Source organism: Metopolophium dirhodum, chromosome 1 (assembly GCF_019925205.1).
Source record: "Metopolophium dirhodum isolate CAU chromosome 1, ASM1992520v1, whole genome shotgun sequence".
In the NCBI taxonomy this organism is placed as follows: Eukaryota; Metazoa; Arthropoda; class Insecta; order Hemiptera; family Aphididae; genus Metopolophium; species Metopolophium dirhodum.
This window is the reverse complement of record NC_083560.1, coordinates 125,908,212-126,052,390: the sequence shown is the minus strand read 5'-3', so window position 1 is coordinate 126,052,390 and position 144,179 is coordinate 125,908,212. Positions and strand designations below refer to the sequence as shown.

The following is a 144,179-nucleotide window of genomic DNA, read 5'->3' as shown; positions in this document are numbered from 1 at the left end:
TTTTACGTTTGCTTTTTGGGTTTCTTGGTCATGACGGAAACTCTCATTGGATATATAATAAAACAATTGGTTTGGTTGTACACATCTTGAAACTATGTTTTATATTAATATTTTTTAGGGATCATATTAAAATTAAAATAGTTGCCTAATGAATAATAATAATAATAAAAGGCTACTTGTCAAAAAGTTTTTAATATAAAAATACAAATCAGCACACCGTATTATACTGTTTGAGTGTATAAACTATAAAGTAAACAACTAAATTATTTAAATACTCAAAAGTATTTTTTTCCAAAATAAAATAGTGAATTAGATCATTTTTTTTAAGATATATATGCCTACATATACATAAAGTAAAATATTAAAATTATTTTAAATCTTATTACTTAAATTATTATTTTCATTGAATTCGTTCGAGGTCATTGGAATTTATTCGTCATCTTCTTGATCATGTTCATCAAGTGTTTCTAAATCTTGATACTCGTCGTATTCATTGTACGCCCGTTGGCTATATGGGTCTCTTACTTTTTCTTGATCATTATTTCTGTTGGAACCATCAAATTCAGTAGCGTTAGTGCTTTCGTCGTCATCGTTTATCGATAGCTCTCTTTCGGAGACGCCTGCATAATCTTCGGGATAACTGGACATGGGCCTCGATCCCATTAATGATAAATAATCAGCGTAACAGCTGTTGTCTCCACCTATGAAAAAATATTTTATGTGAATAGGTGATTAAGTATAATTTATTTTGTATACTAGGTATATTTTTTAGTTACCACTTTTTCCTTCAAAATAACTTTCATATAATCTTTCATCGTTATCATCCGCTGCCTCGGTTAATCGCATCCGGATGGCATCTCTCATTGTCTGTGGTCGCAAGCCCTTGTCCCACTGTGGGTTATAACTTTTCCCATACATAGTTCTTAATATGTCGATTTTTTTGTTTCTCATTTCGTACCGATCGTATGCATGTTCATCTTTACGAGTCTTCCATTCTTTAATCTTATAACCTTCATTAATGTATTTTTTCGCCAATTCCCGGCGCGTCATACTTTATATAAAAAAAAAAATTATGGTTAACATAGGTGGGTAGTATAGGTAATATTAATATAAATTAATCTTGATATTAATTTAGTATTTTCTTATTTATGGTCAATAAATTACCGCAATGCTGGACTTTTTAGGAGAGTTGGGTCATTTAATATTTCCCTAACGTTCTTTTCTGCAAATTCGATTACTTGAGCCCAGTCTTCTTGGTCAGCTTTATATGGGTTATTTTTTATGTAATTACTTAACTTTTCTTTTTCAACTGCAATGTCAGTTACCAATAGTTGTTGAATTGTTTCAACTGTTTTTTTCATGTCAACTGACTCATTACTTTTTGAATCGGCATCTAACATCTGTAAGTAAATATTTTTTTATTACGATTTAGTTAAGTTAAAGTATAGTTAATTTAAAAACCACAATTATACATGTTCCTCTGTATTTTCAGTAGCTAATATTTTGTTGACAATGTCTCTGTAGGATTCATCAGCTTCGAATTTCATATTTGTAATATCATCTTTGTTATACTTGTTTTCCTCTACTCCTTTGAAATATTCTTCTAATTGTTTTTGATCAACATTCTTTTTTTTCATCATGGCCTCAATTATATGTAGTTTTTCCCGTTGTAAATATTTATCTCTCATTTTACCTAAACGCGTTTGTGGTCCTTTACGACTAAAACACCAACTGAAATTATTCGTATTCAAAACCAATGTTAGTTTTAGATTTGTATAAAAAGTTATTTATTAATTATTTACTTGAAAGTTTCATCCCAAATCTTTCTCTTTGTTTGTTCCTGTGAAAACGTTGGTTGGGGGTTATCGCTATGAACCGAATTCGCTACATGTGATTTATTTTCCCTGTAATCTTGACTGCACACATCGTTTTCTCTCATGGATCTAAATTCTTCTTTATACTTACTGTTCCATGCATCCAATTCTTTTCTCCAAATCACCTCCTTCTCAAATACTCGTCCAACCTCCTCGACTGTATTTGGTTCCATTACCGGAACATCTGTGGTGATCATTATTATTGCCCCAGTGGAATCCGAAAAACTGATCAATTCGTTTTTCTTATAATTCATTACTTCATGCATACCTTCAGTAAATATTAACTGTTCGGTACCGATGAAATGTATTGGTGAATACGGGGCTGATAAAGCTGCAAGTGTATTACATATTACAGCAACGTGCAATGTTAAGTTATGATTAATATTATTATTTATATTTTTTTTTATAATAGTATTCATCATTTTAAAATGTTTACTTGTTATTAGCCCATCACTAAGGAAAATATCCGTTGTATAGTAAGGTTGGTGAGTGTGTTTCATGAAATTCCAAAATTGTAAGACCCCATCAGTGTTGAAGGACACTCGAAATTCCGCGGGATGAGTGGTAGACCATAAAACGCTGTTTGTTAGATCATTGAAACGCTTCCACCAAACTGGACCACCCTAAAGTAAACTTGTAGTTTTAATTTATTTTTATAATTCCGTTTTTTTAAAATAAATATCATTAGTTAATAAGCCAGTAATGATACGAGCTATTACATGGGCTATAAGTTAAATTAATGTGCACATTATTTTTTATACTACGTTAACGGAAAAAAATAGGATTAGTTCAATCTTGTTTGCTTTACCACTATAATAATAGTGTATGTATGAACATGTATTTTGTTTATTTTGTATATTTGTTTTGTTCATAATATCTACTATTGCATATTTTCTTTAATAAATATAAAAATATTAAGTACTGTTTTTCATCGTTATCATATTATAACATATAGTATAATGTATATTATACAAAAAGGTGGATACCGCTGTATAGTAAGTTATAAGTGTGTCACTGTAATGGATGGTTTTACATTTTAATTTAATAATAAAATATCATTATGTAAACGAAATCAATTCTGAGCGGATACCGTCTGTCTGCCAGCTAGCCTATATTATAATAATATTTTTAAATTACAAAATAATAACTAAAATCGTTATTCTTCGTTAAAATATCTAATTTCATCCAAATTTGAACTTTTAAAAACAATAAAAATAAAAACTGTATTTATATAATATTATTTTAGATTTTTTGGTAACAGTGTGAATCACTTGAGATACCTTGCATTAAATTTTTAATCCTTAGTTGTAAAATCTGAAAATTTAATAAATTTGTGAAATGTTGACAAATTTTAAACTTTGAATATTTATAAAAAAAGATATCGATTCAATATTTTTTAACTGTTGTTATAACAACTTATGAGGAACCTCGTATCCATTAAATGCTCAATATTTTTGACTAAATGAAAAATTTGAATTGCTATTTATAGAAAAAAAAGTTTTATAAAGAGCTGCAAGAAAAATATTTTGAAAATCTTATCGTGCATTTAAAATAAACGTTTGATGAAAATATCAAGTATTTACCTACAGTTATTTGCTTTTTAATAACAATAAAATAAGGAAATTATTCGATGAAAATTCATTAATTTGGGGCTGAAAATTCAATGTCGAAAAAAATTAAATTTCTAACGCTCGTAAAAAATTAGTTTGATTTTCCTTTAAACGAAACTTTTTTTTTTGTTTAAAATAAGATAACTTAGGTGGGATCTTTTATTAAATTCTATAATTTTATATATAATTAGAAAATAGTTTATGAATATCTAACTCAAAATAATTTGCAATTTTTTTTTGACATATTTTGTCAAAGTTCTAACATCTAACATTCTTCGGGCGAAAATTAACTTAAATTTAACTTTTAACTCGTTTATGCCTAGCCTTGGTTATTATATTAAATATATTATATTAGAATTCTATTGACACTTTTCTAAATTTACTTTGTAGTTCAAACTCCAAATAGATACAACGTGTCCACCACATACTAAATGAATATCTGGGTAAAAAACATTTCTCTTAATGTAGTTGATCGGTCCATCGTGCACTTGTCCCCACCAAATATTTTTGCACTCTGTAAATTTATAAGTTTAATATTTAAGTTGTAACCATACATTATATTGCTTCACACCTTCACTATTTCGACCCTGCTGGTATGTATCATAACCATGCCATGTGACCACTCCGATTTGACCCATAATATTACCAACGACCAAGATACGGTTTGGATCATTTGATTTTGCCGGCACTATAGTAATAAGACATATATAACGATAATTTCTATATTTTAATAGTTTATTTTGTTATAATAATTTTAACGTTTACCATATTCAAACTGTCGTTTTCCAATACTTAATGGTTGATCGGACTTATAATTATACTGCATTAAAGGTATCTCAAAAGACAGCGCTGTTATGGGGCTGTGTATTGTCTTTTCTGGTTCTTTGATTATGATCTACAATACTTATTAACTTATATACATTACACCCAAATATCGTAATATCATTGTATATATAGTATTAACTATTAGTTTAAAATTGAAATAGATCTTATACGAGTAGTTTAGTTATATAATACAACTGTACAACACGACTATTTAGTCAAACATCAATAACTATTTTTTAATTAATACCGAGGAAAAAATGTGCGTGTAGATACTATATCCTAGCTAGGATACTAACACCTACCTAGATATAATATAATAATTTTTATAATTTTGTATTTTTTATATTTTAATTAATTAATATGAAAGAAATAATAACTTTACCTGCAGTTTTGATTTACAGAAAATAACGACTCATAGCCATATTAAAAACATTTTTGGTGATTGAAATAATAAAAAGGCCGTAAATTATTGGTTCATAATATAATATTCAAAATCTAACTGAAAACAATTATTGACTAATTTAATTACCTACGAAAATCACGTCCTATTAACTAATACAGTTCGACTATTGGTAATATCCTGTTATGTCTGACTTGGTGGGCAAGCGGAGAAACAAATATAAAACCAGAGAATGCTTAAAAGTTAAGGCACATCAATGTCTCGTTCATAGCTACCTATATCCTACCCAAGTTTCCAATTCTTACCAAATTAGTTACTATCAACAAATACAATGAAAACTTCAACTCATATTTTATAACCTTTACTCTTTAGTATCAAGAGACAAGACGTATAGTAATTATTTACTTAATATAAACTGTTGTTTAATTACAATTAATGTTCTAACCGTATACGAAGGCTTTAGACGGTTGTTGTAAATGCTCAATGGTGATTTATAGTTGTTCAACTTCTCTGGGTGCTCCAAACCAGTGTTATTTATACTTTTTTTAATGTTTCTTGGCATCGGTTTCGAATTCAAATCCCAAAGTTTTATAGTGCCGTCCATAGAAGCAGAAAAAAATTGATCTGAAAATTCTCCTTCTTGAACACTTATAAATTTTCCCAATGATGTTATCTGAAAAACAAAATAATAAAATCACGAATCATATTACTACTATAGTATACCTACTTTGAATAATATACTGAAACATTATAGTAAAATATTATAATTATTATAGGATTAAGGCATAAAAAAAGAAATCAATCAGGTACCCAAATCATTTTGTTTATGTATAACTAATAAAATTTGTGTTTTTATTAGCTTTTAATATTTAAAAAAAACTAATTCTTAATAAATAAATAAAAAGTATTAGGGAATAACTAGTAGGAAATGATATGCACAGGTATAATATAATAAATAGTTCCTACCGAATTTGTTAAATTACTAAAGATATACGTTACTTAAAAAAATAATTTTACTAAGTAATTTTTATTAACTATTGAAGATAATTAGTTAGTTAATATTCTAGTTAACTTATTAATAACTTAACTAATTAAAGAATCAATTATAATAATTTAGCCATTTCCAGTTCATTAAAAAATAAAATAATATGTTAAAACTAAGTTTGTACATAACTAATATTGTAATAATAACTACTTTATACATTTGTTATTTTTTGTTTAATCTTGATTTATACAACCATTATAAATACAAATAAACAAACACATATTTCTGGATTAAATAATGTATCAACACTAATATAAGCTATTAACTTGTAATTACCTGAACCACTACAATAGCTAGTGTGGAATAAAAAAGAATAGTAGCCAGTGGGATTTATTCTTAATAAATTACTTAATTTAAAAAAAAATAAAATTCCACAGCAATAACTATATTCTGTATTATATGTGACCCAAATAGACCCAATTTATTTTATGATTTGATTTTAATGCGAAAAAATGTCAATAATATTTTTCATGTAAGTTTATAAGACAACTTTTATAAGATATACAATTATTGCTACCTGACTAGGTTTAATTCGATATTATTTTACGTTTATGAAGTTGGTCCCCCGACTATGTACAATCGACATCAGACCAATTTCAACATTTAGTAACCTTTTAGTAACTAATTGTAACCGACATCAAACAATTTATAACCAAACCACTTCGTCGAGAAAACTCAATTTCCATTTCGGGGTAGGGGGGGGCTGCGTGAATTTAGCCCTCTGAAATGGAAATTGAGTTTTCTCGGAAACTGTTTGGTTACAAATTGTTTGATTTCGGTTACAATAAGTTACTAAAGTCTAAAAGGTTACTAAATTTGGGGATAGGTCCGGATTCGATAGAACAAAGTTGGGGTAGCTGTGTGAAGTCAGATTCCCGAAATGGAAATTGAGTTTTCTCGGCGAAGCGGTTTGGTTAAAAATTGTTTTATGTCGGTTACAATTAGTTACTAAAAGGTTACTAAATGTTGAAATTGGTCTGATGACGATTGGACACTGTCGGGGAGCCAACTTCATAAACATTATTATTTTATTGATTTTTTACAATACATGTGGATCTGGTTTGTTAAATATGTACTAACTACTAATACTTATCTAAATCGACTAACTTTATTCATCGGATGAATCCATTGGATTGCAGTCACAGTTGATAAATGAGATTCCAAAATTGCACTTACTGCTGCTGATTTGATTCTAGTTTCAAACTTAACGTCCAACGACCATTTCATGTGCGCCCACTGTAAACATTTTTATTTTAGATTTTGTAGGTAGCTTGTATGATAATAACATCCAACTATATAATATTTATAATTTTACTAAATGTTCATGATGTTTTTTTTCTTTTTCTGACATGTTCAAATTATTTGAACCTGGCATCTCCAATTTTCCTTCAATGTCCCATATGCAAATCTGCCCATTTGTTAACCCTCCTACAACAGTGTTACCGTGTCTAGGATTAAATTCAACACAACGCACTTCTTCGGCACTCTCCAACCTTAACTAAAAATTCATTTTTTTTTATATGTTTGTAATTAATTATTAATTTTATGAACAGTTTAATATATATTTATATTAATTATTAATTATTATATAGTATAGGTACTACTGAATATTAAATACCTTTGGATAAATATTATCACTAACTGACCAAATGATGACAGAGTTATTTTGTTCATCCGTTACTGTTGTATTTTCACGTTTAATCTTTGGTACTTCATCATTTTTCAGTGATTTATGTTTTGACGAAGATTTTCTTCGCTTTTTAGTTTTATATTCTGATTGATACTTTAATTTTTGGTACATATCTCCAGCTTCAAACATGTCTTTGGTTAATTTCATTCTCTCTTTCTCCATATCATCGATTCTGTATTTTAGATGAAAAAATAAAATAATACAGCATTCGTCAATCATGAATATATTTGCCTAATTATAAATTATAATAATATAATTTTAAGAAAATTTACTTATTTTTTTTTTCATTGTACTTGGCTTGAGACTTCAAGAGTCTAAACAATTTTTCTTCTCTTGCTTCTCGATCATATTGCTTATTAAATTTCCTGTTAAAAAAAAAAACAAAAAAAAAAATTAATATTTTTACATTAATTTAAAAAACTTGAAGGAAGTTATTACCTATGAATATTTCTAACAGCATTCCTTAGTTTGTTATCGTGTAACCATTCTTCATCATCTCCCCAAATATTATAAAAGCTTTCTGTGTCAGAATCATGGTGATCTATCACGTCCATCCAGTTTTCACCTTCATTTTTGTCACTCGTAATATTTACAGATTTATTAGTGTCATCAATTTCTTTGTTTTGTACTTCATATTCATTTTCATCTATGGAAAACTCGTTATTCAAGTTTAATTGATACTGTTGATCTATACTTGGCAGGGCACAAATACTCGTTATTTCACTCTGAGTTTCTTTGATAATTATATTCTCGTCAATCAAAGCTCTGTTATCTAATTATGAAAATAAAAAATAATCTATTTTTTTCATATCATTGGTAATATTGTTGATTTTAGACTGACGTTTAAGTAAAAAACGCATACCTACCTGATTTTACAAGTGGAAGATCTTTGTAGATGGAAGTTTGTTCGTGAGAAACATAAATTAAAGAGTTTCGCAACTGTCTATTAATGTCATGGCTATATTGTTGGTTAATTTTTTCGTCCTCGGTCAGTTGTATTATCCTCATCCTCTTCAAGTTAACATACTCAACGTTCAATATTATATTTATTTTAATTACATATTAATTTACCTGCACAAATTCTTTGTTTAACAGAGAAATTATCTTTTCTTTGTAATTCTCGTCTAAAAGTTTAGTTTCTGGCCGGTTACTCGGAGAGTCTGTGTAGATATCACTGTAGGATATACCGTATTTTTCGTCTTTAACCGTTGACTTAGTAATTTCTTCATCAGACGTTTCCAAATCCACAGTTTTATATAACTCATTACTATTTATCGTGTAAGATACTGCGAAAATACCTATAAAATTATACATTTATTTTATCTATGAAATCTCCTCAACATATGATTATTTTACCCACTATCGTAGGATGCCAAGCATGACAAGATACGTATCTTTTTTTGGATACCTCATTCTGATATCTAGGTAGAAGTTTTATAACTTTGGATGTTTGTTCGATTTCATTTTCATTTTCATTTTTTAACAGTTTATAGTCATCACGGTATAAATCATATAACTCGTTGTAGTGCAACTGATTCACTAAGCTTAATTTAAAACAATATAATATTATAACTTATATTCTGAAATGTTCAATATATATTCTATAACTATATTTGTAAAAAATGTATTAGTTTTTTAAATTAAGGAATTTTAACTGTTATCTGCATGACACAGTAATGCGACTTTAATAATAAATGTCGTGTGACAACAATTATGGAGGTATAATATAATCTACAAGTGTGAAGAGAGTATATCTATGAGTTCTTACACGATCCACACCATTTTTAACACACAAAGTTTAGAAAACCTGTATATATATACTATATATATAAGACGTATTATAGGTATGTATATATGTTACCAGATACGTGGCTGTAATGTATAATTTAAATAATTCAATAGATAAGTACTTGATTATTTATTTGCTAGCAGTATCGTTATGATATAATAATAAATACAAATTACACTAAACATTATAACATTAAGGGTTAATTGATAATTTGTGTAAAATGTAATTGTTATATAGATTAAAATATTTACTTAGGGACATGTTTGTTTAAAAAATCGTCAAGAGATTTTTCTGATATATTTAAAGGTTGTAACTGAAACATTTCCTCTTCCACGGCAACCGATTGAATACATTTATTATATTTAATTCTTGGAATTGTCTGCATTTCTGTGTTGATCATTTTTCTGACAGCCTAAAAAATGAGCAATAATTTATTTAACGTTGAAAATATTTACTATTAATATTATTTAATGAAATATTAATTATATGAAATATACCTACTTGAACACTCGATTCCATTGTTAAAGCATCACTACTTTTGAAGATTTCTTTTGGCCGTGGTTCTAATTTTACATAATCATTTTTTATGGATTTTGAATTCGAGTCCTCAAATTCTGCTTCTGCTTGAAGTCTCCCAGCTGGAAGTTTCCATTTGTATGTTATCTGTTCATTTATAATTTGTTTATTATTTATCATTAGTTATGAATACTCATTAACCTAAACATATACAAATGTTGAAACTTGAAATATATGTGCATATAATATAATAAATATTAAAATCATCTAATAAAATCTACCAAGTTAATTGGGTAAGTAGCTTTAATAGTGTACTTATACAATATCTGTATACTATTCGTTTAGGTTATATTTTAATATGTACTAGTTTCAAACTAATCCTGGCCCCCCACAGAGATAAAAATTAATTTACATATTGTATGGTTTTATCACAGAATTTATTTAATAAAACTTATAATACATAAACAAATAATTAAACCTTTTCACGTGTTTGTACTGATTTTATTTCTTCGATATCTTTGTCGCTGCTTTTGGAGTCCCAAGGACCCGGTACACGACACATTGACCGCTCAACTTTTTTTTTAAGTTCACCTCCTATATTTTGTATTTGTGTTTCTTCGATACACTGTTTCGCTTTATCCGTGGTGCATATTAGAAATTCCTCATCTGTACTACTAAAGGGTTTATATCCAAATAAAACATAATCATTTGTAATACCCTGATAAAAAAAAATAAAAAAAAACAATTACATTTGAATAAAAACATGGCAATATTTTTGGTATGTGCAAAATGAATAATTTGTTTTTACTTCAATTTCCTTTTGAAATGTCCAAAAACATGAGTCCATATTTTGCGACTGCAAATTATCAATAATTTTTTTACGAGATATCTTGGTCCATGGTTTATCTATAAAAACGTGTTTTCCTACGACACATTCTAAATGTTCATGTAATGTTTTAGGTATGAACACAATTTTTAAATCATTCTTGAGTATTTCTGCTGGATCTGTTGATTTTAAACATTTTAAATCTTAGAATATTATTTTCTTAAAATACATTGTAGGTACCTATAATATTATAGTTTCATAAAATAATAAAATACAAATCTAACCATTATCAAAATGTTTTAAGTCAATTGAAGTGCCTTGTTCCATTGATTGTTCGTTATTAACCTTTGACAATGTATTGGTCTTCTTCTTTGATGACATATTTTCAGTTTGTTATATTTTACCACCGAAGTACTGTCGCTGGATGGTTTCTTCAACAAATTAATATGTATTTTTATTATGCTATTAACGCTCATACTTATTGTACCATTAGTGTATAGATTGTAATATTTTATAGTTAAAAAAAAATTAAAAAAATATTTTACCAAATATATTTTAATGTAATACAAATAAAATCTTAAAATATAGAAATGACAATTACGACATTATGTGTTTTTCACTAGGTAATGTAAAACAAATAATATATAAATACCTATTTGATTATTTGATAAATTTTATGATTTGTATGCTCATTGTAATCATAATCAAAGGAACAAACAAAAATAAACAAAAATAATATATATTGTGTAGTTCATATCACAGCTGCTAATTAAATTACGTATGTATACAACCACTGTGGAGATACGAATAATAAATTGGTAACGTAAAACAACCAAATGTCCAAATGTATGTTTGGTCACAAGCGCGGTTGCCATCGTAACAACTTTGCGGAATATAGGTAAGTATTAATGTGTATACTATATTATTATGTTGATGACAACAAACGCATCTATATACAATTATAGGTATCTACTTCGTGTTTTACGATAACTAGGGTGTAGGTGAGTACACAAAATGTTTGAGTAACTTAGCAATGATGATTTGATCATGAAATTATTATATAGCTACCTATGTAGTGATGTTGTAAATTGTAATATATAATATATACTATAAAAAACAATCTACTTAACTAACCTACCTATTCATAATAGTACTTCTATGTTAAGTGTTTTACACACGCAGGATTATTAAAGAAGTTCCGAGTTATTTTAATAAAGTTTTTAGAAAAATGATAATTGAACAATTCAAAAGTTGAATTTAATATACTTAAAATATACTTTTTAAGTTGAAAGTAACATACAAGTGATGCCGTGATCAGAATTAACAAATCAGTGCCTATTTGTTATCTGTGGCGTAGCTATACGAAATTAGGTACCTTTATAGAAAACTTTTCTATAGCCGCAATTAATTTTATAAATAATATAGATATTCATAAATACTTATATGAAACGACTAGGTACAAGAGCTTATTATATAGCTACCACCGACAGACGGTATAGTATGAAAAAATTAAACAAATGCCCTGCATATTATCGGTCCTTTTTCTCATTTAATTAAATACAATTTCTAATTGACACTAGTCTGTATACCTACCACTTAAAAATGAGTGACAGTTGAAACGAACTGTTTGAACTTTGAATTATGAATCTGGAACTAAACTGAACTAACTATTGGAGGGTCTGAAAATCAAACTAAAAATTAAAATAATTAATAAATTACAAATCAAATAATAGTTATAAACATATAATAATACACTATAATATCAACCCCTCTCCCCTAAATAGGTATCGGGTAGTATATTAGTGAAAAAGTATTATAATTAAGGTGGCAACTAAAATATAAATTTTTATTTTCAAATTTTATAGAATTGCGGAAAATTTGAAAAACTGGCACCAGACACTTTATTAAGAGGACGCTACACGACCGTTTGTTGAATCAGATTTACAAGTGCGTAACATAGAAAATTTACGCTTAGCAGATCACGTTTAGCTCCGTTAGTTTAAAAACTAGAGTGAATCGACCTATTATAATACTTGCTGGTAAGAAAATTATCTGTGTTTCTAAACTAGTTTTTATGTGAGTTTTTTTACAATGATTCAATTTTTTAGAAAGTTATGTGTATATAATATATTTGACATAGCGTACATTAAAAATGCTCATAACTCACTTAAAAACTGAATAATCGTGAAAAATCCACATAATGTTCTTACCATCAAGTTTCATAATAGGTCGATTCACTATAATTTTTAATTTAACTGAGTTAAACGTGATCTGCTTAGCGTAAATTTGCTATGTTACGCACTTGTAAGACGGAAACAACCAATATCTGTGAAGCATCCTCTAACAAAATTCTCTATAATACGAATAATTTTATGCTCCATGACTCACGAGACTTCGTAATAATATGGAAGTTTCAATGTAATTAATCGTAATATCATTAAAAGGCTATTACAATGCGTCCGTGTCTGTGTAAACCATGTAGTCCGTGTTCAAAATATTCTCATTATTTACCAAACTAAATAATATTGTTTAGGTAAAGCGATTTCACTAATCAATAATAACTAAGGGCGTCCGCTGGGGGGGAGGCAAGTAGGGGCAGTTGTCCCCCCTTAGATTTTTCTGGGTTGACTATCATAGATATTATTGATGATTATAATGTTCTAAAAAAAACTTAAAAATGCCCTAACAATTTTAAATTTTTAAATAGTGCACTAAATTTTTTTTATTTTTAATATTAAAGATATAAATACTAAAATAAATTTGGTATAAATTATAATATACATTGTAAGCTTTTAAATGATTGTATAAAAGTTTAACAGACAGAACATCATTTGGACTTACTACTTATTTAGTTTGAAAATTAATAATTTTTTTTTTCAATACCTATAAGTTTAGACTTTATATTATTATACATTTATTATAAAATTCATGTAAAAACATGAGAAAATTTTAAAATACAATTTAAAGTTTAAATTTGGAAAAAACTTCAAAATGCTCCAAAAATCTTTAAATGCAAAAAATGACCTTAAAATTTAAAATTGTCAAAAAATTCATGTAAGTATGTTATAAAACGAGCATCGCGGAGCTAGATTTGGAAAACAATGCAAAGAGCATCGTAATCGCAACCTCAATATTATTACCGTTGTAATATAAAATATCGCAAAAAAACTTTTTTTTAAATTAAAAATAAATACATTTTTTTATTTTTTACAGAGTGATTTTTATTACACTCGATTATGAACGTCGTTATTGCTTTTATAGATTATAAGATGTAGTGGTTGGACCAAGTGCAATGCCGCAAAGTTTTTTGATAAAAAAATTAAATGCTCATAGATGCCTTACCTACAATAGTTTCAACTTTTCAAGTTTGTGGTATCAATGGAATAAGCTAGAAATATTTAATTTTATAAATTACCTATAGTTATAAAATCAACGGTAACATTTTATTTATTAAAAAAAAATGTGTTTGATAATTTAAAATTACATATCAATCAATTGAAATTAATGCTGTAAGATTAAGTTTTAACTTACTATCTACGTATAATTCATAAATATTTTTACATTCCTTGTCTATATGAAAGAAAATATGTCACAAAAATACTTTATAACTAATAGGATAGTGAGACAAAAATTTAAAAAGGAAAATATTTTGCCCTCCCCTTGACAAATTCCTTTGGACGCCCTTACTAATAACCACATTTTTATAACCATCTAACCCACGTTGGAATCATTGAATATTTTCAAGTATTTTCTTTATTGTAGCACTTTGAAAATATATGTTCGTGAAAACTATTAGTTAGGATGTACCTTAGTACCCGACATGTATGGTTTACACGGAATAAGTAGACAGTGTAAAGCGCCTTTAGTCATTAGTCTTAGTCATAACCATTCAATATTTCATTGCATTTTGCCAATAGCCGATGTTCACTGTGCACACTATATCATATTTATTCCTACATTTTCTCTTATGTCGTAGGTATTGTTAAACAATATACTGAAACTTTGAATACATATTATTTATATTATAACACTAATAACATTGATACCAAGCTATATAGTTGAGTAGATTGAACCGGATCTCCGCTCAGAATCGAATACAATAAAACAATCATTATATTATACTGATATACTACCTTTAGGCTTTAGTTAAAAATATTATTATGAGGATTTAAGTGCAATATATTATGTTATCTCTCTCACTCACGTGTGACTTAGACGAAACGCATTCACGAAAAATTGTTTACAAAAATTATAGAAATTATTTTTGAGGATTTGGTATATTATCCATTTGTCTAAATATTGTCTTAAAACAATATAATCCTTGGAATTAAATTGTATTTTTAGATTCTGAGCGGAGCGAATGAATGTAATGTATTTACTATTTACAATGATGTGTGTTATTTTTTTTTGTCTGTCATAAACATTTGTAGTAGTAAAAATTCACTGGTTTTCTAAGTTTAAATATAGATACTGTTTTAAATAAATATGTTTTAAACCTAGGTAGTTGGTACTATTGAGTCATTAAGATGTTTAAAAGTTTAGAAGTAGTTTTCGAAAGCAAAGGGAAAAACAAAAAAAAAGCGATAATATCATCTATTTTACTCAAAACTAATTTTGAAAAATCGATTATTTTTTTTTTTTTGGTGTAACGTAAAAACTAATAGCCACGTAGCCACTTTACTTGAAATTTTTACCAAATATTAATATTAGCATTTTCCATGTATTAATTACATAAATGGTAACATTTTCTAGTTATTTTTAGCTTTGAGAATTTTTTCAAATTTTCAAATTTTTTTTAAAATTATTCTCGATCAAAACTTTTTCCCCTAATAAATGAACTTGAAAATGTAATGCAAGCTAGGTTCTTCATAAGTTTCTTTAATAGAAGTTCAAAAATATCAATGATAAAATAATAGGCACGATAATTTTTTATATGCATTTTAAGTTCAAATTTTGACAAAATTCATCAAAATCTCGTACATTTTCAATGTATTTTTCAGCTAGAAATTCATAAAAGTTTTTCTTTCCATAGCTAACACAAATAATTTTACTCAAATAGTTCTACTTTAAACCATAAAAAAAAGTACCGGAAATTAACATTAATTTTTAATGAGCGTTTTAATTTTAAATTTTTATGTTAATGGATTTTCACCGGTTAATTCAAAAACAATGATATTTTGTGATATTTTCATCAAATGTTAAAATATAAATTTTCCATGCATTTTCCAGTCACCATTTTGACTTTTATTGAGCTATTTATAACTATGAGATTTTTTTCAAATTAGGTAAATTATTTTCCAGTTAGAATATGAATACATAAAGTTTTATTTCCATAGCAAACATTAGAAATTTTAATAGAAGATTCCCTACAAGTTTTCACCTTAAGCAAAAACAAAAGTACCGGAAAGTTATGGTGGTATTTATAGCCGTGAAATATTTATTGATTTTTTCTAATTTTTTTTAATTATTAAATTTAAATTATTCAACAAGTACTGTATATGATGTCTTTGCTCAGAATCGTTTTTCGTTATGGCATGGTTTATGTTTATCATTGAATTCAAATATACCACAACCATTACAACGATATACTCAAAAAATACTGTACAGTAGAGAGAGGGGGTTACCTACCCCCTTGTCAACTTTTTTTGTAAGTTGAATATAATTTACAAACTATGTTACCTAAGTCAAAATACAATAATAAAATATAAAACAGATTTTTCAAACCCTTAAAAATATTATTTTCTATAATTTATGTAATATTAGTAATATTACTCTAAAATTAATCAAAACTCATAATCTTAATTATCATAATCTTACATGAATACGTTTTGTCTATATTACGCGTGGGTTTAACAGAGAAATCAATAATATTAATAATAATATTGCTGACAAAGCCCAAAGGCCCAAAGGCAGTATAAAGGTTTTATTTTTAGTTATTATCAATAAAATTTATATTTTATAAATAATTATTGCTGTATACATTTTGTCCTAGATTCCAAGTTAAAAAATTATCTAATCGTACGTAAAAATTACAAAATTATAAATTATAATTGCTTTTTAAAATTCAATACATCCATTACAACAGTGGTATAATATGATTATGTTTGTTGTGGGGGGAGAGAGGTAAAATTGTGGACATGAATAATAATATTAACTATTGATACCTAATTGTTTTGTATGTATTTCAGGCATCTCTCAAATCTTACTTCAAGTATAATACAGCTATCGTACGCGCACGCATGTGTGATGTATAAAATGCACTTGTGCAGTTGAGCACTGATATAGGTACTAAAACATAAAATATAAGGCACCAAAACCCGGGAGTCTTCGTGATATAGGTACTAAACAGTAAACATTGTATTAAATAACACAATGTTACTGACCACGACAGCACGAAGGAATAACAATTAATTAAATTGTCCTATAGTTGTTAGTTGTCACAGTCGCAATCTGTAATGTAGCATAGTAGGACCTATAATAGGTACCTGGCTAGGTACTGTAGCTTACTATAATCTATATTACTTTATTCTATATACCTAAGTAGACTACATAAGTGTAAAATTGTTTATAAGTTATAAGTTATAACATTATTGTTTAAAACACACAGGGAGCTACTAGGTAATAGGACAGTAGGTATGTAGGTAGATGCACGGTGCACCCATGACCCATGCACCTATCTTTATTGAAAATAGCTTAAGAGGATTCGATACCGTGATTTTCTGTTTTTGTCTAACACACGCGTGACATAGTATTTTACACGTGTTTTTTGCCAAACATTCCATTTGAATAAGAATTCTGAAAACAGATTTGAATTCGTCGTCAAGTCTACTTGAAATCGACTTTCCCACATTTTTGATATTATCCTCCAAATTCCAGAAAACGTCATATTAAAAAAGAGTATTTAAACATTTTTGTATTTCAATTTTTGGAGAAGCTAAAATCAAAAAATCAAAATTGTGGGAATGTCGATTTCAAGTAGACTTGAAGCCGAATTCAAATCTGTTTTCAGAATTCTCATCACTTCATTAGATCAATTGATATGTTTGGCAAAGGATCCGTCAAAAATCCTATGTTGCGCGTGTGTTAGACAAAAACAGAAAATCCCGGTATGGAATCCCCTTAAATTATGAATTAATATTATTGTATATTACCATTTACCTTGGTTATGACTTATTAGTAGTTATATTAGGTAGGTACTTATTATCAACCCAATATTTAGAATAGAAATTTGTTTTTTTTTTAGAAATTAATTTCTAAAAAATAAAATATTAAAGTAGTATGTTGTAGGTAAAGTATTATTATATTAATACGCTAATACGGTGTGTACCAGTTATAAAAAAAGTACATTGGTGGGAGGATATGAATGCCCCCTTCCTCCGTAATTGCACCACTTCAATACTGCATTACAGTAACCTACTTAATGTCTGAATGACGAAGTGCCGAGGTACACTCAAAACCTACTGTAGATAACAGAGCGAATTCACGTTTTTTTTTTTTATCTATTCTTATTTTGTTCATTAGCATAGACAAGGATTAAAAAATATTTAAAGAAGACATATTGACACTGTCATTATGTATTATTATTTATTTGGTATTTATTTTTATATTTACAAGTTTACAACCATTGTTTGATATACGTAATTTAGATATTGATAATTATTAATTATTATTATCGCGCGAAACCACGGACTATTATTGAGTGATTGAGTGGAATTGGAGTCTTCACTTTTCAGATGTGAACTTCAATGGTCAGTTACACGGTGTGGGTCGTCACTAATAATAAATTAATGACAATTTATATTACTTTATACAATAGCTGTTATACCTATACACTAGTAATAAGGATAATAATAAATATTTTTGTATCAACAAATCGCAGTAGAACACCATGATAAAAATAACTATTTAATTCCATCATTTAGAAAATTTAAGAAACTACGTCCGGCCGATTGCGTCCTGTACCGACGGGCAGTCATCACTCGACACCAGTCAGTACTCACTACTCAGTAGTCAGTGCTCAGCGTAGCTGCGACTTAGGAAGAAACAGTGGCTACAACATCTGCCAGAGTCGGACAAACTGATTGACCGGAAATAATAACAACAAACGCACAAACAAGTACGTATAAAATTATTGAATTAATGTATAATTTCCTAGTCGCATTGATTATTATATTATATGCTGTGCACGTTTGCATCGTATAATGTTGGTGAATTGTGAATATTTTGTGGCCTTGTGGGTAAATTATTATTATTAAATTGTTCGTGAATTCGCTTTGACCGACGTTCCGGCGGGGCACGGACGTCAAATGTAATAATATAATATATTGATAATATATTGAAACATTCGAATCGGTCCAACGCACGTCATAACTATCGCGTATGAAAAAAAAAATAAAAATTAAAGCATATTATTTTGCATGTTTTTTTCCTTTAGTTTTTTTAGTAATTGGTTGATTGACGTGTCTACGACCTGGCTTGTATGTTTGTTTTATTTTCGATGAAATAGAACAATAAATTATTAGTTACTACTAATAACTAATAAGCAATAACTATTTACAAGTAGGTAACAACAAAAAGTAATAAAACAGATAAGGAACACTGATACACCATAAAGAAATCGACAATATTTACATAATATTTACTTTACATTGATATTTGATTGTATTATAACTAATATTTTAAACTATAAGTATTTATTTTATAATCAATGCTACTAATAATATTCGAGAGGAGAGGATTGGTGGATTGCTGTCCGTCTGTCTATTACAATTTGCAGTATTCCATGTCGTGCTATTTCGGAATTTTATTGTTCAAACGGGTTTTATTTCTAATCGGAACAGCTGATTCAATAATACGATAATGATTCTGAAAACAGATTTGAATTCGTCGTCAAGTCTGCTTGAAGCCTTGGAAGTTGAAACAGACTTTCCTGTATTTTTGATTTCATCTTACATTTTACATTTTTTTAAATATTTATAAGAATAAAACTTGTGAAAATATATAAATAAAATGCGATGACTAAACGTCATCGAAGAATAATTTGTATTAGGTAGGTACTCCGGATATGGGTTCATACTTTGGAGTTATTTTTGGACTGTTTTTCCGTTCAACGAGCATCCTATCGCGTCGGCATCTGAATTCTTAATAGTGATATAAAAAATATAAAATTTAATACTGTCTAGATAAACAAAATAAAATCATCGAAAATGCGGGACAGTCAGACTCAAATTTAGTGTCAGTGCAACACGAGTCACGACAAATTAAAATCCTTATCGCGTAAGTACCTATAATATGGTTATATCGATCAGTAAGTAATGAACACGTTAGAATTATTAATTTTTAGAACACCCGCGGTATTGACTAGTTAGCTAAGTATCGCTTAAATTGACGATGGACTAAGCAGAGGCCCTCTGGTATCAAATCACCGTCTCCAATCACTTACAACGAGTAACGAAAAAAATACGAAATAATAACTCATATAGGGCCGTTCTTACAATGTCCTGGTAAAGTGTCGGTTAAAGTTGACCGACACTTAACCGGCCGAATTCTGCAGGTAATAAATTCTGTCATCAGTCGGTTAGCGGTTAATCGGCACTTTACCGGATATTGTAAGAACGGCCCTAAGTCGTATTTTTGAACAAGCTCACAACGCTCTTTCAGCAGTCAGTTGATAATTCGATGTGGTAAATGATAACATTAGAATACCTACTGAATGATAACAGTAACATTTTCGTCGTTATTATTATAAAGTATAATATTATTGCGTTTTAAAGATCGGAAGTCGTTAGCACTATGCCACTATTATAATATAAATATATAATACTGTAAAAAGGTCTCTTTCCGTTAATAGCGGCGACGAGCCGACAACGGTCGTCGTCCGACTCGCGGGTATCGATGACGTCGAGAAAAATCGATTCTGTTGGCCTCGTTTAGGTGTCAACCGCGGTCGCACACACGCACGCACGCACACACGCTACTCACACCAGCGCGGTGGCGCGCGCACACACACTCACACTCGTGCCGCCCGACGTGCAGTCATTCATTCCGTCCGTTTCCGTCATTCCGCATTCGGCGCATTCGGCAGACGACCGTACGAGCACGATCGTGTTTACTGTTTAGTGATAATACTATTCTGATAAAATAATGAAAATCGCGACAGCGGCTGCCGTCGTCGTCGGTCGCTGCTAACCGCCGACCCGATGGACACCGACGAGCCGGGATTGCGAAAATAAATACGAAAAACGTTCGTTTTCACAGTTTTTATTATTTTTTTATACTCTACCTACGTTTTTTGGGTACGTATTCAATAATAATGTAATAAATATAATATCTACTACCAACTACCTCACAGCTGGTGTGATGGTTAACGGTCATCGTACCCATGAGACGTAAAGTACAATAAGCTTGTGTATTATGCTTTCTTTCGTCTCGTCCCTGTCTGTTTTTACAACGTCTGCATCGATGCTCTATTCTTTTTTTTCCAGTCGAACGTAGCCGCTCTTGGGCGCACTGTATGGAAACCAGATAGCCTATCCTCCAACATGGCTCGAGAACCGGTACTGGTGCACGTATACGATATGGTAAGAGTTTGTTTGTCACCAACGACTACCACGCCCGTGTGTGCCCAATATTCTAATATCAAATGAACCCGACGGCACGATTCCTGTCCATGTCTAAATATCTTATGCTGGGTTGCTTAAACAATTTATTAAATTTAATGGACCAATCGTTGGCTGCTAAATCTTGTTTAGGGGACCTTTAGCTCACTATTGATTCAATAAATGTTTTGTGCAACCCGGCATTAGATGATCATTTAATTCTTCCAACTGCAGCTTATTATCTAACTATTGCCAGTTTTTTGTGTATAATACTATAATGTGTTTAGATAAGTAATGTACCTATATGTAAATATTTTCAATTTATCTGTTTAAACACGAAAATTATTTAAATCAACTACCGTATGCTTTACATAAACATCATGTAGGCAGTTAAAAAGTATAATTTTGCAATCCAAATGAACAAAATTACCTAATAATTATTTAATTTTTATCGATTGTTATAGATTATTGCAATAATCTACCATTGATTTAAATATTGTAGGAATATATATTATTGTTATTACCTACCTTAATCCCTGAGGTATGGATAGTTAATATATTGTTATTTTAAAATACAATTTTTTTACTCGTATTTTTATAAATACCAACATTACCTATATTTGTATTAGGCCATTATCACTTTTCATTTTTGTATTTATGCTTCAAATGTATCATACTTATATATAATGTATTCTTTCTAATATTTTAAATATTGAATAAATAAATAATAATTATATTTATTATAATTTATTATTATCTTATTTTGAAGATTATGAATATTTAGACCATTGGTTTACCATAACTGAATGATAACAACCTTTTTTAAATAAATGTAAGTTAATTTAATTAATATACCTACTTATTATTAATCACTATTATAAGTATTCATGCTAAGTTCCAATAAAATTAAATTCTTCTAAAATGATTAATTTACCTACCTATATAAGAAAGTAACTGATTTAACTGATTGTAAGCTTTAAATTAATTGTTTCAATTCAATCATGATGCAATGTATTGAATAATTGTATCTATTAATATAGATTTGATGTATTATATATTTTAATACAATTAACAAATATTTTGTGCTTGTAATTTATTAATTTTTTCTTATTTTGTTATAAGTATTGGATCAATGAATACACTACACATATGGGTCTTGGTGTCTTCCATTCTGGAATTGAAGTGTATGGACAAGGTGAATATTTTATCAGTCATATCTTATGTTTGAAATTTTAATTTGTAACTTTTATTACAGAATATGGATATGGAGGTCATGATAGATCAGATTCTGGAATTTTTGATATGATTCCAAAAGATGTTTATGAATTAGGAGACCATTATAGATACAGGTAAAAAAACTTTTTAATTTATCTGTGTTAGCAGTAGGTAATTAATAATTAACATTTGTTACTAACTTATTGAATAATATGCAAATAAATGTTATATATCTCTATAATGACAAACTAACAGCGCTAGTTGCAAGTGTATCGGGATATATTAGCACTTTCGTGTATTTATCTAAAATCTAAATGCATAGACTTATTAAGTTCAAACCACAAAAATTTAAGATCATAATATTTTACATTACATATATAGCATATTTTAAGTATAATAAGTACTTTAAAGTACCTCCAAATAATGTTTTTAAAAATATTAAGTTGTTATATATAAACATAATTTCCCAAACTATAATTATTTTTTTTTATAGTTTAAAAGTATTGGATTTAAACTAATATTGGTGGTCCAAAAATAAAATAACCAAACTGAGCCCTCTTGGTTTGACTTAATAAAAAATAAGTTAAGAAAACTTGATTAGTTTTTTTTAACATCCCTCCCCCTTGCCATTAAAAAATAAAAATAATGTCCGAAGTGAAAAAAATTCAGTACATATTTGAATAAACAGTTCATTTAATATTGATTACCTATTACAAGTCTACAACCATTATTTTGTATGATTGATAGAAATTCAGTAGAAATTAAAATTACTTATGGTAATATAATATTAACTCATTTTCTAAAAGTAAAATTCTATATTTTTTTTAAAGTAAATTAATTTTATTTTTGGTATAAAAAGTATTGTAGAAAATTACATTAAATTTCACACTAGTCAATAATTCAAATTCCAAGCATTAAGACAGTATAACTACTCGATTTAAATTAAAATATAGTATTACACGAAAGTATAATATTATGCATATCAGTAGGATACTAGGTAATGGTTACACAAACCCATTTTGTTTCTTTTATAAACGTAATTTCTAATTAAAAGATTAATTTATTTTATCTATGCAACCACTTGTATATTAATCATAATATTTCAAGTAATTTTAAATATATAATAATTGTTCACGTAAATTGAAAAAACAACGATTCACAACCCTGTTATTGTCATATTAAAAGAAGGCCAGTGACTACTAGCATTATTAGTTTACTAATACTATGTCTGTGGCTGCAGCTGGCTGTATTTAAGGCTGAGCGCGTCTCCCAACCTCAGTAAATAACCATAACGCATTAAGTTAATTAATAAAAAATAAGAAAATTGTTGAACAAGAAAATCAAACACTTACATAAATAATTACCATCATAAAATAAATTTCTTTGATTTTAAATGTTCCTAATAATATGGTTTTGTTTTTAAACTAATCATTTAATAACATTTTTAACTTTTCAGTTCTAGCATGTAGGTAGCTTCATAAAAATAGTTGAATCATAGAAACTATATTTATTAATTATTTTATTTGTTTCTTATAGAATTAAATATATTATTTTAATAATAATAATAATGAAAAAGTTTTAATGATATTAGATTATATCTGAGATTATAAATTAGTTGGTTTCTTCCTAACAATTTATGAAAGTATTTATTAACAATAAATATTTAAATATTATCTTTAAAATATTTTAATGAAATTCGTTTGGTTAAGATAAGAGTGTCTTTATACTTATTTCAATAATACTTTTTATTTATTATGGATGTTGTTATGCTTTTTTCTTATTTTTAATCCATGAATATTTATGCTTGTTTTGTTTTTAGGGAATCCATTTACATTGGTAGTACAGATTTTACAGTTAGTGATGTTAAAAGGATAATGATTGAACTTGGTAAGGACTTCCGAGGCGATAGATACCATTTAATGAATAAAAACTGTAACCATTTTTCTGGATCATTAACAAAGGTAAAAACTTTTTTATTTGTTTTTATATATCAATAAAATATATTGTTTATAAACTTTTTACTTTAGATTTTATGCGGACAAGATATACCAAGTTGGATAAACAGGCTGGCATATGTTAGCTCGTGCATTCCTTTTTTTCAACGTTGTCTACCAAAGGAGTGGTTAACTCCAATCTCTCTTCAACGGAATTTGTCTCGAAAGAAATCTGATGCTTCTACAGAGCAACTCAACCCATAACATAATTATTTTTGCATCATACTAATTTTAAACGATAATAATATGATGTGTGCCATTCACATTAATTGCCTACTACTAAAATAAACATGTACATGAACAGATATTGATATTATTAATTATATGTATAAAAAAAAAATTGTAGATTTTAAATTAAATGCTTTGAATTATATGATTATTTGTTTATTCAATTTCTATAAATTATAAATGGTCAACAAGTTTTGTAAATAAATTAAGAAAATGATCGCGGGCATAAAAGAAATATTAACTTTAAATTGCATACTACAAATAAAACAATACTTTTTTATTTTATCTTTATAACTGTCGTAATGCTATATAAACAAAATAAAATAGTTGCATTAAATATTAAATTCATTATACATACATAATACAAATAATAATAAGAATAATTCACGTCATACATTATTTTAGATTTTTTATAAATTAACATTTTAAAGTGAGTAGTGAGACTTAACTTTTTAAATATTTATTAACCTATGTAATAAAAAAAAACTAATCAAGGCTAAAATTTTTTCTAAGATCACACTAATCAGTTATAACTCAGATAAAACTTTATATTATGATATATAACAATGAATTTATATTGACTTGGTTTATACATTCTTTAATAAATAATAACTTAAAATGATAAAAATCCAAGTTAGGTGCGAGCTTTATAAATGTGTTAGACTGGAATACACTAATATTTATTTATTGTGTCATCAACAGGCACAGCTCTTTACTAAATTTAATAATTTGAGAAAAAAACAACAACCATAATACATAATATAAGAATAATAATTAATAATAAAACAAAATTTCAAAAATAATTAACAAATAAATGTATAAGACTAAGATATAGAGTCTAATGACAAGTTAAACTGAATAAGATTTTTTTAGAAACTATAAAGTATTAAATTTTAAATTGTCATGAGTAGTTTTAAAAAAATCAAGTGAGTAGGAGATTATATTTACTAAACGAAGACCTCTGGGAAGAAAGAAAATATTCCACTATTTGTCCTATAATGAGGAATAATAAATACATATAGATTGTGTGTACATAGAGTCTAGGAATTTGGAAACCTTTCATCGCTAATAATTCTAGACAAATAACATACCATTATAGTAATATACTATGTAAATCTGGTTCTAAATATTCAAAAAAATAAAAATAAAAACGAAAATATTATTATTTAAATATTTTACGTCTGATATGTGTATGTTTAAACATATATACAGTTAATAATTATCAATACATCCCGTAAAGAGAATAAATTGTATTGACTGAGTATTAGTGAGTAACAAATTAATGCCTCAGTGCTCAGACTAAGATAAATAATCTTAAGCTTTGATTGTAAATAATGGTTTTAAATACATATTACTATTAGGTTAATATATTATACTATCTATACTAGTATCGTGCAAACTAACATTGGCGCCCCTATTCAACGTACATATTTTTATCTCATAAATAGCTCGCTATGTATTGGTGCCATAAAATGTGTGGCTCTCGCTTGTCACATTTGCCCCTTCTTCAGCACAGCCCAGATCTATACTCAATAACGAAATCTGCTGTTTTAATATGACACCAGTTATTGAAAAAGTGGTCAGGTAATAAACTGCTTTGCTATACAGTAGGAGTCTGGTGAATCTTATCGTTAGGCAGGTCTCTATAATGTAGGGCTTTGCAACCGAATCAATTATTCAGGTTTCGAGTTTTTGGTGCCGTATATATTTTGGTGTTGAAACACTGGAATATACAATTCAAACAAACGTTTGGGTGTTAATAACCGTTAATATTGGTTAAGATATTAGTGTTCACTAGTCCAGAAATTTTTTTATAGTTATTGGTATTAAATATATTTTTTTAAACAATTTTACTGTTTATCCACATTCCAACAAAAACAAGTATCCTTTTAGGTACCTAAATACTATAGGTACTACTATATAATATATTAATATGTCTAATAGTAAAATAAATTACTTATTAACAATAATATCATAAAAATATATATTCAGTAGGTACAATTTATTATTATAGAGTGACCCGCTGACAGACCGTCTTCGCTCAGAATCGCTTTTCGTATAGGTAAAATGATTTTATTATCATTGAATTCAAATTTAACACATCCATTACCCCTCTGACACTTACCTGCTTTACAGCTGCAGTGCTGTATACCCACTTTTCCACCTTTTTTTTAGATTCTGAACAGAGTGAGGAAGCTAGTGGTTTTACAATGGATATTGTAATGTATACAACATTTCTACCAGAAGGAGTGCTTCGATTTCAACATATAGTACCTTATATTTTAGCAAATTGGATCAAGTTGGTACTTTAGAAAGGTCATTTTTCGATTTTCTCGATAGTTATTAAATACCACGGGAAAAACTACCGACAAATTACGAAAAACCACTTAATACGGGATTTTAATTTCTAACGCTTTGCTTATGACCATAGAAACGGATAAAAAATAATAATATTATAATATAAACTACTTTAGTTATAATATTAACTTAACTTACAGGCAATAGTAACAATATAAAATAATCCAGACTGACAAACCGTCTCCGCTCAGAAACGTTTTTCTTATACAATGATATTATATCATTGAATTCAAGTTTAATACAATCCATTATATTATTATGCCTTGGCCCACTTGTACCGACTGTATAGCAGAGCGACATCCACATACCTGTTTTTTTAAGTTTGTTTTTCCATACCTGAATGTCAATAAATAAAATTTCGCTTTGTCAAAAAAATTGAAATATTAATATAAGGCCCGTCGTACGTTTTTCATATAGGTACCTACCAACCAATAAAAAACATCGTGGTCAAAGCAAAATATTTAGTCTTAATCATAGGCGGAATCAGGGGGTATTAGCGAAAAATAGAAAATTTAATACACCGCTCCTCAGAAGTTGATGTTAGTGAAAAATATTTTTAAAAAAATTGAGCGTAAATACAATAGCGTAATTTTTTTATGAGCATCTTGTTAAAATTACACAAAATTCATCAATATCACGAAAATTGGCAAATTATTTGGAAATTCATAAACATTTTTCTATTTAAATCTAAGCTTTGAAAATTTAATATAAGATTCCTTTTAAGTTTTCCTATGTTCAATAAAATAAAAAGTTTACTGGAAAGTCAAATTAATTTTTTATGGGATTTAAATAACCGGTAAATTAACTAATTCTCATATAGGTACTATAGACCTGCAAGGGCCGTAAACTTTCGGCCCAGTCCGGTCCAAAAAATATTGTGAAAAAAAGCCCTGGCCCGGTCCGAAAATAATGCTGAGCTCGTAAAAAACCCGGTCCAGTCCATAAATTTTATCCTCAAGCCCGGCCCGGCCTGGTCCAAAAAATATTGTGAAACAAAATATAATATTATTATTTATTATGGTATATAAATAGCTTCATTATACCCACCAATCAATATATTATTATATTCATTGTGATTGTATCTACTATCTAGTATCTATCCATAGAGTATACTCTATATGTATCTACCTGTACCAACATCGGATTTATCATTATTATTTATTATTTTAAATTGTGATTGTTTAGTGTCGAAGAAAAATCCTTAAAAAGCCCGGTCCAACCCTTGATCTATTATTCAAAGTCCAGCCCGGCCCGGCCCGAAAAATTGTACAAAAAAAACCCAGGCCCGGCCCGGTTCAATGTCACTACAATGGTTTTCTTATCTTGTCATTATTCAAAAAATAATAACTGTGGATACGTGAAATTTTCATTAAATGTTTATTTTATTATTTTCTATACATGATAAAATGTTCAAAATATTTCGAGTTGTTTTGATATATTTATAGATATTTTCAATTTACAATTTTTAAATTTTTTTCTTTAAATGTCAATAAAATTGTATTTGTCGAGATCAAAAAGCTTGAAAATTGTATACAAGTTCTTTATATAAGTTTATAAAATAGCAGTTGATAAATATTAAAGATCCTTATGCAGGAATTTTTTTTTAAGTATTTATAGTTTAAATTTTGATAAAATTTATCAAAATCCCGAAAATTATAAAATTATTGTAATAAAAAAAATAAAATGTTCAATTTTTATAGATTAGGATTGAATATTTAAAATAAAGATTCTCCAACTTTAACCAAAAAATCACGTGCGTATAGTTATCTAAAAATGAGTTTTTCGCATTAAATTTCTAAATAATTTCAAAATAATTAAATTATTTGTTATGTTTGGTCATTGTATAGCGACTGGTCAGTTAATCGCATAATCTGGGGAATGGTCGCTAACTGTTAAACGAAGAAACTCCTTAGTTTATAACTTTAGTGTGATAAAATGCCACTCCACGCGTACAGTTTAATCTAAAATGTTTATACTGTATCCACCTAAATGTATAATAAAAAGTTCCAACAAAAGGGAGGATCGACTTTGAAATAGTCCGAGATCGACGCACCGATCGCGATCGACCGTTTGGCAACGGTCAATGATATTTTCAAATGGATTTTTTTTGTTGGCAAATATTAATCAAACCTATACCGTATTACTAATAGTTAAATAAATAACTTTAATAGCAGTTTAAATATATCACAGTAGGCATAATGTACAATTGTACTAAGTAGTATAGAGTATAATATTATATAGACTGACAGTCGGTATTCGATCAGAATCGTTTTTAGTAATGATCTATCATTGAATTCAAATTTAACACATAGATACAATACATTGGCAAAGGTATACTACTAAATTACAAGGTACCTACCTACTTAACACTCGTAGAGCGGTTGCCTAATCTTGCTCCTTTTTTTCTAAGTTGATAAAAATGTTTAGGCTCGGCCAAAAACCTTGATAATTTAATACAAGATTCCTTTTTTAAGAAACTTAAAAATATTTTTAATAGATACACAGGCACTGCTATATTATATCTTACAAGCGTTCAAAGTTCGAAACCATTTGAACAAAAATGTGCAAATTATATTTTATTGTTAAAATCGTATAAAATGTTCAACCATGATAGTTAAAGGTTGAAATTTGATACGACGTTTCTCATTAGTACCTATAGTTTAAACTGAAACTAAAAAATCTATTATAAACACCGTTTTTTTATAGATATTTTTAAAAAAGAATAATGTTTTTAGATATTTTGCTGTAATTTAAAAATATTATTATGTTTCAATAAATTCTGAAAACAGAACACGCATTTTCCTCAGTGATCAATGATCATATTGTGGTACATTTGTGCCTACATTCGAAACCTAGGTACTAAAATATACATTTATACTAGACCAGTAGACCACCTATGTTTTTTATTTTTGCTGTGTGGAATATTGCCAATTTTGTTTTATCGTAATTTTCGTAGTAATTGTATTGCTTTATAGAAGTAAGCGATCCTACATACCTACACAATTTTATATATATTTCCTGACCACACGAAAGAATTTATTCTATCCCGGAAATATGCTTTCCGCATTAACGGTCGGATTCGCTGACGTTATTATTCGGTTAATTTCTTGCTTTAAATAAATAGTTACCGATAGGTGGGCAGGTATAATAGGTTAATGAAAAGTAAAAAGAAAACCTGGGTTTTAATATTATAACGTAGAGCAAAATATTGTGAAAACGTAGATAGGCGTATATAGATGATAGGTAATTGGTAAACTGTTGAATAATCGTTTTCTTCGCTTCGTTTGGCCATACAGGTAGGCACTGACAATTTATTTTCGACGTCTATTAATTCAGGTCGCTCAACCGAAAAATAATAATTATAATATTCGGAAACAAATTAACCTCCAACATAAATATCCCCATTTGGATAAAATAAATATGTATACCCACCAGGGATGGGCAAATTATCAAAAAAAAAAGTAATTAATTACAAATTACAAATTACCAATTACATGGTTGTAGAACATTTAATTACAAATTACAAATTACATAATTGAATTACTTACAATTACCAATTACATTTAAAAATGTTATTACAATTTTATTAGTTATTAATATTATTATATAAAAAAGTGTATAAATTAAATCAAAAAAACAAAAAAACATTAGAAAAATATAGATACATAGAAAAATTAGATAATCCCGTAATTTTGATTACCTTTTAAAAATACAAGTTAAATACAAGTAAAAACTTCATTCAAAAATTTTCATTATTCTTCGGATGAAAATTAACTTAATTTAAATACTTTTGAAATAAAATTAACTTGAAGATAACACGTGCGTGAAGTTAACACGTTAATCTTTAAAAAGTAACTTATTAAGTTAAAAGTTAATTTGAAAAAATAAGTAACGAGTTAATTAATATAACGTTTTAATTTAATTTAAGCTTTTACCTCGTTAATGTCCAGCCTTGATATTTATAATTATAATAGTTACCAGGGTTATACCAGCTGTTTTTTCGAACTTACTCTTAATGACCAATTGCATATATTATGTTATTGCATCTTGGGTCCTACATAAACTATAGACTATAGACAATAGACATGTAAGATATTATATCCTCAATGTACATCTACGTCGTATAATATGTTTTACTAATCGACATTAATAAATTATTAAATTTAAATATCTACTTATATTGTATTAGGTGATAGGTATATAGTTTATTAATTGATCTTACTTATTTTAATATACGTTGTTGATAGGTACTATTCGGTTTTTAACTATAAGATATTAGTACAAACTGGCAAGCCTAAGCAAGTTAATGATAATTTATAATTTGGTTTAGTTAAGTTGGTTGAAAACATTTCAATAAGTTTAAAATTAATCCTAAATTTTTTTTCAACTCAGTTAAGTTGATTGTTATATGGAAATGTACAACTAACTTATTAACTTAAGTTAATTTATTATTATTATTATTATTTTAATATATAAATAGCCAGTTATATGGTTTAAAATAATAAAATGTAAATGCTTATACAATTTCTAAGATTTCTATCATCAATAAAAATTGTACCTAGGTATTATAATTTATATTTATAATTTAATTATTTATGTAACTTGGATTAGATTAAAAGTAACTCGTTATTTATTAAGTTTATAATATCATAAAAAATCAGTTAAGTTAAAAATGAAGTTGATGAATATTAAATTTTAACTCGTTTATGCCCAGGCTTGCAAACTGGTACAATTAATCTTGAGTAACTGTCCAATTTTATAAATAATAAGTAAATATTTGATTAAAAATACTATAATTACTAGGCAATAATATTGAACACTAGCTTGGTGTATAGTGGTTTGGGCAATTACACGACGTTTGAAACACATTGCTAATGTCAGCTAATTAATTAAATTAATTACAGCCTTTTTAAGGCCCATTTAAGAAAAAGTTGCCCGTTTTCGTCATGGCCCACCCCATACAAAATTCCTACACACGCTTATGATAAGTGAATCGGCGTGGGCATATAGCCGCATATAAGCTATCGCATATCAGCTCTCATATGCACAACTATTTGAAGGCTGAGGGGTAGGGGAGGTGGCTTAGCCTCCTATAATTAGGATATATTGGATAATAAGTCACGAGATCTGTTTTTTTCGGTGAAGCATAAAATTTGGCTAAGAATGCTGCCAGACTGTTTCTCAAATTTGGCATATGCTTAGATTTGATATAGGTACCATTTAAGAAGTGTTCTGTAGCAATACCATTTAATTTTTTTCAAATGAGAATCAACGTTTTTTATTGTAAGTTATTAAGCTAATTTTATACTCATAAATATAAATACATAATTGAAAATATGGTCCTTAAGTATATTTAAAAATTCAAACAATCAACATTTTGATAAATACATTATGAAAATAAAAATGGGGGTGTGCAATGTGCATGCTTATTGCTTGGTGAATCATACTTAAATATTGATGTAAATTTATATATTTTATTAAAATATGTTTACAAGTATAATATAGTACCAAATTATAGTAGAAGGGTAAATGTTCACATAGATTAATAAGGCGAAAATATAAGTTCTACAACCCCCTCCCCCCTTACCACACCAAAATAAAAATGTGATCTTAGTTGCACCTATTTGGGTATAGATGAAATTGAAATACTATAGGTGTATAATAAATTTTATTAATCGTACAGACATTTTCACGGCGATAATAATAATAATAATAGATAATAATATATAGGTATACCTAAAGTCATAAATCATAACTCATCATGTAAATGTATAGGTATACGTTGCACAGTGCACAGGGTTCAATATACCCACCAAAAGCTGAAAAGCCGTCCTCGATAAACACTATTGCTTTACTTACATTCCGCAACTATACAGCTATTAAACGGATGTTGTACCTACAAACATATTTTTAAACAATCCCATTGTCATCATATGACGTCTACCCATCCCGCGTATAATAATAATGGTGTGTGTGTTATTCATAAAACATTATATTATTATTGATGTACGTACATAGGTATATTGTATTGGCTGACGTCGATTTAACGGGTTCACCCGAGCATCACAATATGTAATAATAATCATAATTCATAATAATATACCTATATATATAATATGTCATATAGGCAACGCAATAAATCAATACAATTTATATTGTATGAAAATTATATTCACCAGAGGAAACGTATAGTGTATTCTACCCGAGCAACGCGTAAGTTGTGTCCAAGTTACGATTTTACCACTAAACTTTGTCTCTGACTCAAACATGTGCTTATGTAGTTAGCTACCTGTATAAGATATACCTACCTACCTATATGCATTTTTAAAAAAAAATGTAAAGCCAGGGTATGCCTGAGATTACAGCAGTGCGTACAGCGTATAGGTAGGTACTTTCATTGTTTTCAAAAATATATAAGAAAAACATTTTTCTAATTAAATACAAAATTAATCTTTATTTTATTGTGAGGTATAGACTACATAAAAAACATAATAGGTACAATAACGTTAAACAATAACCGCATTGTGTTGGGCCTAAATAAGTAAGTAGTATGATTGTGCCTATTATATTTTCTATTGTTGCAGTGCTTTTAGGTAATAATAAATTAGTTGGAAACACAATATATAAGTATAATTTTATATTGGTATTAAACCTACTAATAACCAAATTTTCAATAACTTGTAATGATTTATATGTTTAATTATTTAAGTTTAGGTATAATAATAAAAATATCTCGACCTAGTATTGTATTATTTAATGTACGATCACTATTAAAATTTGTCAGTTACTCAATGGCAGTTTAGAGTTTAGACGATACCTACACGTCGAGATTAGGAATGATGAATGCGGGAAATAGGTTTATCAGTTGACGGTTTTATACTACCTACGGTTTTTTGTTCTTCCGGAAAACAAGTTTTGGAATGGTAAAAATCCATCTATAGACTATAAAACGTTAAAATAATCAAATGGCATAACTGCTGTCTGCTGATTAATAATTGAATACAGATGTGACAGTTAGCTAGGTGATTCTTCAATACAGTGTAAGAGTTACAAAGTTTCTTTAGGTTACACTTTGTCTTTATATTAATATAAATAAAAAGCACATGGAGGTACCTTTGAAAAAATACAATCCGTTATTGGTATTTCCAAAATTGTGAAAACACAGTCGAAATCAAGTTATCAAAACACCTATGATGGAATCAATGAAATATATCGAGGACAATAATTAAACCGTAAATTATTTCAAATGTTAGATTAGATTTTTAGAAAGTTTTTGCTAATTTTATTATAATTCAAATGATTGGTCAACGTTTGCCACGAATGAATAATCATAATTAGTAATATTATTGTTTACAAAATAAATCCATAGATAATAAAATGTAACAATTATTTTATTACCAAATCAGATAAATTTAGGTAAACAAATATCGAACAAGTTTAATAAGAATAATACCTATGTGGTGATTTAAACTCGTCGCAGTAAAGGTAACGTACATCCATAAATACAATAAAATTACGTATAAACTATACATATGCACAAATAGAATTTGTTTTTGTAACAACTAACAACTATAGTATTATTAAACGGTGCATCCGAATTGCATGCCATATATTATAATTTCACTAAATAAATAATTTAACTTACTTTTGGAGAACGGGATTTTGTTGTAATAGAATATTATATAAAAATTGAAGATGCGAATATAAATATTAAATAAAACAATTGTAGTTTAATAGCGGGCACATCATCTTTTTTTTAATAATAAAATAGTAATAGCATTACCTAACAATAGTTTAAAATTCTTTAGAGTCCTAAATTACAATGAAAAATTACGTTTCAATAAAATAATAATAATAAATTAAAAATCAATAATAATAATAATAAAATACGTATAATATTATTGTCTATATTTTCATATTCAACGTTATATACCTATTATAAATATAGAAAAGTATTTTATTTATCTTATTTTATTTTAATCATAAACGGCCAAGGGCATAGAGTACATAATAAGTAAAACAAATTAAGTAACAATCATAGATACAGAAATGTAAATCAATATAAAGTAAATACACATATAATATAATATTAACAGTTAAAGATTATAGGTAACTTAATACATCACATAGCTATAGAGAGCACAAAAATACAATAAGTTAGATGACTATAATAAATTACAAGGATCCATTCAAACATTAAATGAGTTGATAATAACTTATTATTAGTTATTGATAATAACTTATTATTAATAAGTATTGTAGGATAGTGTTTTTGATTCTTCATTATTAATGTTTTAAGACAAGATTTTAATCTATGTACTGAGTCGAAAAAATCAAATGTTTCTAGTTTATGACCCAACATTAACATCCGGTTAACCGGAGCGAAAAGACAATATTAAAGTTTTTTTTATGCGTTGGAATATGAAATGTGGGATTGGAGCGTAGTGTGATATTCGGTACCTACATTAATATTGTTCTATTTATTTTGTTACTAACAACTTCTATTTGTTCTATACCATTGCAGTTCCAAAAAAGAATATTTAAGCTATTCATTTTGAGTTGGTATTTCTGAGATGATTGACATGATTGTGTTAAATATAGAGTCCTTGGTAGTGAGATCCTTACATTCGTGTGCTAATGTTAGAAATCTGAAGAATATCTGCTGTACTTTAGTGACAGTGATTGAATGCTCAGACGTAGGTCGTTTTTGGCCGCTGGTAACTTTAGCGAATGATTTTGAGATTGCTGGGTAAATTAAGTGATTCTGGCGCAGGCGGAGGACCGATATTTGTGGTTGGTGGGTTTCTGGTTTCTGGACTTGAAAAGTAAACGATGATAAAAAATTATAATTGGCCACAAATAAAATAGTTTAGTAACCACCACAATGTATAAAAAACAAATTCAAATCTATATCTATATCTATATCTATATATATATATAAAAATAAGTGTACATTTTGAATAAATTTTATAACTCAAGATCCACCAAACCGATTTCGATAAAAATTTCAGAACATATTAAGATTGATATGTAGATGGTTTTTGTGAAGTTTGTATGCTGTGAAATAAGTGGTTCCGGAGTTATGGCCTCTTAAGTGCACACCTGGCGATATGGCCAAAAACAACAACAACGTCTATACAATTATTTTTATCTATATATATAACCCATAGCAACCATTAAAAAACAAAAATTTTTATCGTAAATCTCAAAACTCCTGTTCGAGCACCCACCGGGGGTGATCACTTCCCTTTTTAAATTAGCCTATGACACTCACAAAGAATGTGGCTTTGTATTGGTGAAAGAATTTTCGAAATCGGTTCAGTAGTTTCGGAGTTTATCTCGAACATACAAACAAACGCTATCATTTTATATATTAGTATAGATATAGATATAGATAAAAATGAATGTTTGTGTGTAGATTAGACCTCTGGGAAGAAGATAGGCTAATTTAAAAAGTGTTAAATTTGTTTTTTTTTTATTCATTGGATTTTAGTATGGCTAATACATACACGGTTCCGTTAAACATAATGTTATTCCGTTTAAACATAATATTATTGTGTCAACAGTCAAAACTATTTGTTTCGTATATACAATTAAAATGTCCGTAAACGCTATTACAATACACTACCCATATTGATATTTCTATTTAATTTATAAGATGTTCCAAAACTATGTAATTGTATAAAATATAAAATTGTGGAAAGGTCATTTTCAGATATGAAAATTATGTATCTAAAATGTCATAAATATTTTAATTTTTTGTTATTGTCCGTTGTATAACCGAGTTTTGTATGACGTTATTATTATATACTTCTCTATATAGGTACTTCGTATATATAAACATTTTTAGAAAAGGTTAAGTGGATTACCCGTAATGTCAATTCACCGTTTAATAGCCATTACAATGGTGACATTACAGGTTACAAAAACGAACCGATTTCAAATTTTAATTTTTTTTAGATAATTATACTATTTAATTAGGTGGGTACTATGATTTTGCACAGATAGGTACAATGAAGTGTGACAGCTACGAACAGAAAAACTATCCTATGCTGGGTGATTTTATTATATAGGTGGCACTTTAGTAGAAATTAGCTTTATTAATTCATCGGGGAGTTTAATTGTAATACTATTTTTTTTGTGGTATTGCGGGATTAAATAGGGATTTCTCACACCACAAAATCGTCACAACTCACTTGACAATAATTCTATGTCACTTAATAGTTTATATTTTTACTATTATGTTATTTTTATATTACTCATAATTATTGATTACACTAACGTTGTTTAATTGTTTGTATATATTTTAGGAATAAAATAACTTTATGCTGCATGTGGGTATCTGCAGAGTATACGTAGCAGCTGCTTATGAACCATTAAACTATGTTGACTCCGATGCCTTTAATAATGGACCCATGAAAGTTACAAAAAAATTACAAGATATCATTACATTGATTTTTGAATGAAATTTTAAAGAATAAATTCACAGTTTTCTCAATTTACCATACAAATTTTCGTATAACTCACGAAATTTTTAAAATCAAATAAGTAATTAGGAAGTTAATTTTTTACTTAAACAAAGTGGTTTGTTAATTATTAGTTAGTGATGTATTGTATAATATGCTTATACAGTTATTAAAATATACAGAGGAAAATGTATTTAATTTAATTTGGTTCAACAGAAGTAGGTACTCTAATATTTTTTTTTTCAAATATTTAGACAAAATATTAAATTGTAAGTTTATATATATAATAATTCATAATGTTTACATCTAAGTTATAAAAACTAATCTGGAAAAATCTTTTTTTTTAATAACTGAAAATTATGTAAAAAGATGAGACGAGTTTTTGAAATAATGATTGTCCTACGATAAAAGTATCACCTTGTATAAATAACGTCTTACGCGTATTATAGGTGGTATCAGATACAGGTACACGACCTCACAGTCCATCCGCAGGCGTCGTATGCCCTATTGACAATCGTGTATTGTAGTGAGATGTGTTTTTGTCTGAATCGTAGTATATATTATATTAATTATAATGCATAATATCAAATTATACAATGGTGAAACTCAAAAATCGCATCCCTCAGCTGGAGACGACTAGAAGCCTGTAAAAAGCGTTGACGCAACAATAAAAGATGACGCTTCGAAACGATGTACCTAGCTGGTAATAACTAATAATACCTACAATATTATCGTGGTCGCCAAATATGTGGACGAAAGTCGTTTTCTTTTTCTTTTTAGATTACCGCGGATACCAAAAATACACATTGATATATTTATATACAATATTTAAAATGCTACCGCGTGAAAACCAATAACACGTCATCAAGACGTCATCAACCCGCACGTGTACGATATCCTACGTACTGTGTTGACGTGTTGTAGTACTTAAGTATTATACTATAGTATTTTGTACATTGTACATATATGTACCACGTCATGTTATTGAATGATCAACAAAGGTAAATAAAATTATAGTTTATGTGCTGCAGCGTCTAAGCGTCTTGATACGCATAAAACGCACAAAACACAATATTATTATGTACCATTGTACATATTTTGTACCCATTTAATGTTTTTAATAATTTTAAATACGTTTGTACAAAATTTGTAATGTGCGTCTTTTTCGTATACTTTTACAATAATGTTATACAGGCACCTGTTTGAATATTGTCGCTGTCCAGTGTGAGTGATACAATATGGCGAAAGGATTTGGAATCAGAGTTATTTCGTCTCAGATCAGTACTCAGACATACGTGTCAATCCGTTCATCAGTAAATATTATAATATTATATAGCTAATCAAAATAATTATATCTATAATAACTACACAATGCGTATAAAATACTGTATTTTACAGTAATTGTTGTCAACTGAATAAATAACTTAACGATAGGCTTACAATAGCTTCGAAACTTTACATTTTACAATGACAATCTATTTAATCCACACAATACTATTATATACTGTGGAATATTATAGTATAGTATTATAATATTTATTTATAATAATTATATGTTTATAAATTATAATATAATATTTATTATTTATATATAATAACTATTATAACTGTCCATAATAACTAATGTGTGATGTTATATACCTGGTACCTATCAAGTGACAATAAGTGCTAATAGTGCTATATGTCGGCGATAGGGCGATAGGACGCGTGAATATAAGGTAATTATTTATATCCTCTCGCATTATCGCGTCCTAATCACGCCACTGATCATGTCGCGCGCTGATTATGTTAATGTTTCACTCTCTAAACTAGACACTGGAAATTTCGACAACTTTCGCAACAAATAATAGGATCAGTCAACAAGACAGCAGTGAATTATTTTGATATTAATTTTATATCATTATTTTCAATAGGACTTTTATATTTTTTATGTCTTATATGCTATAGCTATAGCTAGATATACCTACCTAATATAATATTATATAAGTAGGTACTTACCTATCTTTCTAATTTATTGGATGGTACCTACATAATAACTAATATTGCCTGACATTTTTTTTTACATAATATTTATATTTTTATTGTTTTAACGTAATTTTCTTTTTCGGCGTTTTATTTGCTACACGCTTTCAATTGATATTTTTTTTTTACTGTAAGACTTGTACTCGTACTTCTAATGTAGCATGCAATAGACTTGAATCACATGGCATATTAAAATGTATATTATTCGAAATAATTATCTCAACTGTGTATACTATTTTACACCTAATCTGGTAGTCCAATGCTTTTAAACCATGATTGATTAAAATTTAAAGCTAAATTGTGATTTGTTATTATTATATTTTTGAAATTCTTTGATTCAAGTACTGATATAATGGCTACACTTAATGGCAAATCATTTACCATAACATTCCCAAACATTTTTAAACGAATTGTAATAATTTAAAATAAATTATATTGTATTTTTGAAATGTATTTAATAAAAAAAAAAGAAAGCATTATGTCAATGAGACAGTAGTTTAATATTTCAAGTCATAACTACCAGACTACCCATATTTATACCATGATAAAAAAATATAATAAAATATTGTATTAGATAATACTATATTGTTACAATGAAATTTGAATATAATAAAATAAACGTTTTTGAAAGATGTATGATGCATAGAAATTGATAATATAAACATTCAGTGAAAACGTCATATTGTATCAATGATTATACCAAACTTTAGGATTAGTAATTACTAGAAATTAAAATCTAATTTGTCGAAAATTGGTTTTACGTAAGAACCTTAGTTTTCCCTTAATTTTTTTTTTTTGTTTTACTGAAGCTTTAAAATACTATTTGGAGTATTAGATTCTGAGCGAAGCGATGAATGTATTGATTTTATAATGATGTGTGTTTTTGTTTTTTTTTTTTATTTTTGTGTCTGTCATCACCTTTTAGGACAGTAAAAATGCTTGGATTTTCTTCAACAGTAACTTTTCTGATAGGAAAGTGAATCTAGTTGGTACTTTGGGGGGTCAAAAGTAAAAATTTCCCAGTAGTTTTCAAAAGCGACGTGAAAAACAAAAGAAAAATTAAGGAAAAACGGGAATTTTTACGCAAAATCTGTTTTCGAGAAAATCGATTTTGGTTTTTGGTGTAACTCTAAAACAAATGAACATACATGTATATACATGACATTTTCACTGGTTGTTTATATTAGCATTTTCTATACACCATAACATTTTCCAAACATTTTGACCTATTTTGAGCTGTTTACGGACATTTTCATGCAGTTTTCATTTTTTTTTAGTTTTTTTTCTATAAATATCAATAAAATGTTATCTGTTGGATAAAAAAGCTTGAAAATTTAATAGAAGGCTCCTAGGTTATTGTTTCACTAGCAGATGAAAAAATTAAAAATCCTTAGTCACAATTTTTATTTATAAGCATTTAAAGTTCAAATATTGACAAAATACTGAAAAATCACGAAAATTAGCAAATTATTTTGAGATGAGAATTCATAAAAGTTTTTATTTTTAAATCTAAGATTTTAAGATGTAATACAAGGTTATTCATAAGTTTGTCTACCTTTATCAAAAAAAAAAAATGTCTGCAAGCTGGTCAAATTATATTTTTATGAGCGTTTGAAATTCATATTTTTACAACATTTGATATTCACTCGATTTCTCAGGTAACGATTTTGCTATTTTGTTGTTATTCAAAAACGAATAACTGTAGATACATGAAAATTTTACTGACTGTTTATATTTTCATTTTCTATACACCATACAATTTTGAAAATATTTTTACTCTTTTTGAGCTGTTTACGGACATTGTCGGCTTTCAATTTTTTTAGTTTTTTATTCTATAAATATCAATATAATTTTATTTGTTTAGTAAAAAAGCGTGAAAATTGAATGCAAGGCTCCTGATATATTGTTACAATAGCAGTTGCAAAATATTAAAAATACATCGGCACAATTTTTTTTTATTTGCATTTAAGTTCAAATTTTGACAAAATTTATCAAATTTATAATTTAATAACTATTTTGTAGATAAAAATGTATAAAATGTTCAACTATTGTAGCTAAGGATCGAAAATTTAAAATAAGGTTCCACGTATATAGGTAAATATATAAATTACTTTTTTCACAATAATATCATCAAATATACTATTAGTAATATCATAGGCTGACTGACCGTTTTCGCTCAGAATCGTTTTTCTTATACAATGATATTATATCATTGAATTCAAATTTAACACCATCCATTACAAACTGGCAGTTGACGAAACGAATCGAGAAAGACGAAAAAAGCATAATAACGACCTACGCTGGCGTCGATTGCGATGGCTATGGACCGATATCGCGTACAAACCACGCGGCTTTTAAAACGAACGAACTATATGTGAATGGTGGAGTGACGGGGATGAGAAATGAGAAAATGTCGAAAAGGCGAAAAACGGCGTGAAAAACGTAACATTTTTCGAAAATGTTTTAAAACCGACCGCCGCCGCGGCGAAGGTACGCGATTGGTCGCGCTATAGTGGGAAATGGTCCAGCGGACTGGGGAAACGGAGCGGTGTTTAATTTTTTCCACCATGAATTCCTCATAGAACAGCTGTTTTTCTTGTGAATTTATAGTATTAGATAGATATATAGATATATTATTCACTCTTTGTTCTATGCCGTATGTTGCCCGGGTTTTCTTATCTGCAGCGCACTCTAGTACTTATTTATTAAACTACAACAAAATATATTTCATCATTGAGGTTATGTTGTTTTCTATACATTTATCATTTATATTCAATTTTTAACAACAATCGTCAATCACCACTATTTACCTGTAAAAGTAAAAATTATTTGTCCATCATTAATTTATTTGTTACTTCCCTGTAATCTAAGGCCGAGCTTACATCTATTACGGTAATTTTAAGAAAGTTATATTTATAGTAACTAAAATGCCAGAAGGAGAAACAGAGGTATTGTAATGTTAACTAATTAGCATTTGTATTTAAAATTTTTTTTATAACCACTTAATGTAATGTTTTTACTTATTTTAGCCTTTATTACTTGCGACATTCCAAGAGCAAATTGATTTAATTCGTCATAGTATAGATAAAAGAATATATGTTAAGATGCCCTGTGGCCGAGAAATACGTGGTCTGCTTTATGTAAATATTAATATTTTTTTAGACTGTATTTTTAAAATGGTCAAATAATTAGCCAAAGATATTACTTTAAATAATTCAGTAATCAACATATAGTTCTAGAAAATCTAGAATAATGATTCAATTATACCAATACTATTATACAATTTTTGGTTTAGTGTTTATCTGTAATTTATCTTACTAAACTAACAACTAATTAATTAAAAATGTGTACTTTTGAATAAAATAAAAAAATATATTTATTTTTTAGGCTTTTGATCAGTATTCACAAAACATGGTGTTAGTAGATGCTGAAGAGACTATTACGACAGTTGAAGTTGATGAAGAAACATTTGAAGAAGTATATAAGACTACTAAACGTCGTTTACATAGGTTGATTCTTAGAGGATGTAGTGTTCTACTTGTGTCTCTTTCTACTACTACATCATAATGTATTTTCATTTATCATTTATATAATACTACATAAACCAACTTGATGGTATAACAATTTTGTCAAATTGTGGTTATAACAAATATTTAATATTAAATAGATTAAGTTCTAATAATTTTAAAAATATATAAATATAAATATTAAGTAATGTATGTTTATTTTTTAAATTTAAATTACAATGTCCCCATTCACGAATTTGTCATGTAAGTCAACTTCAAAATTGAGTATTTTTAACTAAATAATAATAAGAGATAATGGTGCAATTAGTTCCAAACTACACCTCAACAAGTGTCATATTAATATGGTTATTATTTTTTTGCAAACTATATAATATAACTGTTGACAGTAATTATTTGTTTATAATAAAATTAAAATTATGAGCAATGTATGAAATCTGAAAGTTAACAATATTAATTTTGTTTTTCATCAATTGTACAATATAGAAATAACTAAAATATTTATTTTAAAGTAACACAAACACACAGACGTCATATTCATTATGTATAGTACAATGTAGTATTGTAAACATAATTTGTATGTAAATGTCCCAGAGTACAATCATTTATATTTTTGTTTAATAATAAACAACAATAAATGCTTATAGTAAAAATATTTTATTTCACATTTACAATGCTTGTTGCCTGGGTTAAATTATGAATCAAGTAGAAACGTTGCATTTCCGAAAGGCTTTGGAACATACCCATTATTACGTCTGATGTAACTCCAGGTATGTCCTGTCAACAAGAAATTACACATGTTATAGTTAGAACAAAATATACTAAGTTTTTAGTTTTTATAAAACGGTGGTCGAAAATCCTACCCAGTGCCGCAACTAGAGATAAAAGGGCCCAGGTGCGAGTCAAATTTTGGGGCCACCTATTTCAAACTTTTGTCTTATAAAATTGAATAGCACCAAATAATAATAAAGACACTTGGTTTCCCATCAGGCGGCTAAATATTTTTATTTTGGCTTTCCTAATAATGCCTATACAATATATATAGTACAAATTTTAAAAAGTAATTCAATTTTCATCACTTTATTTTAAATGATTTTACTTACAAAAAGAGATCAAATAATTTATGCGTAGGCCTCCATTCAAAATGTAAGCCTAAAACCATATGTGTTTTCATCTCAGTTGATATTTTTTAATTTTTAAGTAATTATATACCTACCTTAATACAGTTTATTACAATAGCATCTGTATTATACTAGAAGTTTGAAAGAATAAAATGTTAATTATATTATTCACTAACTGGAATGAAAAATAGAAATAGGTACAAATATTATCATTTTAGAAAATTCTTTTTCCTAGCTTTATTATGAGCAAAATCGTTGATTATTTTTTCAATATTTAATTCTTGTGTTTTCTTTTTTTCTATGTTTAGTACAGCTATGGGTGATAAATGTTCTTGGCTAACAAAATCCCTCAAGTAATTTTGTATAAGTTTTAATTTTGAAAAAGAGCGTTCTGCCGAAGCTACAGTCACTGATAGTGTTAAAAATATAATGCATGCAGTCATAATGTCACTATAGACTGAACAAAGATCATTTTCTAAAAAAAAATCACTAAGATCTCTTATAGTCTTCAACTTCATATTTTCAAATTTTCTTTAAGTGATAAAAGTTGTCGAGGGAAATCAGTACTTATATCGTTTTGATAAAACTAAACAAAGTCATATGCAGTTTTTATCAATTCTGATTCTTCAGAATCTAGTATCATAGAAGGAGTTAAAAATTCAAAATTATTGTGTACTGTCTTCATTCCTTCAAACCTTCCTTGTAATTGTGACAACGCTGTATCAATAATAGGTTAGAACACTGACACCCGAAAGTTGTCTTCAGTTATATCAATTCTTCTATCCTCATCTACATGATTAATTTCATCAAAATGTTTTTTGGCAAACAGTCGACGACGGCTTTTAGGTTGAGTTGATATTCCCCATTTTGAACACAATATTTTTGATGAAGCCACAAATTCATTATAATATGTTCTCAAACTTTTAATTGATCCGACACAATTTTCAAGCAACTCACAAGCTTGATGAAGAGTAGTATTTGGGGACTGTAATAATTTAGAAACAGTGTATAACGGTCTTAAAATATTTTCCCAAATTGTTAACAGTGAAATAAATTCAAAAGATTCAATTTTATTTTTTATCCCAATGCTTTTTGTTCTTTCTTCTGTTTTTTGACTGGTCAAGTAAATGTTAGTTAATGATTTTAAAACATCAATGTATCTTTCTTTTAAAGCATGAACTGTATCATGTCTCGCCTCCCATCTAGTAACACACACTTTTTTTAAAACTTTCTTTTTCATTATGTTTGCTACATTGTCACCAAATGTTAAGGAAGCCCATCGCAGTCCACTTTTACTAAAAAAATTAAATATTTCTTGGACAGTATCAAAAAATGATGAAACTTTTTTGTACTTCTTGCTACATCAGAAAGTACTAAATTAAGATTATGGGCATTGCAATGAATGTATGTAGCATTGGGAATAATATCCAAAATTCTTTTTTTACTCCATTGTGTATTCCGCTCATTACTGATGCCCCATCAAAACCCTGCCCACGACACTTATTTATACCAATACCAAACTTCATTAAAGTTTAAAGTATTAAATTAACATGGTCTTTAGCAGCATGTTTATGTAAAGGAAAAAAACCTAAAAATGATTCCTTAATATCTATTTTTTTTTGTGTGTAATTTATACTAGTATATCTTATTATCACACTAACTTGATCCACTTTAAAAATATCTTGAGTAGAATCAATAATAAGTGCAAAACATGGTGCTTCTCTAATTTCTTGACAAATTATATTTTGTACATTTGTTGCCAATAAATCAATTACTTCATTTTGTAGACTCCAACTCAAATATTTGACCTTATTTTCTTCAACAGTTAAAAGTGTACTCAAAACTAGATCAAATTCAGTGAGAAGTCATACTGTTCTTAAAAAAATACCTTCCTATGCTTTTTCTTCTTTTTCTTCATTTCCTCATAATTAAAATAAATGTTTTTAGTAAAACTTACAAAGCAATTCATAATATTTTTGAAAAGTTAGTACCAACAAAATTAGAATTATTTGTAATAATTATCTAACTATTAACTAACCAATAGAAGTTTTATCGTTGGCCAAATTAATTAGAATATTTTCAAGCACATTTTCTTGGAGTTCCAATTCATTGTCTGTACTATAATTCTCCACCGTACATTCCAATAGATTATTAAAGGCCAATTGTATTTCCTTTACAGAAGTAGACGATTTTCTTCTAAAATTAATTAAAAATATATGAAAATTATATTTCAATTTATAAAAATATTTGAAATAGATGAATATCAAAACTTAAGAAAGAAATCACAAAAATTAATAAGAATACCAAAAAATATTAAAAACAATTATCTATTTGATTATTATATTATACTGAACATTATATTATACTGAACATTTTAAATGAACTTATTTTCATAAAAAAAAAATTGATACTTAATATTTAAAGTGAAGATTTCTTTAATTTACAATTTTAAGTCAATAGTTATCATTTTTTACAGTTCTAATTCTCAAATCACATTATTGAATACAAAGTATAGATAACCATAGTAAATAATATTACTTAGGTAGTAGTTAGTATATCTACTGGTTTGTGAGAAACTATTTAAGTTAATTTGACTTTAACTTGTTAGTTGTCTTGAACTACCCACAAGTAACTAGTAAAAGTTGTAGTATACAACATTTATATTAAAGTATACAAAATTAATTTATCTTTAAAATAGGTGTGTAGGTATGCTAAAATAACAGTGCAAAATGCTTGTCTATTGCCTAAATAATATGTAATCAGATAATTACTATAATAGAAATTAGAAATGTTCATTTCTCTTAGATATATCTAATATAGGTACCTACAAGTTACAACACATATTATAGTAATTTATAGTGTAATTTATGAAATCAATTTGGGTATTACCTATTTTGATATTTATAATAATTATTAATATATTTAAGTTAAAACTATAAATTATGAAATAACATAAGTTATAATATTTTTAATTTTAATTGCCTGTGTTGACATATTGTGTAGTTTTTGCAATTTTACAAAATGTATCCAACGAACCTCGTAATTTATTGGTTTCGGCAAGTCGAATGTTTTTGGCTTTCCTCTTTTGTGCAGCACTACAACGAGCATTTAGAGACATTTTACGTTTATAAGTGAAATAAAAAATGAAAACAAAAATGTATTCACTAAATAAAATATTATCATTTATCAGTTATCAGTCATCACACACTGCACTAGTCTAAAAATAGCACTAAGCCTTAATTATTTTTCTCAATTGTTTATCAGATAACATAATTGATATTAGCATGGAGTCGAAAACTATTATTTAACACAAAATTGAAACTAACGATACAAAAATAAGATATTAAGTACAAGTCATAGTTACAAATTCATAGTATAAAATATTATCTTCATAAGTATAATCAATACTATAAAAACATAATATTAGATGTTAGATATAATACAATGATATCGAAAAATTTCAATTTTCATCATGTGTTGTAAATTGGAATAAAAATTAATATTAGTTTAAAATCTTAAATCTTTTATGTCTGTAAAGGGCCCCCTAAATACGATGATAGGACTCTTTTGGGGGTGCCGTGCACCCGCAACACCCCCGCTAATTGCGGCACTGATCCTACCCCAAGTATTTCCCTGTTACCTTTTTCCAAAAAATCCAACCAAGAAATAACGTTTTCCATTTTTATACCCTTATTACAATTTGAGAAAATTTTTTCTTAGTAGGTCTCTATATCACAAAACGAAACTACTACCTAGTGTGTAGAAACAAATACCTAGTGCGCTGTCGCTCTAACTTAATCTATCTTATTAGTAGGTATACACAGTCTGCACATGGCAAAAGTGCGTGTGAGACGTTTTTGCTGACCATCAATTTATTAATATTGTACACGATTGGCCTGTGATCGACACCATCGTCGTTCAGACTGAAAAACAGGTAGTTGGCAACGCAGTATTATTATTTGCCGTATCCGAACACGAACGACTTCGCACAGTTGTTGGGTGTGCATTGCGATTTTACGCATATCTCAGTGCTGTCGTTGAATTGCATATTATAATATAGGTAGCCCGGCTATATTACGGCACTACGACAATAATATTTTGAGCACAATAACTTTGGACGTTTATACGGGATACCACACACATATTATAATACAATGTTTATAGCCGAATGGGGCCAATATGAGCTGACCAATATGATCGACAACCGCGCACCAGTGATCAATGATCACAATATATTATAATGATAAATAATATACAATGTAGATACCTATATAGCATATTATTATTATTATCATATACCTATTATTAGAGTAATATAATAGTTCGCGGGTTTCATGTAGGCGTAGTTTGTGTCAAGTATGATCGTCTTACAACACAATACGTGTATAAATGGTGTCGAGTTTTCCAAAAAAAATTGCGTGATATATGCCATGTGAATTGTATTCTTATAATATTCGAAAACGGGCGTCAGAAATTATTATATATAGGAAATAGGTACTTGCCACTGTCAATTTATTAGATATACCTACTCTTGCTGTGTGTATCGATTTCGTCAGTGTGTGTATATTTTATACCTGATGTAGGCAATATCATAAAAACGTATAAAACACCACGTCGTGTATAATATAATATTATATTAGATAATATTATTATAGTTGAGGAAACGTCAGGAATTCAAAACGAAGAATTGCAGCTTGACTGAGAAACAATTGCGTCGTGAGTAGGAATTATTTCGGTATTGTGTTTCGGCCTTTCGGTGTTTTATCGATGCACCACGTGCAATTTTTTTATTTTTTATTTTTATCAAAAGAAATTCTATTTAGAATGTTCGATGGCATTCACATATTATTTAAATCGGTGACCGGGGAAAATTAGGAGGACGCCGCACCTGCATATTGTGTTGTCTCCGTCCTACACACGTACGACATAGCAAATTTTCGTTCGCTAGATTGAATAAGGTGCTGTACGTTTTGATATTAGAGTGAATTGGCTTATTATCAAATTTTTAGGTAGGTAACGACATTATCTGGACTCTTTCGTTGGTTTTTTACGATATTTTAATTTTTTAGTGAGTTATGAGAATGTAAAATTAACATAGAAAATCAACTATTTCCGTTCTTTAATCTTCAATATTACATAATAATTCGACGGTGTTTTGTAGAAAGGGCGTAACCCTCAAAAAATCGAAAACCGACCTTTTGGTATCAAAATTTTCAGAAAAATTAGGCGCATAATATTCTGTAAAAATGGTGTTCATTAGATAAGAAATGTGTTTAACTGATAACGGTTATACTGAATTGAGGCGCCCTTTTAATAAAATAAAAGTAAAACATGAGTATGTAAAAAGGGCGTTCCCCACACAAATATTGTATAATATTATTATATATTAAGTAGGTAACAATTTTGTAATTAATGTATTTCTACTGTTCATACTGTGTTATTATCAATACATTAATAATATATTATTAATATCGTCTAAACGTCAATTGTTCCCATAACTTCCCTTACAGACTACAATATTATTCTGTTATCATAGAAGTTCCCGCTTAAATAATATTATTATCATTATCATTTAAAACTTCGTCAGTCTGAGTTTCGGACAGTTGTTAACGTCCACGATTATAAAAAACTTAAAGTTTTTAATAATCGTGTATACTGTATTCGTCCTATTAATTAATGTTGCACTACGCTTTAGTCATTTTCCTGTTTCTTATTTAACTAATTCCATCATGACTTCAAGAACACTAAAGCTAATGCGGATGGCAATAAAAGGTAACACTCAGAGTAACACTAGTATTAGTACACAATATGGCCATTATGTAAAACCTTATAGTAATAATAATAATATTAATATTATTACTGTCAATGAACAAGCTAATAATAATATTATTACAGTCTATGAACAAGCTAATAATATTATTACTGTCAATGAACAAGCTAATAATAATATTACTGTTAATGAACAATCTAATAGTAAGAATATAAATCCCAATAATTTTGCCAATGAATCTCTTCTTAACGAACTTAACAATTATGCATTCAATATGGATATCAACAATATTGATGAGTTTGTTATATTAGAAGATGGAATTGATATAAATACTATTTATGAGTCAGAAATCAGTGTAAATATTAATAATGGTATTGAAAATAATAATAATATTGTTATTGTTAAATTGTTTATTATAAAATGTTGATGATAATTAAGTTTGTTGTTATATTATAAACTATTTTATTCATGTTAATTTTTATAATACCTATAGTTATTAATAAAAACTATTTTATTCAAATTTATATTTAAAAAATGTGATAATTCTAATTCATTATTTGTTTTAACTTTTTATCAAAGTCTGATTTGGTTTAAAATGTATTATTTTTTGTTAATTGAGTGAACAATTAATTATTTGTTTTAACTTTTTATCAAAGTCTGATTTAGTTAAAATGTATTATTTATTATTTATCTGTCATAATTTATATTGAATCATTTATCATAATATAGGTAGATACCTGGTTATTATTAGAATTTTATTATTTTTAGAATTTGTTTTGTTCAAGTTTATTTATTCAAATGTGATGATTTGAATAAAAAATGAATTATTTGTTTAAAATTTTTATCAAAATTTAATTAAGTTTTAGATAGATTTTAGGTACTTACTAATAATATTATTATAATTTATTTTATTTAAAATGTATATTATATTTTTAATTGTAAGAAAAAACAATTGAAAAATAATAATATGTAAGAAGGGCACTTACCACTCAAATAATATTATTTTATAATTTGTTAAAAAGGGCTTCTGAAAAAAAAAAAAACATAAAGGGCTTTTACCACTAAAAATTATTTTAATCAAAACGGCTTATGTATAATACATAATGCAATAAGGGCTTAACCCTCTAACCTTGTGTTTTAAGTATTAATTACATCATTATTTCAGGTAAGTATTTCAAATTAATAATGATTTATAAAATCGTTATTCTTTCAATTTTCTAAAACTATAATTTCGTAAACTGTATGTAGAAAAATGAATTTTTCATACAGTTTTATGTGGGTTGCGCCCTTTCAACAAAACACCGTCGAATTGTATAGTTAATAATAATCAGACTTAGAATTATCGAGTTCAAAATTCCTACTGTATGAAGAATTATTTCTGAGTTAATTTGAATTAGATTTTTAATAAATCAAAACTTTTTCTTTGAAGGTAGTTTGGCTTTTAAGTTCATATACCTACCTACCTATATAATTGAGTACATAAGTTTAGAAAAATAACTATCAAACATGTATTTTAGTTATGTATTATGACTAATGTTATATTTACGTTTATGATTTTTATTTTATTTAATAAACAAATAACATGTGGATTTGATGTTAATATTTAATTAAAGATTATAACTTAATATATGTACTAGAAGTCTAGAAACATTTCAATACGTTTCCATACACCTTTTTTTATATTTACTTGCCGATCACATTAAGTGATAAAATTTGAATAATAAATTATACATAACATCGTCCGAAAGCAAAATAAACAACCAATCACGGGTGAAGCCGTGACGGGTCGGCTAGTATGATATATAATAATATTTGATAACAATAGTAAAATAATGTTACAAATGCCAATAATCTATTTTAACATCATGCAATTAGTATGTCCAAGTTATTATTCATATATAATTGTTTTTTATCTTTATCCTATAATAATCTAAAAATCAAGCGTAAGAAACATTCACTTTGCTATGGCCTTATGATCTGCAAAGTATTGGGCGTATATAAACTCATACGGTTTTAATGGCCTGTAAACAGTGTAAAATCTCCCGGGTTTACTCCAGTAGGTACTACCTGCAGGGTACATGTAAACTCTCTCGAGTCTGTAATAACTTAGTTTATACATTTAATACGTTATAATTTAATGTTTACAATAATATTAACATACAAATTGTTTAAGTTTAGTATACTTTTGAGTTTCATTAAAAAAGTCAATTATTTAAATTAGGTATAGTAAATAATAACTTTAATCAATTTCAAATTGAATTAACATTTAAATTAAATTTTATAATTATATGAACATACAATAGTATACAACTATGAACATTTAAAAAAATGTAAGGTGTCAATTTGTTGGTATGTAAAGGTTAGGCTAGATAGAGTTTACATATTTCCTTCAGGTAGACATAATATTGACCCGCGGGAGTTTACCATCGGAAGAGTTTACTAGTTTTAGTTTTAAAAATCGACAAAGTTACCTTGCAATCAGAAGAGTTTACCAAAACCCAAAAGGTTAATATAATAAAAAAATAATTAGTTAATATTAATAATAAGTTATACCAATAATTGAATCAGTTTAAATCTTAAAACTAGGTTTTTATTTCCTTATATTGTGAGTATTGTTGGTCTAAAGCGTAATCTACTACCTACTAATTAACTTGAACGAAACAAGTTTATTTGTACACTTATGAACTTATTCATAATTTAAAATATTATAACTTTCCAAGATCTGATACATTTTTTCAGATATTGGATTCGTCATAGTGTCATAAAGATATCATAATGTTCAGAAACACTTTTCGCTGTCCATGTTAAAAAATAGTCGTATTAAATTAAAACTATATCGCTTCATTTGAAAAATGATACGAAATACGATTTTCACAAAGACGATTGGGGGGGGGGGGGGAGAGGGGCACTGATGCACTGTTAACCGTCGTGTTATTTAACAATGAATTGTGAACGGTAATGATGGGGTGTTGAAAAAAAATATTTATTCAATTTTTTCGGGACGATAATCGTCGAGAGAAGACAGTTGTAGGTAACATAACACGTCCGTGTTGATGTACCTACAATACGTCCTATTGACTGAGGACGTACACACCGCGAGTTTCATGGTGTGCGTCCGATGAACCGGCACAGGTGACTTGGCGCGTGCGGTCGTCAACCGATTGCGGCTTTCCCCGTCGGCCGTGTTGTTTTGCAGCAGCTGCCGCCACCGTCACCACAGACTTGGGGAAAAAAAACCCAAATTATGAGGTTACTATCGTGTGGCCTGATCATCAGTAGGTAATAATGTAAACAAATATAACTATTACATTTTTTTTTTTTCAATATTTTTTTTTTTTTTTTGTTGGAGATGATGTTGTTTAGGCGTCACAACTATAATGATAATAATAATAATATACAGTTTGCGGTGATTGTACGGCTATCGCGTTTTCCGAGAGCCTCGATTTGCCTGGGTTTAATTTTTCCGTTTTTTTTCGACTTTTCATTTAGCAAGCTGTGTAATTACTATTTTCTATGATATAAGTTGTGCCTTATAGATAGGTAAAAATGTATTCATTGTTCTAATAATTAAATTTATTAGGATAATTTAAAAAACATAGGTATATTCTTTATACGCACTCAGATGATCTTTTCGACTTATTTAAGCCATGGTTGCTATAAAGTGTGAAAATAATAACACTTTCAGATTAATAAGGATAATAAAATATGAAATACACCACTTATATATATAATACAACAAGTTACAAATGTTAATTTATATACAAATAAAAATGGGTTTAAACCGGTAGGCTATTAAACGATATCCGGTGCGCAAAACTTAAGAGGACGCTACCCATGCATTTGTTGGTTCCGTCTTACACACGTATGACATACCTGTCAAATTTTCATTCGCTATTTTCAATAATGTGCTGTTAATTTGATAATAGGTAAATTCACTCTAATATCAAAACTAACAGCACACTATAATTGAAACTATTGAAAGATATTTTGGAATGTCGTACGTGTGTAAGACGGAGACGAAAAATTCATGGATGGCGTCTTCTTAATGCTTTGCAAGACTGTCATTGAGGGCCCATTCACAAAAATTGCAATAGCCATATTATAGTTCCAAGTTTCACTACATTTTCATTAATTGATCTGCCGATTATTGACATGAGTTATCCATCGGTCACTGCTGCGAAAAGGAACAAGGAAGTACCTTTCACATAAAGATATAAGTTTTACGTGTTAGGTCAGCCTAGAATATATCGGTGTGGAATAATTAATTTCTTTTCAATAATACGCAATAAAATACATAACTACAATTATTTTTATTATAAAATAATACCAATAGGTAATATAAAATAACATAATATTATAGTTACTTTATTTTTTCGCATAAATTTTCAAATGTTTACCTATCTCACACTGACTCCAGTTGGCAGTTCGATACACAAAGCTAGTTCTTCCTGTTTCTGAACCCTTTCTTTTTTTAACCTAACCAAACCTATAGGCCATATTATAATAACTAATAATGGCAACAGTTTTGTCAGTTTTCTTGCTGGCCATGAGTAAAGTATAAGCTCATGAGTTTGTAAAAGACATTATTAATTAATTCCAAAAATGTAAGCGATAAGTGTTCTTCAAAAATAAATTATTATTGTTTTATTATTAAGTCGAACAAATATACCACTTTTGAGTACTCATAGCATGGCCCACAATTTAGGATTGGCCAGGTGGGAAATTGCCCCTCCCCCCCTCCCCGGAAAAACTAAAGGGATGATTTTTATCGTGTTTAAATATATGCCTAAATATTTGCAAAATCGGAAAATAACCACCAACCGTTTTATCTGGTGAGCAGAAAAAAAAATAAGAGTACAAATTATAACATAAATATTATCAATGTCAAACAAAATAAAAAGAGCCCCTATATAGACATTTTTCAACAGTTGAATACTGATGATAATTTGTAAAAATAATAGTCGTAACACGTTTGGACACAAAACGATATTTTTACATGGGAATTGGGAGAACAATTGGGAAAACACGTTTAAGCACACATTTTTTCAGACACCAAAAATGAATACAACATATTTGGATACATCATATTTTTAAAATAATACCACGTTTGGGTACCAATATATTTAGGTACATATTTTTTTCTATTTTAGAGTCTATTAGCGTTACCCAGAAAATAACACGAAGAGGGTGGATCTTAATTGTCTCCAAAATTTTTTTTTCCTAATTAATTTAAAAATATTAAAACATAATATCATATTAGGTACATCATAACGAAAATGCTAAATCTACTAAATTCAAAAATCGCATTTTATTTATATATATTATTTATTATTAAATTTTATTTTTTTCCGACAAAACGTGGACCGATGTCATATAAATATTTTCTAATATTATCATTGTCAAGATTAAATTCTTTATATATTTTAGATTCTGAGTGAAACGATGAATGTATTGATTTTACAATGATGTGTGTTTTTTTTTTTATTTTTTTTTTTATTTTTTTATTTTTGTGTCTGTGTACACGATAAGTAGTCGAAATAATGCTTCGATTTTCGACTTCAGTATCTTGTTCGATGGGAAAGTGAATATCGTTGGTGCATTGGGGAGGTCAAAATTTTAATTTCCCAGTAGTTTTCAAAAGCGATGTGAAAAACAAAAGAAAAATTAAGGAAAAACGGGAATTTTTACGCAAAATCGATTTTGGTTATTGGTGTAACTCTAAAACAAATGACCGTAGATGCATGAAATTTTCACTGGTTGTTTATATTTGCATTTTCTATACACAATACAATTTTGAAAATAATTTGACTTTTTTTGAACTGTTTACGGACATTGTCAGTTTTCAGTTTTTTTAAATTTTTTTTCTATAAATATCAATAAAATTTTATTTGTTGGGTAAAAAAGCTTGAAAATTTAATAGAAGGCTCCTAGGTTATTGTTTCAAAGGCAGATGAAAAAAATTAAAAATCCTTAGTCACAGTTTTTTTTTATACACGTTTAAAGTTCAAATCTTGAAAAAATACGGAAAAATCACGAAAATTTGCAAATTATTTTGAGTTAGAAATTCATAAAAAATTTTCTTTTTAAATCTAAGATTTTAAAATGTAATATAAGATTACTCATAAGTTTGTCTACCTTTATCAAAAAAAAAATGTCTAGAAGAAACTTAAATTAAATTTTTATGAGCGTCTGAAATTTATATTTATACAACATTTGATATTTACTCGATTTCTCATGTAACAATTTTCTTATTTTATTGTAATTAAAAAACGAATGACTGTAGATATTTGAAAATTTCACTGAATGTTTATATTAGCATTTTCTATACACCATAAAATGTTGAAAATATTTTGACTCTTTTTGAGCTGTTTACGGACATTGTCAGTTTTCAATTTTTTTAGTTTTTTTTTCTATAAATATCAATAAATTTTTATTTGTTGGGTAAAAAAGCGTGAAAATTTGATATAAGGCTCCTGATATATCGTTCTAATAGCAGTTGAAAAATATTAAAAATACATAGGCACAATTTTTTTTTATAAGCATTTAAAGTTCAAATTTTGACAACATTTATCAAATTTATAATTTATTAATTATTTTGTGGTTAAAAATGTATAAAATGTTTAACTTTTATGGCTAAAGATTGAAAATTTAAAACAAGGCTCCGAGTAAATAGGTTATATATAAATTACTTTATTCACAATAATATCATCAAATATACTATTAGTAATATCATAGGCTGACTGACCGTTTTCGCTCAGAATCGTTTTTCTTATACAATGATATTATATCATTGAATTCAAATTTAACACCATCCATTACAGTGACCCACTTGTAACCTACTGTACAGCAGAGCGACATCCACTTATCCACCTTTTTTTTTAATGTATTCAACTTTATCTTATGTAACATAACTGTTATGTTACAGTTACGTTTAGTAGGTACAGCAAAACATTTTGATTTTATCTTTACTAAATTCACTGCATTTAAAATTTTAAATTATAACGCACTTTTTACAGGTTTTAAAAACTTCAGTAGCCAGTAGGTAATATTCACATTCATGATTCGTACTGTTCGGTTAAAAAAAAAAACAAATCTAAGAAACTGAGTGACTGGATGTATACAAAATCTGTAGTCATAATAATATATTCTATTGATGTAGATGAATAAAGATTATAGCCGATGACAGTTAAAGTAGGTACGTGTATTACGTATATTATATCGTATAATCATATAATAATCATGTAACTGGTATTAATTGGTTTGGAGATAAAGTATCGAGCAGTGAAGTTAGTACCTATAGTAGTAACTACTTACTAGTACCTACTACCTAGGTACATATATTATAAAAATATGTGCACCAAAACACGTCTTATATATGTTTACCCAAACGTTCTCTGATTTACCAGGTAAAATATTATGAAATACCTTTTATTCTATGTGTCCAAACGTTGTGTCTATTTGTACTCAAAATTGTAAGTGTACAACAAAGTTGGCTTTTAGATAAATGTATTTTTACACTGACAAACGTCCAGCGTCGAAAATACTCTCGGTGCCCCAATAAAGTGGTCGTCCCAGAATTAAACATCAGTAACAATAATTATTATGTTAACATTTTGTCTTTTATTAAACATTTCTAGTGAATATTAGACAACATATTGTTTTGATAAATTATAAAAAACAAAACATGTTGATTATTTGATTGACCGACTAAATCTATTTTGAAATTTTTTTTCCGGCTTGGTGACGACTATTGTTCTATGACGAATACGATAATTGTGTTCCCGTTCCAATAATCTCCCATAACAATAATGTTTGTAATCTTTTATCGTTAATCAATATTTTTTTTGGTTACTCGTTCTAATTTGTAACATTGAGTTACACATATTTATAAATTGTACATATATCATAGTTATAAGTTATAACTTAAAGTTTTTATTGTATTAACGTATGTTGTAGAGATATAGAGTGCAGCTGATCATTATTGTTTGTTATTTCAGTTACGGAAAAATAGGATGTTAAGACATGTGGTTGGCCGTGGATACGACGGTGACAAGATTTAAAACATACGAAAAATGTTTGCCCAGGTTTAAGTAAAATAAAATAATATGTCGAAAAAGAGTAGCAGCGTATCTTGAGTGCTGTACCAGGGTGTCAAAATTCTAAATACTACCATATATACGGCTCATATAATATGTATAATAAGTATTTCAACATAAATACCAAAGTATATTATTATTTAGATATAAAGACTTTTTCCACCAGATAGTTATAAACTCGTATTATAGAGATTGAACGATTTCAGTTATTGCTTTGTTTTGGGACGTTAGACCTACATATTATTATTATTATTATTATTATAAGCAATTACTAATTAGTATTATACGCACAGAGTTCGGAGTTAACTGTTCCCCCTCCACCCCTGTTGGTCCGTTATGGTCATCGCTTTATGCCTCTTCTGAATAGAATGCAAAATAATTTACGAATAAAACATACTTTATAATAAATATATAGGTCAATGGATTAGAATATTTACGGTCGTAAAAAAAAGTGATCCGAAGAATTATCCATTATTAAAAACCGTTAGTATTTTTAGTGACAATTGCCAGAGAAACCATTCTTATTATCTTTAAGCATAACATAAACAAAAAGTAAAAACCGTGCCGAATACGACGCGCGACGTCGTGACGCGTCTAATCTTATTAATCTGTCGACAAACGCAATATTTTATATTATATTATTATAGATACAATTACAGATATCTTTATATACCTGATAAACGCGGAGGTATTAGCTTAATCTTATAGTTTTAAGCTCTTTTTTTTAAAGCTTTCTATACGTAGAATATTTATTCCAGTTAACGGATAAGTACACAAATAATATTTCCGCCCGTAAACTAATTGTCGAACCTTTAACTACCCACTTAAAATAATTTATAAAATAGGTAATACATTTTTCTAAACATTTCTTCCTTACAATTTATTAATTTAATTTATTGTTACATTAAAATAGTTTTCCAATAGGCAACACGACAATAATGTTATCCACCTTTAGTTCCTATATAGTAGGCATTTTGTAACAATAATAAATACCTATGCGATATAATTATTCACTGAGATAGTTTGTTTTCACTTATCACTGATAATTTTTTAGTAGTGGATGAAACAACGTCTGGTATAACTCATATGGAACCGCATAGTCAATAATATAGTTACCCGTACAAAAATAAAGGTCAACGATTGCCAAGAGCACTCTAGCAGCCCTACGTTAAATCCCCGAACCACCACTGATGTGCATTTCAGTTTTAAAATATCAAAGTCAATGATTATTCTGTTTATGCTTTTTTAGTCGATGACATTATCAACGACAAGACATACGACAGCAAGTAGACAATATTACGAGTACAATAATAATATTAGGTATATAAATGGTAAAACAAAATACAAATCGACAAAAACAAAAAAAAAACTGTTTATACGGGAAAAATATCTGTAATCAGATATAGGTGACTTAGGTAATAACTTAATCCCTTTTCTCATTACCACGTCTATATCAGATCGTTAATCCCTTGATACAAAATATATTGTTAAATTCAATAAATGATATTGTGATGACAAAATAATTCGCGATACTGCAAACCTAACTGTTATATTTAACGCGAAAGTTGTTATTTAAATCTCCAATGTCTAGTTTAGAGAGTGAAACATTAACATAATCAGCGCGCGACAGAATGGTAGATCTGTGTTTACAACTGTTCAGATGACTGTTACAACAATAATAATAATAATAATAATAATAATAATATGATGTAGGTGGGTCTGTCATGGTCTGCAGCTATAGTGCGTATTATTATATTATTATACTATATATAGGTAGGTATTGTTTTAATCGTTCGAATGCTTAGGACGCGTTTAATTGTATATAACTCACGTGGCGTAGGCACGTTTTTAACATTTTAATCGGTCCGTTTCGAACAAAGATGTTTAACTCACGTTTAAGGTACATATATTTAATTAAAATGCACGTCTATCGTATATGTATAATATATGCCAGTGCAAACACAATTATTGAAATTTAAATCACAATGGGTATCAATTTGCTTAATCCGCTCCGCGTCGTACGCTGCATAAGCATAATCCGGTCACCATATTATATTATATTATTATTATGTACGTACGCCCACCTATGGTGCTTACCCTGTGAATTTATTATTATAAGTATGCGTTAATTATTTACGACGTTTTTACCGAGAGCCGATTGTGTTATATTGTTCTGTTGCCACCACACAAAGTGAAAACTTAAATGTCTCCACTGCACTGTAGTTGTTTTTTTCTTGTCAAAGTCAAAGCGCTGCAGCGATGAGTGATCATTTTTTACACAGACAATAATTACGGGTTAGGTCCGTTGAAGATTACCGAAACGATGAGTACCTACTGCACAATACACAATTTCCAATTCTTTTTATGATATATATTTTTTCTAATTTTCACTTCTTCCCCTCGACAAGCAATATAATATAGGTTCCATAATATTAGTGACATTCATATAGTATTCTGCAAATTGATTATACCTACGTCAGTAATTTTAGGTACCTACACAATATTGTGGGCCTTATGAAATTTGTTTTTGAATTGTTGATACCCCGGGGTAGCAACCTGCAGTTAAAAAATGTAAAATGTTCAAAAAAGAACTAAGTTACCACTTACCAACGATATTGTCTTCGTTACTTTCAGTTATAAATAATTATATAATATTATGTTAGTTTAATTAATTTACAGAAATTGAAGTTAATTAAAAAAAAAAATATTTAAGCATATATTTTTATAAATATAATAGATATTATTTTCATTAAATGTATGGGAACCACCACACTATTGCCTTATTAAATCCAACATCACAGTAGAATCAAGTATAGAGTGATTGTTTAATGCAAGTGGTCAACTTCTAAGGGAAAAAAGTCTATATGTAGCTGACCACTACTTCGAAAAAAATTTTATTATCAAAGTCTAATAAATAGTTCTTTTAATTTATATTTTATTTGTATTATACAACACATTTCTCTAAATTGCAATATAGGTACCTATCATTAACTGTTTTCCAGTTGGTTCAGAATACAATGATGGGTAATTTTGAAAAAGTAACTTTCAACTTTTAATATTTTCCTAAAAGTATGGAACTTAACTCGGCTACTCAGATTCGTTTATATTTTGTAATAATTTTAACTTAACTTAATTATCTAACATTTTGTTAGCATGTTTTCGGCATGTGTAATTTTTTGAAAAAAACTCCCGAGTGTAGCTGTAGAATGGTGGTTGTTTACCGAAAAAGGTTTTTACTTTTACGATTTTCCTAATTCTAGTTTTTAAAACAGGACCGGCTTTGATCGTTTTTGACACTGACCGATCAAAATCATAACCGATTAATTATAACATGACCACTTGGGTAAGGGCATTGAATAGCAAGGCGGCGGGCAAGTTAACGATTTTTTTTAACTCATTAAGTTAAGTTATTTTAAGTAATTAAGTTAAGTTAAGTTAAGTTAAAAGTTATTCGTATTTTTTTTCCGTTAACTCGTTAAGTTAAAAGTTAACTTTGAAAAAAAAAGCAACTTAACTTAGTGTAAAGTTAAAATTTGTTAATTTGCAAAAATAAAAAATTCCAGACACATACATGGTTTATTAGATAATTTTTCTTTACATTCAAGACAATTACTGGGGAAATTTAAAATGATACATCAAAGTAAAAACACATTAAAAAATTTGAATTATTCTTCGGACGAAAATTAACTTAATTTAGATATTTTTGAAATAATATTAACTTATCCACTAGGTAAACCAAAGAACACGCTACTCGTTGAATTTGTATATAATATTTTTAATTTGTTTTATAATATTGTTCAATTATCCCACCATGACGCCATGACCGGCTATGCACAACTGAACAAGTCAGTTTTATATAGGCCTATGATCTGTGCAACGAAATTAGAGCCATAATTATTTTTATGTGTGAGATATTCCCAGCAACATGTTAATTTCGTCAATAATTAATTTCATTATTTTTTTAATCATAGCTTTAATTCTGTTACAAAAATAATGGTCCTATAAGACTGATATATGCATGGTAGTTCATCAGTTCATGATGGATATATTTAACACTGTTATAAAACAAAAAAAACTATTACATACAATATCTGCAATGAGTAGTTCTTTATCACTTCTGGATAATGGATCCACATGAGTTATTAAAGCGAGAAAAACGAAAACCATACAATGTTATAATATTATGCTGTACTTCAAAATAAGTACTATAAAATAGCTACTTTCAAATTTTTAAAAAAGTTTTTTTTTAAATCAATAAAGGATTATGAGCACTTTTTGAAATTTGTTATTTAGACCACGGTAAAATAGAGGCTATTATAGTCATATATAGCAATAAAAAAAACTGCTCTCAATTACATGCATTATATTTCGAATTACAGCTACCCACTGATTTTCAAATTAATTAACATATAGGTAAATAAATTGGTATTATACATACCTTATTCTTACTTTTACTGTTTGGGTGATATCCATACATTTTCGTGAGCTTATGTGTCTATCAAGATTTGTTTTCTTCGAAGTGAAGTGTCTAATAAGTAATATTATAATGATTCGTTCAATGTTCATAGTACCTAGGCGTACTATTGAATATTAATATTAATATATTATACTATAATACGTACCTACCATTTATTATGATACATTTTGTGTTCTTAGCAAGCGGTTTTGTGGATAGTCAAATCTATCATAATATATTATGGTTATATTTAGATGACCATTATATTATTTTTCCCTAGACCCTATGGTAAATTCTATTCTACTAAAATCACGTCACTGCAGGATTTTTAAATTAAATTCTGTGGCATTGTTGTAGTTAAAGAGGGCAACCGAGTTGCAATAAAATAAACATACGATACAGCAATGACGCACCATTGTCGCGGAGTCGTGCCGACGTGGCCGCCACCGACATGACAAGGTATAAGTTCACAACCTAAGTGGATTTTCACGGCGAAACACGACCAATAATCCTCACGACTTCGGGTTGCCTGTATCTATAACATTTATATTATAATGTCCGGAAGTAATGTCAACGCGGTTTTCGAACATTTAGGATATTATATAAAAGTAGATACTACGACTTAGCTATTATACAGTCTGATTCGTTTATCACTAAACCGTTATTTTACTCGGTGAATGTATATTATGTGATTTAAAAACATGTTTTTTTTACATAGGTATTTCAGTATTTCAAATCATTACAATATAAAATATTTGGAGAAAAAATTTTTTTTTTTTTAATTTTTACTATAATATGTTTTGTTTAGAGGCCCGTGTGCGTTGTAATTTACTATTTTAAAATTATCATGACTTGCTTTAAAATTGAAATATAAAAAAAACCTACATCATCGACTAGATAATATTCTTACTTCTAAATTTGATTATAGGTCAATTCACTCTAAAGTTCAGCACAGCAGAGTTAAATGAATTATCCAAAACGTACAATTTGCTGTTTTTAAGACAGAGACAACGCAAGCTAGCATGGAATCCTCTTTATATTATTAGGTTTTTACTTTTGAAAATCAATTTCGTATAGGAGAATTTCGTTATATAAAATCAATATCGAACCGGAGGAAAATACTAGTTAAAAACTGTAAGATTGTGATATTAACAGAATACATTGTAGCTCTATAAAGCTAAACAAAATTAAATAAATTAAAAATTAAAAATCACTAAAAACTAATTTTAAAGCAACATTAGATATTTATTGTCTTAGTTTAATATAAATTATATTTTATTACCTATTATACTATTAAAGGTTATACGTATAAATTAATATAGTTACCTAGTTGATAATTCTAAATTATAAGATATCATATTATGTACCTATCCACATAATAGGTATTTGTAGTTATGCTCACAGAAATTTAAAAATATAAAAATTACATAAGATCAGCGGTGGATTGGCTTAAAATTAATAATAATTTTCCATAGAAACTCTTTTTTTTAGTAATTCTGTTATTTATAGTTTAATGTAATATACGTTTAAAATGTGAGTAGATACGTATAAATTAGATAGTAGAACATTTTTTTATGACCACCCAAATATTACCAACAATATTCACTTTTCTGCCAGAAAATATGCTAAAATAGAAAACCAAAGTATTTTTACAGCCTCAAAAAGTGACGAAAGTCAAAACATTTTTATTTTAAAACACACGTCATCGCTCCATTCAGAATATAAAATATTAAAACAAATTTTATAGAAATGTTGACGGTTTAAAATAAAATATAATTAATTAAGTCATACATATTACTATTAGTGCAGCCAAAATGGCATCTAAAATCGTGATAAAAGCATACAACCAACAACATAGACACGCAGTTAAATAATATAAAATAATTTGTAATCCAAGTAAATCAGAGTTTTAATACGAGGATCGGTTCACAGGAAACTTTCCCAGTATCCCGGTGGGCTAATCCGCAGCTGCATAAAATCTATAGGCAACTATTTACAATTTGTAAAAAAAAAAAAAATTGTAAACAAAAATATCAAAACATAGCTTAAAAGCAAAATAAAATGGCTTGTAAATTGTAGGTATACATGCTATTATACCGAAGTATGAATCTAAAGCTGGTATACCTTCATACTAAATTAAAAGGTTAAAAAATCAAATGCTTGTACAACATCCGAACTCTATGTCTCTATGAGTGGTGGAATATCACAGTAAAGTTGTACCAGAAAATGTTGCTGCATGCCTGCGCCTATCCACTCATCTAAACTTAGGTATACTTAGGTACCCATTAGGTACTGATTTATAATTATACTTAACTAGACTTAAACTATCTTACAAACGATAATAATAATAAATTATGTTATGTTTTTTCATAAATGTTATGTTGTGACGTTGTGTAAAAGATTCAAATTATGTTAAAAAAAAATGACGATATTTAAAAAATTAAAACTGAACAGTATTACCATTATTGTTTATTTTTGAACAATTACCGTGCACATGCATACGGTATTAGGAGAAAATATCCCGTGATACCATCTACAGATATAGGTAATGATTTTTTTTTCATAAATGTCTTGTCGTGTAAACACTTCAAATTATGTTTAAAAAAAAAAAAAAAACATTTTCTTAAACACATTTTTCTATACCGATGAAATGACGTCTGTTTTGTGATAAATAAGAACTATACCTTGTAGTCCGTAGATATACCTATATATATATATTATAATGGAACGATTTACACAACACGGCGAGAAGAGACGTAATCAGCAACCGTCTTTCGGCGATCTCGTCTGCGCGACGGTTTTTTTTCTCTGTTGCATTTTTCTTATTTTTTCTTTCAGTCCGACGACGGTGTGCATATAATAATATACAATAAAACAACACGACCCTGCTGCTACTAATACGTGTCCGTCGGGAGGCGTGTGTGCGTTCCGGATTTTCCGTCTTCCACGATAAGTATTAAGTATACGCCTATTCGAACACAAAGGATATATAATGGCTATGCGATCGCGCTAATTTATTGAATATAGCGAGCCGTAATATATAGGTACGCCTATTATATCGCTAAAGTACGCGCGTATATTATATTATATTGTACAATACACATAGGCGTGCGCCGACATTGTTTATAAGCGGTATAGGTATATAGGTACATTCCGACAGTCACTGCATGCGTACATTATACTTATAAAAAAGAAACTATTCTCATAACAATATATAGGTGCCTACTGTAATATAATATATTATAAAATCCTTTATGTACGATTTAATGGCATCATTATGACGGGACCACTCTCGACGAAACCACACAAATTTCGTAGACGACGTTATAACTTATAATAGGTAGGTATCTCTGTCAATTTTTTTTTAGGGGTGACGTGGGGGTCACCCTAGAGTAGCTAGCTGTTACCGGTAATTGTATTTTTATGATGTTATTCAAAATTGTACAGAACCTTCATCGTTGCTTATTATATTACACAATTATTATCGTGCGCATGGTATATTAGAATAAAATATTATAACAATAATATAAAACAACGGATTAAAATATATCCAGGGTTAAAACAACCAACAGATTGGACATGAACAGACAATTTTTTTTTAAATCTGGAGAAGTGACTGTGCTGACTGCAGTAGTAGGTTTCCAGTGTACCTTGTCACGACGTCATTGATAAGGTAATTGTTATGGATGTGTGAAATATTAATTCGAAGATTGTTGCATACGAAAACCAATTCTGAGCGGAGACGACGTGTCAGCTTCTATACCTAAGTATATTTTATAATTTATTTTTCTGACGGTAACAATTTAAGTTAAACTAGTTTTGTTAAAAACTTGCAAAAATGATACAACGATAATTGCCTATGAAATCACATAATATTATATTATTGTTATTAACTTTTTAAGTCAACATGCTATAAATAGTTCGTGGTGTAGGTGAATAGCTTAAAATTAGGCTGAATGTTTTGAAAAATAAATTGTGTAAAGAAAATAATAATAATAGACGTAGGTAATGGCAAAATGTTTCAAGTCCCATTAATATATATATTTTTTTAAATTCGACAAAATAACTAATATGGTTATTTTTCATTTAAATGTCAAATTTGTCAATTTTAGAACTTAAAAAAAAATTGTGGATTAATACTTTAAAAAACTAAATTAAATATTTTTAGGTAAACTCGTATTAGACCAATGGATTCCTTAAAAAAAAGCCTTAGTCAATATATGTTTATAATATAGTCTTTTGACACATTTAAAATTGTATATCATACTTATTAGACTTTAAAAAATTCTCATATTATAAAAAATGTAAATTGTATTATTTACTAGGAGTCAAATCTTGAATTAATATTCAACGTATACATATAAAATATGTTGGTATTTATTTGTGCTACTTTCGAGTCTAGTTCAAATACCTATTGTCTACGTTTTTTTTTCTTCATTGATCCCTCTCTTCATAATCACGTTTATGGCACTGTTTGGAAGTATGCGTCAACCTGAAAATTGGATTTCACATATTTTTTACATCATTCCGATATTAAAAGATTGTCAAATTCCAAATAAAACTTCTGTATCTGGTGAATTACATATTATTTTTGACTGACAAATGCATTATGCTCCCATCAGCATTTTTGCTAACTACGATGTTTATTATATTGTTTCATATACCGCATATGCTGGAAACTTCGACAGTAAATGTTTATTATATAACAGTTGTAACCAAATAGGTAATATTTTACTTTCTGATAAATAAAAATTAAATTAATTTTTACTCTGGCTTATTTATAAAAAATAATATAATATTCTACAAGATAAACAAAAAATAAAAAAATGAATAAAATACAAATTAAGTAAATAATATTAAGCTGAATTGGAGCACAATTTAATTCGTTACTCGTAGTCAAATATTTGATGTGCATGTCTACTATTATCGACTTGTAATCTTTTAGTTGGGATTATATTTCTAACAGTACAAAAAATTCTTATCCCTATAAATACGATTTAGAAAACCAAATTTTGGAACACATTGGAAATGTAGTATTTCTATATGGCATTTTAGATAAATATTTGCTAACATTTTTTTCAAAATAACACCAAAATTAGTCTATGAAAACATTTATTTATTTTAATAAACTAGTTCTACAGCAAATAATCAGTATCAAAATTCAAGATTCAACAATAAAAATAAAAACATGTGTGCATCATCGGTATTAGTTTACTGTTTAAACATTTTTTTTAATTTTAATTATTTTTTTCAACTGTGAAAAATATATAATATTATATATTATGCGTAATACATAATATTTTCAACAATTTCACGACACTCCAAGTCCATGACTCCCAGGTTGAGAATATTTTCGATCCGGTCGGGACCGACCCATACATGCGAGCCTGATGGAAGATGGAACACGGTTAAACCCCATCTAACAGAGTTTCAAAGAGTTAACTTGACATCCCTAATATATACGATTTATTTATTTATAAACCGGTAAAAACCTTAAGAACAAATTTATTGAGAAAAGTAGTTATAATTTATTATCACATGACAAAATATTTTACAATTACCTACATGAACAACTAACGTGCATTATAAAAATAATACACACAAATTAACAAAATTTAAAATGTGGTAGTAGAAGAATGAAAAATAATTATACATAATTGACATCAACAAAGCATAAATCTACATAAATATTGTGTTTGAAAATATGTCGTGACATAAAAAAGAAATCAACGTGATTAACAATTTTGTTTGCTACAGAAAGAACTCTGGGAAAAAATGATGCGAAACTAAAATATTATTATTATAACATTGGACGTAAAGCAAATTTTTTGACCTGTACAAGGTTAAAGTATGATTATTAAAACTAAAACCAACAATTGAAAATAATTAAGAAGAATCTAATTGTCCATTATACAATCAAACAATATCATCAACCCTGCAACTTTCATTCTTAATTCACACAAAGTCATCTCTAATTGGATAATTTTAAAATTATAGAGTTTCTGTTTAACTTGGGTACTAAAAACGTATTCTATACATTTCCAACTTAATTTATATAAAGAGCATACATTGGTGGGTAACTATTGAACCAAATTATAGGTGATACCTAACAAGTGAGAAGTATAGTATTTTCAAAGAGTTCTTTTTGACAGTTTTAGTGTTTCTAAAAATACTTAACGTTTTTAAAGCTTTATCAATTATTTGTAAACGAATTTATGTGTAATGAGAAAAACATATTATTGTTTTCAAGAAAAATCCCTAAATCTCTAGTAAATCTATCCTTCTATAATAGCTATGGTCTCCAAACTTTTTTTTATATTATAAATCGTGTTACCCTTTGCACTGTTGTTTGTTTGCAAAAATAGGTACTTTAGTTCTTTAGGATCGGGAAACACATAATGATCACATAATCACATACGCTGATATCACGGCATACCCTTTGAGAAAAACTGTTCTGTAGCTATACATTTTTAGTTCTCGCAATGTAAAATAATAAACATCATAGTTTTTTTTCTTCTTAAAAATGCATAATATGCAAAGTGTACTTTACAAAGTATTCGTATCATTATATATTTTAGCTCTGCTATATAGAGGTAGCTAGCTGGAACCTATGTCATAAACCACCTGCAGTTACCTGTCATACAGTGCAGCAATCTCTGCAGTATAAAACCCCGGTCGCGGACACTTTCAAAACGCTCACTGCAGTGTTTCCGATAATAATATTATAATTGAACACTATATTATTATAAATTATAATACTTCTATATCACTATGCTTTACCTATTGTCACTACCTATGATAATAATATTAGATGTCCAGCTGAATACACAACCTTATAATAATTAGGCCCATATAACCTATAGTCTAGACATTTGTTGTTATTAAACCTTTATATTTACTGTAACACCTATTTGTAAGGAAAAAAAATGTTTCTTATCCCAATGGCCAAGTTGCCGAGGGCTATTTCTTTAATAAAAAACAAAAAACAAAATATTAGATGTATATTACTACATGTTATACTGTTGCAGGTTTGCGTCGCGATCGGTATCACAATGATAGTCGTACTATCGTCTAGCTGAGCACGCGGTCAAAAAACCCGGAGCTGGCGAAGATGACAGGCGTGTCGGGCGTTTCTCCCACGGACGATGCGCCGGCCAAAACCCATCGCCGGACGTATACAATAATATTATATTATATTATGCTCCTATAATACACATTATCATGCCGCAGGCCATTCCCGCGTTACGTATAACATAATATAGGAGCAGAATAATAATACGACTGCCGTGTGTGTGCCTATATGTACATATTATTGTAGCTTCATATAATAAAATATATTATAATAGTGGGTAATCAGTATATCCGCTCCTCGCTGCAGCTCCTAATGGCTAGACCGCTATTGTCTTTTGCAGTACAAAAAAGTAGGTATATATTATTATAGCGTCGCGTCATCGGATCGCGCTTATTTATCGTATGTATATATATACACGCGTATATTATATTATAAATAAAAAATATATATCTATAAATCGTACACGGGACGGCCACTAACGTCTTGTACCTACCTATATACTGCGTAGCAGTAGCCGATAACATAAAATAATATACGCGTGACCTGTACAAATAATGTAGAAAAAAAAATGTATTTCCCTAGATCGGATGATTTCGATATTGCGTGATAACTTCGGCTGCAGGTTATTATAATATTGCATCTCGGGAACTACCTACCTACACTATTAATTGTTTATGATATTAATCATATTATTTACTATACTGAATTAAAACAATTATAGATTAATTGTTCTTAAAATATTTGATGCGGATTACAATTAATACTGTATGCGCGTCAGTAATATTATTTATTATACATCATAGGCTTAGGAACTTATAGCTGTTCAAAAATATACAAATATGCATACTTGAGCATGCTATGAAAAAATACCAAATACCCAGTAGGTATTATGTGCCTACTTAAATCAGAAATATGCATAATACGCATAATTTTTTCGGTCTACCTATAAAATTGTTCAAAAAAATATTGAGTTTGTGAATTTGCTCAGTCCTAATATATTTATTTATTATTAAAACGAGCCCAATACAATTTTTAGATAGTTATGTTAAGGCTAAAATACACAACGCTATAAGTTATACAAACATCAATGCATCAACATACATTTCATAAAAGGTGACTGGTTTAGTCCCCCAGTATAGAAATGACAGATTTTGACTAACAATACTAACCAACAGATGGCAATTTTTTTTATTTAATTCTTTTGTTGAAGTCTCAATAGTATAGAAAGATTCACCTGCTTGAGTTTTTGAAAATAATACATTTCTGGTTCAATGAAACACAATCGTTTATTGTGTAGGTACCTATAGTGCGTTTTTAAATATTTTATGTATTTGGTATTGTAAGTAGATACATCTTACAAATAGTTGAATAGTTTAATACTGTATACTACTTTCAATTAAATATAGTTACTTGATTGTATAATAAATTGTTTATGAAACAATTGAGACAATAGTACAACGTGTTTTACTGATTAAGTGATATTTAATTGAACAAAATTGTATGGCTGTTCAATTGTATGCATCAATTTTAGTTAATTATTCAAAATAAATTATATGATGATTATAGAATTAACAATGTTAATAATTCTATATGTATTAAGTTATCATAAATCAACACTAAACATTTAAAACTATTAGCTCTTAACTTAATTCAATTTAATAATAATTTTTTTGTCTACCTACAATAATAATAGTAAATTGTTTTTGGCGTTTAAGTCTCCGAACTAGTTGCTATTGTTATTCTAAGTATAATGTATTCAGAATTAATATTATTACTATTTAATATACATAAATCACTAAGTATATGAAAATTATTATTAAAAAATAATTCTATATGTATTATTATAAAACTATATTTTGAATAGGTAATAGGTATTAAGCATTCAACATAGTTTACCTGCAGATAAATAATATAGTCTACAAGTATGTAAATGAATAATAATTAATACGTTAACCTAAAACTGATAATTATTTTTAATTTGTATAATACACGAACTTAAATTTAAAAATATATGTAGATATACAGAATGATTCATCAAGCATGCTCACCCCCTTTTTCTTTAATAATGCAGTTATTCAAAGTCTGATTTTTTTAATTTTTAAATATACGTTAAAACCATATTTTAAAATTCTTGAGATTTTTTATACTACTTAAATAGTGTCTTGTGGAGATACAAAATTCTGTTTTTCAAATGAGAAACACCTTTTCAACTGTAAATTATATAGAGAAAAATTAATGTTATAACAGATAGATAATTATTTGTCTGAAGTATATTGTGTACCTATGTTTTTTACGTTTAGTATAATACTACAGGGGCGTAATTAGGGGGGGGGGGGGTAATTAGGGGGATGGATCCCCCCAAAACTTTTTTTTTATCGTTAACATTTTGATCTGAGTATTGATAATAACCATTCATGTTTGCTAAAAACGTATACCCCCCCCCAAACCAAATTCCTAATATTACGCCACTGTAATACTAGGTATACTATAGGTATATTCAATGCCCAATGGTGTTATTGTTTACCTTTATATGTAGGTACCTACAAGTTACATGTTATAACGTGTATTATATTTTATTTTAATTATATAAGTGATTGCAGTTTTACCATACCGCTTTATTTCCGAAGTTCGCATACGTATCTTTTACAGAATCGTCAGTTGCATATTGAGTTCAATAAGATGCATACATTTTCAGACAATAAAACTATATACCTACTTAATTTTATAACACTAGAATAACATTACACAATTATCATGCCTAATTATTCTACGCATGCTTGAATTAAAATTCATCTTGACCCACATTATATACTAGATCTATAAAGAACCTGCAAGAAAGAAACGTTTGAATATTTTATATAAAAATTGCAGAGCACAACAATGATAATATTCTAGGAGAAAAAATGTACATAATTGTTACGATGTCATTTTTACTAGGTACTATAATAACATATACAACAATATAAACGCATATATTATATATCACTATTATTGGTTTTAACTTTAAAAACTATATTAGTTATAAATGCAATACGTATAGGTACCAACTATATTATAGAGGTATGCGAGCGATAATCTGCAAGTCTATTGATCTTAACTATATATAGTATAATATTACATTTTTTTATTTACTCGAGACAAACGCATCGATGGTACCTATATTATTGTTATTATTATCCGAATAGTGTATAGGCACATCGGTTTCGGTAAACCTGCTTCAGCAGTGTCTATATAACAATAATAACAATAATAATATAATAACTATGCCTAACACTATCCATTGAATGCAATGATCCGATCAATGTAATATTTTAATATGAACAAGACGTAAATCAACCGTCATCGATATATTTTATTTTAAAAGCGAGATTAACCACAACGCAAAACAAACAAACTAAACGCGAAAACCTCTACCGGCCGATGAAAACGTAAAACGACGATATTCTTGTCACGTCCGTTCTTTTCCATCATCGTTTACCGTTCGGGTCGCTAAATATTTACGCTCTCCGCTGTGAACACAACTCGAATACTAAACAATAATAATATTATGCTACCGCGGTACGCCCATTAATAATTATACTGTGCATAGTTATAGGCGATGTAGGTGTGTAGCTGGTACATGCCATAATTATTATTGAGGTGTGAAATTTGCACCAAATTTGATCCAAGATTATAAAAAAAAAATTTCTGCAGGTGTAATTTGTCCGGGAATTATTATCAAGTCTAAACTGTATTTTTTATAAGTAACAATAAATGCGTGCATCGATGATGTTCATAATAATAATATATTATATAATATAATATAGTTGTGTGTAGGTATAATTAATATTGTAAATTGATCAAACTATTAAACGTGCCTTATCGAGACTTTATGTTGTCAAGACCTTTAATCCTCTTATATACATTCATATTGCAGATCAGCCCTCTACAAATCGCTCATCGCCAAACGGCAAAATTACAAACCCTGCAATCGCCTACCTATTATATAGAAGCGTTTATTAGAATGCAGTAACGCAGTATAATACAATAATTAAACATGGCCAGGTCAGTACTAAAGGTACCTTGTATCTCCTACACACCTATAATAATTATTGTAAAAAATTGCGAAATTGTTTTTTTATGTTTTTGTGGTTGGTCGCAGAAAACCAATTTTCTGTTACGTCGAAAAATATAATAATATTATTGTATTATAATTCGTTATGTGCGTGTATACCGCGTGTGTGTGTGTGTGTGTGTGTATGATGCGTATTATTATATACAAATACTTACGGCGGGCACAGATATTTACACCGCGCGCGCGCATGCATACCAGTACGTTATATCGGGCTGAACTCGCGGCACAAAACCCGAAGTGCATTGACCACCACTATGATATTATATTGTGTACTCTGCGGGTACATATTATTATTACTATTATTATTATTATTATTATTATTATTATTATTATTATTATTATTATTATTATATATGCTTGTGTTAAAGGTACCTGCTGCATGTATATACCGCGCGACTGTTCTCTCCGCGGGGCAAACGCATCCGACACACACAAGTGTATTATACAGGGCGATCCTCCGAGCACGCTCAACCCCCATGTCTACGACCTTTCATATTGAATTAATTTTCGATCTGATTTTCGGGATTTTTATATAATATACTCAAAGATCATTTTTTTCAAATGCTCGAGTTTTTTTTGTAAAGCAGTGTTATGCAAGCGACACAAACTTCTGTTTTTTTCAAATGAGAACCCCTAAATTGTTTAGTGGATAATTTATTTAAACGTTTTGATGTATCTAACTCAAGAACCAAACGATTAGTTTCTCAGTTATTAAAATGTTTCTACCATAAGGAATAATTTGGTAGTCCTTAAAAATGGTTTTACAAAAATACAAAATATATTTTGTAGGTAAATTTTGATCTTGTATTTATTATACTTGGATCATTTTTACAAATTATAAATTGTGATAGATCACTTTATTAATTACTTACATTTTAAAATTATTATAGGGAGCAAGCATTTGAAAATTCGGTATATTTTGGTACATCTATTTAAAAATTCAAAAAAACATTTTTCGAATAACTACATATACATTGTTAATGACAAAAAAAAGGGGTGAGCATGCTCGGTGAATCACGCTGTATACAACAGTGTGGTAGGCTGCTGCAGCTAAAATATATAATGTATATATACACTTGCCGACGGCCGGCCGTCTCCCCGCCAAGAACGAGAACGAGAATATAATAACAATATAATGCCGACAGAAGTAGCAGGCCGGCCGCCGCCGCCGCAGTCATCAGTATCTAACCGTCTTTCCACGAGACCGGCGACCTGTGCACCGACCAACCACTTGTTGTCGGGTACGTACCGCACGCACGATACCTGCCTAAGTCGATTGTCTCAGCATCGCCTACTCGATTGCCGGACCACCGATATCGCCGTCGACCACAGTAAACTTTTAGTTAATTTGTTTTCTTATCCGCGAGACTCTGTCGTCGTCGTCATCTCAGACGCTGTTTCTTGCACCGGAGCACATGCCGCACGCGGACACCCGACGGTGACTTACACATCACAACCGTATACAATATTATATCATACGATATAATTATAAATCAACGAATTCACGGGCACTGGATTTCTTGAGTATTGACACAACTTGACCACCTGCCTGCAGCCTGCCCGTCAACGGCGTCCGTACGAGTTTTCCCGGCTCAGCGTACGACCGGGTACACCACCGGCATGGTTTCCCGACACATGTTTGGTGAAAATGACTAAATCGTGTCCATCGTCCACCGCATATTCAAAAGTAAGTTTTTTCTTTCGTTTTCGTTCTATCACACGGTCGACATTTGGTTGACTTTGCGGGTGTTTATTAAATTTTAATGACGTTTGTTTCACAACGGGTGTAATGATAATAATTAATGATAACATAGTTATGTGCTTGCATGTGGTGGTTCCGTACGACAGTAGGACAATATTATGTCAAATATCAAGTACCAGCTGTAGTGCTATATATCACTATACAATATGCATCCTGCAAATTGCAGGGGTGCACTTAAGGACTTTGTGGGTGCATCCTGAATTCTAGAGCTAGGCCAACTCAACTATACCACCTTATATAGTAACACCTATAACCACGAACGTATTATATTAAGTAGTAAAAGACACATGGTCGCCTATCCATTCCACCTGTGCAGTGGAATTTGTAATAAAACTACCTGTTAATACTGATAACTGAATACAATTTAACCAAAACTATTATCAATAATGGTTACTTTATTGAAAATTAAAATTATACGTTGCATTCAGCAGATAATGGCTAACAAACCCACTAATTTCTTGGAGCACTGCACCATAAATTGTATACTCAAAAATATCAAACCACCCTCTGCCTAAACATCATAATATTATCGTCTCAATCAATTTGTTTTTAGTTTGTCATAATAAAATAGTAATAATATATACGTACTTACTCCTTGAATTTTATTATAAATATGTATGTAAGATGATTTTATTGACAGTAATCACTCATTATTTCAATTGCCTAGTACCTGTTGGCTCTTAGAAAATGTAATTTGCATGTAATTCTTACAAGCAATAAATATTTCTTTAATGTTTTTTTCATCTAAATTAGGGTTGATATATTATAAATCAACTACTCTTGCATTTTAAATCACAATATTTATTCTTAATTTTATGTAGATTGAATAAGTCTAGACTTTTCTAAAGATGGTTATGTATTATGTATTAAGGTTATACGAATATTAAAGCGTTAGTTTTATTTATGCGTAAGGATTTGATATGTCTGTTCCTTTTCCATGAGCGAATTTTACTCAGTGTTACTATAGTTAGAACACCCTTAATTGAAGATTTGCGCCGATGGACCTGTATACAATAAAATTCAACAATAGATCATTTTGAAATGATACATCATCATGTATTGTGGTTTCCATTATAATTGACGATTTTAATAGGTTTCGTTCATATTCGAAACTATTATATTATTATTTATTATATTGATAGATGTATTCTAGATACGGTCACAAACACAATATTAAACTATCATTGGCTTGTTTATTATCTTTCACCATAGGTTCTAAAACTGTGTAACCGAATCTATAAACTCGGTACGAGTTTATGATCTTTTATACTTAGCTAAATAACAATATAACATTGTTGGAATATGAACTATATGTAGTCCAACAATTGTTTACTATTGATTATACATACCTAACTTGAACATTTTAATACTTAAGGTTAGCTAGCTGCGCGGGTTTCAACTACCCAGCTATTTACATTTAAAGTAGGTAACCTAATTTTTAATTATTCGGTTATTTCCATTTATTGAAAGACTAGAAATGGTATATTATGTTTTTCTCACATTATCATATAAACCATTAAACCTATATATATTTTTTTTGGTTCCCAAATGACAAATCAGTTTTTTTCTTTCAGATAGATACCAACTGAAGTATTTTCTTCATATTGTATACTATATTATAATATGTATCTATTGAATACATTTAAATTACCCAATTTAATCATATTAATTAATATAAAATATTAACTACTCATAGTAAATAAACAATATATTAGAAATTATATATATGTGTATGTATTTAAATTATGAACACTAATTTGAAAAAAAATTCGAAAACGGTTTATTATTATTTAAAAAAGAGCAATGACAAAACAGAAGGTCATTTTAGGTTAAAATTCTTCCTAAAAGGTCAAACGTAGTAGCACGAAGCCGCTTACAATAATAATTAACGTAATTTTATAACTCCTGGGAAACAACTGTTCTCATGGTTTCTTGGAAACATGGATGTCTTTGGTTTGAAAACAGAGGTAGGTACCTTCCTAATTTGAGCCATGCATATTTGTTAATACAATATTATTATAATTTTTCAGTGTTAAATGAGAAATGGATTTTTTTTATAATTAGGTGCCTATGTTTATTATTTACGGTATAGTTAATAATTTAGAAATTATTAAAATATAATAAGCACATATACTATGAGAATGTGGATACCTATTAATTTTTAAACAAAATATTAAATCCACGTCAGTCACCTTGTCGTAAATTTAATGATAAACACATTGTTTTGTATGGAGATATTATTTCGTAACCGGGTAATTTAAATTTCATGTTACCCACAAAAACTAGAGATTATAATAATATTTTAATAGTCTTGTGTAACTTTTTTTAAAAACTTTTGCAACAAATCGTTTCTAGATTTGAAAATATAATAATACAGTCCCAAAAATACAAATTTAAGTATGCGTTGGTAGCTTTTTAATTTTAAAAGTACCTACACAAACATATTTAGGCATAGTTAACTAGGCATAGACGCATAGTTCATATAACAATTATAGTCAATAACAAATTAGTTAGGTATAGGTAAATGCAATGGTTTACTATATAGACCACATAATAATTTACCATGTATTACACGTAATTATATGTAATTATTCGTATGTATTCATAATTTAGTTAGACATTTCTTGTGGGCCTTACGTTTTTTTTCTGTTGTACCTAACCGAATAGGAAAAAAATACATGTTATAAAATCGTCCGATTGCGATACACGTTGGTAATAATATGGCTGTATGAGTCCTCCTCGCATACAACTGTCCGATAGGGAAATAATAACACGTACAAACATAATGATAATAGTTAATAATATAATGTAAAATAAAATAGTACCTAACGAAAGTTTACTGCAGCTACCGTACGATATATATTATTATATCGTTTGCTATAATTACAAAATATAAAATAAATACATTTGTATATAAGTCATGTGTCCTGTATAGGTTATTCACTGGCCGACGGAATAACGTTACGTATTGAATGACAGTTACCGTTATGTAATAGATACATATACATATATATATACCTACAATTCTGTCTCCAGGAACGATATTTGGATTAACTAGTTTATAGTCGTTTAGACACACTTTTTTGAGATTAGAAGAGATGAAAGTGTTCTGTGTTGGTGAAATATTGTGTGTATTGTTGAATAAGGTATTATAGGTATAGGCACACAACCATGATAAATTAATTAGCTACTGTAAGTATAATATATATCTCATAATATATACACGTGTATAAATGTGTATTTCTATGTTTATATTGGCTATGACGTATAATATGACGGATTAGTCGTTATTTAACGACGGACAAAAAAAAAATAGACAAAAATGAATACTACATCATAGTGTGTACCTATAATAGAAAATGAAACAATTGTGTTAAATGTTGGGATGTATAATATTATAATATTATATTCCTCTAATGACATCGTATTGTCTAATTACTCTAATTGTACTAAATACTAATGTTAGTAATAAATGTCTAAAAACCTGTAAACATTACATAGGTGCATAAACACACCGTATTACACATAATACATAAAACTATATAGCCGTTTGTTTAGTCGGCAGATTAATTAGGAGACCACGTATTAGGCTAGGTACCGTATGATAAGTATTTACCTATATATTGTGTACATATTAATATTAACCTGTCTACGATTAGTGATAGGCAATAATAAAATATTTAAAAAAAAAAAGTATCTTGATACAAGATACATTCAACGATTTTGACAAAATACTATTTAGTATTTACCTACATATAGATACCTACTTTTATATTTTTGTTTAGTGTTGTTTACCCATAATATACAAGATGCTGTATCCAATATCGGTACAAGATATTTTTTTTTTAAATAATTATTATAGTTAGCTTCAAAATTGTTAAAATGTAAGACACTTCAATTTTATTTACTTGGCTTTGGGAAAAACTGGGCTCCTAAGGTCTGTGGGCTTCAGAACCTATTCCCGCAGCTGCCAAAATCTACGCTTATCTACACATAAATGGCTTCACAGACAATCAACAAATGTTAAAAATTACGATAGATATGCTACATATACCCATCCCTGACCACAATATAATATTATTATAATGTGTTTCGTACTGAACATTGCAATATTAATTTCGGTGACTTAAACGCACGTGTATTTGATATTAACGACATGCGCGTCTCCGTATAAATATTTTAGTTTGGCAACAGTATAGGTTCATATATAAATAGTTACTAAGGTCATTTACAGTTATTTAGTAAATTATAATATCTACGATCAAAACAATTTTAAAAAGAATATTTTTTTTTTTTTTTTAATCAATCGCGTAATTATTAGATGATCACGCACGCGTATGAATTATACGAAATACGAATCATCCGAATATGGTTTACCTACACTAATTGTAGGTAGATACCACTACATGACGACGACGACATTTTATAGAAACAAAAATAAAACAAATCGAGTATTCGTTGTTTCTCTGTGAATAAATTACCATACAACAATAATAATATGTTAACGTCTTCATCTGGAATAGGAAAAAAAAGCTAAAAAACAACGAACCGGTATTTTTGATGTATCAATATAATATATATATTTCACATATACACGGAACACATCAAGATACTCGTATACAAGACCTGTATAATACTTACATGTGTAAACTTATTTTAAAACGTATTTCACGCGACGTATACCAATAACTACTACACTAACTAGTTGAAAAATCAATTTTCTTTAAAATATTGTTCTAAGGCTGTAAAAATAAATATATTTATATCTACTCGTGGCTGGGGAGGGGAGCTGAAATATTCCGTCACAATATATTTTACAAACACGTTGTATCTAAATCGGATGGTTAATACTTATAATAACTACTGTATACTATAATAATTTACCAACCTATACCTACACCGCTTATTGTTTTAAAGGCAATTTGTATACGCAGATCAAAAAAAATAACCATCATAAGGTAAATGAATTAATTAATATAATATAATATATCATATCATCAATTTATATATGGTTTTACAAAAATAGATAGGTAGGTACATTATATTATTATCTCCCACCACCAAATATTCGATCGCATCAGAATAGTGCAGTACAGAGCATCTATTTCTATAGTTCAGGTAGACATAGAAACACGCCTGAAGGGTCTATTAGTATAATTTATTTATAATATTATTATAGCTATTTATACGACGTTGCCTCAAGTCTCAACGTCTTTGTCTTGGAAGTCAATAACTTTTTTTCTGATCATTTTTGAAATACATAATATGATTATTTTGAAAAAAATTATCACTGTCCACAGAACTGCTTTTTATGTGTAACAATAAATTAACTGTAATTGTTTGGTTTACTTCAACAATAAATAAAACTATTAATAAGGTAGATTTGTTTTCTTGGTTCTTAAGAATCTCAAATTTCAATTAAATTTATACCTGTAGAGATAATTTGTGTAAATATTTTGAAAGTCAAATTACTAATTTACACAAAGCATTCCAATAGTTGGACGAGTTTCAAAACGTATTTACTTGGGACGTGACGTATAACCATTGCGATAGTTTTAATAATGACAAATGTCATAAACAAAATATTTGGGTGGTGCCAAACTGTCAACTGCCAACTTCCAAGAAACATGACGTATAACTGTATAAGACGTTTTCAATATTCAACATATTCAATATTAATTGCAAATAGTCTACCGTAAAAGATCCTGCCCTCGGGGGGGCAATAAATTAGTATTATTAAACTTCAACGTAACAATGTTGCCTAGAACACCTGATATAGGCGTTTACTGATTTTTAATTTTAAAGTAAGTTATAACTGTAAAATAATACATTTTTTAAATTATAACAACTCCGCTTTGCAACTAAAAAAAATATAAAACCAAACATGAGGTGCCCTAGATAATAATGTTCTTATACCTTTTTTAGTTCTATAACAGCTTAATTTACCCGAATAATCTGTTATAACGGTAGATATATTGTTATAAATAATTATAATATATTCTCCGTTTCGTAAGCAGCGGAAAAAACAAATTATGCGAAATTGGAGTCCTCTTTAAGTACTCTACGTCACCGCGTTAACAACCCTTGTATTAAATTTTATCAAAGAAATTAAAAGTTTATTGCGGTGTTTGTATAGATATATATAAATCACCAGGATCACCACAATTATGTTTTCCTTCCAAAAGCCGTTTCCGCCATTCGTCTATACTATTCGTCGTATTCGTTTATAGAACTACCTACAATAAATTGAGTTAAAATAAAAAAGAGGTGTGTCTAACTGTTTGAAAGTCAAACCTAGTTTTAAACAAACCAAACTGAACCGAAATTGAATAGAAAGTTCGTAATTCTATAGTTGTTGATCCAAACTCCAAAAGAAATCAACGTTTTGAATAATAAAAGTTCCCGGTGTTTATTTTGTCTATTGTCGTCTATGTTATCGACGAAAAATACATTGTTTCGGTTCGACGTAAAACTAAGTTTGGTTTGACATACTTTAGTTTAAAAGCTCGGTTCAGTTTCAGTTCGATATTAAACGAAATGTTTGGTTGTTTGACATACGGCTTCGGTTCGTTGTCAAACGAATTGTTCGGTTCGAAATACGATTACAAAATATAAATTTTTTTTCTTACTTTACCGATAAGAACTCGGAATGACTGCATCAAAATATACGCACGAGCCGTTTTTAAGTGGTCGTAGCATGTAAGACGTATTCGAGAGGTGGTCAGTTTTTCAATAAGCTTTTAGTCCCAACGTCGTGTAGACGATTGTTTTTTAACACCGGCGCCACTGGACCTATAGTTGTGTATATTTTATATGTTTTACACTTTACGCGCCGGGCGAGTGGCGACGGTGTTGGATACTTTATACGATGTGGCTGTATAATATAATAAATGTGTATATGTATTATTGTGTCTACAAGCCGATACTTACGATTTTACATTCCTATGCTCCCCGCCAACGGGCACGCCCAATATTCGCGTGAGAACACAATCCGATTTATTTTATCGTTACCCGCAGAAACGAATATTATATTGTATATTTTTTATTGTTCATTTGTACGCGTCGGTTGCCGATACGGGGTGCGTCGGCGTCGGCGAATCCGCAGTCTTTAATATAACATATGTGTGTGTGTGTGTGTGTGTGTGTGTGTGTGTGTGTGTCTGTTGGTTTCGGCGCCGACGGCAAACTGAACGCGTTACGGACGAGCGCCGCTGACCAAAACCCACCCATGGTTGTAGGACTTTTCTCGAACGTGTACGTAAAATATTAGGCGCAGTACCTACAATATAATATCGTTTTATAATAACAGGTACTAGCTTATCCTGCACAGTGTTGCCCGTGAAGTAAGCCTGCTTAAACTCCGTTAAAATATTATGTAAACTGCATATTGTGTTTTGACCGCCTTTATAAAATATACAAGTCCAAAATCATCACAAATTCCTGTGTAAGCCCCTCTTCAAAATTCAAAATTTAAAAAATTGGTCTCTAAATGCGCATATAGGGCATTACTCATGTGCCAAATTTCAGAACCATTTAGTGCAATAGACATTACCGCTGACACACACACACACACGAACATTGCCTTTACTTACTAACATGGATATTACACGACGATATGCGTATAATTTAGTCGCGATCTGTACGTGTCCTGGCGACGGTGCCCTAAGTATTCGTCCGTATAATTGGGACGCTTTAAAACGTCAGCTAGACGCAGGACATGATTCCAAGGTGCGAAGATTAAAAACAAACGTAGGCAGGTATATAGGTACTCGCGCGTATTTAATACACAGACAGAATTTTAATTTTCGCAGACGGTTTTCGCGTCCGCAAACGATGACGCATATCCATTATACTCGGAACCCCACCCTATACGACCGTGTCGTTTTCGCCAGAATATTATATATTGCGGATTATAAACAACCGTTGATCGGCATTCCGATATTCGTTGTAGATGAAAAGGTCAGCTGTAGTAGGACGTGATTCGTGTTCGAGTGTGCCTATATAGCGTATATTGTGTTTAATAAAATAATAAATATTATAAGGTCCCCTCAAAACTGAGCAGAATGACGTCGACAAAATAATGAAAAAAACTCGCGTCCGAGATGAAATCAATATATCATGGACCCTACTACTGACATGGGTCTGCAACCCACGGCCAGCCTTGTAATTTCAGAGTTCCGAAAACACAATATCTTAAGCATAGCATGACGTACTTTTTATCACATTTTTATAATCATGTTTTTATTACGAATGCGGCCTGAGGGATTTTTCAAAAAATTAATAAGTGGCTCGCTGCCTAAAAAGGTTGAAGACCCTTGTCCTATAGTAACTTTACGTGGCGGCGGTCGAGAGATCACCGAAAACAAAATCGCATGACTCCGGACAAATATTTCTTTAAGAGGACGCCACACCCGTCTATGTTGTTTCCGTCTTACCATGCGTACTACAGAGCAAATATTTTGTGTTCTGTAGTTCAAATTTTGTTAAGTAATCTTTAATAATGGAGTGACTTAAAGGTATACGAATATTATCTGTGTTTTCACATGGGTCTTTTACGATCCATAATTTTTAAGCAAGTTATGAGTAGGTATATATTATAATAATTCGAATTAAAATATCGAAAAAACCCTCGTGAAAACACTGAAAACACAGATAAAACCTATGTTTACCTCTAAGTTTGATAATAGGTCAATGCGCTCTATTATTATAGGTTAATACACGAAATTGGAATTGCTGAAAACTAATTTGACATATATTATGTGTATGTATGTAAAACCATAAGCGGGTGTAACGTCAAGGGGATTATTTGATGCCGACGATTTTTAAGGAATCTAATATACGCAATTTCATATTTATATACGTGCCGGTCGTGTAAATTTGTGTGTAATAAGTGATCATATAAGTGTGTTGTGTGTGTGACTGTTGCCGGGTTTCATGGAAATGTATTAATTTAATGGTTCATAAAAATGTAACGAACTAATCATGGGCCATTAAATTATGTTTAAGTAACCGTGTTAACTCACTATTGATTCGTTAAAATATGTATAGTGATTGTTCATACAACACGTGTGTAAAACAAATAGCGAATTACTCTCGGATGTGCATGCACATGTCAAAACACGAATATTAATTAATTTTGTTTTCTTGGTCTAAAGTCAATCCATATTTTGCCAATATTGTACCATTGATTAAAAATACTAGTATTTTGTTTCGGTATTAACCGGTGGTTGTGAGTTTCTATTCGTTTTTAACGTTTCAAAGTAATTTTAAAAATATCAAATCGGTATACCAAACCAACCAATTTATGATCCATTATATTATTATATTAATCACATGACCGCGTACACGATTATTTCAAAACCATTCCACATGCCTAGGTAATGGCGCGTACCTATCTATTATGGTTGTTCGTACCTATATGAGAAAAAAAAGAAAATGACCAATTCGAATGTAGGTATTTCATAAAAATATATACTTGCTCGTAAAAATGGATTATACAATATAGCTGCAGGTAGGTACGTATACTATGCAGTTGTTTAAGAATCACCTAAATCTGTAATCATATAAAAACCGTTTGAGATAAATATTGGGATAAACGGAAAAAAACCAGCCTCCGGCAGTCATGTGTCTTACAATCTGGAAGGATATCAAATTATATGTTGCCCCACATAGAAAAAAAAAATTTCTAAGGAGTACGATCGGCTCTGCCTCACATTTATAATATTTTCACTCTCTTTTTTTTTCATTTAATATTACAATTCGCATGTATAAGCTGGAGACTTACATGGAAAAATAATCAGACCATCGTCAATTTATCATTGCTGCTTTTTTTTTGTATAGTTTTTCAATACATAAACATAATATTATAATATTATACACATACATAATATATATATATATGTATAACTGGACTTCGCATGGACAAAAACGACTCACTTCCTCGTAATTTGTATGATATATAAGACAATTTATCTCATCTTTGAAAATAAAGAACATAATATTATATACATGTATATATTTTTTATTTCTAGTTTTTTTTTAATATGTACGCTTATTATATATTATAATAGACATTTTTACTGTAAGATTACAGTTAAGCACAGAAATATCTATACAAATTACTGAACACGACTGATGAAAGTATTATAGTTGCACTTGGATTTTTATGATACAATATATTATAACATTTCATTGTTTAAATAAGTTTGCCGGATCAATATTGAAAATCAAAAATCATTAAGGTACAGCTGTCATGATTTATGCGTGGTTTTCCGAAAATTGATGACTGCAATTCAAATTATTTTACTGGTTAGGGTTCGTGTAATCGTGTATAAGAATTAATTATTAAACAGCCGATTAGTAAAAGGTAAATAAAATTACTACAGTAATTATCAAAATAGAATCCGGTATAACGACCTTTCAATGTACCTTTATGCAACAGATTAAGTCTTAAAAAAGAATAACGATGAAGAAAATTATCTATATAATACACCTATATACAATAATACATCTATAACTTAGACTGTATTTAATATTTATTTGGTTATCTATATTTAATATCTGGATATGTATTTCCACTGTTTATGTATAGATAGGTATTATATTACATAATATTCGAGCCGAGTTAAGAAAATGGGACTAACTTAAAGAAAAACATTGAAATTACAGATAACTTTTTTGGTAACACTTTTGCTGAACATTTTCCTGGTATTTTAAGGTGTCTATAAACTGACCTCTTTTCACCAATAATCTGGCGCAATTCTGACTTAATGGTGTGCTAAAAATCGACAAGAGTAAAGAATTAAAAAATTAAAACCTAAAACGTACACTGAGTAAGGAGACTGAAAGAGGAAAAAATATTATGGAGACGAAATGAGGTGAATTTTAACTGAGACGTGGTCGAAAAGTTTAAGCCCAACCCCACCCGGGGAAAATTTCACTTGTCAGGGAAACGGGTAGAGCTAGATATTTTAAAAAGCTGTTCAGAAATTAACTGGAATTTTCTAAATATTAGTGCAAAAATAACGGTAAACTGATGGTTGGGGATGTATGTGGAGCGTAAGCCAACTCGTATCTCGTATCTAAAATTCTAAAAGATATTTCAATTTATCGATCGGGTATAATAATAATATATTATGTACAGTGTATGACGATTAATGTAATCTAACTATCGATGATCCGATCGTTAAAGTCTCCGCGAACTATGTCCCGCCGACTGTCGTTTGTGCTTTCTCGTCATCGAGAAACCTTAAACTTAACGCTAACCTAACGCGCGTTCTAGTTGTGCAGGAGTTCGAGGTTGGTATCGATTGAAAAATATTGTACCCTATCGATATAATAATGTGTGTACAATATACGAAGAGTAATGTACCTACCTATCGAAGACCCAATAATAATAATCGTTAAAGTTTTCGCGAACTAAATGTACCTTATTACCGTCATTTGTGCATTGTAATCATCGGGAAAGTGCATAACGCGCGTTCAAGTTTTGAAGTTCGCGGCTGCAGGTATCGATTTCGTTATGATTTACGATCTCGTTCTCGTTTCTGTTCGATTATTATTATTATGTATATTATAGTCTTTAGTATAATATTATAACGGTATAAATCGTATAACATCATTATATATACCTGTGCGCTGCTATATTTATATACAGTGAAGGGCGTCCGACTGTCCAAGGTCGATGAGTTCGTTCGTATTAGTATAGCGTTCATTACGTTATTATTATAACGCACACCAACGACTAATATTTCCATTACCTAAGCATTGACATTCGACGCGTCTCCTCCGTTCATTCACCCATGTTGATTTATTGAATAGGTGTCGTTGTATTATATTCTCGTAATCTCGTCGTAAACATTTCAAAATAATTTGCTTTTTTAAGGAGTTGGATTTGATTAAGATATTATTGCCGGCAGGTATAATGTATATATATATTAGGTAGGGGAGTAACAGTTATACGAGGATCGTATAACGAGCCGTTACGGCGTTAAAGTTCGATTGTTTTTTAATTGCGTTATATTATGGTTTTTGATGTTTTTATAAAAGTAGTTCATTAAAAAAAAAAAAAAAAAAGGTAATAAATAAAATTCCGATTATTTTTTGGTTTACTGTTACTATTTTCATTATAACATCAAAAACAATTAACTTCCGTAAAATATATATTATTTTTAATTACGCGTTCTTCTTTTCAAAAAAAACAACATAAACTCGATTCTTATAGGCGGTTTGTTTAGTTTTTAATTTTACAGCCTGCCCATTAAACGTTGCACTGTTATAATTCCCGGTAAAAGAATAATTGACGATTTACAACTTTAAAATACAATTTTCATTGCGCTGCTCGTATATATAGGCATACGTAGGTATACATACATTGGTATACCAACAAACACGTCGTGTTATATGTATGAGTCTCGTTTGGAAAGGAATCCCGACTATAAAATAGTATGTGTATACTAGGTGCACATTGTATTATTATTTCATACGCCAATTAGGTATTATAACTGTTGATTCACACGGAGCAGGTGCAGTCAAATGGTCATGTGGGCCGCGTCAGCAATACCGCACGGGTACTTATTATTACTATTTTACAGTGTGCGTTCATGTGGGTTAAGTTGATAACATTACAATAATCATTAACGTCATTACTCGTTAGTCGTACTTATTAGTCATTATTATCCGCGAGTATAATACTATAAACCTCTGATATACCGCAATTAATGCGTACTCTTCCGATGACCATCATAAGTCATCATCGCGGATAGTAATAATATTTTATGGGGCTCGAAATTTGTTGCATAGTATTACATTATTGTATATGCTCTTAGAATCTAAGACTTAGATACTGCAGAACGGAACAATATCTCTGTATCACACGATGATTATTATCCAAGGACGTCTACATGGGGGGGGGCTCCCGTTATTTCAGTTAATATTAGTGTTTTTTAATATTATAAATAACCAAAAGTAGGTATAATTTGTAATAAATAATAATATAATAATATATTTATCTTGTGCTCATTTCGTGAGTCGTGATTTCATGACCTACAATATTGTTATACTTAATATAATATTCCCATATGACGTACATTTATTGTACATTTTCTTCGTGTATAGTTCGGACCACGCAAATACGCAATATGTCTTTTAAAAGTTTAAACAAACTTGTGTGAATTTCGGTAAATGGACATTTTGCCCCCGGACATTTCCCCCCCCCCCGGCTGTTTTTGATCTTGTAGAACATTTCCCCCCGATATATTTTTGATGCAGACATGTTCCCCCATTTTTTTTTAAAGTTAATTATTAACTAATTTAATAATACAATAGTATTTATTATTTAATATGAAATTATTTTTTTTTTTAAATATAAAATATATTATAAACATTTTTTTTTTTTATAAATACAATAGATTATAAAACTATATGTTCGATCCACTGAACTACTTAAAAAATAAAAATGTTTAAAAAAATAAGCATAATATAAAATATAATTAATAATAAATAAAAATAGCTAAAAATACCGACATAAAAATGATACATTTTGTAAAAAAACATTTGATTACTAATTCTTTTATTATTTCTAAACACATATTATTTCTTAGCCTTTGTTCATATTTTTTTTTTTTGTTAAGACTACCAGTTTGGATATTTAACAATTTAATAATGGCTTTTGGATTTGATTCAAGTAGTTCAGTTGATCAAAAATATACGTCTATAATTTATTTTATTTATGAAAATATTTAAAAAATATTAGACAATAATAATTTATATGGGGGGAAAATTTCCGCGCATCAAAAATATATCGGATGGGAAATGTCCTACTACACCAAAAACAATCGGGGGGGAGGAATGTCCGTGATTCGTGGATTTCACCGATTTCCAAAATCGCAAATATCAAATATACCTAATTGAAAAATTTTAAAAATAAGATTGATTTGAAGAGTATAAAAATTATTTTAATATTCAATATAATTTAAAATATAACTACGTTCAGAATTAACAAAATAATATTCTAAAATAAAAAATAATAAGTGCATATTTTTGCGTTTTTAATTATGTATAATAGCGTACATAATAATATATACCTACTTTTTAGAGCATTTAAGTTTGAGCCCTACTAATAATAATAAGTCGTACCATTTATTACCATCTAGTACCTATTTGGTATTACAATATTATATCGTTACGCTTTAATAATATATTAATATGTACATGCTTGATTCATCAAGCATGCTCTGCTCACCTTCCTTTTATACTTTAATAATTATTTTATTCAAATTCTGATATTTTAAATTGTTATGTATTTTAAAGTCTACACTATTAAATAATTAGGGTTTTCCTATTATTTAAGTATCACGAATGGCGGAACAAATTATTTTTTTTGAAAATGAGGACCGTCTTTTTTACTGTAAAATAGTGATGCCCAATGTCTGTCCAGCGGGCCACGTGTGGCCCGTCAAGACAAGACCTTAGAAGTAGTCAGAAGTCAATTATAATGTTGAAACAAAATATCATACTAGTGAAGATTTTGAGAAAATCGAATTTCGATATCTTGATATCATAATAATATAATACTATAGTCTATTTTATACAAATTAATGCGTTAAATTTTTCCAGTATGCATTATAAATAATGCTGTTTCTTCTATAAGAAATCACGTATTACTCAAAATCTTCCAATTTCAAGTTATTACACTAATGTACTTATACTCACAGACCACAGTGCGATATATTATGGACAATAAGACTATTTTCGAGATATATAAATTTCCTATTTGTTATTAATTATTATTATAATATAATAATAATATATTTAATTCGTCTACTATTAGTGGCCCGCACGAATGCATATAATTTTACTATGATAACAAATAGTGGCCTGCCAGAATGTGTTGGCCATCACTACTGTAATTTGTTAAGCCGATGATTTTATTAAATGTTGATGCATTTTCATCGAATTCTGAACGAGTTTTTAACTTTGTATAAAAAATAATGACTCCTCACTAATGGTTTCACATAAAATATAATTATATAAAATACATGACGTACTCCTTACTCCTTAGTCCATCAATTATTATACTCAGACAATCTTAATGTTTATTTATTAGTATTGATTACTATAATTTTCAAATAATCAAATCGTTTTTGACTTATTAACTTTCATCTTATGACTATAATTATTAACATGGACTATAATCCTAAGTATGTATATAAATTGTAATGACTCAGAAACAAAATTGATAATACGTATGTCGATGTAGAAGCACCAAAATCGACTATTTAACGATTTACAGTAAACAAAGGTGGTTACTATTTGAAAAAAACTTTAAATCGTTCCTTACATAATGTTAAAAAAATCTAAGTATTTTAAAATATAGCCTTTAGTGGCCTGTGTAATATGTTTGTGTTAATATGTACTTATATATTATACGTCATAATAATATGATTATAATATGATTAAAATAATTGATCATGGAAATGGCCTAGATAGAGTCGTTATCTTATATTTTCGTGTATTATTTGGCATTTACCATCGTACGTAATTCGTACGTGGTTTTCAGATAGGGACTCGCGGGTTCTCTATTCATAATAATTGTAAATTGGTTAATACTTATCGTTAATATGTTTGATGACTTTCGTAAAATTCAGAGCAATATTGTTTCAATGCTTATAACTATGCGTCATTTTACCACGGCGATTTTATGTGAGCAGACGACCGACGGTGACCACTAAAATATTTTATATTACATTGTAATGGTATGTATTATTTCAACATATTAACCTATTTGATTAATATTTTCTTTACTAAACACTAAACTCTTTATTTTATTTTAATAAGTGTAATATAATATATTATAATTTTAGATAATTAATTTAATAAAGTGAATAAGTATGGATGTCGCTCTGCTGACTGCTGTACAGTAGGTTACAAGGGGGTCAATGTATAATGGATTGTATTTAACTTGAATTCAATGATACAATATCATTGTAAAAGAAAAACGATTCTAAGCGGAGGCGGTTTGTTAGTCTGGATATTTTATTTTGTTATTATTTAATATAGCCCGCAAGTTTAATTAATATTATAATATGATTTTTTTTTGTTCTTTTCTATGGTGATAAACAAAGCGTTAGAAATCAAAATCTCATTTTTAGTGGTTTTTTGTAATTTGTCGGTGGTTTTTCCCGTGGCATTAAATAACTATTGAGAAAATCGAAAAATAAAATCCCTAAAGTACCATCTTGATCCAATTTTATAAAATATAAGGTACTATATTATGTTGAAGTCCAAGCAACCTTTCCGGTAGAAATTGTGTATAAATGATAAAAAAAAAAATGAATAAAAAATAAACACCATTGTAAAACCACTATAGCTACGCTCAAAATCTAAAATAATTATTATATTACCTATATTGTATTATAATGTTTTCAATGATTACAAACCAAACCTTCATAAGTTTTATACCATAAATTCAAATAGTTAAATAGGTGCCTCTACTAATAAAATATAAACAAAATTACTATTGATTTTTTTATCTTTTGATTTTTGATTTTTGTACTATTTTGTATAATCCGTACACGTATTACTTTTAAAACTAAAACATTTATAAGTTAAATAAAAAAAAAGTTTAGTCTGAAAGATGCTCTTAATATTGTTTAAGTTAGTTAACTTAGTTAAAAAACTTTTAACCGTTTCTTACATAGTGTTAAACATATCTTAGTATTTTTAAATATAGCCTTTAGTGGTCTGTATAATATGTATATGTTAATATGTACTTATATTATACGTCATAATATAAATATAATATGGTTAAAATAATTGATCATGGCAATGGCGTAGATAGAGTCGTTATCTTATATTTTCGTGTATTATTTGGCATTTGCCATCGTACGTAATTCGTACATGGTTTTCAGATAGGGACTATCGCGTTCTCTATTCATAATAATTGTAAATTGGTTGATTTCTTATCGTTAATATGTTTGATGTCTTGATGACTTTCGTAAAATTCAGAGCAATATTGTTTCAATGCTTATAACTATGCGTCATTTTACCACGGCGATTTTATGTGAGCAGACGACTGACGGTGACCACTAAAATATTTTATATTACATTGTAATGGTATGTATTATTTCAACATATTAACCTATTTGATTAATATTAATATTTTCTTTACTAAACTCTAAACTCTTTATTTTATTTCAATAAGTATAATAATATAATATATTATAACTTTAAATAATTAATTTAAAAAGTAATACTTATATTATATTATAATAGTATAATGTTTTCAATGATTACATACCAAACCTTCATAGGTTTTTTACAATAAATTCAAGTAATTAAATAGGTTAAGGTACCTAGGTACTAATAAAATATAAAAAAAAATTACTATTGATTTTTATTTTTTTATTTTTGTACTATTTCGTATTGATTATCCGTACACGTATTACTTATAAAATTAAAACACTTGTCAGTTAAATAAAAAAAAAGTTTTGTCTGAAAGATACTCTTAATATTGGTTAAGGTTCCTTACACAGTGTTAAAAAAATCTAAGTATTTTAAAATATAGCCTTTAGTGGCCTGTATAATATGTATATGTTAATATGTACTTATATTAGGTTAATATTTTTTATGTAGATAAATATATTTTTACAATAGTTGTTACAATTAAGTGATTAATACGATTATTGTAGGTTCTACTTATATACGGAGATGATTTTGAAGCGTTCAAATATATTTCGATATTACATTTACATATTGTAATGATGTTTATGCCCCCTCCCCAAATCAAACCTTAGATCCACTACTGGCCTATTGTAATAATATATGCCACTGATGTTGGGCACATGTTTATATGAATTTGAAATATTTCACTTGAAATTTGTCAATTGAAAATGTTGCTCTTCTTGAAGTAACTCAATGAAATTATAAAAAAATATTTTATTTTAATTTAAACGTATTAAGTTGTTGAGGATTCGAAATAATTATTAATTACATACAGAAAATATCGATAATGAATGACTTATCAACCAAGGTTTACGAATATTACTATATTAATGGTTATAAATTATATGTATAAATGCCCAATTACATATTATAATATCGGTTAATTTATCACTTATCAATTGGGTACTTTATCGGCAATTATTTATTAATTATATTTATTAGGATTCGGTGCAATAAACCAACTTTTAAAAATGTTCTCTTGCTGTGGGTTTATGATTATAAACTTTTAGATATAGGTAACAAGTACTTTTTTATTTTTGTTTTTCACATGAATGAAATATTTCACGAAAATTTGATGAAATATTTCAAGAAAACCAATTTCATGACATTTTAAAACCCTAATGCAATATGTGGTAATTCTTTCTCTAATCATATTTCATAGTGATATTTACTTTCTTCTTCGCAATTACGGCCATTATAATAGAAGTCTTATCGTTTTTAGGCATTGTTTACTCTACTGATATGACTGCAATAGTGATATCAGAGGCTAGATCGGCGAATTCACAATTACATTTTATAATTAAAATAAAATTTCACACACAAATGACAAATCTAAATCAATAAAATAATCGAATAATATATTATAGTACGGAGAAATGTAATATTAAATGCAATGATTGACGAAGATCTTTCAAGCCTTACAAACTATATCTATATTGTTTTCTGAACTGCAACGAAACGATTCCGATGATTTTGTTTTGATATAACTATAATATAGGTGACGTGTTACTATGTTAGATAACTATTTTCTTTTAGTAGATTTTTTGTTATTTACGTAATATTTTACTGGAATATTTCAAAAACGACCACTAATAAAAACTTTGGATTATACCTAATATGAAGAGGCTATATTGGTAGCCTTTTTCTGTTTGAGACATAATATTATGGTATACTTTCACGGCTCTAAACTTTAAGCAGCTTAAAAAAGTAGTTACATAGAAAATGCATTTAATAACTAATCAATAATATTTGTCATTGGTAAAATCAATTTTCTTGTCACTCCGCTGAAAATGTTTTAATTTTTTTAAAATCAACTCGTGGCAAACTGCTGCTGAAATGTTATCAATCATAAGACGGTTTAGTATTATCACAATCGCGCAACACCTATCAAAAATAACACTACAAACACCTAATTTTTATTTATACCATGCAAAAAAATAATATATTCTTACACATGTAAAATTGACGCTTTCGAAGGAGATTCAAGTCGGTTTTGTGTGAGGCCTCGGCCAATCATAATCTACACACGCACATATTATACAGATATGAATGTGAACGAATTAGTATATCATGTAAAATCTACGAAGGGCGATTTCCCTCGTGCGCAACAACACATATTTTGGTGTTAAAACAAGATCGATATTGATCTCGCTTATATATTTAGGTACAATTACGACGCGAATGAAGAGTATTATATTATTATAGTACCTTGTACCTAGGTCCATAAACCTATACTCAATATTAATGGTATAATATATTATCTTAATATCATATATTATCCAGTGCGTCATGCAGATTCTCGATCTACCAAAATTATATAGTTTTCCCTTTCGTGCGGCAATACGAGATATGAGTATTATAGGTATAGGACCTCAGGCGTGATATATTATGTCTGTATAATATTATTATATACTCGGTGGTAGATAGGTACTCCGGTACAAAAAAAAAAACAAAAAATAAAAAATAAATGATAATCAACCAAATGATTCGTATATTTTGGTTGTTTCGTGCACGACCGACTTCAGTCTGATATTATCTAACAGTATTATAGTAATTAGTATTGATTTTTTTTCCTTACAGCACGCCGGGTAGAGTATTGTATTGTTTTAAATTGGGAAAAAAATCATTATATTATAAGTAACGTTACTCTATAGAATTTTGTAGGTATTTTCTTTGAGTAGAAAAAAAAATTAAGCATACTATTTTCCAAAAAAAAAACTGTAAAACTACGTAATGCGATTTCTGTATAAGATTTAAGTACCTACACCTACACCAATCGCGGTATGTATTGCGTGTATACCTAATTAAAATTAATGTTGAATAAGTATTTAATTTCTCATCAAAGATCTCCGATTGCAGATTAAGGAATTTAAGTTTAACCATACAATATTAGAATGCGTATATCAATAAAATGTATCAAATATAAATATTTATTCCGCGAGGTTTTTATATTTCGTTTTTATAAAGTCACAAATGGGTATCTCTATAGATAGGTAGTTCATCGTGTTGTTCAATAATAATTGTTCACGACGTTAGCTAATTATCCTATTAATTAATAACAAGTTCATGGTAAAATAATACCCCGATATAGAAACACAATAATATTATTATGTAGAGAACATTTTATATTTGTGTGTATAATATAATATAATATAGAATACCTACAATATAAAAATCGAGTCACGAGTATTTTTTTATTTTATTTTTCAATCCTGTTTGATTGAAAAAAAAAAAAATAACAAAATAATTAAATGTTTTCAATAAGATCTCAGATAAAACAATTGCTGCAGGTTTATCTATATGCGGTACACGAATGACGTATATAATAGCTTATAGGTAGGTACATAAAACATAAGCAACAAGTGTTTTGTATAGTATTGGTTGTAGCTTTCCTGCCTTGTACGGCTTCCGATATACGTATTCTATATTACATACAGCGAAGAATTACAGGATAAGAATGTAAGTTTCTATTTACTGGTGATCTGAAATCTTCTGATTTAACGTTTCGTTGTAATATGCAGTTGAAAAACTTAAGCACCTATACTAAATACTAATTAATAGAATTTTTCCGTTTTTCCATACATTTTATTTTGTTTTTCCCTGCGCTTTTATACTTTTTAATTTTTTCCAAAGTCAAAAATCCTATTACTATTATGTCGATACAGATTTTTGATTTGCTGCATTGACCTATAATTGTTTAGGTTAGGTTAGCTAGGTAGGTTAGGTTAGAAACTGTTGTGTTAAGAACAATAAACTCTACATTACAGTTTACATGACACATGCGTACGAGATGTATTTGTAGTCAACCCAAAAATGAAAACCCAGGATAGTTGTTTTATGGATTCAGAATTTTAATATACTATAGTTAATAAATTATGCATCTAGAGCTTACGACGGTGTGCTTGATTATTTTGATGTTTAAATTATATTAAAATATCCTATTTTATTTTAAAGTAATGATTTAACTTATTTACTATACCTATCCTTCTCAAATATACGTCTCAGGATTGCAGCGAACGTGCTACGTCGCGCGTCGTGCGTAGCTTAGATAACAATAATTTATTATGTTATAGATCATCGTGTCCTGCACAGCAATCACTACATATTGTATATAATTATCTAGTTAATCACTCAAATATCTAACAAGTGTTTTTTTTTCATTTCAGAAACTTATTCATTAACTCATATAACAATCCACAGATCAAAATGCACAAGAAACATATCAAAAACCTGTAAGTATAAGACGAATCAAATTTAACTAATATCAAATAATTATAATATAATAATAGGTCTAAATAATACATAACATCCATGGATGTCGATGTTGTACAAGCATATTATAATTTATAATCAAATTAATGTAATAATAATAGTAATAGCAGCATGTATACTATATTGAGGTGGTTGGGGGGGAGTCCGATTCCTTCTTTGAAATTTGAAATTTAATAAATATTTTCATATCTAGGTCCTAGCATATTGCTATTATCAGGTACCTACTAGATAATTTGGCATTTATAACATAGTACCTACCCAGTACCTCCACACATTTACTAGCTTCTTGTCTGCATAAAATATATTTGTAAGTAATCTGTCAGTTATATAATGAAGTATATTTATGTATAGAAACCAAATAATAAAGTAATTATCGAGTGTTGGGACAGAAAAAATTTGGATTTTTGAATATTATGGTGCCAGGGAAACTTACCTTAGACACGCCTCTTTAAAAAAAACTCTCGGGTAGGTAAACGTTCTACGTCATTGACAGCGTGCGTGCATACGTAGGTATACAAAAAAATTGGGCGAAGCGCTCAAACAAATTTTTACAAGATTGTGTTTTTTTTACACGAGACAATAAATTTAGATTATACATACTTGAAAAATGATTGTAAATAAAAATAATAAAACAAAATAAAATTCCGTGATAACCTTTCTATCATAATAATTTATATCAAACCTGGTATGGTTAAGTTATTGTGTAGTGTGCCTATATGCGGATATAATATATTACATATTATATTTTGCCTAACCACAGATTGTCGTAGAACATAATACCAATATATACTACCTATATTATAATGTTAAGGTTGTATGTACCTACCTTAGCCACAGGAAATCGTGTGTTACAGTATTCGCATACGCTTATCGCCTCGAATCGAAATGATATATTAATATTATATTTTAACTTTTGAGGCAAGAAATGAATACATACGTTTGTTAGGTAAGAGCCGAGTTCAAATAAAATAAAATTGTATAGCTTAACGTTGGGAGAAATTTAAACGCTATTTAACTTTTGCATTTATCGTTACTAGACATTACCATAGTACCTATACATAAACGTAGGTATATGTGCAATAATAGTATAATAATACAGCTCTGCAGGCAGCATTGCGATTGTATAAAACGTCTCTCCAGTCTCCGTCTTCCTTATTACTTTTACATAACTCTTTTATTTCGGTAGGAGAAAACTTGGATATTTCAGTAGTAACTTTAAAGGGTTAATAATAATACGTAACATTTTTAAAACCGCTACAGAGTCATAATAATATAATATATTACAACGAATTCTGCGTCGAGTGTCGACAAAATATAGATGACAATTTCAAATCGGAAGTTTTTTTTCAATTCTCATCGTTATAAGTTAAGATGTGTTTGTTTCATGACAATAATATTTATTTGTAATAAATAATATAACTTATCGTTTCCGTTGTTCGTTTCAGTCATAATTCGGAAAATTTATTTAGAAAAGTTTGGTATATACTATAATATGCTTAATGATTTTAAATACCTCGAGTTGGTATTATTGGGATAATATAGTATTCAATGTTTGTTTCATAGTATATTATTATATTTTCTTCGTGAACAAATATTATTATACCCAGCAACTATCGATTAGATATAATAGCTGATAAAGCCAAAATATACATATTATTATAATATATCCATCGACTACACCTATAATTTATTACTATCATTACTACGATATAATAACTCAGTCGGTATACCTGTTTGTCTATTTTTATTTTTTTTTAAATATAAATCGCACACAAATCTAGCGAAAATACATTACTATTATACACGTATTATGTGCATATGTAACGTTACATTGTATTATTATAATATAATATATTATTACCTATATTATATTCACACATATTTTAATAAATACGTTTACGAACCGAACGCGTATATGTATACACCGCGAGACACGAAATAACAATATTTGACATAACCGATTTTCCACCTATACAAATTACAATAAACGATATTTACCTAAAAAAAAGATACCGGCTGCTAACAAGTACCTACCTACCTATATATATATACTATCTATATATAATAATAATACGTTGGCGACGTCGGCTCGACCGTTTCTGACGTGTTGTCGACGAACACTTTACCGGCTGACTGGACTAGTGAAAACCGATAAATTGGCGGAACTCGAGTAGTATCGATTATTATAATATTAAATTATATTATATACCTATATATATTATTATATTATATTATGACGGTTTCATTTCCGCGAATTGTGTTGTACGGCGACAAATTGATGGCGTGACAAGAATGCGGCGCAGGTGGTCTCCGCGCGCGCCTATTTATAACAGTATATTATTATTATTATAATAAAATAATATCTGCGTGTGATATTATATTTAGGTATGTGTGTTTGATTATTATAAGTGATATATTATGATAATATTATATGTATACTTTAGGTATATAATATAGGTGTCGGGCCGCGGCGGAGGGACTTAATTTTACCGAATTCGTTTTTCTGGCATAAATTATTTTATATTTATTTTGTTGTACTATTGTATACAATCTAGATACATAGGTACCCGCGGTGGCGCAACTATACACCTATATAGGCTATACAAGTGTTGTAGTAAAAAATATAATAATAATAATATGTCGGCCGCGGTGACGAGACGAGTTGACGGGCCGCGAAACAATAAAGTACCTGCTTGCGCGTGGAGGTGTAATGATGTACAATATCGTTGCTTGACAACTGTTATCACCGCCCACATTGCGCCGACACGCAGAACCGATTTATTCTGTTTATAACTTACTATACTTTTAGACAATATAAAAATCTATAACTACCCGTTGAATTACCTGTCAGTTACTTTGTGCTGTTTAACTTTCTGCACCAATTCTACAGTTTACCGCGATGGAAAGTGGATTTTAATTTTTCTTTAGATAGTTTTGCTCCAGCTGTTAGTTGCTGTCTGTGCCTTGTGTGCCACAAGGCTTACGCTTTTACAGCCTGCAGTATTGTATACCTACTTAACATATTGGTATACGTATACCTGTTGGGGGGAGGGGGATCCGAATGAGTTCATAAAAATGGTAGACTCGTATCGTGTATCTTAAACAAAAAAGAAAAACTGCGTAGTCCATGTTCGCTAAAGTTTAAATCAACTGCATTCCCACACCGCTATAGTATCACAAAGAGGTGAACTCGATAACCTCCAAACATTTTTTTTTTTCACAGTGATTTTCATTTTTAAATTCAATTATTTTGTCGATATAATTGTAGTCTTGTAATTTTCTTTTTAGTAATTTCTTATAGGTATTTCTATATTATTTCTTTAAATTGTTTGACTTTTCATCCAATTCTATATTAAATCAAATGTTATAAGTAAACAGGAATATTTTTGATAATTTTAGTATATCTTATATGCATCAACGTTAAGTTGTTTCTGGATACCTACAAATTGAAAAAAGATAATAATAATCATTAGTATAAAAGTTAGCCACCCCTTACTTTCAGACCTAATTGATTACTCCTAAATTAATTAAATAACTAATAGGTATAATATGTACCTAATACATTCATTTTGTTTTTATTTAATTATTACCATCAATAAAATAAAATATTATTGTTTAACACCTCTAAAAGGATAAATATGTGCGCGCCTCTGAAGCCTATTTCGATAGGATACTATGATAAGAATTAAAAATAATTATACATCCGAATCGTTATTCGTTTCATCGAATAGGCACGACGTGTTTTATTACTATCCCTCACCGTCCTCTCCTTCTTCGCCACAACATAAATAATATATTATTATAATATCAGATTCTATGGCACGTGGCAGACCTAAATATCGCGCCTTCCATCATCGATATTCCGCGGGCGCAATTTAAGTGCGTATTGTTGTTATAATTTATACGGCTGCGTGATAACGAAGTTGTGGAAAACTGATACGTGTCTGAGCAAGTTTAATAATTTGAACCATTCACTCGTCGGTCAATATATCCCAGTTTTACTTGTCGACGTGATTTATTATTTATTCACATCCACGCGCGAAAAACACGACCGCGATACCGTTGCAGTTATTGCCATAGTATTAAAGATATTTGCGCAATCAATTGCCCCCCCCCCCCCCCAAATACTTTCATAACACCCCTAAAATATTTATTGGATATTAAAAGTCACGAAAAATATGTTTTCTTCAATTTGGCAAAGAATTGGCTAAGAACGAACAAGTACATATACCCACCTTTATATGCTGCAAGACTGCTTCTCAAATTTGGCTATTCTTTAGGTAGCGAAAGAGCTGATGTTTTCAGTTCATTAAAGAATGACAATATATTGTATACACAATATACATTATACATCAATCAAAAGATACAACATTTCAATTGAAATACAATTAAAATGTGTTGATTAAAATATAATATATATATATATATAAATATTACAGTAAATTAATTTTAAGCTACTTACAAATATACAAAATTATAGTAGAGAGTACAGGATCTAGGGGACATTTTCAAATAGACAGATACGTAAAGAAAATAAGTGGGCGAGTAGGTAACCGCTCTGCTGAAGGTACCTACAGTTGTATAGGTGTCGAGTGACCTCGTCGTTGAGTAGGTCACTGTAAAGGATGTGTTGAATTTGAATTCAATTATAAATCATTGCATAAGAAAAACTATTCTGAGCAGAGACAGTCTGTCAGTACTCAGCCTATATTACTATGTATATTTTTTGTGCACAATATCGCAAATATTTTTAAATCACAAAAAAATTATTAAAATCCACTATAACTCTTGTCTTACTTCAATTGTCTATAAAAAAACTGCGACAGTAAATTTTACAGATTTTTAAATTTTTGCGTTCACTACATTATGCATATGTATTTTTAATATTTTTAATTTCTCTAAAAACACCTAATTTGGCATCTAGTATTACATGTTAAGTATTTCGACAAGGCCTGAATATTTTTATCGACAATTTCAAATGGCAATAAAAAGATATTTAAAATAAGTCTAAATATTTTAAGAGTTAAACTGAGTATAGGAAATGATAACTTAAGTAACCGTGGAATTATTCAAGTTTCTATGATTAATATTCTTTGAATTACATTTTAAAAATTAAAACTATGTGATGGGAAATTGTGATTTTGGCCTTGAATATCCAAGTTCATCGAAATTATACTGCAAATGCTCATAAAAATGTATTGTAGTTCTGAAAAAAATTTTTTATAAATTCCAATACAAGCACTTCATGTTTAATGAGGAACCTTGTATTTAATTTACAATATTTTTACCGTCCGTCATTATTTTTTTGTTGACATTAATAGAAAATAAAATAGTAAATTTGTAAGTCTATAAATATTAAATACATAGATCAAAATATTTTTCAAATTATTCCGTGTGTAGAAAATGCTAATTTAAAAATTTTGTGAAAATTTCAAACATCTATAGTTAGGTATTTGTTTTTTAATTATAGCAAAGTCAATTATGTAAAAATCTGGTACTGCAGCGTAAAAATGTCTGTTCTTTGCTCAATTTCTTTTGATTTTTCACAGTAATTTAGAAAAATTCTATGAATTTCTACTTTTGACCCTTTCAACAAAAGTACCAACTAGATTCGCTTTTCAATCACAGAAAATATGTTTAAGTTGAATATTGAAGCATTTGTATTGCTCCCAAAGGCGATGACAGGCACAAAATCAAAAATACGTCATCTTTGTAAAATCAATATTCATCCACTCAGAATACAATAATATAAACACTATGGTTACAAACACAATATTTGGTTTAAGTCGCGTCTATGGCACGATTACATTGTATATTATATAGCGAGTGCCCACAGCGTATAAATCACATTCAATAATAATTTTATCGTGCCGTCGTGTCAGTCTTCGCACGCAGTCGTAAAATGTCTAAAGTTATAGCTGTATATACCTATATATACAATGTAGGTATAGGTACTTACATTTTAACGTGTCGCGGCCGCCACCTGGAACCTATATAATATATTTATACAACTTAACCGGCCGTCTTTGAAATCGGAAAGACGGAAACTGCCTTTATAGTATTATTTTTATAGTTTATACGTGTTAACCGGGTCTTTGTACTATGTATAATAAATGTGTACAGGCGTATAATAAAAATATAATATAATGATAATATATTATATAGGTATATATGGCTATATTGGCTCTTTTAGTTTTCACTCGTCTTACAAGTTCGGCGGTCTTTTCGGTCGTGTCCAACACTCTAACACACAATATAATAACATCATATAATATATAATGCGTTTCGATGACTAGGTACATACATAATATTATTATAATATACGTTGATGCAGCGTATTTCATCCGACCAAGATTCCGCCGCGTGTACCCACACATTATAATGTCTATTATTATATTATTATCCATTTGTGTGCAATGTTTTTATAATATAGGTAATAACGATATATACGTATAACATAAGAATATTTTATCGTATTATTATTACGCTTATAATGCCCGGCTATCGCGAGATTGAGATTCAGCACTCGGTCGTTCCGGCGGACCGCGCAGTGAAATTCGTTCTATTCGCCATTATCCGAGAGGTTTAAATTGCTGTTTGATTTGTCCAAACCGCACAGTTTTCGGAGGTAGATGTTGTACTTACACCTATTATATGGCCGTATAATATTATAGGTGCAGCGAATTTAAATGGATGCACCAAATCGATTTCCTTTTTTTATTTTGTTTTTTATACAATCGAATTATTAATTCTTCGGCAACGTAGTACACAAATATGTATTTACGACGCACGTACCTATATTCAAACAAACCCTATTTTAGATTCCGAGTGAACCGAGGCGGTTTTACGATTATGTGCCACTTAAAAAACGAGCAAAATTATCCCGACGATTCAACAGACCGAATCCAATGACATTGTCCAATTGTTTATTAATACAATAATACTTACTTAGGCTAAGTAACTTAGCTGCACTGCGATATTATTTATAATAATTATAGTGTGACTTTTTTTTTCCGTTCTATCGAGAACCGGATGAAGGACTTGTTTTGGCACTGCTTTTCCCCCAGGTCCCCATCGTTTATTGTGCAAAAAAAAAACAAAAGTTATTTCTCACAGCAATAGCATCCTGGGATGCACCCCGCTCCGCTACCAGTGAATTATAGTGTGACTAGGGGTGGCGATCTACCCGTCGACATTTATTTGTTCTAGACTTATTCGCCTTCATAATATTACTACGAACAGAGTTTATTTTCGAATCATCGTCTATTTTTTCTACTCTTTGTTTATTTAACAGTTCATTTATTTATAATTAGTTATATTTCTATACCTTTTATAAGACTAGTGTTTATACCTATATTGTGTTGATTTCTAATGTTATAGGTTTATAGTACCGATTATTGAAATTCAGCGAATACCTAACTGCTTCGTTTTCTTTGTCAAATTAGGTTTTCCTATTTAATTATTATATAAGATGCATAAAATTAATTTCCATCTATCAACATCTTATATATTTTATAATGACGAATAGGTGCTAAAAAATATTTACATCAGGGTGTTAAACACTTACTATACATTAGTTACTTTACAGAGTAATCCACCAAGCATGGTCGACCAGCATGTCACTTCAATATTTTCCTTTTATTATAAATGTATTCAAATTCAAATTTAGGGGGTTTAATGTATAGGAGGTACTTAAAGTATTTTAAAAATTTAATAACTTTATAGCATTTAAGGGTGTGGCGATACAAATTTATTTTTTTTATAATAAGAACCACCCTTTTGTCTTGAAAATTGTCAAGTAAATGATTTTTTTTAAATTTATGCGTCTAATTCAAAATTCGGACGAGTAATTTCCAAGATATTAAAATATATTAACTAAGAACTCAAAACTCAAATTTCGATTTTAATACATCGACATAAAATAAAATCATCTGCTTAACAATATTCAGGAAAAATGGTAGGTTCTTGTATAACATTTAAAGTTTGTATTACCACCGCAGAATACTTCATAGTTGAGGAATATAAGTATTTCGAAATGTGGCCCTTATAATAGTATACCTAGGTATACTTAAGCATTACAGAAATCATAATTTGAATAAATTCATTATTATTATAGGAAAAATGCAGGGGGTACATATCCATAATATGGACATATCTTTGGCGTTTGTTGAACGAAAGAATCGTATAGGACCGAAAGCTTTTCACAACAACACAAACAAATCTGACATTGAAAAATTACAAATGTACATAATATATTATTGCGACGCGCACAATTTTACCACTACCGCGGCAATGTGGACCTCGGGCAGTATTGCGCACGCGTCGGTTTTTGCATAATATTACACACATCATGTGGAGATGACCAGTAATTTATAAACACATACCTAAAGCTATTCCGTTACTGACGCAGAAATACAGGTTTTCGGATAATCCGTTGGGGAGTGTCGTCGGCCGTAATGTGTAGCGACTAAAATCCGTGCCATTATGCCCACTATATACGTATACCTATATTATGTGCGTATGAATGTATAATATACCTATATGTATTATAATATTTTGATCTAGTCGGCAAAAAATACGTAAATATATATTTTTTTCATTTATTCCGTGGGTGTCTGATACGTTTTCGTGAGTCTCGTATCCTGATGGTCTTTGGAATGACGGCGGCGGCCGTTCGGTTACGATATTATAATATTATTATTCAAATTTTCATTGTTACGAAAATACGCATTTCGCATAAATAATGAAAGCTCGCTTGAGCGCAGGTAAGTCACCGTAGTGCGTCATATGATAACATAATATATTGTTATTTGTTGTCTTTGATTGTGTTTGGCATCACGAATTCATCGATACACGAAAATCATTATTGTTTACCACCTACTACTGGGTCACGCGTAAACCTAGTTACACTCTATACATAGTAGCACGTACCATCATATACATTTTGTTTTGCATGAATTTTTAATTTGCTCACGTACATACTTACTGTCCAAAATTCTGAAAATACATAAAACTACAACACACTAGATAGAGGTTTTGAATTTATTATGAGCGTTGTGTTTTATACGCAATGTACCTACGCGTAGCAAACTATTTACGTTGAAATAATAATAATATTTTCTGTTTAATTGTAGTTGTGAAAAATATTTAATTGAACGATCCTTATCAGCGGGCACCTAGTTATAATATTGTTCCATTATACCTACTATATTCATTAGATTTAATTCTCACGATAAAAAAGTTGTACCTATACACAAATTATGTGTAATTGTAGCGAATTTAATTGCTTGGTAGTATGTGTACAATATTTTTGCACTACCGACGGTTGTTCGAATACATTAATTGTTATCATTTTATTAGCCGTGGAACGTTTATTAAAGTAATTTTAATTGTTTGGTGATCACTTTGGGTAGATAAACTCGTGAGGATACAAGCTGTATAATCCATCTGTTCTAAAAAAAACGTATACCTATAAGCTATAATGCATAGTATATAATAGGAATGTTTTATGTTTATTTATAATGTATAATACGATTCGTAAAACGACACAAGGGACTGTGTAATCAGAATACTATGGTTAAAAAAATCAAAATGATTTAAAGTTATCGTTACCGGCATTTTAGAGTTTTTGAAATATGTATTTTTTTTTTATACAGATCGTAAATATTTTTCTTTAATGAAAAAACATTTTGGAATTTAATTTTTGGGTTTAATTACGCAAAGTATTCGTATAAGGCAATCGATATAAGATCGTTACCTATATAATAAGATTTTAAGAAAATTGTTTTATATAAAATTATTAATATTACAATAATATTAATAACTAATTCATGAAATTAAGACTTCCTAATAATCCTAAAGCTAAAATGCAGATAATTTAAAATTTGTAAAATACAGTAAAACAAACATAGGTAACATCATATTATGGCTTACGACAAACTTAATAAGCACCGTTTATTATGTTTTGTTATATAATATTAATATTTTATCTTTTTTTTTATTTTCTTCTTTTTTCTTTTTTTTTTTAATTGTTACATTTATAACTCAATACATAAATTAACTATGACTCTAGGGCTTTGATCTTAAATCGATTCCGACGAAAAAAATCCAACTATTCAAGTCTCTCATTGTTATGCAACGAAAATATTCTACTTACCTACTTTAATAATTTATATTTCTTACCTTCGTTCCAGGATGACATTATATAGACTTCCAGATATTTCCCTCACTCTGTACAAGCTAGGTCTCAATCGCACTGGTGGACATATTTAAAAAATAAAATCTAGACCTAATATCATTATCTAGGTTTAGGTTAGCGTGTGTTAACTAAAAAAAGTGAAATTATATCCAATATATAGTACGCCTTATGTTCTCGTACGTATTATTAGTACGATTTCTTTAATCCGCTAAATTTTTTTCACGGCAACATGTTTCATATAAAAACACACATAATAATATAATACAATACGAGTGAGGTTTATTTTTCCCTGTTATCAATTAGTTATACAATAACGACACAGATTGGCTACGACAAACTGTATACATGGCTATACTATGATGTTTTATTATATAGGTACCTATTCACTTCTTGTTTTTATCGCTTTGACAAAGAAGAAAAAAATAAAAAGATTGTTCGTTGTACACAACCCACGCAATCTGCAAAGACAGTGACATAGTTCTCGTTTATGCGTCTTTGAAGAAAATATATTCGGTAACCGGCTCGGGTCTATTATTAAGATTATAGTAGATTACACGCATACCGTGGTATATAAACACCTACCGTTTATATATTATTTTGAGTGTTGAATAACAGATCAAATTAATTTTCCTTTCAACTTGATATACCTACCTATATAATAGTATATTACACGCTTTGCAACCGAAATTCGTTTAAACGGGCGTTACATCACGATACGAAATGTCATTAAAAATTAATCGAATCTTTCAAATACATTTTAATACAGTCGTGTAGATCAACTGAAACAATCAGTAATCACTGCATTTAATAATCACTACCTGGTACACCGGGTATTACGTGCGTTTTACCACACAATCAAATGGTGTTAGTATGGGAAATTTCCGACTGTCGGAAAAATTAAAAATTTTTTCTAATATATCAAAACACATTATGATAATATAATATCATACGCCATACATAGAACATTCAGTGTATTACATTCCATTATGGGTATATTTTACAATTCTGGAAATGCTCATAAGTTCTGCGTGTCAAAAAATTACATGTTTAGATTTCATTTTTAAATTATTAAATTTCGAAAATGTCCTATTAAAAATAGCTGAATAATATATGCGCATAACAGACTGTGCGAAAATCAATAACTCCACACGGTAAACACCTGTGTAAAGTACCCGTATTAAAATGTTATCATATTCGTAATCGTTCGATGCTGTTATAATGAAAATAAATAAATAAAATATCCGGTCGGATGTGTCGCGGAGGAAGTGTTATTCTCGGGCTATATTATATTGCGCAATAGTAAAGTTACATGAGCATTGAGCGTGTGTCTGTAAACGTTTTAATGAAATGCGTGGATAAATCATTAGTGTTAAAGAATAATAATAATAAAAAAAACGGTAGGGCATTAGAATGTTTCATTTCTCGTGAGCACACTGGGCAAGCGAGTACCGTTATTACTTCGTCATTCCACGGAGTTTTAGGTCATTGACTCGCCCAGCTATACCTGTCCATGTCATAAGACATACACGGTATGTTTTTATATTCACGCATATCACATGTAAGTGTGTGTGTGTGTGTGTGTGTGTGTGTGTGTGTGTGTGTATGAGAGTTTTTATCGTTCCGATGTCCGTCGTTCAATTCGATAAATTAATACGATCCGGGAAAGAACTGTAATCATAAAAATCATTCGTCTAATTATCATTGTATATTTTATTATTTTAACGGGATAGGCTCTTTTTGACGTAAGTACCTAATACGCACAGTTTGTAATTAATTAAATTCAAAAAATTAAGTTTAATATACACGTGGTTAAATTAGCATTGGCAAAATATAAATATTGATAAACTTAATTTGAATAGTCGTAAATATGAACAAAAATATTTTGGTTCACGTCGGCTCCTTGGCTGCTCATTTCCTAAATACTTATTAATGGCATGTGAGACGTAATATGGAGCAGTGGATCAGTAGTGGATTGGGTTAAAGGCTGAGGTACTTTAAAGGCTTGGATCAGATTCGCGAAACAAGATTAAAAGATTCAAATTTACTATTTAGCAATCTTACAATGAATAAATTTGCACTGCGTCTTTGTCCAGCTATATAGTAGACATTTACCATATAGTCCACACCGTATGTAGGATTTCATATCACTATGTACCTATATAATATAAAAATAAACTTATGGTATCTATATATAATTTACATATATCTAACAGTCCTGTGCGAAAAATAATTTTCGAAGTTTCCTATAACAATATTTTTAATCTTATCAGAATGCAATACCTACATTGGTAGAAAGCAGGGGGGCTTAGGGGGGCTTATGTGGGATTACTCCCCCCTCAAGAATAATTTTTTTTAGTTGTGTGGGATCGAAACCCAATTACATTGATGTAAAAATGTTAGCCACCTTGAAATTGTAATGGATTTCCGTTTATGATACCTATATTCATCATCGGTAAACTTAAAATTCTGTAAATGTATACAAGTGTAACCAAGTGTACCATATTATTATATTTATACGAATAGCACAGAATGGCAAAGTCACTCATTGTCAACTATAATAATACTTAATATATTATGTGAACTTTAATAGATGGGACCTTACAGATGTACACAGTAAGACTGTCCATAGTGCCAATTATATTTGACTAAAACTGTTGGGCCTTGAGATGGACAACCTAACAACCATAATCCTAGGTATAATTAATAACTGCGGAAGGCGAATAGTACCTATACGTAATAGGTAACATTTTCTAAATTTTACAGTATTTTACAACTTAATTGATTTTCATACGGAGTTCTCGATTTAATTTTTTTAATTTGTTCATTAGTATAATACTTTTTTGTTTCTAGTATCCTATTAATTGTTATCTCATAACCGTCATTGTACATACAAATATGGACTATAATACTATTTCTATCTATTTTGTTTGTCAAAAACCCGACAAACTTTCAATTAATTAATAATGTTTATAGAACAGCTAGATTTATTGCACATACCTACCATTATATAATTAAGACTAAAATCAACAACAAAAAATATTTTCTTCTTGCACATTTCCACCGAATTGCATTCGAGAGTAGCACCTGTGGAACGGTAATGTGTTAAAAACGTGTTGAGAGTCAATACTCTCCGTAATTGAATTTGTGTGGTATTTTTTTTTCTCACAAAAGAGGGAAAACTAACATAGTTTAGCAACCCCGGAAATATAATATTGTATTGGGGTAATTACTAATTACGCCATTGGCCAGTCCGTAAGTCATAATATAAGGCGGGAAGTGGTGATCAACAGGATATTGTATTATGGTCTGTAAGTGATGTTGATTGAACCATAACATCGGACGAATGCAGGTGAGAGTGGGTCATTAACTGTCATTTTCGAGACGAAGACAAATACTATATTATTAACAAAAAAATAAAACTCTCGATCAATTGCGATAAAAATAATATTATGTATTAAAAATAATTAAGTATGAGCTATTTACATTCTAATAATAAGATACCATCGACTTTTTTTTTACCCCGATGATGACTCTTTGATTTATAAGACATAGATATCATATTCTATACACACGCTAGGTATCTATTAAAAATACCAACAATAAATACGAAATTAAATAATCCTTATTGTGAACAAAGCACAAATAGAAAATAATATGTTGTCTACTGCTTTAGCTAATTTAAGAGTTCAAAGCTCTAGAGGGTGAACAAATTTTAATATACATAATATATTATACAAGTGATGGCAGTTTGAAATAGATTATTGAATGTTTTTTGAGGTTTTATTTTTGGAAAATTGTCCAACCTGGGTCATATATAATATATAATTTCAAGACATTAAAGCAACAGTAAAAACTAAAGACACTGTTACAAAATATCTATTTATTTAGGTATTACCTGTAATGCATGGTTTACAACATGTATAGAAGTCAAAAATACATACGATAATTTTTTATAAAATATAATAAACTCTCCACCATGTTGAAAAATAATAATAATGGTAAACTATATGTGAAAATATTATTTTAACTTTTGTCACCCGCACAAAAAATGTGTTTCCCTGTGCATCTGTCCCCTATTGGCCCTATAAAAAACGTCACAGACGTTGAGCTATATTTTACAGCAGATGTGCGCACATATTAAATGACAACTATGACTTATAAGTCTCTCACTGTTTAACATTGTTCGTAAGATCACAACGACATAATGTAGTATGCACTCATCACTATGTTGATTAGTGATGCGGAACAGTGAACGATATAATATTATTATTATGCGGAGCTGACCGACGGGCGAAGTGGATGGACCGAACCCGTTGATGGAGTAAAGCTATAATATATTATATACTCACGACGAGTACCTCTGCCTATCATATTTTTTATTATTTATTTGTGCGGCGTGTATTATAAGTCTGTATACGCTCGTGCAGTTGTCCGATTATTGCGGTATAATAATGTATTAGGTATATATAGGTAGGTATGCACATTGCACACATTTGCACAGTGGCATCGCGTTGTGGGAGTCATACTCGTTTACCGTTGCCCAATTTGTCCATTCAACTGTGTATTTGTGTCTGGATTTATTATTTACAGCTCTGACCTTTAAAATGCCGGTAGACACTGCAGGTATTATATATTATATTATTTCCGCCTGCACACACGCATGCATGTATATGCACGATAACGTTTACTGCACTGCCACGATTAACCCACTTATTAATGTGAATATTATTAAATTTTAACAACAACAATTACAATAGTAGGTAAAATTATACCGTTGCAGGAAGAAGTACTTCTATTTTGTACTTCCCGTCAGTACATATATTATAGAAATAAATTAAATATCGCATTACTCACTATGAATGTATATTATTATAATATACACATTACACATCACGGTGTAAATAACAAATTAATATCGCACTCATTTGATAATACAGTTGTTAATATAGTTAATATTAGTTTTAGTGTATACAGTGGACTAAATGGTAAATTACAATTATAACTTAAATATTATAATTATGCATGGGAGTTGCGTGTTTAATATTTGATATATTATATTATTTATGTTTAGGGCGTATCGTCCGAAATAAGTGTCAACAGAATAGGTCATTTTAATAACCTGTCAATGTTTTTATATTTGAACTGTCATATGACTCTAAGAAATCTATAAAAAAAAAAGTATCTAACAGTACATATGCAACGATATAGCCAGTGTCCAAAAATGACGTGTCAAAACACGATTTTTGCAGTACTAAATTACACGCATTTATCGGTTTAACGCGTTAAGAAGGTTGCAGTAGACCGTGTTAGGAGAACAATATATAGGCTAATATTGATATGATGGTATTTTGGTGACTTTATAGTGTGTGACAAGTAAATTAACATTACAATTTAGTATGTGAGTATAGTCGGAAAATTGTATAGCCCGTATAAATGAATGGTTTATATGGATCATTCGTACTTGCAGGCACTTTTTTTTGATGCCACGCAGAATGACATAAAAAAATAAACAATACCATTTTTACCGTCGCTGATAGTTCAGTTAAAAAAACAAATATCAAAAATCTCTTAGTTTTAAACATAGATATATGTTTAATGAATCTGCTGTTTTAAAAATGAAATTATTTATATAATTAAAGCCCAATAGTCTTGTCAGGAGATTATAAGGTCTAAATACCTACTCCTATTTTAACTTTTATATGATAACTGCCGCCTCCACGAGTGACTGAGAAGAATAGATAGTTATGGTCAGCTAAAATGTACAAGGGTTTCTGCTTTATTGGCATCAGGTGACAACAGTACGTACAACATTGTAGCCCAGCTTTGCACTTGCCGCCTTACCTCGACTTTAACAGTATAATTCCAAATAGGCTCAAAACAACGTACAATATTTGTACAATATAGGTATTAAAACATTTTAGTCAAAGTTGCCAGTGGGTGATTGGGTCGTATAAATGGGTCACGGGATTATAAAAAAAGTGACCAAGTAAACACTACCAGTTCATTGTTATTAAACATCGTATACGGTTTATAAGTTTTAATTTATATATTTTAAACTAAGACCGTGGGTATATTGTACTATATTCATAGGCGGGAATTGAATACAATTTATTGAGGGGGGGGGCATGACAATTTAAATACCTATACGCAATACGCACGGTAATACAATGTTCAAAAATAATCATAGGGACTTGAATTCCCACCATCATAATATGTATTTTAATTTTCTATACACTTATAAAATGTATACTCTTTTTAAGCTGTTTAAAGGTATATACTATGCACGGTTTAAGAATTTATTTAGTTTTATATTCCCAGTAGATAGATACTGGCTACTAAGACTTGTTAATGTGAATATTTGATATTGACATACAATGTTCTTCATATACAAAGTTCAAAGTAGCAATTCAAAAATTCAAAAATATCGAAAAGACATAGTAGTCACAGTTGTATTTTATAATGCGTTGGAGAGTTGATTACAAGCTTACAACATATTATATTATTATGTGCGAGTGCGGTAAAACTTAAATAGGTATATATTATTATAGACAATATTCTAAATAGTTATGTATCAATATTGTATTACTTGTATAATAGCTATGGTAGGTAGCTAATATTATTAGCCCGGGTCACTGAAGATAATAATTTAATATAGTGTACCTATACCTAGTATCTACTGTAAAGAACTATAACGAAACACCCACTCACAATATATTTGTTTCACTGTCACCATATTATTTAAATCAGTGACAGTGACGCAATCGGTATTTTCGTGTATGTGTGATGAGGCTATGAGGGGAATGGTCCCTGTAATCAAGAAGTGCATATTAAAAAAAAAAATTGAATTGGTTTTTATTACTGACACGTATTATTTAAATATATCGCTATCTCAGTACAAATTATGATAATACGAGTACATCGTATTATGAATTATTATGTATCATCTATAATAACTAATATAATGATGATAAAAAAAACCTGCAGTTTTCAATATAATTATAGTAGGTACCTATACTTATGTGCTGTCGCATATGGCACACCATAACCTGGTGGAGGTTACGATATGTGGTTTGTTAACTTTAAAATAATTGAAAATATGTAGAATTTACACGTCTATGCAGTGGCCGATCCAGGAGGGGGGCAAACATCCCCCCCCCCAAAAAAAAACTAAGCCCTGGACCCGCCACTGCGTCTATGTGCGATGTGTGTACAATGTTATAATCTCGTAGAACGAAAAACAAAAAAAACCATACAATGCACCCGTTCCTTATTCTTCTTCGCACAATGTACGTCGGCACGGTCAGCGCTATCATAATACACACGAGTGACGAGTACGATAATAATATAATACCTACGTCATACCTATACGTATACCGTATAGTTTGACCACGCCGTTTTCGGGTCATCCGGTTTACTGGTTTTGACGACCGTGATCTCGAGACGGGTAATTAAAACGAAAACGATCGCAAGACGAACAGTGTGTGTTAATAACAACAATAATAATAATAATAATGTAACGCGTACCTCCCATACCTTGTACGAGTCGTGGTGAGAAGAGGCGTCCATATAAAATACACGCTCACCGGTACTACCTATATCGTCGTCCATCCTTTGACCGGAACGCATATATAGATAGGTAGGTATAATATTATTATGAAAACGTCGTTTCCCCGTTATAAATTGCACGCTAACTATGTACACACCACACACGCGCTTATAATATTATGTACCTACGTTGTAATATTATCATTATGTTGGTGTGTATACAGGTATAGATAATAGCTGTTGTGGCAATTACACAACTACGTCTTCGTCCATCGACTATTATAGGTCTATAAAGTCACCTTAATGTATCATAATATAACTAATTATTAAAGTTTAAAAGACAAAAAAATATTACTGTAAATTCGAATATACCCGACACCTGTATCGGATACCCTGCAGTCCCTATAACTGCAACAGCAGAAACCCGATATTCAAAAATTACATTTGCAAAGATCTAAACTATTATTGAACCATTTTAATGTAATATGTTGCTTCCATTTTTTCAACAGCGTACAGTTTTATATAAATATAATATAGTTCAATCAATTAAAAGCATAGCTAATATTTTAGTACCTATCTTGACTTATTTTTAACGATTTTAGTAACATAATTTTGTATTTTATGTGCGCAGTGCGTTAAATAAATCCGTTCCCTAATTATAACAGTAATACACCTAATACAATTTTACAGTAGGTAATGCTAAGGTGGTATAATAGGTAGGTACACATTGTTGTATATCATATATGGATAGCCGGAATAGGCGTATACATTCACGTTTATTATACAATTTATAATCATAGCTGTACAATGTGCATTTAAGTGATTTAGATAACTAAAGATTTTATGAATATTTTTTTCCGTAAGTAATAATAGTAGGTATCGACAACGTTTTTAATTGAAAAATTATATTTTGCATTCCTCGTATTATAATATACCTATTACATAGGTATATTGATTGTTTTGAACTCTCGTTATGATAATAGGTACCTATAATATTAGTATTATTTAGTATTTATCTATTTGCGTTGTACCATTTATACTTCAACACGCCACAATGCGGTAAACATATTATATTACCTAAACCGTCTTTTCTTGAAACACGTTGTTGAAGACATAATCCTCACAACTTTTTATAAATTGTTGTTCTTTAAATCTTATTCAGAACTATTAAAACGATAGGAAGTTTATGTCAATAGAAAAAATAACTCAAATAATTTAATTAAAACAATATAAGAGTAAATATTTTTCAATTTTAGTTTAAGAAAATTTCCATAACAGGTACAATGGTGAATGGTACATCGTAGTATCAGACTATCGTATGTATACCTACCTAGGTACATATATATATATATTTATTGGTTTATAAGAGATTATAGGAATAATACTAACAACCGTAATATTGCCTATGTAGATAAATTGGCATATTATTTCTTTGGTGTGCACTACGCGTCTGTACTACGATTAGCTTGACCTTTTATTTTACTTATGCCTATATTATAGTCAACTTTTATTCTATAATTTACTCGTATGATAAGCCTTAAAGGCTTTAACTTATAATGTTTATCGGTTACTCCAATCGTCTGTACATCTATTAACTTTTAATGCGTTGCGTTGTTGTTATTCAGCTTTGTCGAATCGTAAATGTTGTTAAAAGTTTATAAATCATAATAGTTGGCATAGGTATTAACCTAACATATGTATAGTGTATATTAATAAGATTCAATACTTCTAAAGTATCTAATCTAAAATTTGTTATTAGATACTAAATTAGTCAATAGACTTTGTTGATTTACTTCTACTAATCAATAAGGCATTGGGTTTTCGATGACCAGTTGGTAAGCGACAAGCGTATGGTCGAAAAAAAAACTATTATAGTCAACACATCGTTAACGTGCCAGATGGCTATTATAACGAAAGATGAAAGAAGAATATTAGAAGTGCAAGAAAACAACGCTGACTTTATTGTAAGCTGTAACCTATTACCTATATAATATACGTTTAATGAATATATTACAAACTCCTGATAATCAACAAAATACAGTCGATAAATTATTTCATCGCCGGCTCATTATACCGAATATGTACTTCTCGTATTCGGTATACGGTTTTGAATATAGTTTGATATGTTTTTCTAATTATTTTTGGATCGCACCTGTTTGATTGAAGTTCTTAATATTTCGTGTTGGTCTTTCTCACCTGTGTAACATAATCAGATACTCACTCATCACGTGTTCTATATTTCAGAAAATATTTGACAACATAGATATAGTTAGTAGGTACACCTAACACATGTTATAATATAGGTTAGGATATAATATGTATACCTTACCTGGTAGGTATTGTATTATTGTATATTACATTCCTTCACGCTCAAACAATAATTAAATTAGGTATACTGCTTGTAGGTACATCTTCGCTGTGTTGAAATTATTGGAAATAACTAATACAGAATACTCAATTAGACACCGTAAAACTATACCATAAACTGAAAAATTCGACCGCACAGTTGTTTAAATACCATTTATTTTTTGTAGGTACCTATCGTGAAAGTAATAAATGATCAAGAATAATATAATAATACATAATTATTACGATAACAAATAACTGCCAATTCAATTTGATTTCACAGTAGGAAGATACCGAATAGATAATTGCTTAATGACCGAAATATTGTTAAATATAATATTACGATCTTCATTTTCGTTTGCAGTGCAAAAACGAATCTTTCTCGTATTCCGGTGGAAAAAGTAAATTTATTTTTCGCTAGGTACTTACAAAAGTTACAATTCGCACTACGTTCGTCGTTTACATAACCTACCTCTACCTATATTATAGTGTTTAACAATAATGTATGATATTTCTCAACGACACACAGAACAACAATATAATTATTTAAGCAACTACATCAAATTTTACTATGCAAAATATAGAACATACATAATATAGTAGGTACACATAATAATAAATTAAACGTATAAAATAAATTCTTAAGCGTAATAGACGTTTAGACAAAAACGATTTCTTATTGAAACAATAACAATAGTCGTCTGGTAAAAAATTAATTTTTCTAAAAGTTAAAAATTAAAAATTAATATTAAATACCTACACCTATTTTTATCTATAGGCGTTAGTTCTATATTTTTTGGTTTCTATACAAAGTTTATAATCCTTATATTATATTTGCCAATTATTGTCGTGTATGTTCGCATAATATTCCATGTACAAAATAAATATTGAAATATCAGTAGTTATATATTTTATTTTTATACTTTTTACCAAGTTACTTATTACTAATTAATTACTACTTATGCTTTATTCAGTCATTTTAATTAATGATTACTATTTTAATAAAGGTAGGTACTTAATGCCACAATATTTTTTTATCATAAATTTTTTTCGGAGAAATTTGAAACGCTCAAAGTATGTTTTTCATAACTTGTTTGTATTTTCAATTTTTGTACCAATATTATTATATTAAAATTTTGTTAAATTAAATAATATAAGTGGTAAAGTGTTTATATTTCTTCAATGGTAATAAAATAATTATCAACTGTAGTTTCCTTCCTCCGACCTATTTTTCTTGAATAATTTTCTTCTTACTGTCAAGAAAATAAATGTTCATTTCCGAGCTAAAAAACGTTTGCTGTTTTTCATGATTCCGAAAATTTTGCATGGTCATATTATATTTTATTATATTAATAGAAACGATATAAAAAAATTAATTCTCAATAATTTACTCGATTACTATTGGGAATGGCATTGTAGAAAGTAGGTAGTTGTATAAACTTTAAAAATGCAATTTTCGGTATTAGTGTTCTTAATAAAATGTATTGTTCTGTCAGATATGTGGGTATTTAAAATGCTAATGTGCACCTGACCAATTTTAAAACAATTTTTTTTAAGTTTTTGCGTATCATATTTGTTTATACATTTTAAATATTATTGAACACTGAAGAAATGTAGATGGTTCTTTGAAGGATGATTAAAATTATTATTTATATATAATTGACGACGCCATCATGTATATTGGTTTTGAAAATTATTGCTCATTGGCTTTTGTAGACACCAAAACAGATAATAAATTCAATAAAAATACTGGATTTAAATGGTGCATTGTATTATATATTTATTAATAATAGCAAATTTTTATTATTTTATTTTTATTTTTACAGAGATTATTTTGGGCTACTATGCCTTATGGTATGTATTTGCATAAGCGAATCAAAGGCTCAATGTCCATGGCAAACAGATCAATCATCCGCAGAACTGCAGTCATCCTGTATATGTTCTACAAATATGGCACAAGAATTATCTGTACAGTGTGATCTTGTGAATTATGAAGTGTTAATGCAAACACTCGATAAATATTCACAGGGAACACTGGACTTACTTTATATAAATAATAGCTCAGTTAAAACTATTGAAGATTCTAGTTTTGCCAATCTTAAAATTCACAACTTACAGTTATCGGGCTGTCAAATACAAACAATATCACCAACAGCGTTTAAAGGACTGGAGCTACATTTAAGGCACTTAAGTCTACAAGACAATAAAATAGACGAAATACCTAATTTAGAAGGACTTATTAACTTAACATTATTGGACCTTTCAAGAAATCGAATTTCAAGAGTACCAGATGATGTGTTTGCTTCATTAAAAAATTTACAAACAATAAAATTAGCAGATAACAACCTCACGTTGTCTAAAAATGCATTTAGAGGTCTGGAAAATAGTTTGAAGAATTTAAATCTAAAAGGAACAAATCAAAAATATTTACCAGAGTGTATAAGAAATTTAAAAAATTTGGCATTTTTAGATTTAGCTCAAAATATTTTAAGTGAATTACCGGGAACTTCCGGACATATTTTTCAAGGATTAGGAGCTTTGACAGCTCTCAACTTGGAAAGGAACGTAATTCAATCTTTGGGAGAGTTTACGTTTGATGGTGTCAAAAATACACTAAGTTCACTAAGTTTGCTCAATAATTTGCTCACTGATTATCCGACTATAGCTATAAGTAAACTACCAGAACTTAGAGTATTAGACCTTGGTTTTAACCTCATTAAAGAAATACCAAATGACGCGTTCCTAGCAAATCCGTCTTTAACCTTACTAGCGTTAGATGGAAATCCTATCGAAACTATTCCTAAAAAAGCATTTACCCATCTGAACACTACATTGCGCGGGCTAAGCTTAGGAGGACGATACCTACAATGCGATTGCCGGATCCGATGGGTAATAGAATGGATCAAAAACGGCGATTTACAAGTGACCAGCAGAGAAAGAAATCCGCAGTTTTGTGCTAGCCCATCATTTCTTAAGAATAAACATTTCTATAAAATTGATCCTTCAGGTAATATAATTATAATTTTATTAAACATCATTATTTTTCTTTTTTTTACAATTAATATTTTGAATTACAGAAATGGTATGTGATACCGAACAAAGTTCTTCTGATGCGTCGGTGATGTTAGAATCTATTATAGAGGAAGATGATGTGGATTCCCAACATCCGATTGGAACTGGTGTTGGATATGCTAGTCCTACAATTGTTTCACCAGAGATATTTCCAACTTCAAAAAATAAATTTAAAAAGAATCCTCCGATAGCAGAAGTAGAAGTCGTGAAAAACACTAATACATCTGAGTTACTTGGAATTATTGAAACTACAAGAGCTATTCCATCGACTACGGAGAGCACAACGGTTGCAATTGAAACAACAACAAAGTATTTTGTACAAAACACTACAAATGTTAGTAAATTTAATAACCAGTAACATTAAGGATGGAATAGGTATATTTAACATTAAAAAATTGATTTTTTTTCAGTCTAAACCAATGAGCACAAGTCGTAAACCCAATTTAGTTATAACACGACCACAGTCAGTACAGACGTCCCAGAAACCACCGCTAATATTAGGTAATTACCCTAAAAAACAAGTTCAAGAAGTCATCATAAGGAGTGTTCATAGACAAGATAATTCCGTTATAATTCAATGGGATTCCGAAACCGCAAATATCTTAGGATTCCGAGTTGTATATAGGCTTTTTGGCGACCGCACTTTCAAGCAGGGGCCACCTCTCGAAACCAGTGAACGAGAGTTTAAAATTAAAAACGTACCATACCAGGTAAATTGAAATAAATATAAAACCATATGTATGCTTGATAATTAGTAGTAAATTGTGAAGATATCTACACAATATATATAATACTCGGCATAATAATAATCATTATATTTTTGGTTTTAATTTAAAATGACGATCACATATTATATTATATTGATTATACTAGCGATTATCAAACTATTGGTCACTCATGTAGTCATGTATGGTTTAAATAACTATAAATCATTTATTTTTAATGATAACACGTATGCATGTATATTCTAAATAGTTTTAGGCAGCACTGGAAACCATTAAAAAATTATATGAGAAAAATTAAAACCAATATTCAAATTACAATTAATAAGAAAATCCCTACAAATTATAAATTTATTTGGAAGTATATTGTTCAATAATATAAGTACCTACCTGATAATACTATTTATAACTATCAAATTTTATTCCAAACCGTCATATAACATTTTTTTTCAAACCATAATCGTTACAAGAACCAAAATAATTTATTCCGGTAACAGGCCCTCGAGACTATTAGGTCGCTAAAAACGAAGTAGGTGTCTTATTTAATGGCCGAAACCTCGTGCAATGCAGGACGAGAATCACTTAGGGTTATACTACAATACAAGCCGCACCCGCGCGTTACCCACTGTGATTTATAACTATTTTGCGATTAACGCAGGAATGCATCATCGTGTGCGTCATTTCTCTGGAGGAAATAACCATCACGCCGGACACGGTGCCGTACAGCCAGTGCCGGGAAATACGGACAGCGGTCACGATGACGAGCAACATGGACAGGATAACGATTGCGGCGAGCGCAGCCATATGCGGCACGGTGTTGATCGCCGTCGTCGTGTTCATTGCGGCGAGCAAACGTCGCGCCAAAAAGCTGCAAACGTTGCACAACTCGGTGGCGTCCTGCCATCCAAACAAATCCGGCATCCCGGTCGGCACCTTGCCGGCCAGCTGCTACGCCGGACCAAACGCGGCCCAGATGTCCTCGCTGGCCGCCCTAAATGCGTTCAACAGCCACAAGGATTGGGACCAGGGTTCGGTGTACAGCAATCGGAGTCTTAACCCGTCCCGCATGTATCGAGTGGCCGATAGCCGACAAGGTGAGAATTTTATAACAGTGTTCAATGCAAAGGCGGGCACCGACTGCCTATAGTTGAAAAGTACATTTTTTTTAAAAAACTTTTAACCAGTTGATGAGCTAGGCATCTAACCGGCTCAATAATTTGACTAGTTAAAGCACCCGTTGCAGTAATAACATCGCCTTTTCCGGCTAATTTATAAATTACGTTCAATTACAGTCTTGTCTTTAATAAATATTTATTGATTTAATTATATGGTTGATACTATAACGTATAGTTTCCTCAAAAAGTTTTCCACTAGTGTGCCATAAAAATAGGAATGGTTTTTTTTAGTATTTTGTTAAAAATATTTGGTTATAAATTAAAAAAAAAATTAATAGTCTTACAATCACTGTATGTGGCCCAGGTGGTAATCCAATTTTTTAATTGAGTTAAGTGATATAATAGTATAATGTCTACTCCATATTAACTTTAAGCTTATAGAATATATTCTAGAGTTTATTTTATATTATTAACTGCCTACTAAGTATTAACTATATAAGTTATATTTTTACATTTTTAACGTTGACTTAATTTAATGATCATATGTTCATACGCTTAATTATCTTTCCATGTTTTCATATAAGACGATGGTGTATTGATGTGGGTTATCAGATTTTGAAAACTATAAATTTCTAGGCACCAATTTCAAAAAAAATATTATGTGAAGCGTTATTTTTCCAGCTAGTTCATTTTTCAACAATATTTAAAAATCATAAATACCTAAAACAATTTAATAGTATGACTATTTATTTTTAAATTCACTTTAAATTTAATTTTTGAGAAAATATAATAATTTAAAAATCTAATCTTAACACGTACGTTTTTGACAGATACTTTGATATATACGATACTAAACTCGTACTATACTAAAGTTATAAATATTTCCTTTTGCTTATTATTACACAATGTCCCAATGGATATGAATATTTCAGAAAAATGTAAAATATTTTTCGTAAATTGTATACTGACAATCACTAGGTGCATTTATAATATCGAACTAATGTATTTATTTGCTTTTAGGACTGAACGAAGATCTACACTCGAACATTTCAAACTTCAGTGCGAAACCGCCGAAAATGCGTTCGGTGGCCGACGGCCAGTCGCAGAACAGTTTCTCGAACAACTCGATGAGGTATTTGGGCGGAAACAACGCATACGCGTCCGATCTGGTCAACTCCAGACCCGGTAAGTCGACGGCCGAGCCGATAACCTCGCAATAGTCATAGTTTTTTTAAAAAAATAAAAAAAAAAAATAATTATATCAATATGCGAATTAATCTGTTCGGCAGAACTGAGGCAGTCGCGACAGTCGTTGGCCGTCTCCGAGAGGATGTCGCACATCAGTTATCCGGGCAGTGGCCGCACGAACACGTCCCGCAACAAGCCCAGGCAACGTTCCAGGACCAGAGAGGGAACGCAAAACCGACCGCCCAGCAGGTACAGCCACACCGGTTCCCATCACACGCTCAACAATTATTGCGGCGGAGACACGTCGGACAATTGGACCGATCACGACATGGACATATACATGACCAGAAATCCGACAGCCAGAAACGGTCTTGTGCCACTATAGAATGTTATTGTAATATTATATAATATAATAATAATAATTATAATTATTATTATTATTATTATTATTATTATTAGCCATTAGATTTACGGATACGCGTATATATGATACACACTATAATATACATAGTAGGTATATGCATACAATCCGCACTTGGAGCTCAACTGAAATTTATTTATTTGTAGCGTTTATTTTATGCAATTATGACAACACGCAGCGTTATAAATATATATGATAATATTATTACTACGTATTTACATGTCCGTTTGAGTAATAATAAATTAGACTTAAGACGATAGTAGTCGTCTGTAGAATTTCGATTACGTATATAAGTAGTTAATTTCTTCAGAATATTAAGTAAATAACTATTTACGTACATATTACATTTAAGTGATTTATCACTGTTCACTGTTCTATATTTTTTCTGTATTATTATAATTTATAAGTACAAATAACAGAATATTGTATACCTATTTTTATATTCACGGTAATAAGTAGCAGAACAATATTATAACTTAATCATTTTCCCAACGTATATCATTAAATTGTAAATAAAAATAATTATTGTTTCATGCCAAGTAGGTTGGTACCCACCTAATATATACATTGTTCTAAGTAGGTACCTACCTTATACAGATTCATCTTAACTAATAATATCTGAAATCTAAAAATATGCTTATATTCATTTAAAATAACGAATAGGTATAGTTAGTAATATTTTTTTATATTATTATAATTTGATTTTTGATTTTTTAACTTTTAAGTAATATTATAGAGGTACTACTATGATTATATCGAGTTATGTCCTACCTCACCACACAACTCGTGTACCTACAACAATAAACATAGGAATTTTAATATTAAATAATAATTTTTAATTTTTAATCAAATTTATTATTAATTGTTGTTCAATCTATTTACGTTTATAATTACTGTGAAAATATTAGAAATTGACAATTAATTAATAAAGTTGTATTCATTTATTGTCAATTTTTATGTAGTAAATTCTATAATATTAAATAGTATTCAATAAATAATTGTATATAAAGTATTATGTAATTATTCGATTAAAATCAGTTATATATAAGTATATATATATAGATAAATATTAAGTATACAGTATTATAAGTTCAATACATTTTAAATTATTAAACCATTTGATACATGCCAAGTTGTATTCGATATTTTTTTAAAAAAACATAAAAATAGTGTTTAGGTACTTCGTACTTATGCATTCAAACACAAATCGCTATTCGCTTGTAGACCTCGTTCAAAATACCAAATGTAAAAACGAAAATTATTCAAGTTCATATTTCGTTTGAATCATCAATCAAACTATTTTGAATTTAGTTCATATTATTGATAAATTTTACCTTTATAATAGGAAATTAATTTGCAAGTTCATAATATATTATATTATACATTAACATTATACAGATATGACTATACAAGTATAATTAAATAAATGTTTATCATCAATTATTGGTTTTTGTTATAACTTTTAAATATTTTTCATTTTGGTTTTCATACCATCATAAGTCATAACTTATGATCATACTTGCAGATAACATAATATTTGTATTTTGTACTGAATTAAGGTTAATTTAATTGTAATTAAGTATTAAAATAATGATAAGTAAAATCATTGATTATAAATACTATAGTCTTCATAATCAATGGTAAAAGTTACAAATGCCCAATGTATATATTTTCACATCGTGTACTTTTGTATGTTCAAATTTATTCATATTAATTAGACGGTCAATATCATTCATATAATTCAATAATTGTAAAAGATCAAATTCGAATTCGTTGACCTATAGGCTATAGGTATAAACAATGATGTGGTCTTCAAAAGATTGACATAGAATAAAAATTAAGAAATTCAAATTTTACTTTAATATTAATTATAATAATTAAATTAATTAAATGAGTTAAAATTGTAACACTTGGTTTTCATCTCTTTATTATTGCATGATTACCTACCCTATTTAAATTAAATTATTAAGTGGCTATAATACCTACCAACATACCAATACGAAAACTAATACTAGGGGTACCAGAGGTAAACAGAAGCTTGTTCATTTCTAATTTCATATATAAAAAAGGAGGGTAAGTGGATGTCACTCTGCTGTACAGTAGGTGACAAGTGGGTCACTGTAATGGATGGTGTTGAATTTGAATTCAATGATATAATATCATTGTATAAGAAAAACGATTCTGATCGAAAACGGTCAGTCAGCCTATGATATTACCAAGTATATTTGATGATATTATTGTGAATAAAGTAATTTATATATAACCTATTTACGTGGAACCTTGTTTTAAATTTTCAATCCTTCGCTATAAATTCGAAATTTAAAAGCTTATAAAAAAAAATTGTGCCTAGGTATGTATTTTTTAATATTTTTCAACTCATTATATCAGGATTATATCATTTTCCCAACAAATGAAATTTTATTGATATTTATAGAAAAAAAAACTAAAATAAATGGAAACTGAAAATGTCCGTAAACAGCTTAAAATATGTCAAAATATTTGGAAAATGTTATGGTGTATAGAAAATGCTAATATAAACATTCAGTGAAATTTGAAGTATTTACAGTCATACGTTTTTAATTTCAACAAAATAAGAAAATCGTTACATGAGAAATCGAGTGAATATCAAATGTTGTAAAAATATGAATTTCAAATGCTTATAAAGATTTATTTTTATTTTTACAAGATATTTACAATCTATTCATAGAATAATAAGCAAATTAGATAAGAGTAATAAAAAAAAAAGGTGGATAAGTGGATGTCGCTCTGCTGTACGGTAGGTTACAAGTGGGTCACTGTAATGGATGGTGTTAAATTTGAATTCAATGATATAATATCATTGTATAAGAAAAACGATTCTGAGCGAAAACGGTCAGTCAGCCTATGATATTACCAAGTATATTTGATGATATTATTGTGAATAAAGTAATTTATATATAACCTATTTACGTGGAGCCTTGTTTTAAATTTTCAATCCTTAGCCAGAAAAGTTAAACATTTTATACATTTTTAACTACAAAATAATTAATAAATTATAAATTTGATAAATGTTGTCAACATTTGAACTTTAAATGCTTATAAAAAAAAATTTTGCCTATGTAATTTTAATATTTTTTAACTGCTATTAGAACGATATATCAGGAGCCTTATATTAAATTTTCACGCTTTTTTACCCAACAAATAAAAATTTATTGATATTTATAGAAAAAAAAACTAAAAAAATTGAAAACTGACAATGTCCGTAAACAGCTCAAAAAGAGTCAAAATATTTTCAACATTTTATGGTGTATAGAAAATGCTAATATAAACATTCAGTGAAATTTTCAAGTATCTACACTCATTCGTTTTTTAATTACAATAAAATAAGAAAATTGTTACATGAGAAATCGAGTAAATATCAAATGTTGTAAAAATATAAATTTCAGACGCTCGTAAAAATTTAATTTAAGTTTCTTCTAGACATTTTTTTTTTTGATAAAGGTAGACAAACTTATGAGTAATCTTATATTACATTTTCAAATCTTAGATTTAAAAAGAAAAATTTTTATGAATTCTCATCAAAATAATTTGCTATTTTTCGTGATTTTTCCGTATTTTGTCAAAATTTGAACTTTAAATGCTTATAATTAAAAACTGTGACTAAGGATTTTTAATTTTTTTCATCTGCCTTTGAAACAATAAACTAGGAGCCTTCTATTAAATTTTCAAGCTTTTTCACTCAACAGATAAAATTTTATTGATATTTATAGAAAAAAAAACTAAAAAAATTGAAAACTGACAATGACCGTAAACAGCTCAAAAAGAGTCAAAATATTTTGTAAATTTTATGGTGTATAGAAAATGCTAATATAAACATTCAGTCAAAATTTCATGTCCCTACGGTCATTTGTTTTAGAGTTACACCAAAAACCAAAATCGATTTTCTCGAAAACAGATTTTGCGTAAAAATTCCCGTTTTTCCTTAATTTTTCTTTTGTTTTTCACGTCGCTTGTGAAAACTACTGGGAAATTTTTACTTTTGACCCCCCAAAGTACCAACTAGATTCACTTTCCTATCAGAAAAGTTACTATTGAAGAAAATTCAAGCAGTTTTACTGTCCTAAAAGGTGATGACAGACACAAAAATAAAAAAAAAAACAAAAAAATAAAAAAAAAACACACATCATTGTAGAATCAATACATTCATCGCTTCGCTCAGAATCTAAAACATGAGTAATATGACGGAAGAAGCCACCCATTGATGACACTACCTATTTTGTTTAGTTAATTAGGGGAAAAATGATCTAGGAATCAAGCATTTAGCAGGTCACGACACCAATTACGTTTGAGACGTCTGAAGGGGTTACCCGGGATCGAAGGGACTGCTAGATTTTTTATAAGAGGGTTAGGATGATTCAGTAACCTACTGTGAAACCGCTTATAGTAGAGTTTTGCTTCATCTTTGACGGAGTTCATCCTGAGATCTTGCTGAATGGAAAGGTTGGAGACATAAGGAGGAGCATTAAGTAGTTTCCTTAGCGCTAAGTTTTGGACGGTTTGTATTTTGTTGATGTTTGAAATGTTTGCATTACCCCAGAGTTGTATGCCTTATGTCCAGATGGGCTTAGTTAGAGATTTGTAAATTAGGAGTTTAGTTTTAATGTGTGTGTATTTGTTGTTATTGAAAAAAGTTTTTAACAGGCGCAGCCGTAGGTTTAAATTTTGTCTTTTAGATCTAAGGTGGAGAGCCCAGGTAAGTCTGCGATCAAGTGTGAGTCCTAGATATTTGACTGTAGAAGAAGTAGGAATTTTAGTGCCATAAATAGATACTTCAGGGCAAGGAGAGAGACGAAGTGTGAATGTTGTGTGGATAGACTTAGACTGGTTAATTTTGAACCGCCACTTGGTATACCAAACTTCCATAAGGGTTAGGTGATTCTGAAGATTGTGTGAGGCCATTTCCGGATTAGAATTTATAGATATTATTGCCTTATCGTCTGCATAATCAGCAACTAGAGTGTTTAGTGTAGTAGGCTGATCAGCAGCATAAATATTATAAAGTACAGGGGAGAGTATGCCCCCTTGTGGAACACCGGCTGAAATATTGGATATAGTTGCGTGTGCATTACCGAATCTGATTTGAAAGTGACGGTTGGAAAGGTATGATTTTATGATAAGGTAAAAAACAGGGTGCAAGATATAAAGATTTAATTTGACTTTCTCGTAGATATTTTTTTTTTGATAAAGGTTGACAAACTTATGAGGAATCTTGTATTACATTTTCAAATCTTAGATTTAAAAAGAAAATTTTTACCTAACTCAAAATAATTTGCAAATTTTTGTCATTTTTACGTATTTTGTCAATATTTGAACTTTAAATGCTTATAAAAAAAATTGTGACTATGGATTTTTAATTTTTTTCATCTGCCTTTGAAACAATAACCTAGGAGCCTTCTATTAAATTTTCAAGCTTTTTTAACCAACAAATAATATTTTATTGATATTTATAGAAAAAAAAACTAAAAAAAATGAAAATTGAATATGTCCGTAAACAGCTCAAAATAGGTCAAAATATTTGGAAAATGGTGTATAGAAAATGCTAATATAAACATTCAGTCAAAATTGCATGTACCTACAGTCATCTGTTTTAGAGTTGCACCAAAACAAAAATCGATTTTCTCAAAAACAGATTTTGCGTAAAAATTCCCGTTTTCCCTTAATTTTTCTTTTGTTTTTCACGTCACTTTTGAAAACGACTGGGAAATATTTACTTTTGTCCCCTCAAATTACCAACTAGATTCACTTTCCTATCAGACAAGTTACTGTTGAAGAAAATCCAAGCATTTTTACTGTCCTAAAAGGTTATGACAGACACAAAAATATATAAATAAAAAAAAAAAACACACATCATTGTCAAATCAATACATTCATCGCTTCGCTCAGAATCTAAAAAAATGAAATAGTTTATGCCTTTTAAAAGTATTTTTAATTATATGCATAAATGAAATACTTTTTATTTTAAATCAACTTTTGAGTCTATTCAGAATCACGACCCGAAAAATAAGGAAAATATTAAGTAAACAAAGACGTCTGTATATTTTATCGAACACCGTGCTCTAGATATGAAAGTGGAATTGAGCACAAAATTGCAGCACGCACAGAGGTGTATTTTCTCCAATTTTACTCTAAATATTTTTTTTCAGTCACTATGGTGAATGTTTGTTTTGAGCAACTTATAGATATTAAATTTTTTTACTTTTTTACTTTTTATTTCACTTATGTATGATAAAGTTTTATTTGTGAATCAAAAAGCTTGAAAATGTAATATAAGGGTCAAGGTTCCAAGAAAGTTTAATTAAAAATATCAAAAATATGTCATAGTCACAATTTATTTCATTTATAATCATTTAAACTTAAAATGTTCACAAAATTCATCAAAATTGCAATAATTCACAAACTTTTAGTAGTTAAAAATTTGAAAATGCATCAAGTATTTAATTTTGACACTGAAAGTTTTAAAAAACAATATAAGAAACCTATTGTAAGTTTTTAACTGGAAATTAATAAAACATTTTGGTAAAGCATGCATACATTTTTTATAAGAGATAGTTTAAATGTCGATGACATCGGTTATAAAAAAGTATCGTTAAAATTTATCGGTACCTACTAAATAAAAAAAAAAAACTGTTTTGGATATTTTACTCGTATTCTTATTCAAAAACTATTAATTGAATCAACTTGAAACATTCCACTATTACTTGATTATCATTTTCTGTATATAATTAATTTGAATTATTTAAGCTATTTATACCACATACCAAATAGGTATAACACTAGTCTACACTCTACAGTATGTCAGAATAGACTTATAAATAAGCAACAGCTATTATAATATTAAATGGAATAATATTAAAATAATTACTATTTAATAAATAGTAGTAAACTCATATATACTTAGAAATATTAACTGACAGATTTCTTCACGAAACAGTCTTCGCTCGGTATCATTTTTAGTATTCAATGATCTTATAACATGGAATTCAAATTTAACACATCATCATTATCACTAAGTAATGAAAATCAAAAATATTAAATTATATAAAATGTTTATTTAAGAACAATAATTATTATTTATCCAAATTTTTTTTTTGATTAATTGAAATAACAATGCATTTTCTAAATTTCTTCTTATTATAAACTTTTTTTGTCAAAGAGCTATTACTTTGCTTATAAATTATTGCATGCATGCTGTCAGAAAACCGTACTTACATGATGATATCTTCTTTATCAATTATAATATTTATAAATCTTCTGTACGTGTATTGAGTGTATGTCACTGAATCTGGACCGATTTTGATGAATTTTTTGTTTGTGTTTGAGTGGGTCCTTGGATGGCTTATAGCAGTCTTGTAAAGTATTTAATTTAATATATTTAAATACTTTTTGAATTTACTCATTTAGGTATTTATTATTAAGATACGGAGCAAAACTCTATTTACAATATGTAGATATACAAAATTGAAAGCCATATAAAGCATTTTGATACATTTCAATAAGAGTATAAATGTATGTGAAATATGATTATTAATTATGTATAAATTATGTATTGGATAGGTAGTATAAATAAAGTGTTTCAAAATGAATAAGTGAATCATATAATAATTGTATCTATGTAACAAAAAAAAAAACAAGATACAAAAATTACAACAAATAACAAATTTACAATACTCGCAATCGGTGATATATATAAAGGTAATTTATATATGTTTTCAATAATATTAATTAAGTATTCGAAAAGTATTTTAAATACTGTTTTGGACGTATTTGTATTTTTAATTAAAATTTAAATACTCTAAAAATTCAAAACAATTATTCGTCAGTCGTCATGTGTCATATTTTATTTATAATATTTGTTCATTCGTAAATGTTGAGAGACTATTGGTGATGTCTCATTTATGATTATTACAAATAATATACAGACTGTTGAGACTGTTATAGGAAGTAGGAACCCAGTAGCCAGTACATTTGTTAATCAATTAAAATCAGTTTTGAAAATTGATCATACCTTTTAAATTAATAATTTTTTACCTAGTAAAATAATTAAACTAATTTCTGATTTTATTAACAATTGTTTAATTACTTTCTGAATGGATGTATTTGTTTTATCTGTATTTAAATAATACAATTTTAAAAGTATATTTTACAAGACTGGTTTGGATTCACAATTCAACCCGGTAGCTTCAATCTGGAAAGGTGCTCACTTAAAGCTCACACAAGGATTTTGAGATTTACGACGGAAATCAAAAAATGTTTTTGCTTATAAATGGTTGCCATTGGTTATCGGGTGGTAAAAGCATGCATCAAATCGTCCCAATTATGGTTTCGAATAAAGAAATGTTATATCTTAAAACAAATATGAGAGTTAAATATACGTTTGTAGCTTATAAGGTACCTACTCAAAAACTACTTCTGGATTTTGTGAAAATTTCAAATTTTTCTTTGAGATATCAAGAAAGTTTAGATAATAGTCTGAACAAGGCACAACGTTCAATTTATACCAACTGCTATATTATCCAATACGCCGCTGTCAAATTGTCTATCTCGGCAGAATTAGTTCACACCGACGCAAATTGGCCAGTAAACTGTGGCAGGTAGATCATTAACCATCATACGCCATAATTTTTTTTTCATTTTTTCACGGTTGAAGTCAGGTTATACAGCTATTAATGGTTGTTGGTTTATACGAATTAAATTCAAAACCTACTGAGCCGTTTAAAATAAATATTATGTCGTATACGCCGTTAACAGACGTACACAAATAAACGAACTTTATATTTATAATGAGCACTTTTATTAAATTTTGACGTCCAGTGGCGATCGAGTCAAACGATCACCACCTGGCTCTAACACTAGTGATCACTGGTAACCGAGTCTCACGATCACCACTCACTGACCCTCTTTCTGTCTTCCCATATTACTTTTATATCAATATTACAATCGAAGCACTAATGGTAGTATCGATATTAAGTTTAACCTAGTTACATCATACTCACTGACTATGCTTAAAATTATACTAATTGTTATTGTATTACATAATAATTGTGATCTTATCTTAATTTGGTGGGATGCATAATTGTTTTTATGTTGTTACTTAGCTTATTGAGTATTGTATGATTTGATTTGTATTGTTTTAGTATTTTACCTGTTACATATTATGTATGTTTACCTAACCTAGTGAATAGTTTTCATTATAATTTTTATATATTATGCATGATACAACAATTATATATCAACAGATTCCTTCAACGTTTAGACTTGGAGGGTCATCATATACCTAGCTTATTTTTTCAGCTCGCATAGGTTTTTTTGTTTATTTAAATGTATTTGCCATTAGTTATAATATATTATATTACTACTATAGTTAAAAGAAATATGGTATATACATTTTTTACAGATATATTTATCAAAAATACAAATCAATAGCAAGGGCAGCATCGACCGAGTCAGCTAGTATTTACCTAATATTATATTATCAATTGGTTCTTAAAATGTATTTAAAGAATTAAATAGTAACGAGTATATTACTAATGTTACTATAAATATAAAAAAGTAACTTAAATTACGTATGTAAATTATTTACAATAAAATGTAATTAATTTACCATCAAATACTATCAAAGTAATTTTGTTAGATTAACTTGTAACTTAATAGTTAAGTTATTCCCTAAAAATATCTTTTACAAGACTGTTTTTAATTTTTTCGTCTCTGTGTCAACCCGGTTTAACACATTGAGTATGGCCTTAGGCTTAAAATTTTGTTTTAATTTATAAATAAAAAAAAAAATAATTAACTATAATTGTAACAAACAGAAACAAACCGTCATATTATCGCCCCTTGATGTGCAATCAAATGCAATATAACACGCTCGATCTGTTATCATCTATTTAATTCCAAACACGGATAATATCATAGTCTGTGATTTCAAATAAATTATCATTGCTGTTATCTACTAACCAAATTTATCGTTTTCGGCACAGGCGACGGAATTCCAAACAATTTAATAATATTATGTTATGTTATTATTACATTATTATTATACAACATTACCTAAATAAATAAATAAATAAATAAATAAAATATTTTTAAAACCCGGCATCAGTATTATATGACTACGGCACCAGGTCGCTGATAGCATTATTTATTACCTACTGTCATTATTACGATTTTTGTTTTTTCCACTATTGAAATAAAATATACAATAATTACTAACAAGTACTCGTTTAATGTAGGACATTGACAGACACTACGACTAAATGATGAACAACGATCAAGACGAAGAGCTCAAGCTCAGCAAAACTCATTTTGATGCGATCAAACTGTTGGAGGGAGCGTTACAAAAAATGGATGGAATTATATCGACGGGTATGTTGATCTGATAGTCGGTGAACTTTTTGTTTCGTTTCAGAAATTATGTTAAACATCGAGATAATCTATTTCATTGATCTAAGTCCCAAAGTTTTAAAAATGCTGTAAATTATTGCACTGTTTTCCCAAGTTAAGTTTCTACTATCCTTGCAGCCACGGACATGTGTAATGTTAAAGGAGATGTTCGCTGTCTTATCATACTTACTAATTATAATTGGTTAATTTTTCTCTATGAAATGTAGGCCTTGTTTGCAGTTTTAAATGTCCACTATAAACAACCTAATTGAATTTAAAACTTAATGAATTAATTTAATTTATTAATACAACTGTACAATATTATCCGACTTTTTTAACTTTACAAAGTAGTTGTTTACAATAGGTACTTAAAATTAAGTAAACATTTAAAAACTTATTAAGTACTTAGTTCTTAGTAATTGTATGGTTATTTATTAATAAGTTCATAGGGAATGTCGCATTTATCATAAGTAATTGCAATTCCTGATGAAAAAAAAAATTTAAGGTTTACTAATATTTTATTGAAGCATAATAAATTATTTGAATAAACATTATTAAATATTTTGTAAAACCAAATTTGAGTACTTTTATTTGTTTACATTTATTAGATATTGGGTAGCACTCTTTTGGAAGGTTGACACAATACCAGTAAACTTAACCTTACTGCCAACCAGTTAATTAAAAACATAAAAAAAATTATGAACTAAATGTTCATTTAATATGATTGATAGGCAAATTCAGTCTACTGAAGCCATACTGTTGGTGAGATTTAATTAAAATATTTGATTATACTACATTTGTTGCATATTGTTTTAGATTTATAGATTTATAATTTTTATCTCAATATATTGTTTTCAAATATTTATTATTTTTATTTTGTTTTATTTAACTATGCAATGTGTGATTAGATAGTTGTTTCAATAAATTCAAAGTCTAAAACCAAATATATTTGTGAGAAACATATCAGTGAATTAATTTATAAACTAATTATAAAATTAAATATACTTGTAATTTTGGCATAGTAGATGCTGTTATTTCATTTATAAGTATACGTATTTTGTATTATGTTAATTGTCTATAGGTACATTTATGTTTGAAATAATATTTTATTCTTATATTCATTGTATTTTGGATTATTATATTTTAGTTAATTACACTTACGTAGTTTCACATTTACATGAATGTTTTTTTTTTGGCATATTATTTTCTTTTGGTAGCTTAGTACTTTATACAATTTGTAATTTAAACGTTTTGCATGGATAATTTAAACAGTAACATAACCAAATAAATATTTACTCGTTATTAAATTCCAATCAGTGTAAGTAAGCAGATTGGTCTCTACAAAATATATTATAAATATAACTTAATTTTTGATTCTACATTTTTAACAATTATTATTTATAAAATTTTAAATTTTAATTTAAAAATCATTATAATATATTTAAACAATATTACAGGGTGTAACAAGAAAACGTCAAACAAAATAAAATGTATACATCATTTATAGACACTTGCATTACATGTATAGTATAACAATAATTATTTTTTAATACTGAAAATAAAAAAATTTTAATTGATATTAATTGGCTATTTGTAAATTTGCTTTTCAACAAAATGTTGATTGTAAAAACATTTATTTAAGTCAGTAATTCTTTTTTCTAAAAAAAATTTAAATCTCATTTTTTTTTGTTTGATCAAGTTAATCTAGTCGTAAAAACATTTTAAATTCAAAAATTATATATATATTTGAAATATTTTATGAGAACTTTTAAATAGGTACTTGTTAAAATCTAAATGTTTTTTTTTTTTTTAAATCACTTTTAAAATTAATAAGTTACTTAAACTATTTGACATTTTAAAAAATCATAAAAATAAACAACTTGACTTAGATAAATATTTTTAGAGTTAAAAATGTTCTAAAAACCAGATTTAAAATTTTTTTTTTTAGTCTAAAATTAATGAGAAATTTGGTGTCGTACTGCTGTACAGTAGGTTACAATTAGTGGGTCACTGTTATGTATGGTGTTAAATTTGAATTCAATGATATAAAATCATTGTAAACGAAAACTGTCTGTCAGCCTATAATAATACTAAGTAGGTATATTTGATGATATTATTGTGATTAAAGTAATTTATTTTACTAATAGACATTGGTACAACAGTTAGTTAAATTAATTTTTGCTAAATAATTACATTTGAAAATGTCATTGTGTGTATAAAATATAATAATATACTCAAAAAGTTTCATATACTCACGAGTATATTTTTTGAAAATTAGTATCACATAAAAATCTCGGTTTTCTTTAATTTTTTGTTAGTTTTTTCTGGTGCTTTTGAAAATTTTTTGCAATTTTTACTTTTGACTTCCCCCAAAAAAAAGGTCCTTCCAGAAAAGATGCTGTTGAAGATAATTGAAGCATTTTTACTGCCCCAAAACTGTCTGATGACAGACACAAAAAAAACCACTCATCATTGTAAAACTAATACATTCATTGCTTCGCTCAGAATCTAAAATAAAAACAAAAAATGTTGTATTATACATGTAGTGCACAAGTTAATACATTATATAGAAATAAATATTAAAAAATATTGATTAGAACAAAAGTTATTTCATTTATCAGGTATTCCTGTCTTAGATCATGATAGATGGTACAATCATCTATGTAAGTAATAATTTAACAATTAATATACTTTGTAACATTTCTTTCTAAGTGTTATACTTTTTATTATTAGAAAAATAATAGGTTTGTAGACTTAAAATTCTTTTTATACCTTATATTTTATAATTAGTTATAATATTATGGTATAGAATCTTGCAATAGTTAAGCGTCAATGTCTATCTTATTATTTTTTTCAAAACATGTAACTTTATTAAAGAACTATTAATTTAATTTACTTGCCAATAAGTATAAATTTAAATAAAATTAGTTAAAATGTTGAATGAAAGAATTATCTTTCAATTATATTTTTATTCTTACATGTTCAAAAAATGGAAACTTTAATTAAGGTAACACTACACCTGCTTGTGTTATGGATGTTTTACAAATATATATATCATAAAGAATTAAATGTTTACAATAAATCCATTTTGCTGTTATTTTTAAAATTAGTGTGAATTGACTTATTAAGAAATTTAAAAGTAAGAGTATCTCATAGACTTTTATTCATATTTTAATTGCAAAGCATTTAGAAACATTACATTTTTTGTAAATTTTAAAACGGAAAAATTAAAATATCAAGAAAAGTCTCCAATATGCCTTAGATAACACCTTTACATTTTAAACTAGTTCAATTCACTTTAGTTTTTAAAAACTACAGTAAAATGTATCATTGTGAACGTACAATTTTCTAAGTTTTTTGTTTGTAAAACTGATACAACGCTTATGGGTAGGGCGTTCTTTTAAGAGGACACAGTACCTGCATATGTTGTTTCCGTTTTACTAATGCTTAATATACCAAAACGTAGATACAGCTGTTCCAATTTTGTATTGTTAGTTTAAATATTAGAGTGAATTGATCTATTATTGAACTTAATGTAAAAACTTAATCTGTGTTCTCTCTATGGTTTTTTAAAGTGAATTATGAGCATTTTCAAATATTAATATTTTATATACGCAACCTCACTTAAAACTAAAATATCGTATATATGTGGTATAAAAACCACAGATAATGTTTTTACATTTAAGTTTGAAAATAGGTCAATTTACTCTAATATTGAAGCTAACAACACAAAATCAGAACTGCGTACATTTTGATGTATTATGTATTAATAAGACGGAGAAAACACATGCAAAGTATGATGTCCTCTTAAGAAAATTTTAATAATTGAAATAGTATAATAATATATTGTAATATATTTATTATTTATTTAGCACTGTAAATATTTTAAAAGTATAGTTATTATAAAAATGTGTTTGTACTATATACTAACTATGTATACATTTTTTAGAGCCAACATCAAATTCAAATTGTTTTACCAATTCAAATGGACAGACTGTATTAAATAATTTTATTCAACAAGTAAATATTAAAGTTAATATTTAAATAAAATATATACATTTAGGTTTATTAGTTATATTTGTTTTTAGGAAAATTCTGAAGATTCTTCTGATCATTTAGAGTCAAAGCTCCGAGTTTCTATGTTAAATAATCAAGTTGATATTCTATTAAGAAAATTAAATCATCTAGAAAAATATCTATTGCAACAAAATGATTTAAGAAAAAAAGCTGAAAGTAAGCTCCAAGAGGTATATTTTCAAATTTTATACTTTATTACTCATTAGTTAATACTATCTATTATAATAATTATATTATTTTGAAGGAAATGATTTTAAAATCAAAACTAGAAACGGAAAAACTTGAAGTTATTGCTATGCTAACTAATTTGAAATTAGTAAATGTTAGGCTAACCAAGGAAAACATGGATCTTAAAGAAATGATAATAAATAATCAAAATGCACAGAATTCAATGACATCATCATGTACATCAGAAGTAGTAGTAAGTTTTAAAAAATGTATCATTAAATATATTATATAATAAAAATCATTTATGATGAATAAGAGGACGCCACACGGGCATTTGTTGTCTCCATCTCACAAACGTACACAAATTATCATAACTTACTTATAAATAATAATATCTATAAAATGGTCCGAGATGCCCTGGATATTCTTACCTTTATATTTTATAAGAGGTAAATTTACTCTATTTGAGAAACTACAAAGTATAATGAGTTATAGGTAAAGAAAATTATGCTGTGTTGTACGTTTACAAGACGAAGACAACAAATGCCCGTTTGGCGTCTTCTTAACAATCAAATGTTATAAGAATAGTATCTACTTAAACTTAAAATGTATATTTTGTAAACAATTGTATTTTAATATTATTAACCTTTTTGGCTTTTTATGTTTATTGGATTTTTAACTTAACTAAATAATATATAAGGTCGAGTTAGAATAATATTTGAAAAATATTGTTTGATTCATATCAAGTATCATAATATTTATGTTCTTATGTATCTCTAGTTTTGATGATCATATAAATATTGTTTTAATACTTAAAATATTCAACTTTACCTGTATAACAAATTTTAATTGCTGGCTGCTACCAGGCACAATGCAACTGAGTGTAAATAATGCCTGTTACTACTTTTTTACGGATCGGTGATTACCCGGGTTCGTAGAAGTAAAAACCTTGCCACACATACACGTGTTACTTACCTACTGTAACTACCGTACTAACCTTACCAACCACAGTTCATAACCCCTACAACAGCTAATGGCTATAGTCACCGGGCTTGAGTTCAATTAAAAAAAAAATTTATGTTATTGTATTTACCTATAAAACTATTTGCTTTAAAATAAAAACTGGTTGTAATTGTAGATAGTTCTTAACAACTAATGTTTAGTTCTTATTATAATTGGTATTATATTACTATTTTGTTTAGAACTCTCAGTTTCAACGTTCAAAAAACCACGGATCACGTTTTTATTGTAGTTTGCCTCGACATAATATTTCAAAAAAGAAAAATGAAAACCAGAATATTAATAATGAGTTATTAAATGATATTACTGAATCATGTGCAAATTTAATGAACAGAAAATCACAGTTTGACAAATGTTCTTCAGCGCCAAATTTAGGTAACTGAGTGTTTAGTATAAATTTTGATTATAACCATTGAATTAATTGTGAATACTATTATCTAAAATCATATCATGTTACATTCATAATTCTTTTAAAAGTTTAAGAATAATCTTTTAATTTCAAATTCGAAAAGCGATAGTTACAAAATTATTAAAATATTGTTCCGTGTTGAGCTTAGTTAAATTTGTTTTAAAATATAATTTGTCAAATGTATAAAATATTCTAACTATTAATTTTTTTCTTCATATTTTTATTAAATTTTCTTATTGTTTAGTTGATTCAAAACACGACTGCCAAAATGAACAAATATTAGAAAATAGTTCAAGTCTCTTTTCCAGTACCAAAATTTATTCTTTTCAAAAGTAAGGATCACAGTTTTTATGAACTAAAAATAAACATAAAATATTCACATTTATTTTGAATGTTTTAGTTCAAATTTACTATTTAGTGAGCTAAATCGTCAACAGTTACGAGATTGGTTTGCTGAACAAGGTATTGATTATGTTTTAGAAGGATCAAAATTATGGCCTACTTCTGGAAAAGAATTGATTTCTTCTTCCATCAGTGAGATTGATGAAAAATTTAAATTTAAAGTAAGTTAAAATAATCACGTTAATACTTACATTAAACATTAGTTAAAACTGTTTATGCTATATAAATTATATTTATAAATCATACAAGTATAAACTATATTATGTTAAATTAATATTATAGAAAATAATCAATAACCACTAAAATAAATAACCTGCAGTTAAGGCTTCTCAATCTCGCTACACTCAAAGTAACCATGTAAGAAATTATTTTATGTAGATAAGTGATTACAATAATCACAGTAAGAAAAACCCCAGTCTAATCTAAAAGAAGAAAACAGTAAATACAATACAATTAACTATAAATTATGAGAGGCAGTAAAATTGTAAAATATTCTAATAATTATTATGGCAATGAAAAAAAAAATTATAGCTAAAAAAATATATAATATCAAAATTATATGAATTAATTATCTAAAATATCTATAACAATATACCACGGACTAAAGATTTGTTTGTTTTAATTAATTATATTATTAAGTAATTTACTTAATAATGAATTAAATTGAACAATATTTAATTTACATTTGTCCTGTACTTGTAACCATATGCTAATATATATATATATATATTGTTTGAACTAATTAGCAATTGTTTTAAATTTTTAGCATTGGTTACATAGAAAAAAGCTAATTTTAGCCATTCAATTTGAAAAAGATCCAAATAAATTATTTGATGAAGACAAATATCTGGCTAAAGCAAGATATTTAAATACGTCTTGGGTACTACAATGGTTAGATGACATAGGTCTTCCACAGTATAAAGAACCATTTTCTCTGGCAGCTATAAATGGTACCCTTTTAAACAGACTCACCAAAGACGATTTTCTAATGATGCCATTTGAAAATTCAGATTTACATTTCTCTAGTCTCCGATATGGAATAAAGGTTAGTTTAATAGTTAATTTAATACTTGTATTGAAATATGATAAATAAATACTGGGTATATTATGTTATGTACCTATAGGTGTTGAGAAAGAATAATTTTGATCCTGAATGTTTGATCCGTCGGTCTAATACTAACAAAAATGATGATGATTGTAATTTATCACTATGGACAACACATAGAGTAATGGAATGGCTTTGTAGTGTCAATTTGGCTGAATATGCATCTAATTTAAGGGGTTCTGGTGAATATTTTATATATTATGTTTCAAATGTTTTCAATCAAGTTTCCATTTAAAAAACTTAATTCGTTATTTAAACACTTACCTTAGTATTTTTTGTACATTATTAAAAAGTATTTATTTGTTATAATTTAGGTGTTCATGGTGGACTAATAGTATATGATGACAGATTTACTTCTGAGCTTCTAGCTGACATTTTATTCATACAACAGAGCAAAACATTGCTGAGACGTCATTTAAGCATACAGTTCAGCATGTTGATAGGAAGAGATTTAAATCAAAAAAAAAGAGATGATCAGTGCAAACCAAAGTATAGGCCTCTGACAATATCATCTAAGACTAAAGTAAGTGATAATAATAATTTTAAAAAATCATATCATATTTTCATAATAATGTATACATTTTATTTTAACCATTAGAAGACTACATAATATTAATTTTTGTTATGATTTAGATTCAAAAAAAATCACAATTTTCATTGAAGAGGAAAAAGCATAACAATGAACTGAGTATTGGTGATCTGATTTGTCCTATGGACGATTAAAACTAGTTGTTTTATTTTTACGTAGTTAAACCAAAGTTAAAATACTTTTAGTACATGACAAAAAAAGACTTATTGCTTATTATATATATTTTATTAATGTATTTAAATTAATGATAATTGTGTTTGTTAAAAGATATAACAATAATTAACGATTTCCTAACCAAAAATTAATGATATTTTAAAAGTTAAAGGTTTTTATACTAAAAATATTTTAATATTTTTGCATTACATAAACACTACCTATGTTATAGTAGAATGTATTTTTATTGATAAGTAATATAAAGCAATATTATTGTGAACATGGAATTGTATCATTATTATTTGGGGCAAATATGTATATTAGTTACTAGTGACTGGCAGATTTATGGGGAGCAAGAGGAACCTCCCACATGGCCAATCAGATGTGTTGGAATGTAGAGTGATGTAAACTTATGAGTAATAAAAACATGTTTGTCCCCCCCCTACATAACAAAATCCTAGATTTGCCACTGTAGCAATATCTGCAAAAGGAGTCAAGTAGAAGTTACACCCAAATTTTTTTTAAGTATGATCATACTGATACCTGCAGATAGTATTCCTTGGGCAGAATTTCAACATAATCATCAAGTCAGACAAGTCATAAACAAAAGCCAAGTTAAATTAAAATTATTTTTATTTTTTTTATATTAATTAATTAATTTATCTATACATTTATATGAAATAATCATAAATAAAAAAGTGGGGCAAGTAAGTGTCACTCTGCTGTGCAGAAGGTTACAAATGGTTCACTTGTAATGGATGGTGTAAAATTTGAATCATGCATTTTAACTCAACAAGTAAAATTTTATTGGCAATTATAGATAGAAAAAACTAAAAAAATTTTAAAGGTCCGTAAACAGCCCAAAACGAGTCAAAATAGTTTTAAAAATCTATCAAGTATAGAAATTGATAAAAAAAACACATTATAACCAGACTTTATAGTCGGTATGAAATTCCTAATATGTAATAATATGCCCAACCGTGGTAAGGAGGTGTGTGATCGGTAGCGAGAACGACGTGGTGTTTAGGCCGCCGGCTCCACGACTAAGGACAGTGACTGAAAGGTTGGTTCTAACTTGTTATTACCATTACCGATCTGCTATGTATATATACATCCATACCAACACCTGATATTTGTGAGATGCTCGCAGTAGTCGACGTCAAATCAGCGGTACGGCAGGCACTAGTTCTAGCTAGTTTCATGTTTTTAAACAGATATAATTTCTAATATGGATAATCCATTAATTGCTTCACTGTGCATTAAGTGGTCTTTCACCGGGCCGCGCACCGGAGTAGTCTTAACGTTCGACTAACCGAAAATCCGTCTCACACAAATTTTTTTTTTTCAGTCACGAATGATTTATAAAATGATAATCGATATTATTTTTTATTTCATACCATAAAAGTAATGGACGTAGGTGTAAGCACAGGATACTTCTTCCTAAATATGAAGATTTGAACGTTGAATCGTATTTATTGAATATAAATCATTTAATTATTCAATCATATTCAGAATACCTCTAAAATACAGATTATTTATTTAGGTTTTTTAAATAATTTTTTCTAGTAATTACGAAAGATCACGAAATATTTTATTTCTGAAAAATAATTATATAAACAGGAGTCTGTTAGTCTTAACTGTGTCACAGTGGTGTAATTACGGGGGGGGGATAGACCCCCCCTTGACATTTTTTTTGTATATTTAAGTTTTCTCATTTTCTGTATTTCTCAATATGATTTCTTACTATCACCTTAATGTTAATGTTATATTATTGACACCTAAAATCTAACCGCGTCATGAAGGCAAAGCCGCTCGCAGAAATGTACTCAAAAATATTTACTGTGTACACATCAATTTTTTTTTCCCCCATCAAACCTTATTATAAAACTGATTTAACTATTTCAAATACAGAACACAAATTACGAAATAATAGATTTTTTTTATTGTCAAGAGGGATGCTATGTAAAATGTCAAAGTATAGTATTCCATTACATTTTATATATGATCTGAAATCATTATCATAAACCGAAATGTCAAATGTTAACCGGGTTTTGAATTTTTCATTATAAATATTTATTTGTTCCATAACTCAATGCTTAATATCTTTAATTTCATAACATCCCTCTTGCAGTTTAATATAACACCACATACGACTATTATTATTATTATGGTCAACTACTTATATGCCTAGCAAATTTATTATTATCTTTGTTGATATTCGGGAATGAATTAAATGTCTGCAAACATAACAAAGCTATTTCTGAGTATTCGTAAAGATTTATAGAAGAAAAATAAGGGGGGAATTCGTGGACAAAAAATGTGAAATCTCCCTGTAAAATTCTATACGGTAAATATTTTTGTGTG

The 144,179-nt window shown here is 28.7% G+C and overlaps 5 protein-coding genes across 12 annotated transcripts; 4 read left to right on the top strand and 1 right to left on the bottom strand.

Annotated features, from left to right (window-relative positions):
- Positions 1-173: 173 nt before the first annotated feature.
- LOC132934600 (uncharacterized) lies at positions 174-11,385 on the bottom strand. Its single transcript, XM_061000937.1, has 24 exons — positions 11,228-11,385; positions 10,860-11,006; positions 10,558-10,754; positions 10,228-10,467; positions 9,735-9,896; positions 9,485-9,645; positions 8,801-8,988; positions 8,516-8,742; positions 8,311-8,455; positions 7,883-8,216; positions 7,717-7,809; positions 7,373-7,616; positions 7,070-7,252; positions 6,862-6,990; positions 5,155-5,382; positions 4,250-4,379; positions 4,056-4,172; positions 3,868-3,998; positions 2,311-2,497; positions 1,803-2,205; positions 1,473-1,731; positions 1,165-1,400; positions 777-1,051; positions 174-701 (listed from the first exon to the last, which is right to left on the bottom strand). Exons 2-24 carry the CDS (start codon positions 10,954-10,956, stop codon positions 430-432), a joined length of 4,638 nt encoding a protein of 1,545 aa, XP_060856920.1. The 5' UTR covers positions 10,957-11,006; positions 11,228-11,385; the 3' UTR covers positions 174-429.
- Positions 11,386-18,298: 6,913 nt separating this feature from the next.
- On the top strand, positions 18,299-24,755 carry LOC132936050 (deubiquitinase DESI2). Of its 4 annotated transcripts, XM_061002718.1 has the most exons (8): positions 18,299-18,410; positions 18,498-18,691; positions 19,758-19,851; positions 21,060-21,155; positions 22,296-22,368; positions 22,429-22,522; positions 24,208-24,349; positions 24,416-24,755. In XM_061002718.1, the coding sequence occupies exons 4-8, from the start codon at positions 21,117-21,119 to the stop codon at positions 24,584-24,586; spliced, it is 519 nt and encodes a 172-aa protein (XP_060858701.1). In that variant the 5' UTR covers positions 18,299-18,410; positions 18,498-18,691; positions 19,758-19,851; positions 21,060-21,116; the 3' UTR covers positions 24,587-24,755. The 4 variants fall into 4 exon arrangements, with proteins under 4 accessions (XP_060858701.1, XP_060858700.1, XP_060858699.1 ...); XM_061002717.1 differs by lacking the exon at positions 19,758-19,851; XM_061002716.1 differs by lacking the exons at positions 18,299-18,410; positions 18,498-18,691; positions 19,758-19,851 and adding an exon at positions 20,327-20,870.
- Positions 24,756-38,306: 13,551 nt separating this feature from the next.
- On the top strand, positions 38,307-43,059 carry LOC132936744 (uncharacterized). Of its 3 annotated transcripts, XM_061003493.1 has the most exons (4): positions 38,307-38,435; positions 38,629-38,747; positions 42,486-42,596; positions 42,844-43,059. In XM_061003493.1, the coding sequence occupies exons 2-4, from the start codon at positions 38,673-38,675 to the stop codon at positions 43,021-43,023; spliced, it is 366 nt and encodes a 121-aa protein (XP_060859476.1). In that variant the 5' UTR covers positions 38,307-38,435; positions 38,629-38,672; the 3' UTR covers positions 43,024-43,059. The 3 variants fall into 3 exon arrangements, with proteins under 3 accessions (XP_060859476.1, XP_060859478.1, XP_060859477.1); XM_061003495.1 differs by lacking the exon at positions 42,486-42,596; XM_061003494.1 differs by lacking the exons at positions 38,307-38,435; positions 38,629-38,747 and adding an exon at positions 42,262-42,404.
- Positions 43,060-74,783: 31,724 nt separating this feature from the next.
- LOC132935185 (leucine-rich repeat and fibronectin type III domain-containing protein 1-like protein) lies at positions 74,784-125,380 on the top strand. Its single transcript, XM_061001657.1, has 8 exons — positions 74,784-75,296; positions 96,761-96,826; positions 118,782-119,962; positions 120,033-120,361; positions 120,438-120,737; positions 121,408-121,843; positions 122,885-123,049; positions 123,154-125,380. The coding sequence occupies exons 2-8, from the start codon at positions 96,801-96,803 to the stop codon at positions 123,435-123,437; spliced, it is 2,721 nt and encodes a 906-aa protein (XP_060857640.1). The 5' UTR covers positions 74,784-75,296; positions 96,761-96,800; the 3' UTR covers positions 123,438-125,380.
- Positions 125,381-133,482: 8,102 nt separating this feature from the next.
- LOC132936749 (liprin-beta-1-like) lies at positions 133,483-142,095 on the top strand. 3 transcript variants are annotated; one of them, XM_061003504.1, is made up of 12 exons: positions 133,483-133,633; positions 133,742-133,874; positions 137,842-137,912; positions 137,981-138,139; positions 138,214-138,390; positions 139,340-139,532; positions 139,811-139,898; positions 139,967-140,129; positions 140,735-141,013; positions 141,093-141,255; positions 141,388-141,596; positions 141,707-142,095. In XM_061003504.1, the coding sequence occupies exons 2-12, from the start codon at positions 133,766-133,768 to the stop codon at positions 141,794-141,796; spliced, it is 1,701 nt and encodes a 566-aa protein (XP_060859487.1). In that variant the 5' UTR covers positions 133,483-133,633; positions 133,742-133,765; the 3' UTR covers positions 141,797-142,095. The 3 variants fall into 3 exon arrangements, with proteins under 3 accessions (XP_060859487.1, XP_060859488.1, XP_060859490.1); XM_061003505.1 differs by having other exon boundaries at positions 133,483-133,662; XM_061003507.1 differs by adding an exon at positions 134,501-134,654 and having other exon boundaries at positions 133,483-133,874.
- Positions 142,096-144,179: the final 2,084 nt, after the last annotated feature.

Bases quoted from the DNA above. Each gene is read 5' to 3' on its own strand.
- LOC132935185 (XM_061001657.1), top strand. From the start codon at position 96,801: ATGCACAAGAAACATATCAAAAACCT. The intron at 96,827-118,781 runs GTAAGTATAAGA...TTATTTTTACAG, and splicing joins AAGAAACATATCAAAAACCT to AGATTATTTTGGGCTACTAT. The intron at 120,362-120,437 runs GTTAGTAAATTT...ATTTTTTTTCAG, and splicing joins TTGTACAAAACACTACAAAT to TCTAAACCAATGAGCACAAG.
- LOC132934600 (XM_061000937.1), bottom strand. From the start codon at position 10,956: ATGTCATCAAAGAAGAAGACCAATACATTGTCAAAGGTTAATAACGAA. The intron at 7,810-7,882 runs GTAATAACTTCC...TTTTTTTAACAG, and splicing joins GCTGTTAGAAATATTCATAG to GAAATTTAATAAGCAATATG. The intron at 3,999-4,055 runs GTGTGAAGCAAT...ATAAATTTACAG, and splicing joins GCAGGGTCGAAATAGTGAAG to AGTGCAAAAATATTTGGTGG.
- LOC132936744 (XM_061003493.1), top strand. From the start codon at position 38,673: ATGGCGAAAGGATTTGGAATCAGAGTTATTTCGTCTCAGATCAGTACT. The intron at 38,748-42,485 runs GTAAATATTATA...TACTTATTTTAG, and splicing joins ACGTGTCAATCCGTTCATCA to CCTTTATTACTTGCGACATT. The intron at 42,597-42,843 runs GTAAATATTAAT...TTTATTTTTTAG, and splicing joins AAATACGTGGTCTGCTTTAT to GCTTTTGATCAGTATTCACA.
- LOC132936050 (XM_061002715.1), top strand. The intron at 22,523-24,207 runs GTAAAAAAACTT...TTTTGTTTTTAG, and splicing joins GGAGACCATTATAGATACAG to GGAATCCATTTACATTGGTA. The intron at 24,350-24,415 runs GTAAAAACTTTT...TTTTTACTTTAG, and splicing joins TTTCTGGATCATTAACAAAG to ATTTTATGCGGACAAGATAT.
- LOC132936749 (XM_061003504.1), top strand. From the start codon at position 133,766: ATGATGAACAACGATCAAGACGAAGAGCTCAAGCTCAGCAAAACTCAT. The intron at 138,140-138,213 runs GTATATTTTCAA...ATTATTTTGAAG, and splicing joins CTGAAAGTAAGCTCCAAGAG to GAAATGATTTTAAAATCAAA. The intron at 138,391-139,339 runs GTAAGTTTTAAA...TATTTTGTTTAG, and splicing joins CATGTACATCAGAAGTAGTA to AACTCTCAGTTTCAACGTTC.